At 40.7% G+C, this 144,179-nt stretch overlaps 6 protein-coding genes and 2 non-coding genes across 17 annotated transcripts; 4 read left to right on the top strand and 4 right to left on the bottom strand.

The window, feature by feature from the left end:
* Nucleotides 1-8,640: 8,640 nt before the first annotated feature.
* Nucleotides 8,641-9,906, bottom strand: LOC115799187 (serine/threonine-protein kinase pim-2-like). The gene is made up of 6 exons (XM_030756210.1): nt 9,889-9,906; nt 9,756-9,803; nt 9,435-9,653; nt 9,151-9,328; nt 8,870-9,043; nt 8,641-8,753 (listed from the first exon to the last, which is right to left on the bottom strand). Exons 1-6 carry the CDS (start codon nt 9,904-9,906, stop codon nt 8,641-8,643), a joined length of 750 nt encoding a protein of 249 aa, XP_030612070.1.
* A 21,232-nt stretch (nt 9,907-31,138) lies between these two features.
* crhb (corticotropin releasing hormone b) lies at nt 31,139-32,734 on the top strand. Its single transcript, XM_030757030.1, has 2 exons — nt 31,139-31,331; nt 31,861-32,734. Exon 2 carries the CDS (start codon nt 31,881-31,883, stop codon nt 32,391-32,393), a length of 513 nt encoding a protein of 170 aa, XP_030612890.1. The 5' UTR covers nt 31,139-31,331; nt 31,861-31,880; the 3' UTR covers nt 32,394-32,734.
* Nucleotides 32,735-34,070: 1,336 nt separating this feature from the next.
* Nucleotides 34,071-39,375, bottom strand: trim55b (tripartite motif containing 55b). Its single transcript, XM_030757029.1, has 8 exons — nt 39,070-39,375; nt 38,619-38,788; nt 36,547-36,724; nt 36,294-36,389; nt 35,415-35,648; nt 35,280-35,302; nt 34,739-34,863; nt 34,071-34,645 (listed from the first exon to the last, which is right to left on the bottom strand). The coding sequence occupies exons 1-8, from the start codon at nt 39,187-39,189 to the stop codon at nt 34,476-34,478; spliced, it is 1,116 nt and encodes a 371-aa protein (XP_030612889.1). The 5' UTR covers nt 39,190-39,375; the 3' UTR covers nt 34,071-34,475.
* A 630-nt stretch (nt 39,376-40,005) lies between these two features.
* Nucleotides 40,006-40,078, bottom strand: trnaa-agc (transfer RNA alanine (anticodon AGC)). Its single transcript has one exon. It is a non-coding gene; the product is annotated as a tRNA-Ala (tRNA).
* A 459-nt stretch (nt 40,079-40,537) lies between these two features.
* On the top strand, nt 40,538-40,623 carry trnay-gua (transfer RNA tyrosine (anticodon GUA)). The gene is given in 2 exon segments: nt 40,538-40,574; nt 40,588-40,623. It is a non-coding gene; the product is annotated as a tRNA-Tyr (tRNA).
* An 8,362-nt stretch (nt 40,624-48,985) lies between these two features.
* On the top strand, nt 48,986-69,639 carry pde7a (phosphodiesterase 7A). Of its 8 annotated transcripts, XM_030757031.1 has the most exons (14): nt 48,986-49,056; nt 49,968-50,118; nt 61,060-61,120; nt 62,676-62,708; nt 63,961-64,050; nt 64,656-64,819; nt 64,940-65,003; nt 67,212-67,408; nt 67,795-67,926; nt 68,045-68,136; nt 68,239-68,383; nt 68,468-68,564; nt 68,645-68,725; nt 68,830-69,104. In XM_030757031.1, exons 2-14 carry the CDS (start codon nt 49,981-49,983, stop codon nt 69,102-69,104), a joined length of 1,569 nt encoding a protein of 522 aa, XP_030612891.1. In that variant the 5' UTR covers nt 48,986-49,056; nt 49,968-49,980. The 8 variants fall into 8 exon arrangements, with proteins under 8 accessions (XP_030612891.1, XP_030612895.1, XP_030612894.1 ...); XM_030757032.1 differs by lacking the exon at nt 48,986-49,056 and having other exon boundaries at nt 49,981-50,118; nt 68,830-69,639; XM_030757038.1 differs by lacking the exons at nt 48,986-49,056; nt 49,968-50,118; nt 62,676-62,708 and adding exons at nt 60,282-60,444; nt 60,882-60,922.
* Nucleotides 69,640-72,472: 2,833 nt separating this feature from the next.
* Nucleotides 72,473-78,299, bottom strand: mtfr1 (mitochondrial fission regulator 1). Of its 2 annotated transcripts, none has more exons than XM_030756753.1 (8): nt 78,116-78,299; nt 77,422-77,540; nt 77,157-77,255; nt 76,325-76,458; nt 75,957-76,192; nt 75,534-75,777; nt 74,487-74,667; nt 72,473-73,476 (listed from the first exon to the last, which is right to left on the bottom strand). In XM_030756753.1, the coding sequence occupies exons 2-8, from the start codon at nt 77,455-77,457 to the stop codon at nt 73,429-73,431; spliced, it is 978 nt and encodes a 325-aa protein (XP_030612613.1). In that variant the 5' UTR covers nt 77,458-77,540; nt 78,116-78,299; the 3' UTR covers nt 72,473-73,428. The 2 variants fall into 2 exon arrangements, with proteins under 2 accessions (XP_030612613.1, XP_030612614.1); XM_030756754.1 differs by lacking the exon at nt 78,116-78,299 and adding an exon at nt 77,738-77,886.
* A 103-nt stretch (nt 78,300-78,402) lies between these two features.
* Nucleotides 78,403-86,948, top strand: armc1 (armadillo repeat containing 1). Of its 2 annotated transcripts, none has more exons than XM_030756829.1 (7): nt 78,403-78,578; nt 79,738-79,946; nt 80,466-80,557; nt 82,743-82,935; nt 83,494-83,610; nt 84,012-84,086; nt 84,703-86,948. In XM_030756829.1, exons 2-7 carry the CDS (start codon nt 79,785-79,787, stop codon nt 84,892-84,894), a joined length of 831 nt encoding a protein of 276 aa, XP_030612689.1. In that variant the 5' UTR covers nt 78,403-78,578; nt 79,738-79,784; the 3' UTR covers nt 84,895-86,948. The 2 variants fall into 2 exon arrangements, with proteins under 2 accessions (XP_030612689.1, XP_030612688.1); XM_030756828.1 differs by having other exon boundaries at nt 78,403-78,716.
* The last annotated feature ends 57,231 nt before the right edge of the window (nt 86,949-144,179 follow it).

Below are 144,179 nucleotides of genomic sequence, written 5' to 3'. Positions count from 1 at the left end.
TTAATACCATTATATGACATATTTCTAACAGTATGTCCAACAAGCCGGTGCTCCATTTTTTTACTTCTGTGTTCCTTTAGCATTAATTAGTAAGAAGGCCTATTGGTGTGTGTGGGATGCAAACACATGGAAGCACCATGCTATATATGCTTTTTGGCCTCAGCTGATAACTTAGCACTCCTGCCTCTCAGTTATATATAATCTCTTCTTATTTTCTAAGATTAGAAGGGTCAAAATGCTAAAATTGAGGCTTCACAACAAGAGTTCACTAATTAATGTGTGACGTGACAATGGCTATATATCCATTTTTTAAATACAATGTATACTGTAGACATGGTATTGGCCATCTGGCTCCATCTGTAGCCAGGATAGATTCACATGGCACAGTCTAGTCTATAACCTCTCCCTCTACATAGATGACCTTTATTAAATGGATTTTCAATCAACTGCCTTAATGTCTTCTACCTTGAATTGATAAGGTAAAAGGTCACAAACCAAATCTTCATAACAGCAATAGGGAAAAAAATAAATATATTTGCTTCTTGAAAATATCCATCAACTAAATAAAAAAATCTCAACATCTCACAGGATTTGTGAGATTATTACTCGCCATGTGGCATAACAAAACCACGCTGCAGCAGCCTTCTCATAACTGCCTACCTTGGATTCAAACTGAAGTATCATCCATATAAAGCTCATTGCACCCTGTAATTAATTCCAACCTTGCATAGCCTCTAAAACAACCCAGTTATCATTAAAATAGTCAAGATTTGACTCAGACAAAGCGCCAATTCACACCTTAAACAGTACACAGTAACTTATCCCCCCTGTTCTGTTTAGTCCCTGCTGTACGGTCAGTGGCTCAGCAGCACTCGATGCTCTGTATGAGGACTGGGTTTTTCTTTCTCTCTTACTCACTTCAGCTACACATAATTAGCTTAATTGTCATTCCACAGCTTTGAAATTAGGCACTCTGTGCAAAAGCAGTTCCCCAGTTTCCACAACCATCCTCTTGATTCTGAAATTGACAGATTTCTTAGCTTTGATTAAAAGCACATCAATAACTTGCATAATTGACTCTCTAAATCAGATGCCACTATATCCCTTAGAGGCTCTTCGGAGATGTCATGTCAAATCACCGCTGAAGTGACATACCCTGCCTGGCGCATTCCTCATCCATTTGTGTCCAGTGCGTCACAAAGCTCTCTTCACCGATGCTTAATTGGTTATGACAGTTTCTGATAGATACTTATACCTGCAACAGATGTCACCAATCTACAGCTGACTGTTTGTATGCTGTGGAAAAGCCTGCAGCATAATTACTTTTGGCTAAATCTGTTTAATTTTAGAACTAAATTATTCTTTAAAGGGGATACGAAATACCTCTGTTTTCTTTCTGGCAGTGATTAGAGGGGAATACTGATGCCACTCAGATGCCTGTATGATGAATATGTGGCTATTGCTAGCAGTCATCAATGCTGATGGGCAAATTTATTGAACATCTCATCAAATTCCCCATAAGAAAGCAAAAAAAAAAACAAAAAATGTATTAAATAGTGCCTAAAGTATTCCTTTAAATTCAGTGCAGTGGATGTAATATGGTTAAATTTGTCCTGTCACAGGTCCTTCCAGCCTTTCACCTCATAACCATGTTAAATCTCCACGGGGCCCGAAGACTTGTGGAGCACCCTTAAATAGTTTGTCATCTTCTTCTGCAGCCTGTGGTAATTGTCACATGCTTATAATCACTTTGCTCAACACACACTAATAGAGAAAGAGAGCGAGAGAGGAGTAGAAACACCAACTTTTGCCAAACCGGCAGCCTAATGTGTCATCCAGCCCCCGGGGCAGAGCCTGAGAAATCCTCTTTGAAGACTCAGTGCAGCTCCAATAATGAGGGGGCTGAGTGGTGGGGCCCTACGTGAGAGGCATCCAGGGCCCTTATTGATCCCCTGTTAATTAGTCCGTAGGTGCACATTGGCGCATAATTAGACTGATACTGAGCTTAATGAATGCAGACAGCCACTAATTCCACAGGGAAATGGTTTTCTGCAGAAGGGATGTAGAATTTAGTCAATCAGACATTATTTAGTGAATAAATCATGCTTACAACAGACATTATGTGCACTAAAACAGCTGAAAATTAGGTATGTAATCTCATGTGCAGCGCTATTTTTTCAGCAAAATTTCAATCATGACTGATGAGCTTGCGTGAAACGTGACTTAGAAAAAGAAAGCGAGCAGCCCTAATGACGTACCCTTCACATGCTTTATCAAAGACAAGAGGGCTTTTAGCCACTAAGTGCTATTCAACGTGACGCCAAATGATCTGATGGCAATGGACCATGGGGAATGTAAAAAAATATTACTGAAAGAAATTGTTTCAAACAAAATATGCATTCTGACAAGTGACAAATTGGTCTTTTCAAGATGCACTGAGACGCCGTGGAAGTGCCGCTGTCTCCCTTGTGGGCTGCGAGTCAAGCACCACTAACATCTCAAAAAGGATTTGTAGAGACATTTCATCTGTCTATTAAACTTCAGAAACTCTTATTCATCTGTGAACGCAGCTGGAAAGTGTTGAGTGGGAGATTCAAGTTGTAAGGACGTAAATGACGATTGCAAGTCAATGACACAAAGTGCAAGTTTGGGATGAACTTGTATTGTTTTTGGCTTCTTTTGTAAAAAACATTTTCATGAGCTGATCAGTTTATTTGAGCAACTGCTCTGGAGCTTCTGCCTTTTTCCGGTTCTGCCTCTTTAACCGGATGCTGTTAATGCGCAACTGCATCCACAGAAGTTGATGGTCCTGCTCTTTTTTTGAATGCACTCCTGTGACAGATTCAGCATACTACAGAATAGATTGAGATTCCAAGAAATCCACCCGGGAATAGGGACTTTGTTTCTGCGGTATTCAACAGGAGCCACTCATACATCAGTCAGTGGTGTCTGAATGAGCCAGAGGAACGGTGCTCATTAACAAAAGGGCAGGAGTCACCTTGCTCCACTCATTCTCCATGCCACTGTCACTTATTACTAACAGAGTGTCACTGTGTCACCGGCATGCTAAACATCCCTGTGTGATCAGAATCATGTTAGAGCAGAAAATCACAGATGGCAATATAAAGTCCACCTGCTCTTTATGACTGTGTCTCTAAAACCAGCTGCTGTCAGCTGCTTAGCTTCGTTTTCCAAAAAGTTGCCAGATCAATGGGGTGATTAAAACCACAAGAACAAGGTACTAGCGCCTAATGGAACTGAGCCAAGCTGAATCTAGCTGAGCTGAGTAGGTACTAGTGGAAAAGCGGCAGTTTCGCTGACGACATGGAGATATCAGCTCTGTAACTAGAGCTCTGCTAGCATTATAGAAGGTGAGCAGCATAAACAGAGGGTTTGTAATTGGCAGGTGATTTGAAATGTTTCAAACAGCTTGACAAACTGCAGTTTGGACCACAGTGTGTCTGTGAGCTAAAAGGTAATGATTGTTGTTCAAAGGTTACATGAATATACTACGCAGTTTAGTGCAGGCTAAAGTAGTTAGTTAGTTAGTAGTTAGTGAAGTATTGTGGTGACATGTATAGTGATGCAGTGTGTTGGACTGGTGCAGAGGAGGCTGTGGTGTTGATGGTGAAGAAACCTGCTACCAACTTATTCCTCCCAGGTTTTGGTATGTTCGTTCATCGAACAGGAATGAGACAACACAACGGAATAAGGAGTCCAATTATTAAATTTAATAAAGCCATTTCAAACAGTTTTACAGGTTAATCTGGGTCAGGACTGCATGCTATGCCAGTGGGTATAACATGAAGTACTGACACATTCTTTTTCAGCTTACAGTTTCATATAGTCACAGCTTATCAATCTTGGCTACATCATTATACAAAAGAATATGTGGAAAACAGAGAACTTCAACAGCTGGGTGACCTTGAAGTCTCCATTTCTATCATTGTGTAGTCTCCATCAGTGCGGTCCGTTGCCCAGTGAGAACGCAAAGTTCCTGATGACACTAAACATTATAAGCTTCTGTATTTTTAATTAGTTATGTTTATCTTCCAGTCTAAGACAAATTTCTCAGGAAAATAAATGTACATTTGGTAAAGGCAAACATATACCATGAGTATGTTCCTTCAATGGCCAGTGTTAGCAGGCATCAGTTTAAATTAAAGGACTGGACTGTTACTTAATGCCTGAGTGTTTCAGCTGATCTGTCTGTTTCCACCTTGTTGAATTCAGTTACATCCACAAAGAGCAGTAAACAGCAGCAGCAGATGTCAGCTGATCAGTGTGTAAAATTCTTCCCATGCTGCATCGCTGCTACACCAGATATTAGGTTTCCCCCATCTACCAAATCTCATGTTAACCCCAGGACATAGTGTATCTGCTCCTGTTGACAGCTGTTAACACTTTTAAATGGTGATAGTTAAAGATTTTAAAATTATTTTGTTGTCTGTCTTTTATTTTATTTGTATTTTTGTGGCATGCCTACTTTATTGAACAGTGGCAGTAGACAGACGGGAAACACAGCAGAGAGAGGGGATGATCTGCAGCAAAAGGCCCAAACTGGAATTGAACCTTGGCCAGTGTGACATGTGGTGCATGTACTACCAGGTGAGGCCCAACTGTTTATGGATTTGAGTGTGAAATGTATTAGAATGTAATTTGCTACATGTGCAGTGCACAGAGTGAAAGTGTTGATACCGCTCTAACTCAGGAGGATGTTGGTCCTGTCAGTCCTCTCTACTTCCCTGCCAGTGGTTCAGATGGACTTTATCAACCACTTTGCTGTCCTACCAGTCTACCTGTCTGTTCAGAAACCAGTCTAGTCAAGGATAAATAGAGTGGTAGGGTAAGTGGTTGCACAGTTCAGTGTGTGATGATTTATCAACAGAATGCTTTAGACGAATCTGCTTTTGTAAGCACTGTGCAGCCATTTCATGTTCAATTTCTGCATTTGTTGATGTTTAGCACTGCAGAAATCCAGGACCTAAATGATGGGATTAACATCTTGCCAGCGTCAGCCCTTTGGGTCCAGTTGTCCTCTTTTCAATACTTCACCAATTTTCGATCACCTACCAGAATATTGCTATTTTATTCCTCAATGGAGACTTAGCTGGGACCAATGGATTGCTGCCTCCTGGTGCAGCTTTGTCCACTTACTACAGTTCCACAGGCTGTGGTGGGGGCACTGCATCTGTTTATAAGAACCACCTCTGTGCTGTCCTTTTTACTGCTTTATTTCTAATAAACATGTATGTCAGTGATTTCTCTAATGTCTATTCATACAATTTTTAAACACAACAAAATCATGTATCATTCTCCTCAGCACAGTACAGTGGAGAATGCAGTGCTGCCACCTTCACAGGGATGTGCGATGGCAGCAGTTTGACTCGACATCAGCATTATCAGGTACTGTCCATAATTTGTTTTTTTTTTTTTCTTTTTGATGGTGTTTCTTTTTGTATTCTTTTTCATTTCTGACAAATGTTCACCTCAGGAATTATGTTAACTGCTAACTCATAACTCTTTTTTTCTGATCAGCATCACATGTCCACATTACTGAAGTTGCAGTATTTTTTGCAGTTTTACTTAACAGTTGCAGGTTGGCTTTAGAAATGAATATTAATGCAGACATTTACTGCATTCTTTCTCTAGGAGAACCTTCGTGATCTTTGCATTAAAGACACTTAATATGTACAAGGTGTATATTTTATATTCAGGGTATATATGTCATCTAACTGAAAATTTGTTTAATTCATTTGTGTAAGAACTATAACATTATCATTATTATTATTACTGCTTTATTTTATTTTGTTATTCTGGCTGCAGCGAGGATCCTGCAATTCCACAGCAAACACCTGATAACTAACGGGGGTCCTCAAGCAGAACTGGTGACACTACAATTACATATTTTTCCCAAAGAATTTCTAAATGCAAGAAGTGATTTATATTTCAACAATGTCTTTGTTTGCAATGGGCTTTAAATGTTATTTTCTTTGTAATTAACCATGGGCAGTTGGTTGTAAAATCTTAGCCACTGTTCCATATTTTTTTCTGGGTGAAGTTCTGGCAGCAACAGCTGCCACTGTTTGAATGTTGATTTTTACAATAAAATACTGTTATGTGTCACAGTTGTATTCTGTTTTTCATCAACAACTGTAATTAGGCTTATGGTATATCATTTGTATTTAGAATTATTTAACATAAACGGTTTTAAATTGTCACTGTATTTTATACAGTAAAATACAGGCAACCACAGGGGCCAGTATTTTGCCGCGAACCCAGTTTACGGTATTTTACTGTGAACCCGTTTTACGGTATTTTGCTGTGAACCGGGTTTACAGTACGGTTTGAGGCAACTGTTGCTGTGATCTGGTGTCATCTAAGTAAAATTGAACTGAGTTGACTTGAACCCACGTGTTAACATTATCATTTCACCTGCTTCGGGAAGCAGATGAAACGCTAATGTTAATATTATTAATATTCCATAACTTCTAATAAATGTTGATTTTGTGTAAGTGTGTATAATGACTAATTCAAGGGAACTGAAGAAAAAGCATTTACATTTTACACTATTTATATTTTAGTCGACTAAATCGACTGTAGATTTTGTCGACTATATTCTTACGATAATTTCGTCGACTAAAACTAGACTAAAACTAGACTAAAACTAAAACTATTCAGATGACTAAATTATGACCAAAACTAAATTACATTTTCGACAAAAGACTATGACTAAACATGTCTGTGTAGATTCTCAGTTATCCAGGTCATAGTAGTCTCTGGAGCTTGAAAAAAGGCGACTGGACTTCTTTTTGTTTCTTGAAGACGTTTCACCTCTCATCCGAAAGGCTTCTTCAGTTCTCAACCAAATGGTGGAGAGACCCAGGTATTTAAACCCCTGTGGGCGTAGTCCCCTGGAGGTGGTTATGACCCTCTATTGATCATGTGCTTGAACACATGTGCCCAGGTGTGAAGGGGGCGTGGGTCATATTTAATCAGTGGTTTCAGTTGAAACCAACTTAGGACTCCGCTCCATTGTTTCCTGTGGCCTATTGAGGTCACTGGAACAAAGGTGTGAATGGGGGTTGAGACGTCTGGGAAGGGAGCTCAGGACAGCACTGTAAGCGGGGGAAAGTTGGTGACGTAATCCACCTCCTCTGTTCAATGATGGTTGTTCACAGTGGACATAGATGGCTTCTTTCACTCCTCTTTCAAACCATCTGTTTTCCCTGTCCAAAATGTGGACATTGGCATCCTCAAAAGAGTGCCCTTTTTCCTTCAGATGCAGATGTACTGCTGAATCTTGTCCTGTCGAAGTGGCTCTTCTATGTTGTGCCATTCGTTTGTGAAGAGGCTGTTTGGTTTCACCAATGTAGAGGTCCGAGCACTCTTCACTGCACTGAACAGCATACTATGACTAAACCTAAATCAAAATTTGCTGTCAAAATTAACACAACCTCAGTGTCAGTCCACGCAAAACCTCTCACATTGGCCATTTTGTAAGTAATGAACAATTTGCCGTGCTTCCTACTGTGTCCCTCCACGCATGCGCATCTTGCGTAAACAAGCTTTGCAAAGAAAAAAACCAACACCAACTTGTGGCTTGGCATGGGAACGACATAGTTTTCATCGTTTCACGTGTCACTGTGTAAACGCAGATCGTTTCTGAAACGCTATGGTGTAAACCAGGGATCCTCAACTCCAGGCCTCGAGGGCCAGTGTCCTGCAGGTTTTAGATGTGTCCCTGATCCAACACACCTGAATCAAATGGCTGAATGACCTCCTCAGTATGCAGTCAAGTTCTCCAGAGTCCTGCTAATGACTTCTATATGTGACTCAGGTGTGTTGAAGCAGAGACACATCTAAAACCTGCAGGACTCCGGCCCTCGAGGCCTGGAGTTGAGGATCCCTGGTGTAAACGGAAGGCTGAAATGCATCAAAACGGTGTAAACGGGGCCCTACACATGTGACACTCAGAGCAGGCAAATGCAGGAGCGACAGGAGAAGAAGCCATGCTGCTAGTGAGTCAGCTAAGAGCTAAGCTACTAGCTGCGCTAAGCTAGCGAATTTCTAAAAACAAATAAAGTGAATAACGTGAATACAGGTGATTTAGCAAAGAGTGTGCTCTAGATAAAGCAGGTGAAGATTACACTGAAATATGTTGTTATCCAGATAAATCAAGCTATAAAGATTAAGCAGCTAACAGATAGCAAAACACCACTGTGCTCTACAAAACAAAACAAAGCTCAAAAATAGAAAGTCATATCAAGAAAGTTGGAGTTGATTATTGTTTTTTGTTTTTTTTTTATGGTCCAAAATTGGGCAGAATTATGTAGTCTTTGGCCCAGGTTAATAATAATAAAAAGAAGATTAACAATAAGAACAACTACTACTAATAATAACAATATAGAAAACAAAAAACAGTCAAAATGATCCCCTATGAGCAGCACTTGGCAACAGTGGGAGGGAAAAACTCCCTTTCAACAGGAAGAAACCTCCGGCAGAACCAGGCTCAGGGAGGGGCAGTCATCTGCCGTGACTGGTGACTGTAAAGTAATTAATTAATCAAAAGTAAGTAAACAAAAAAAGTTAAAGAAAGCAAGAAATAAAAGATTAAAGGCCAGGCATCTTGGCAAGTGTTTAAGGTTTGACGTGAGTTTGATTCTGCAGCCAGGGGTGCTGCTGAATCTGCTCTAAGGTGGCCCGCTGATTTGGGTTTGTAGCTAAACACTGCTCCAAAAATTTCTGGCAGCCTGATTAGAGAGAGGACAGAAAACAAAGCAAAGATCAGGATGGAAACTGCAGCAATCTTTTGGAAGCGTTTATACAGTGTCAGCACCAAAACACAGCTATTCTACCAATGTCTCACCTTGGGAGAGGTCTTTGTTGAAATGAATTCTTCCACGAAGGAACTCAAAGGTGGAAAAATATTGCTCTGCATCCAGCATTTTATAAAGCAGAGCATCCAGCTGCCATACTGTGGTGGGGGCAGCCTCATACCTCCCGCATGTTAACAACTCTGGAGGGGCGTACGCTGAGGTTCCTGTATTGCAGACCGAAAGGAAGGATGAGGAACAGGTTCAGACTGAAATCAAAATCATCACTCCGTAGCGCAACGGCTGAATGAAGAGCCGGAGCCAGATGTCATACCAGAGAAGATGAAGTATGGCTCTTCCTGTACCAAGCAGCCACATCCAAAGTCGATGACCCGCACTTGAGGGTCACTGGAGCCGGTTTCAAGGAGCAGGTTTTCGGCCTTGATGTTACCGTGGAAGATGCCTTTGGTGTGCATTGTTATGGCTGCATCCACCAGCTGCTTCATGATGTCCTGAAACACAAAGGGGACGGTCAGAGCTGAAGAAGGGACTGATTCCCGACAGTGTGGCAACTATCAAACAAGCTCTGTGGAGCTTCTCTGGGCCAGACTTTAGTACCTTAGCAACATCCTCCTTCAGGGGTCCACTGTTCTCCATATACTTCAGCAGACTCACACATGGGAATGGTCTTTCCATGACCAGAAGGACCTCCTGCTCTAGGTCATACCAGTCTAGAAGAGAGACTGCTGCAGAAGGGCCTACTGAGGCTGGTCCACCTTCCACTTTGGTCATGAGGAGAACCTCCAGTGGGACCATGGAGGTCTTCCCATTTAAGACCTAAAGAAAAGTGAATGAGTGCATGAGTTTTTCGGTCTGGTTTCCTCATAAACAGCAAATGTACAGGAAGGTGAAACTTTAAAAAATTTTTGAATCACTCACCACTTGTGCATGCTCCACATCTTCTTTCAGGATGTGTTTGATGGCCACCTACAGGTCAGTCAGGAGTACTTTGGTTAGTGCAGGGAATGGTGGCAACGTGCACGAGATATAAGAATATATGCGTTATACTCACTGAAAAGCTGTCCGTCATTCTCCACCCAGCATACTCTGAACAGAGTATGCTTCCCCAAGCTTGTAAAGCTCCAGGTACGTCGCCTCAGAGTGAGCTACAAAAACACAGATACACATTTTAACGTTGTAATTGGTAAATGAGTTGGATCTTATATAGTGCTTTTCTCTCATGTAGGATGCAGCAGGAAACAGTCAAATTCAGACATGTTTGCACAACTAGAAATGGTCTGTGTAGTTTATTTGAAAGAGCTGACAGGAAAGAGCGTGCAGAAGGAAGCACCAAAGTAAGTAAGTGTAAGAGTGTTTCAGCTGGGTGGCTGCGTTGCCCGTCCGTCGAAGCACTTGTTTGTTATTTTGCTTTGTTTTAGTTTATTGTGTTTGGTGGTTATCCTGGGTGGGGGTGTGCTTCTGAGTTAGGTAGTGAATGACCTATCTGGCTTCCTGTCTGCTCACGAGTTTAGTGCCTAAAATTGCCTAGTTAGTTAAGTTAGTTTTTGTTTCACGTCAGGCTGGGAGTTGCTAAAATTAAACCAGTGACTCTTTTTATTAGAAATTTTGAGAGTACGTTAAAAACAGTCACGAGCCATGGTTGTGGTTGAAGCAGGTAGGCTTTTTGTTTAGTTGGCATGTAGTGTGTTCCAGTTATGTCTGCATATGCTTCTGTACATCTGTCAATATTCATGGATGCTGACTGATGAGGTGATTCTTGTGCTGTGACCTTTAGTGTTGTGGAGAAGTTGGCCACTTTTGTTGGATCACTTGTGAGTGTTGCTGGCCAGGTGATGGCAGTAACTGTGTGGTGTTGTGATCATTGTTTGGTCATAGTGCTCCATTTGTGGGTAGTTACTAGCACACTTGCTTTACTGAATTTTGTTGATTAAAGTAACTTGTTGTGGTATAGGACCACTTGGAGTGTGACCATTTGTTGTGTGGAGGCAACAGATCACTTGGTGGGATTATTGGTCGCCACTTTTGGTATTATGTTGTAGCTGTTGTTTGCGTAATCCTTTTGGTTTGTGGCTGTTGTGCTCCTCTTTGTGTTGGTCACATGTTACTTTGTGTTCAGTGCAGCAACTTGTGATCCTCATATAGGGGTCTCCATGTTTAGGGATGTCCACTTAAGTCATTTGAGAGCACTTAGTTATTGGGGGGATGGTAAGCTGTCTGCTGCTTAAATCCCCCAAAATGATGTCCTTCGGTGGTTCAAGCTTATGTGCTGGATTTCCTCTAGCTTCAACTGGGGTGTGATCTATTGGACTAACTTCATGGCTGATGGACATTGTACTCGTGTTCCAGTTTTTACCACTGTTTTCAGGGCTGGGAGATCAAGAACCAGAGGACTGCAAAGGGACTTGTTTGTTTAGGGCTCCTAGAGGAACCCTTTTGAGGGGGGGAGGTGTTACGCCCATCTGCAATCCCTACTCTCTGTAGTGGCAGTGAGAGTTTAAGGTGCTGCCTCTTCTAATTGCTGATTACCTGCATCTGATGAGGTGTGGATAAAGGCAGGTATGAGGTCAGCTTTGCAGGGCTCACCACTTTTGCTCTTCTGCTTGCTTGGTTTTAGCAGTGCGTACCACAGGGTACAAAAGAAAACCTATCTGTTCTTAAAGCTCTGGTGTTGGTTTCCACTTGATGTTGCAGCTTTTGAGCCGGGTCGTAACACTGCCTATCACACTTTCAGTTTACCTCTGTTGCGTGCCAATGGGAGGGATGCGCTCCCACTGTTTGGTATGGCAGCTGATGGACTGGAGGCCCCTTTGCTGGGGGCCCCTTGCATTGTTCTGGCCTTCCTCTTCTTTGCACACACCCTGCAATTTTCTCCCAACCTGTGGTTGAGTTGGATGCTGGTGCATATAAAGTAAAAGAGCTGTATTTTTTGTCACTCTGTCATCCCTCCAACCTTATAGCATGAACAATCACATGCTAAGGTGTGGAAGAGGCCAACTACTGGTGCTACATTTGGGACTGGTAACAGATAATAGCCATTAAAAATTCTGCTAACATTTAAAACTAATCTGCATAAAATACAAGCATTGCATACACAGATTCTTGTTAAGTGTAACTACAGTGTGTGTGTGTGTGTGTGTGTGTGTGTGTGTGTGTGTGTGGACTTGTAATTTTGCAATTGTGAGGAGAGTAAATTACAAACACAGTCTCGTCCTGGGGACACGAAAATTCCTGGGGACAAAAATCGCGTCCCCACTAGTTTTATTGTTGCAAAGAGTAGTGGGAGGGTGTGGTGTGATTTTTAGAGTATGTCAGACAAGTGATGAAATTCTGAAGTGTGTGTGTGTGTGTGTGTAAGCCTGTTCTCCACAGCGCCAATTTTTTGATGGTGGTATTGCAGGGGGCGTGGACTTTCTGGGTTCACACACTCACCGAATAAGCATGTATATGCAAATTCACATCCTGTAGTCCTCTCTATAGCTACCACAGCCATATCAATGGAGTTCAACGGTTATATGGACTACATTATCCATAATGTTTGTGTTACCTTACCCAGTGGCTTGAAATAAAGTGAATGTATCGCATTTTAGGCATATTTTTGAAACATAGCTTTATGTTACTTTTTTAATCTACTATTTTTAAATTGATTATAAATATTCTGGGTGAATTAGCAACTTTGATGGCATTTATCCTCCTACATTGAAGCTTTAGGCAAATTTAGCTAGCAAGGAAATGTTTAGCCAGGTGCGGCACATTAGCTAATCAGCATCAGAAACTGCAAAGAAGCCCACGTATGCAGACCTCTGATGTTCAGTGTGCGCAGACAGTGGAATACTAACAAAAATTTGACACTTCTTGCTCAAACTTTGAAAGTAATCTAACTTAATTTGTTCTAAAAACATAATCTTTGACCAGAGTGCTGTCTGGTTAGCTCTGCTTAGCTCAATGTAGTGCAGTTTAAGCTAGCCATGGCTGCACGGTTCAGATAAGTTAAGCTATCACGTATCTATCTATCAATCAGTCAGTCTAAGCGCCATGTAGTGTAGTTTAAACTAGCTGTTAATGCACAGTTTAAATGAGGTATTGGCACTTTGCAGGCATGTTTTACCCAAATTTAAGAGTGTTTTCATTTTCTGTAAGAATTCTCAGTACTCTAGAACATAATATAATTCTTTTGGAGTATAGAGGGTTTTAAAATAGTGATCTAATTGCGCACTTAGACATCTCTCTGTAATTTTATTTTCCATTTGGCATTTTTGTTGTGAAAAATCCCACTGTATGTGGGGAGGCCATGGTAAAAAGTAGAGAAGAGACAAATAACATTAAAAATCACCTGCAGTTTAATATTTTTTTGAAGGACAGAGAAACTGTGTATATGTCAAGAGAGATACAGCAGGAGCATCCAAACACTGCACTTTAAATTAATTTAAGCCAGACTATAAGTTTTTATAATGAGTAACAATTTTTCTCTTTTTAGTTGTCAAAATGTCGAAGAGAATAAATACTTCAAGTGATGCAAAGACACATCCTGCCACAAAGACTGATGTGACTGGAAAGTTGGAAGTAACCTTTATCAATTCTACTAAAGGTAAAAGTATTTTTAAAATATTTTTTTACAACATGCCATTGCACACAGATAAAATGCTGTGTATCACTAACATGCAGATGTTAGAAAGTGGGCAACTAGTAATTACTACACAATTTATGGTGGTGGATAAATGTAGTTTATGGTGGAACTGTGGTTTGCACTGGCAAAAAAGAAGGTCTTGAGTTTTAACTGGCGGGCCAGCTGGGCACCCTCTGCATGGAGTCTGCATATTCTCCTTGCATCAGTATGGGTTCTCTCCAAGTACTGCTTCTTCCCACAGTCCAGAGATATGCATGTTTGGTTAATCAGTGATTCTAAGGTGGCCATAGCTATGAATTTTAGTGTGAATGGTTGTCTTTCTCTTTGTTTTAGTCTTTTGATAGACTAAACAACCTGTCCAGGGGCCTATTCCAGGAAGCAGGTTTAGCTAACAACTCTAGGTTTGTTAACCCTAAAATGAGGGAAGCTCGGGTTTTCAGTTTCAGAATGAGAGCTAACTGCAACTCAGTCAGTTACAGACTTTGTGAACCTAACCTGCTTGCTGGCAGGTTTTATCCAACAAACTCTGAATATCTCTGACTTCTCCTCTCCTGCTGCACCTGAACCACCTGTCTGACACTCTGATTCATTTCCTCCTTTATAAAGTGGCTGTCAGAGCGTCAGAGGAGCGAATTCATCTGCAGACGTTTGTTTCTACAAGCACTGAAATCCCAGTTAGATGTTAGTTTGTTATTTTCATATGTAACATGAAGCTTTTACAGTTGTTCACTCGTCAACAGGCTATAAGGATGGAGACAGCGATGATGTCACAGATTTATAATGAGCACATCTGCAGCTGTCAGTCAGTTCCTCTGAAACATTTAGTGTAGTTACTGTAGAATCACACTGATCTGGATGAAGCTTTAGACACAGAACACACTTTGAATGGAAAAATGTCTGGATCAGAAAATGTGAATGTTTGAGTGAAGATGTCTGTAATTCAGAGTATGAATTTAGACATATTTTCCATTGAAAATCACTTAAGTTGGTGCTCATAGCGGATGAGCAAACTGTGTCCGAGTCCACCTGAATTCTCCATTAAAAGAATGAATAAAGTGATTTTGCTATTCCATCAATAGATTCCATTTTTACTGTATGATTATTTAAAAAATTAAATGGCCATAAACTGACCTGTCATAAACTGAACTGTCACAAACTGCAGCAAAAACAGTTTTTTTAAATAAAGACTGACCTTCGGGGTCTATTATTAGATTCAATTGGCTTCTCTCAAAGTGTAAAGGAGCCCACCCACCACTTTAATCATACTCTGGATCTTGTCCTGACATATGGCATAGAAACTGAAGACTTAACAGTATTCCCTGAAAGCCCCCTCCTGTCTGATCATTTACATTTACTTTAATGGATTACACAGCAGTGGGGAATAAGTTTTATTACAGTAGAAGTCTTTCTGAAAGTGCTGTAACTAAGTTTAAGGATATAATTCCTTCATTATTATGCTCTTCAGTGCCATGTGCCAACACAGTGCAGAGCAGCTATTCTATTTACATTATACATGCTTCCCTTAGGCAGTATTATTAGAAAGCATTGCATCAATTTTCATTGTTACGCAGATGATACTCAGCTTTACCTATCAATGAAGCCAGATGACACACATCAATTAGTTAAACTGCAGGAATGTCTTAAAGACATAAAGGCCTGGATGACCTCTAATTTCCTGCTTCTAAATTCAGATAAAACTGAAATTCTTGTACTCGGCCCCATAAATCTTAGAAACATGGTGTCAAACCAGATACTTACTCTGGATGGCATTATTTTAGCCTCCAGTAACACTGGAATCATTTTTGACCAGGATATGTCCTTCAATGCACATATTAAACATATGTGGGACCGCTTTTTTGCATTTGCGCAATTTTTCTAAACATACTTTCTAAATATACTTTCTCAGAGTGATGCTGAAAAGCTAATTCATGCATTTATTAATTCTAGGGTGAACTATTGTAATTCGTTATTATCAGGCTGTCCTAAAAACTCCCTGAAAAGCCTTCAGCTGATCCAAAATGCTGCAGCTAGAGTACTGACAGGGACTAGAAAGAGAGAGCATATTTCCCCATATTGGCTTCTCTTCATTGGCTCCCTGTTAAATCCAGAATAGAATTTAAACTCCTTCTCCTCACATACAAGGTCTTGAATAATCAGGCCCCATCTTATCTCAAAGACCTTATAGTACCATATCACCCCAATAGAGCACTTTGCTCTCAGACTGCTGGCTTACTTGTGGTTCCTAGGATACTTAAGAGTAGAAAGGGAGGCAGAGCCTTCAGGTTTCCTAGTTTGGATATGGGAGACAGACACCCTCTCTATTTTTAAGATTAGGCTTAAAACTTTCCTTTTTGATAAAGCTTATAGTTAGGGCTGGATCAGGTGGCCCTGAACCATCCCTTAGATATGCTGCTATAGGCCTAGGCTGCTGGGTGGGTTCCCATAATGCACTGTTTCTTTTCATTCACCTTGTTTATACTCCACTCTGCATTTAATCATTAATTGCTATTAATCTCTGGCTCTCTTCCACAGCATGTCTTTTTTTTCTCCCCTCATCTCCTCAGGTCACAGCAGATGACCCCCCCTCCCTGAGCCTGGTTCTGCTGGAGGTTTCTTCCTGTTAAAAGGGAGTTTTTCCTTCCCACTGTCACTAAGTGCTGCTCATAGGGGATTGTTTTGACTGTTGGGTTTTCTCTGTATTATTGTAGGGTCTTTACCCACAATACAAAGTGCCTTGAGACGACTGCTTTTTTGTGATTTGGTGCTATATAAATAAAATTGAATTGAATTGAACTGAATTATTTGGTAGGGACAATGCACATTAATAAACAATCTGTAAATGTGCCAGAATTAGCCAAAAGGCTATTTTTCATCTGCTGTCCCTAAACAAATTGCAATTTGTCTTGTTAAAAAACAAAGGTTATACAGTCAAGGTTAAAATGACTAAACTACACAAATTTGCCAATAAATAAGAGAAAAAAAGAAAATACAAACAATACAATACAATAAATAAATGAGACTACACACAATTTTCAAAAAAGGTATAAGTAATTAAAACTAAATTAATTGATTAGAGGATTCCTGATCTACATGGATGTTAAAATCACCCACTATAATTATTTTATCTGAATTGAGAATTAAATCAGATAAAAAGTCTGAGAAATCAGACAGAAACTCTGAGTAAGGACGAGGTGGACGATAGACAGTAACAAATAAAACAGGTTTTTGAATTTCCCAATTAGGGTGGACAAGACTAAGAGTCAGGCTTTCAAAAGAATTAAATCTTTGTCTGAGTGTTTGATTAATTAATAAGCTGGAATGGAAGATTGCTGGTAATCTTCATCCTTGACCTGTGCTTAGACCATTCTGACAGTTAGTGTGAGTCAGGGGTGTTGATTCATTTAAACTAACATATTCATCCTGCTGTAACCAGGTTTCTGTAACACATATATATCAATATGTTAATGACTTATTAAATCATTTACTAACAGGGACTTGGAAGACAGAGGCCTAATTTTTAATAAACTATATTTAACTGTTTTATTATTTGGTGCAGTTGAGGAAGTTTTTGAATTTTCATGCTGAAATACTTTTTTGCTGATTTTAGGTTTGTTTTTGGTGGTCTGGGAGCAGGCACCGTCTCTATGGGGATGGGGTTTTGGGGAGATGGCAGGAAATCGTTGCTTTTGTTGACCTCTTTTCAGTATAGCTTTTTTAAGGTCTCCAATAATATACTGAGACAAAGTTTCTTTGTTTATGATGATCTATTTCTAGGCAATGATGACTGACCAACTGCATGAAAGGACTGAAGGGATGAGTGAATACCTTCAACAGAAATCAGAATGTCCTTCACTAGATGAAAAGGTATTTGCAGAGACCAAGAACCTGTTGATATCAGATGTTAGACTGTTAGCAAACTGGTGTTTGTGACATTTTTTTTAATAGATTGCAGTGTTAACACTAACATAGTTGCCTTTGTTGATGTGCCTTCATGTTGTCCCCACAATGCCAGTTTTGTCATATTTCAATTGTGTGTGTGAGATTTATTTTTCAAGAGTTAACTGTTGCTCATTTGGAGTGCTAACGCACCAAATCTACTACTGATAAAACCTACTTTGTGGGGACGACGGCCATTCACACACATAAAGTGTAGCTTAGGAGCACAGAAGCTTTGAGGAAATGATTGTCCATATTAAATGTTGGTCACACACTGTGCAACCCTTTGACTCACTCATCGCAAGCTACATTCACCTAACTGTCCTCGTTTGTGGCCTGACAGATGTGGAGAAGCACCAGGATCCCAGGGGACATTCCTGAGCTATAAATAATATGGATCACATACATCTATGCAAGGACCCTCAAGCCTTGGTATGCTCCCTTTGAAATGTAAATTTAATCTCTGCTTTTTTCCCCTCCATGCCCTGGAGTTTGAGTAAAGTGAAGCAATTTGGAAGAGTTTCACAAGGTGTCTACAGGTTTAGAAAGCTCAAAAATCACATTTAGCATTTAATTTTAAGCATCATTATTGTTAAATTGTTGATTGTATGTTAGCCACATGATGTGAGGCAACCAGACTTCCAGAAATCACAACAGCAAGTGCCCAAAGTGGACAAAGTGCATCAGCAAAGCAGAGCACTGGCCATAAATGGACACTTTGTTGTGCTTAAGTGCCTCCAGTGTGCCGCCTCAAATAAGACCACTAAATTGAGCCGGCACCTCTGTCACTCATTCCCAAGAAAACTGTAGTTTGTGACCTTCAGCATACAAAGCTTGAATGTATGGTGGGGCTGGCTTTCAGAAACCAGTTTTATATAACGCCTATGCACAAAGACGAGAAACCTGGCGTACCGAGCTCAGATTCTGAGCCCTTGAGCAATGAAAAGATCTGAACATGAATGAACCTTTATGAGGAGTTTTGGATCTCAGCGTGCAAAGCAGATTTCCACCTCAGTTATCCTTCAAAGGGGGAATTTTTTCTATTGAATGAACACAGTTTCAGACTGTGGCAGCATCTAAAGAAGGCTCGGATCTGTTTTCAAAGCAACCCCCCCCCAGGTGCTTGATATCATTTGGTGTTTCTCTTATTTTGTCCACACTTGCTCATGCTCAGTGGATAGATGCGCGATTGTGGTTTTTGAAAGGCGGGATTCCTGCTGTTCTATTGGCATCTTAGATTCAGCAGGAAGTGGAGAGACCTGTTATAATGAGCTGTGATCAAAATGGCCAAAGTCAGCAATTCTTTTTGAGAGGGTCTTTCATTTCCATTATATGCTGTCTCTACAAACACCCTAATGAGAATACATAACACACACACACACATACACACATTGACTTTTCTACTCTGCGTCCTTCCACGAAGAAGCGCCTCAAATCGAAACTAACTGCTGTGCTGGTTCTTGGGTTTATTTTGAGGTTTTTTTCCTCCAGAGCAGGGATTTCTGGATAATTTACACTACAGCTTGTTTTACTCTTGCCTGCATACGTGGCGTCGGTCGCCGGTAATGCAGAGTGACAGCCTTGAGGCGTCGACTCCATATGTACTTCCAAATAAAACATGATGATTCAGTGTTGGAGACTATTTAGAATGGATAACAGATGCCGAATCCATTTTCTGATCCTTTACATGCTCTTGGAGGCAGGGTGTAGGGGTGAAACAAAGCAACATCTTGACTGCAATTGTGTGAATCACCTCAGGCTATGCACAGCCTACTTGTGGTTAGTTAGGCTCCTGATTCTTCTGCCCTGTTTGAAAGTCATTGCCAACCCAAGTTAAACTAAACTACATCCACCCTGAGGCTCAGTGTTATATCACACAGCTCAATCAGGCAGATGGGTGCACATGTTTAGTTGCGTTTTGTACTGTAAGTTTATTCATGTAAAGCAGACAGAAAAAATGCGTACACACATGCACATCGGTGCCAAAACAACAAACCTGAGCATCGTGGAGAGTGATGGCTTCCAGCAAAGTGCAGAAGGAAAGATTGGTTTTGTGCCAGTATCCAAACCCCTCATCTAATTAATGTTTACATAACTGCAGGTAATGAAATTCACTCTCACTGATGTTGAGAGGGGGTCAAGGAGCTTGGGGAAGCCCACCGGAGTTGACAATCGCCTGTGTGGGAGTTGTATGCACAGCCCAGTGAGCTGGACACATCGGGAGGGGGAAAAAGAAAACACCCTAATTACAAATCATTGGTCACAGGACAATTCAGTAATCAAATAGAAAGTTCTTGGACTGCTTGAGTGTAGCCTTCCAGCTATGATCAATGAATATTTGCTCACCACATCCTGTCTAATTTAGCTGGGAATAAAACAGTTTTGCACCGAGATAAATATGTTAACGCAAACCTTAACCGCGAGGCAAAGTACTCATACAAGCACTGCTGATTAGTAAAAGTGGAAACAATAATTAGATATGAAAATGCAGGTACTCAAATATAATGACCTGTGAATGATTTTTTTTTTTTTTTAGTCGTGCAGCAGAGAAAAACTCCCATCACAGAGCACTTAGCGAGTTTTTAAAGACACTGTGATTTAATTGCGAGGAAAGCCAATTTAAATTGCTGGCTGCACAGGGATAAACTTCACCTTTACTCCATGTGACATATATTATTTTTATTTTCAAGTCATCTCATTAAGGAAACATTGTCACTGTCAGCCAAATGATAGCCAACTCCACTTTGTACAAAGTAATCAAAGGAAGACTTTGTCACAGTAGCAAAAATAATTGCGCCGTGAGAGGAACAATTTTAATTTGATTTAAAAAACAAAGAACAAACACTTGGTTACTACTTTGTCTTTGCTACATGATACTCGCACCTGCCACTTCATTAAGTACACCTTTCTAGTACCAGATTGGACCTCCTTTTGCCTTCAGATCTGCCTTATTTCTTCATGGCACTGATTCAACAAGGTGCTGGAAACATTCCTCAGAGATTTTGGTTCATATTGACATGACAGCATCACACAGTTGCTGTGGATTTGTCAGCTGCACATTCATGATGAGAATCTCACGTTCCACCACATCCCAAAGGTGCTGTACTGGATTTAGATCTGGTGTCTGTGGAGGCCATTTGAGTACAGAGAACTGCTGGAAGCAGCCATCAGAACACAGGTAACCTGTGGTCATAACAGGATGGTCAGCAGCAACACTCAGGTAGGCTATGGTGTTTAAAGATGCTCAGGTGGTACTAAGGGGCCAAGAAAATGTCCTCCACACCATTACACCACCAGTGGCTTGAACTGTTGATAACAGGCTGGGTGGATCCATGCTTTCATACTGTTTACACCAAATTCTGACCCTACTATCCAAATGTTGCAGCAGAAATCGAGCCTCATCAGACCAGCCAATGTTTTCCCAGTCTTCTGTTGTCCAGTTTTGGTGAGCTGTGCAAATGACTGCCTCAGTATCCTGTTCTTAGGAGGCAGGAGTGGCACCCAGTGTGGTCTTCTGCTGCTGTAACCCACTTGCTTCGAGTTAGATGTATTGTGCTTTCAGAGATACTCTTCTGCATACTTCGGTTGTAACAAATGGTTATTTGAATTACTGTTTGCTCCCTATCAGCTTGAAGCAGTTTGACCATTCTCCTCTGACTTCTGACATCAACAAGGCATTTTCTCTCAGAGAACTGCCACTCACTGGATATTTTCTCTTTTTCAGACCATTCTCTATAGTGGAGATGGTCATGAAGGAAAATCCCAGTAAATCAACAGTTTCTGAAATAGTCAAACCAGCCTGTCTGGCTCCAACAACCACGTCACACTTGAAGTCACTTAAATCACCTGTCTTCCCCATTATGATGCTCAGTTTGACTGATTAGATATTTGCATTAACAAGCATTTGAGCAGGTGTACCTTCAGTCTATGCTCAGAAGCCACTTCATTAGTGGCCTCTGAGTGTAGACTGAAGGTAAAGATCCAAAAGTGCATCTAAAAATTACATTTCCAGGTTACACCAAAAACAGTTATTATGGTGCTGTTTGACTGGGAGTGGAAATTTACAGAAGGATGACTATTAAATTGAACTCTAAGGTATTTTGCATGGCAAAGATACAAGTTTGGCGATACTGAATAGGCTTTTTTAAAGATTAGGATGATGTATAATGTGAATCATGCAACAAAGAGCAGATTTGGAGGTTGAGGCAAGATGTCATAAGCAGCTTACACATACAGCGGCCGATGTCAGCCAGCAAAGATTCAAGTGTTAAATCTACAGATAGAGCTATTTAATTCTAACAAAGGCTTCAAAAGTTCAAAACTTGATGGTAAAACAGGCCAAAAGTAGAAAGTCTAGTAGCAAAAATAGACCCTCAGAAAAGGCAGTAAGAAAAAGGAGCTGGAGAAAATCCAACAGACAACACAACCCCACACAACAGGACTGCAGAGGTCTAGCTTTTGTCACAGTTTAGTTTGTATGCAGCAAAATTAAACGGGCCACTGACTGGAGCATCAGCTCATCATCAGCAGGGTATCTTAAGATCTGCCAAAGCAGCTGAAGCAGCGATGATGGATAAACTCAGTCGATATATGTAGAGAAGAAAATGAAAAGCTCAGGTGGTCGCTGGGTTCAGACACAGCAGTGCTGAAATACATCAAGATTCAAAGGTTTTCACAAGGTCAGTACACTTGGCTGCATAACAAGAGGCTACAACAACAGTTAAGCTCACATTAACTATTTTTAACCTTTGTCAGGACATTGAGCTCTAAATGAAACTAACTTTATAGAGCATCACTATAGTAGTTTATGAAATATCAACAATCATGCTACATTCAAAATCACCTTTCTTCCCCATTCTGATGCTCAGTTTGAACTTCAGCAGGTCATCTTTGCTATGTCTGCATGCCTAAATGCAGTGAGTTGCTGCCATGTGAATTGAGCTACCATGTGAAGTCAACACCAGCAGGTGGCCAGCTGAACTTAGCAAAAAAAGAGTGAAATAAAAAGAGTGAGCATTGAGTCCATTTATAGGTAACTTTTTTCTCCCTTTAATCAATGCTTAAGATGATATTTATTCTTTGGGAACATTGTGACTGGGTTTAGCACTGATATCTGGCTGTTTTTTTTTCTCAGAATATTAAAGATTTCTCCATTAACACATAATGATAGTAACTGTTTTTAAACTAGTAAAAATACTGGTGTGGCTGAGCTTGTTTTGAAATGTGATCAGGCACTGGTTGTGGCCCCACACTGCCCATAATGACGTACTTATGTCTATGTGCTTTCTACGTCAAAGGGTGTTTTCTTTCTGCATTAACAGCACCGGGGGACAGTTACATCAGATCCTCAGTATTGCTAAATGTTTGGATGACCGCCCATCACTACTGCATCAAGGAGGGAACAGTGAAGGACAGCACAGTTCCTGGCACGTCTCCTCTGTCCGTCAGCTGTTTTGGCGTTGTTCATACCAAGAAATGATGTCACCACGGTGTTGTCCAATCACTCACAGTGATGAATTTACTAGACAAGACTAGCTTCAGTGTCGAACCACCTGCCTGTATCTCCCTCCACTGTTTTCTGTGTACCGGACATTCACTCTTTCCTCTTCTCTGGAGGGTTAAGCTTGGTGTTGAGAGGTTTCTGACAGAGGAGAGCTTCAGATTAATGTGTGTATCTCTGCTGATTGATTCATTACATTAGTTTTATTCGACTAGTTCAGCGGATTGATGTGGAGGCTCTGGAAGCTTTTAAATTACAGCCACTCAATCGAATTAATCGCAAAGAACAAGGTTCACGCCAGCAGTGATTCTCTGTCACAGTTAATGCTCTCAACATAACAATACATTATTAACTAAATTTAACTATATTTAAAAAAAATTATTACTTACTGTACTGTAGCAAAAGCTCTTTGCATTTCTTATGTTTAGCTTATTCTTTCTGAGTTCATTTTTGTGCCAACCAGAATCGCGTTTTGCTCGGGTTTCTGCGAAGAAAGGATGAATAGCTTTTGGTTTCCTTTTCCCCGAGTGCTCCTGTCTGGTGTGATTGTCTCATTTTTTATTTTGGCCTGCTGCCACTGTGTGATCAGTGCCTGTTAACTCCTCACTAATGTTCAGAGAGAAGCCAAAGAGGGAATATTGACACCTACACAAACAATTAGGGAAGAGGAATTCTTCCCAATTTACAGTAGAAAAATCTCAGCCATCTTCTGATCTTAAGTAAAACAGAAAACAAAAAGAACGCAAAGGATGAGTCACTCAGTTTTGCTCTGGGGTAAAACGTGTGGATGTACAGAATGTCTTTATTTGACAGACACTCTCCTAATGATCCTCTAATGTGATAAACAACAAAATCAAGACTGTGGTTTTTTTTTTTTTTTTGTGGTATAGTTCCTTTTCTGCACAAGGGTCTCAAAATATTTTTTGACCCAATTTGCTGCTCCATCATTTTTTTCCTCATTAGAATAGTCACATCCTGAAAAATAGAAATGCACCTCATAGCTGATTTCACTTCATCTTCACTGGCTTGGGTGATGGAGGACAGTCGTTATGCGTGCTATGGGGCAAATGAACAGTGTGATCATCTGAGAAGACTCAGTTTGTGCACATGGCATGAAGAGCCGTGAAGAGCTGTTGGATACCCTCTGTCAGTACACACACACACACACACACACACACACTTATACGCTATATTGCCAAAAGTATTTGCTCAACTGCCTTCACACACACATGAACTTGAGTGATATCCCATTCTTAATCCATAGGGTTTAATATGATATCAGCTCACACTTTGCAGCTATAACAGCTCTCTTCTCTTTTGGAAAGGCTTTCCACAAGTTTTAGGAGTGTGTTTATGGGAATTTTTGACCATTCTTGCAGAAGCACATTTGTGAGGTCAGACACTGATGCTGAACGAGAAGGCCTGGCTCACAGTCTCCACTCTAGTTCATCCCAAAGGTGTTCTATTAGGATGAAGTCAGGATTCTGTGCAGGCCAGTCAAGTTCTTCCACACCAACTTCGCTCATCCATGCCTTTATGGACCTTGCTTTGTGCACTGGTGCGCAGTCATGTTGGAACAGGAAGGGGCCATCCCCAAACTGTTCCCACAAAGTTGGAAGCATGAAATTGTCCAAAATGTCTTGGTATGCTGAAGCATTAAGAGTTCCTTTCATGGGAACTAAGAAGCTGAGACCAACTCCTGAAAAACAACCCCACACCATAATCCCCCCTCCACCAAACTTTACACTTGGCACAATGCAGTCAGACAAGTGCCATTCTCCTGGGAACCACCAAATCTAGACTTGTTCATCAGATTGCCAGATGGAGAAGCATGATTCATCACTCCAGAGAACACGTCTCCACTGCTCTAGAGTCCAGTGGCGACGTGCTTTACACCACTGCATCCGATGCTTTGCATTGTGCTTGGTGATGTAAGGCTTGAGCTCTTTAGCTAATCTGAAGGCCACATGAAATTTAGAAGTCTGTAGTGATTGACTGATTGATTCAATGATTTGGATGGGTGGATGAATACTTTTGGCAATATAGTGCACATAAAAGTGGACAAGGCTCTCCTAGAAACTGGGAACTTTGGGAGTAAATTTAATGAAGTTGATGCCAGCAACATGTTGACTGTGTTTGGGAACTTTACTGCAGTTTTGAAAGTAAAATGTGTCTTAATTAATATAGGACTTTCAGCTCCGCAGCAGTAGTAACAGGGTGCCCTTTGTCATGTGTTTTTGTTTCATAATGTGCCAAATATTTTTAAATGGTGACAGGTCTGGACACCTGGCACGGCCCTTTAGCACCTGGACTCTTGGAGCTATACTTGCAAAATGTAGTTTGCCATTTTCTTGCTGAAATAAGCAGGAGCTCCCCAGTAATATGTTTTGCCTTGATGCCATCATAGATTGATGCTACCCATGCCACGTGCATTAATGCATTATGGGCTCTGGATTTTGATCTGTGCTTTATCCAGTCTGCCTCAGTTCAGTTATTTCAAATGCCACCAGGCTCAAAGAGGACAATGGTGTTATTTAATCTTTACTGTTTTGCACCCCCCCCCCCCCCCCCACACACACACACACACTTGTTTACTTCTGAAAATGATTTTTTAAATACCCAAACATGTTACGCAGTGTTGCCAATTAATCCATTTAATTGTGAGAAGTTTCAGCAGGTCTAAATAAATAAATCATTTTCAAATAAATATAGGCTCATTGACTTCTAGTTTTATTTAGATGCAAGGTTTTTTTTTTTTTTTTTTTTTTTAGTAACTGGGCTTTTGCTGTTTAGTTTAGAAAAACAGAAATAAACAAACAAACAAAAAAAAGATAGAAGTTGCAGCAAGCATGCTTGGTTAAAGCAAGGGAGAAAAGACCACACTGCTTCTATACACTGACAGTTTTTCTCTCATTAGCCCTCCATTTGACATAAATAGACCCTGCAGTTTCTGAAACTGATGGCCTCTTTTCAACAGAGTATAAAACATTGCCACAGACACTAAAAATATTATATAAGAAAAATATTAGAGGCGTATAACAGCAGTTACGACCATTTTAATCCACATATTGGCAACTAGCTGTCTCTGATGAACTTCCTTTTGATCATAACCCAGATAAAATGCCCTTACATAAAGATATTTGCGCTAACCACTGATCGCTGTGAGACAGAACAATGTGACGGACATTCACAAAGACAGGAAGAAACCTGCTCAACCATTTCAGCCTTTATGCCTCTGATTGTTACATGGAGTGAGGATAGATGTGTTGAAAGGAAGGAGAGAGCTTTTAAGGTCGTTAGCGCTCAGAGACAGTCCAAGTTTAGAATAAAGAAAGCTGTTTGAAATGTTTCTTCCCTGGCTGTCTTCTGTCACTTTGATCTGTATAACTGTCAGCATGAGTGCATTTGATGTATATCAATCTTTCTGAAAGGAAGGCGTGAATTTTATTTATTTATTTAGTTTATAATTCCTGTCACTGATAATACTTTATATCTGCGTAAAGTTTTGACAAAATTAATGAATTATAAATGAGTCACAGCTTAGCCATGAGGGTACACAGGGACGACAGCATCAGCATATATGTTCAGATTAAGTGGCCCCAAAGAGACAATTATGGTCAAAGTGTATTATCAAAGAGCAAAGAAAACTGGGTTACAATTTTGCTAGAATGGCTTTGGCCTAGATTTCTCCTGAGACTGATTTTTCTTCTTCTTCTTCTTCTTCTTTTTATCACAGTCTAAGATTGGACATTTGCTGTCTTATGCCTTTGAGTGAAATGTTATAACTGTATGTCACGTATCACTCAAATAAAGTTTCACTAATAATAACTTGAAATCATTCAGAGGAGCAGAACATTTAGGACTTTCTGGAAACAGAGACAAGCCCCTAAATGTGTCTCATTTCACAGACACAAAGTCTAAGGATTAATCTGAGAGAATGGACTGAACCAGCATGTTCAGTTCACATTATGACAGCGAGGTGGGAATTATAAGTCGTCAAATTCTGGCTGCATGAGTGCTGGACAAAATGACAGGAAATCACTTGTCAAGTCAAATTTCAGCAAAGAATGATGCATGAACATTGTACAAACCCATAACACGTGATGTGTCTATGAAAACATTCACAGTTTTATTTCCACATCAATATGCATTCATGTACACCTTGCCAGTACCAGGTTGGACCCCTTTTGCCTTCAGAATTGCCTTAAGTATTCATGGCACAGATTCAACAAGGTGCTGGAAATATTCCTCAGCGATCCCCCACTCCAATGCACCACCATCAACAGCCTGAACTCTTGATACAAGGCAGCATGGATCCATGCTTTCATGTTGTTCACCCCAAATTTTGACCCGACAGAATCATCTGAATGTTGCAGCAGAAAATGAGACTCATCATCAGACCAGGCAATGTTTCTCCAGTCTGCTATTGTCCAATTTTGGTGAGCCAGTGTGAAGTGTAGCCTTGGTTTCCTGTTCATAGCTGACAGGAGTGGCACCTGGTGTAGATTTCTGCTGCTCACTGGATATTTTCTCTTGTTCAGCCCTTTCTCTGTGAACCTTAGAGAAGGAAAATCCCAGTCTACCAGCAGTTTCTGAAATACACAGACCAGCCTGGCTGGCGCTAACAATTATGCCACATTCAGAGTCTCAGTCTCAGACTCAGTTTGAAGTTCAGCAGGTCATCATGACTGTGTCTACATGCCTAAAAGCAGTGATTTCCTGGCATGTGATTGGCTGGTTAGATATTTGTGTTAATGAGCAGTTGAACAGGTGTACCTAACAAAGTGGCTGGTAAATGTGTATGAAAAGTATTAGAAAAAAAAATCCCTCCTTGGTCTGCAATCACATCTGACTGATTTGTTATACACAAAAAGATACGACACTATTATCCAGTGTCCAGGTTAGAAGATAACCTCGATTGTATTCTACAGTATAGTTTCATCTTTTTCTGCATGAAAACAGTACAAAACAATAGGTTCTGCTAAAAACACCGAATATATTGGATTCCCACGTGTCTGAGAGCAATGCTTGACACGCTTCCTCCTTAAGACACACAGTGGCATTTACTACATACACAATCCAGGTGCTGCCAACGATCACAAATAACAATAAATGCACCTTTTACTGTTGTTTGAATGACCTTTGCAGAAAACTACAGACCCCAGCTGTTCTTGAGAATCACTGAGTCTTTTATAAGAAAATAATGAAGCTATGTATCAGTGACATCTTTTAAAAGATTTATGCCTTGATGGGAACAAACAGGATCAGAGTGTCTCGAGGAAAAAGGCAATGACGGAGAACCGAGCGGATAATTGATTTTGATTTTTTTCATTTGATTTGTTGTCAATAAGAAAAGTGATCAAAACCCTCTGACTTTTCATTTTAATTGGATGTATAAAATATTTTATGTTTGATCTATAATCCAATTATAAAATTAGCTTTTTAGATTAAAGGAGTGAGTGTGTTTTGTATCTTTTTTGTTTAGACAAATTGAAATTTAACAAAGAAAAAAGGGGAGTTTAAACATAAAAAAGACTCGATATCTTTAATTTTCTAGGAAGAACAAGGTAGGCAGACACTAATATTAGAAGCTAATTGTTCTGCTCTTTATTCACTACAACCACAGAATATGAACTCAAACTTTTTGCTTCCCAGAAAGTAATCTGCATGTACCTTCTCTTTAAAGAAGAGTTGTTACTTGCTCATTTGAACTAAACACTGGAACTATACTGTAAATGATGGGTTGTTTTATAATTACCAAAATCATCCTTACAGGCATTATTCCCCTTTCTCTGTGTGCCCAGACTGACAGTCAATATGTAAACGAGCAACAGTGACGCCTCTGACCTGCATGTGCTAGATTGTTACAGACAGATGGCCCTCGAGGGGGTTTCGGTGCGTTACAGAGAACTTTGCTTCACACGTTCAACCTGTGAGGTTACCAGATTTCTTCTTGCATAATTAAATGACCTGCTTAGCCTTAAATGGCCATGATCGAAGCATATATGTTTAACCATATAACTAGTGGGCTGATTGAATGAAAGCTTCGTGTCATTTTGTGGTCAACTGTAAAACAAGAAATGCCATTTCTGTAAAATTGTTTTTTTTTTTTCTTACTCTTCTTACTTTTTTTTTTTTTTTTGTAAAATGAAAGGCCAGGCTCTCACTTCTATTAGAGGTGTTTTTATAACAGGTTATATCACTGCACTATAAACCAGAAGGACACCTGAGCAACAAGACTTAAGGTCAGGCGGTGGTCTCTCCCTTGGCTCTGCAGTGCCAGCGATCACACTCACTTAAACAGTGAGAGTGACTTTGATTACTAAAATTTTGTTTGTGAACGTCAAGGATGTGTTAGGAAAAACATGGTGCTATCCACTGGAGAAGGCTGCCCAATTATTCAGGAAGGGAAAGCTCACTGAGAAGTACTGGAAAGGCAAATGATCAAATAATGAATCTGCTGCCAAAGAGAATTTGTTCATATGACAGTGATTCTGTAAAATACTTTTTCGCTGGCAATTTGCAGTGTGTGCTGAGGAAATATAACTTCATCTATTCATTCTGCATGCCCAACCTGCACAAAAAGGTCAGCGTGAAAGGTGGCAACATCCCAGTTTTCCAGGACAAATCATTCAGGTTTTATCTAATCTAATCATCTAAAAGACTCGCTTTAATTGAGGAAACAGATAATAATTTAAGCCTGAGTACCTTCCGGTGTGACATCGCAGGGGAGGATTTCTCTCCCAGTGATCTGTCCAGGGATGGTGATTTGAAAATGAGGTGACGTGAGTTGACCACAAGCAGTCCTTCTCTCGTGGCGGTGTTTTCTATTTGTGTCAGCCAACATGTGTTTCTCATGATGGGACCTGACACTTCCCCTTGAGCAGTAACGGAGCATGAAAAGTGACAAAGTGCAGAGGCTAGAGGAAAAACAAATTTTGCATATTATCTTCTAATCCAGTAAAATGCATACAGGCAATGCATGAATTTGGAAGCTGGCACTTTTTTCTGAAGAAAAACCATCTTGCACTTCATGACTACAGTTACAAAATCAAATGTTCTCCCCCTGCTCTCGCTCTCTTTCAGACTGGCTCATTTTACTTGAGTGCACTACCTGTTAAGTCACCTCAACCTCTGCATATGTTTGAGTCTTCCTTTTTCCTGCCCTGAATGTCTGAATGAAATGGACTTACTGTTAAGGATTAATTGGAAGGGTTTCATCACATTTTTAAGGGTGACTTACTGTAACACACATGCTGAGTTTAGGTGTAAGTATAAAATGGCCATCTTTCATCACCATATTTTACCAAATGCGAATCCACATCCTCTGCCTCTAACTTTGTGGAAGAATTAGTGCTTATTTAATGGCATAGCACAACTAAAAGGTTGTTTTTTTTAGTTTTTTTTTTTATTTAATCTTGCTTAAAGACAAACAAAGATTAATTCCTCTGTCTTTGTAGAAGAATTAGTGTTTGTTTGATTGTACTGCACAAATGCTGGAGAAGCAGACAGAAACATATAAGTTAAAGATTCAAGCTGTTTAACATTCTAATGGCTTGTCTGATGCTGGGTTAAACTCTCCATCTTGAAAGTGTAGCTTGGCGGTGGGTCCCTCTGGAGCTAGGTGGCCAAGGCACGGATTGGTAGAGTTGGTGATGTATATATGTGCAGCAGCAGCAATGAATCACTGGGAGACAATACCTCTCTCTCTCAGCCTGAGGTGTTTGCAAATGCATTTTCACTGCATTACAGCTCAGGGCAGATGGAAAACTGCTTTGGAATAATTGCGGTGCAATATGCAGGGACAAACTGAGTCCTGAAGATTGCACTAAAATGTACCTGCCACACCTGAAACCACTGGATGAACCGCCAAAATGTTACATAACTTCTGCAGTTTTGCAGCCAAGAGCTGTCACTATATGCTGCTGTCAAATAAGGAGGATATTTTAGACACATGATGAAAATGAGCAGTGACTGATGAGCAGAAAAAACACAATTCTAGACTTGCCTCTTCTAAATATTACTTGAAAACTTCGGATTGTTTGCTATTTGGATTCCAAAACCTCTGCAGTTATTTTTCAACTAACTAATTCAAGTGAAAATGCCGGCAGGTGTGTCACCTATAGGCCTATTCTGAAAGCCCCGAAGTAGACGCTCGTGCACGCGCGCGCACACTCACATATGACTCATCTCATCTAAACTAAAGCACTTTGTCAGAGGCGTCCATTCACGTTACACCCATGCAAGAACGCGCAGACTCAATCTCAGCTTGGAGCGCGACACTTATAGTGAGGGTGGCTATATAAGTCCATTCAGCATCTCTCCTTTAAATAACTATATACTTGATTCCTCAAAGTGAAGTGAAGGAGGGCGGCATCTCGCCAACTACCTGGCAACGTACACGGCAGTACCGGACCACCTCTAAAGCCTGAAGGTAAGAAAAGTTTAATTTATTTTACCCATATTGTTAATTCGTCTCTTTCCCTCCTTTGGCGTGTTAGACATTCTCATTTCTACCTCAGACTCCGGGGGGTTTGGTTAAAGAGATCTTTGTGCTTTAGAGCAAACATTTAAAAAAAAAATGTATTTACAGATGGCAAAGTAGATTTTTGGCTTTGCTGGTGCATCTTTCTGTTTCTTTCCTGATTGCGTTTTTTGGGGATGGACTAAGTGCAATGATAGAAGACAATTCTCACTTTGTCTTTACGCGTAAATATTCCACGTCGCAGATCAGTCTCACAATATCCAGTCCCATTATTAATAACAGGTGGCACCAAATCACAAAATATTTTACAATAATAAAAATAAACTGCAGCAGTAATAGTTATAATTTGCCCGTTATATTATCGCAATATCTCTTTTACGTGCGTAATTGCCTTTTTACGCGGCACATCTCACACCACAGCAAGAAAAATGAGCATGCCACATTTAAATAATACGCAATCTTGCAATTTTCTTTCCAGATTCCTGTTGAAATCCTGACATGAAGCTCAATTTATTCGGTACCACCGTGATTCTGCTAGTTGCCTTCTTACCGCGCTTCGAATGTCGGGCTATTGAGAGCCCTGGCAGTACCCTGCGCGTCCCAGCTCTACAAACCCAAATCTCCCAGCAGCAGCAGCAGCAGCAGACCGGCCCCATTCTGGAGCGTCTTGGGGAGGAGTATTTCATCCGACTGGGCAACGGAGACTCGAACTCTTTCCCATCAACGTCCATGTATCCCGGCGGATCACCTGCCATCTTCAACAGAGCTTTGCAACTCCAACTGACGCGGCGTCTTTTACAGGGGAAAGTTGGGAACATCAGGGCGCTCATAAGTGGCTTCGGAGACCGCGGGGATGACTCAATGGAGAGGGGAAGAAGGTCCGAGGACCCGCCGATATCCCTGGATCTGACCTTCCACCTGCTCCGGGAGATGATGGAGATGTCCAGGGCGGAACAGCTGGCTCAGCAAGCGCAGAATAACAGAAGAATGATGGAGCTCTTCGGGAAATAATTTCCCAGCCCGCCAAAGATCTCCCTTCCCTTTCTTTTTTTGTTTACTCCTTCTGTTGTGCATTTTTACCATCAGCACAAAACATGCTCTGTACAATATAGTGCTGCTTTATCACTTTATTGTTTATAGCTTTAACCTCAAACTATGGAGCATAAACGGGCTTCACTTAAAATGAGCCGATTGTACCTTGCCATTGTTGGTGTCAGATCTGTAGAGGTATGCCGTTCTTCATATTTGAGATGAAATACTTTTGTCTAAGACATGAATTGCATTTTGTTTTAGATTATGAATCACTGTATTTATGATATTTATGTTTGTTAATAAACTTATGTGCAACCAGTCATTTTCTGTTGTGCAACATAACGTCTTATATCTATATTTTTAATAAAAAAAATAAAAGCAATGCTTACACTTCTCTGTGGATATCCTTACATATTAGGTACTAGTAACTCCAAAACCCCCCCCCAAAAAACTATTCCTATTAACTTTGACCACTAGTCTGATTAAAATACACTTTCCTAATAGTCCTTAGCAAATGAATTTGATGTCCCACAAGTGGCACAAAAGGCCACTGCAGCTTGAGTCTTGCCTATAAATGCTGACTGAAGGTTTGTCTAACTCATTGCATGGCATTGCTCTGGAGCCAATTTGTGGGTTAAAATCATGCATTGTCTCTAACACAGGCACACAAAAAGCCACAAAACAGCAACACTTTGCCAAAGATATGAACAACCCTTTAGCGCAGTAAACATTCATACAGCGTTCTTCTTCTTCTAAACCCTTAATCCTCAAGAGGCAATTCGCATTATACCAGCTAGAGGCAACCATGCTTAACACAAAGATACACCACTGATAGCTAATTAGTGTGAAAGACACTGTGTGTGTGTGTGTGTGTGTGTGTGTGTGTGTGTGTGTGTGTTTATTTACGTGTGAGTGTATGTATGTGAACGCTGATTCTTGACCCCCAGTGTCAGGGTAAGCTAAACAAGAGCTGTGGGTGTGAGTCATCCTATTCTTTTTGGCCCATGAAGCATCTTGAGGGTTAGTGTGGGACTGAGCCCGTTTGTAAAGGATCCAACTCACTGAGAGACGGTGTAAAATAACAGATGGTCATTGAACGGTGGACTACCTGAGCAGCGGAGTTAAAGCAAGGTGAGGCAATTGCAGGGCAGCAAATTATTTGCTTTGGTCTATAAATATGGGACCGCTCATATTACCCTGATCATACAGTGGAGAAGAATGTCATAAGTGTCTGAACAAGCCAATCATGCATCAAGATGGATTTCCTTTCACAGAAATATGTGAATATGCATGTGGAAAAATGAAGAGAGAAGGAGAAGGCATTAAGAAGAACCAGCTGTATTTCCTATATCTATTATTAACAGGGGATGTAAAATAATAATGCTGAACATGTTTAGTCAAATCACTTTTAATGTATATTATGTGCATGCATAATGTATGATGTACCATAAAGTGGTAGCTTATGTTTTTCTATCATGGGAATAATACCTGTGCTACATTACAAGAAATATTAAACATAATACAAGCAGTCTCATGTAGGAAATGCTGAAATGTCACAGGGGTTATTTTATCACTCTGCTACAGTACTCGTAAAATGATTTCAGTCATAAAGAAGTACACAACAGTGAGGAGAACCAGAAGCTCTCTTATTATGCTTTTTAATGCAGCAGTTTAAGCAGTCAGTCTCAAAAGGTCAACTACATAAAAAATGCTGGAGTACATCTCAATTCTGCAAAAAGGCAATTTACAGTCAAAGTTCGCCTGCCATCAAGTATGTCCAAAATGAAGAGGAGGACCCAGTTTTTTAATCAGAGAAAAGGAAATAAAATCAGTCCGTATGCAGTGACATACCCTCCCACAATCCCAATAAAAGAAGCAGAAGTAAAACTTGTGATTTCCTTTAGACCTACATACATAACTTAGGTTTTTTCCTTTGGCATGGGCCTACATTTTTCTCAAAGTTTCCCAGGGTGGTTAAAAATGTATCACAACTGACCAGAGGTCAATATTTAGGAGCAGCAATCATCCCACTCTTGGTTTGGGTGTTGTCAGGGCTGACAGCTAGGTGGAGGGAGTGCTTGTGGCTGCGCTGGGGGAGGAGCTTATCTGCTGGGGGGCAGAAGGTTGGGCAGAGGCAGCTGAAATAGCACCTCCAGAAACAGTCTGGGTCCCTTCTCCTTCCTCAGCACCGGCTTCTGCATCCTCATCGTCTTCATCTTCGTCTTCATCATCTGTGTAAGAAGTAAGGCAAAAAAAAAAAAGTTGGAGAACTACAAGACGGAGGGGTAAGGAGTAAAATAAAGACATGATCTCTGTTCCTTCACCTTGGATGAAGTCGATGCTCCGCAGGGCCTTGCCCTCTTTCTTGAAGTTAACTTTGTAACGATCCATACTCTCATAGCCACGCTCTACTTTATCCAGGTGCGCTGCACCGGATGCTTCTTCAATCCTAAGCACATGAGGTTCATACAGCATATTCATAGGACTAAATCTAGCCTCACAAAGTCGTGGTAACACGTCTTAAATATATTTAATCTGTGATGTTTAGCACGTTCCACAAGTTATTTCAGGATGCCACAGCAGAAGATAGTGATTTGCAACATTTCACAGAATTACTTTCCACAGCTGCCAGAGACAAGGTGTGAATTAGAATTGTGGTTTTATGTGTAGGTGCAGATGTAAATTTGGTGAATCATTCACAAGAATGATTAAAACACACACACACACACACACACACACTAGAAAGGATTTTGACTTTTACTGTGGCAGTATAATCTCTTTTTTTCCATAGCAAACTTTTTTTTTTTTTTTATTATCAGAGCAATTATTATTATTTAAAGAAAACAACAACAAACCTGCACTTACTTTTTGAGGAGAGGCTTTGTGTTCTGAAAGACACAAGGGAAAGTCCAATTCAACGTACACATAACTTATTAATAATTGCAGCCAATTCATGAGAGTTTATGTCAAATTTAAACCCCATTTGGTATCAACTCTGACCTGTAGGAATAAAGCCATTTCTGGCTCTTCCATAGTCTGGATCCCCGTCTCCAAGATCTTACAGCTCTCTTCCAGATGGTCTCCATATTTCCTTGTCAGTCCCCGGATATAGTTCACCTTCTCTTCCTGCTCATCTGTCACCTTCTGACTCATCTCCCTCTTTTTCTCCTCCAGGATAGAGTATAACTTGTCAAACTTTTCACATACCAGAGTCTTCTGTCTCCGACTGTTCTCCTGTACGTGCATGAACAAGTGAAGAAAACATGCACACCCACAGGGAAAGATTGTAAATTCTGCAAGTCCGTTCTTTATTAATGAGTTCTGGATGGGAAAATTTATGCAATTCAATTTTAGAGTACATCAGAATTTCAAAATGAAAGAAAATGTGATAACAGTTGTTGTTTTCATTGTCTGGATGTGTAAATACTGCAAAATGTCTTTCATTTGGTGCCATGTGCATGACGCCACTTGCATGGGGACACACGGGGGACTGGAGTCCCTCCAGCTTCTGATCTAATATGCCCAACTGTGGCACGTGAACCATAAGAAAGCTGCCCGTTCTCACCCTATGAATTACACGGCTCGTTTTATTGTCCATGGAAGTGGGCAATAAATAGGGTTCTCTAACTAGTGTATGTGGACCCAACATAAGAGAAAATATGAAAAGGGGAGATTAAAGCAGTCTGTTGCACCAAAACATCTATTTTCCTCTAAATGCCTCTCTGTCTAAATCTCGCAGATGGATAAAAGCAGAAAGAGTGGCTGTGACAAGGACACATTACATGAGTTTGGTCGTCTGTGCAGGTGCATCAGTGTGTGCACAGAGTGCGGCTTGCTGCGTGAGTAAGCGGCCAGGCACTGCAGCGGTTGGACACTGACCTCTATGGCACGACAGGCTTCCTCTAGCTGACTAATGATGCCTTGCATCCTGTCGTTGTTACCAACCATCATGGCAATCCCGTCACTCAGCTCCGTCTAGAGGGTAAGGAGATGGCAGAATGACTACTGGCTTAAATCTGGGGCAAATCTATGATTATATAAATATACTTCATGACTTCATGATAAAAAAAAAAAAAAACACATTACCACAGCTGACAGTATTCATTGCCTTTGTGAGTATCTTCGGCCTCACCTTCTTTGTCTGGTAGATGCTGCTGAGGGGGGCGACCTCACAGTCTTTGTGGGCTCCGAAGACCTTACACATGGAGCATGTAGGCACACCGTGGGTCACACAGTAAATGTTGATCTTTTCATCCTCGTGAACATCACACATGGGCGTTTCCTCCTTTCTCTCTGGTGCTGGTTTGCTGCTGTTGAGGTGTGATGGGAACAGTTATAGCATCCTGTTATGCTGCACATTTGACTGCATACTGATGTGACATGCGGTGTCAGTTTGATAATGTCACTGTTACGCATCTTAGCAACCCCAACAGCTTATCGATGACCCATCAGCTTTGCCTTGCCATTCATTCAGTCAGCACTGCAATCAATATGTCATCATTATTGCTGAGTAGTGTACAGGTGTGGGAGCAAGCGTACATGATTCATTTTTATATATTTCTACCTTCATGTGTAGCTCATGCAGTACTGTAGTATTAACATATTTGTCACACTTACATGTTTCAGATCATCAAACAAATTGTAACATTAGACAATGATAACCTGAGTAAATACAAGATGCAGTTTTTAAATGATGCGTTTATTTATTAAGGGTAAAAGATTATCTGAATCTATCTGGCCCTGTGTGAAAAAGTAATTGGCCCTAGACCTGATAACTGGTTGTGCCACCCTTGGCAGCAACAACTGTAATCAAGCGTTTGCAATAACTGGAAATGAGTCTTTCACATCACTGTGGAGGGATTTTGGTCTTCTTTGCAGAACTGTTTTATTTCAGATACATTCAGAGGTGGACTTGCTGGATCACTGTCCTACTGCATAACCCAAGTGCTCTTGAGCTTGAAGGCACAAACTGATGGCCGGACATTCTCCTTCAGGATTTTCTGGTAGAGAGCAGAATTCATGGTTCCATCAGTTACAGTAAGTTGTCCAGGTCCTGAAACAGCAAAGCAGCCCCAGACCATCACACTACCACCACCATGTTTGAGCTACTATGATGTTAGTTTTATGTCATTAAAAAAAATGTAACGGGACTCAAACCTTCCAAAAAGTTCGGCTTTTGTCTCATCAGTCCACAGAATATTTTCCCAAAAGTCTTGGGGATCATCAACATGTTTTTTGGCAAATGTGAAACGAGCTTCTCTGTTTTTTGTCGTCAGCAGTGAGGCAAGACAGGCCTGCAGTTCTTTAGATGTTGTTCTGGGTTCTTTTGACCTCCTGGATGAGTCACTGATGTGCTCTTGGAGTAATTCTGGTAGGCCGGCCACTCCTGGGAAGGTTCACCACCGTTCCAGGTTTTCTCCATTTCTGGATAATGGCTCTCACTGTGGTTTGCTGGAGTCCCAAAGCTTTAGAAATGACTCTTTTCCAGAGTGATAGATGGACTGATAGTTCCTGAGTTGCTCATGATGTGTTGCTTTTTGAGATATTTTAGCTTCACTTTGTCAGACAGGTTCTATTTAAGTGATTCAGCGGGTCTGGCAGTAATCAGGCCTGAGTGTGGCTAGTGAAATTGAACTCAGCTTTCAAAAAAAAAAATGCGGTTTAATCATAGGTTTGGATCGCTTTTATCCCTTAATAAATGAAACCATCATTTAGAAACTGCATTTGGTATTTATTCATGTTATCTTTGTCTAATATAAAAAATTGTTGAATAATCTTAAACATTTAAGTGTGACAAAAGAAATGAGGAAGACGGCAGATACTTTTCAATGGCACTATATTTACACTATCTGTGAAATTCATCCTATAAACACTACTCAAGATAATGCCAGTGAAATAATGCCACAATGAGTGGAGCCAATAGGAAGTGAGCATGCCAAATGAGCTGAAGTGTTGTGCATATTATGTCATACAAGCATTTCAGTCAGCGGCTGGATAAATCATCTGTGTGGATGACTACTACTTGAAACGTCCTGTCACCCACTGCAGCTCTCTGACTCAGAAGCCACTGGTTCACTTCTTTTCTTCTATCTTTTTCTGCTCTAAAGGGCAAGTTTGACTGCAGAACAAAGCCTCCTGGCAGATGTGAAGGTTTCCTTTGATTTTCTGTTATATCCATATTGACAAATGTCTGAACTGTCTCACCTGTTGGACTCCTGCTTGAACATGTCAATGATATTCTCAACCAGCAGGTTCCTCTGCAGGCCGTAAACACCATGCCTGTCCAACACCACCTCGTGTCTGCAGGATGGGCATCGGAAACGGCCACCAGATGTCAAAGAACCACTTCTTGTTGGAAGGTATGGGTTTGAAGCCTGTAAACATTAAGAACAGTTCTGAATGTTAATCCAGCGGATTAATAATCCATACTACAACCTTGGAACCCCATCATCAAAATTCGGTTCACAGACTTTTGAACACATTTGAACCAAATTGAAGCATTTTCTCACTGCAAAAATTAACAATCTTAATGTTTGTAAACAAAGCGTATACATGTTAAATTTGTGTGTCATCTAAACAGCCACTATTTGGGTCTCTAATACATGAAACTCGGGCCAGATTTATAAATAACAATTTAAGTCATTCAGTTGCTTACCTGAAAAACATCACTGGCACATTTTCTGCACAGGTTGTGCTGGCAGGGTAGGATGACCACAGGCTTTGTAAACATTTCCAGGCATATTGGACAAATCAGCTGTTTCTCCAAGTTGTCCATGGTGTTGATGATTTCACACACAACTTAAGCCAACAACTAGTGTGATAGGTTTAGTAAAAAGTCCTTTCTGAAAGTAATCTATCATGGGCCCGTGGTCAGGCTGAGTTGTAGGCCTCCTGCGCTTGTCCTGAAGGGTGTAGACTCCTATCTCTTCTGTGTCAGTTCTATTTTTAGCAGCTACTGCTGTCACGTCTATGGTTGCCATTTTTACCTTGCCCATATTTGAAACTGAGTAGGGCAGTGCTAAACAGCTGCCCACCCCCAGCCTATTCTACACTGGGTGCCATGTGGCTATGTGTTTGAGAGGATGGGGGCAAGTTATTTAGCAAGTGATGCAGTCTTAATAGCATCTGGCAGTATCTGCTGAAAACACGTGCTGCTAAGTCAACAGATATACACTGAGAAAAGCTAATATGATTTTTTTTTAAAAACCATGTTATAATCAACTATTAATCTCTTTAGACAGCATCAGGAAGCCATCAAAAGTGACTTGCAGTCAAACTTTAAATCAGCAGCTTTGTGCATAGAAGGGAAGATGACCATACAGAAGAAAAGGCTCGTTACAATAATAGGTTTGCCGGCTAAGCACATCATTAAAGGAGGGATCGTGGGTTTACCTGGCATTACTGTAATATCTATAAAACAAAGTTTTAATGTGTATTTGGACTTGGAGAGCAGGTTAGTGTAATAATTTTTTGCTGTATTCGTCACCGCATCTTTCAACGTAGCTGATCATTAAATCAAGTAAAAAAAAATCATCCATTTATAACATTTTGCTGTTAGTCAGAAAAAAAGAAAAAGAAAAAAAAACTTCATTGGAGAATGCGGGCATCGATCCCGCTACCTCTCGCATGCTAAGCGAGCGCTCTACCATTTGAGCTAATTCCCCACATACTGTAAAAGCAGTAATCTACGTATTTATTCTACGAAGTGAACAAATTGAATGACCCATACCTCCCCCCCATTGGTGCGGGTATGGTTGGTTTTTGTTTTATGGCACTATGTAACATTTAACATATTGACATTTGCAGAAATAGAGTGCGGTGACGCAGCATTGTATGTGTATATCAAGCGGTAGCTAGGTTAGCTAACGAATACAACCAATAAGAGCATTTATAACTATTAACTTAGTGGAAAGCTCGCGATGTTTATGTTTCTTTAAGGGCAGCCAAGTTACTTTAAAGATATGGCGCCATGAAACCTTTGCCCACAGCTATTTAGTTCAAGTCCAGAAAGAGTAGCGAAAGCGAATTTCCGGCAACGTGAACGAAATGTCGTGCGAACAGGCTTCCTTCCCTGCTTCTTCCGATCTGATAAATACACATGGTCAGCAGCGAACATTCAGCTCCCTTCGATAGCTCAGTTGGTAGAGCGGAGGACTGTAGTGGTAAATCAGGAATCCTTAGGTCGCTGGTTCGAATCCGGCTCGAAGGAGGGTACTTATTTTTCTTGGCTAAATGAATGTCACTCTTTTTACATATGTACACAGAACTGTTGTTCGTTTTAAATAAATTATATTTCAGCTATTGAAACAAAATAGGTAGCATTAGCAGTTAATGGATTTCTATGACTGAAGATTATTTTCTTCAGATTTCTCACATCAGCATATTCTGCATGGCTACTTTGCATGTTAAACTAAAAATGATCACACCTGCAAGCACTCTGTTCAAAGGGGAAATTAAAGGGGATTGTTTAGTGTTTGATTTTCTCGCCACTAGTGATGAAAACAAACTTTATCACTTTCTTTGACTGTGAAATGACTTATAAAGGTGCTGCAAACACATTCAGATGGATGACTCAGAGACAATAATTAACAGTCGTGTGGAGGACTGATGCAATCTTCACACACTAATAAAGTGCCTTTGTTTATAACAAATGACATTTCTCTGTGCTGTTGCACGATTGTTATTCCTCCATCCAGTGATTCTCATTAGCAGAATTTCAATTCCAATTTGAAACCCCTGTCCTCTACTAATGGAGCGCTCATCTTCATGAATCTGTATGAGCTCTAATCTCCAAAAGTCATCACAAGTATTTCATGACAAGCAAACAAGGCAACTAAAACTGTCAGGTTTTACAGACTACGCGAAGATTATTTTTGTGGTGTTGTATGTCAGCACTTTTTCAAAACATTTAACCTATACAAAAAATATAAAACATCATTAACTATAGATTCATGTCAAAATGAGCATAGCAGGATCCTCATAGTGGATGCTTCTGACCCATTTAAGCATACCTAATCTGTTTTTTTTTTTCTTTTTCATCTGACTCATACAATTTGACATCTGCCTTCCTCACACCTCTTTTCCCTTTATATAAAGCCGCATGGATATGCACACAGTGCTTTTCATGCAAGTGTATCAGAATCAGTGAGTCATATTTAAGCATTTTAGACAGATGTCATTACTGAAAATGAATGAACGTCTCTCTCACCCTCTCTAATTTGTCTCTTTGTTTCATTTAGTGTCCCCTCCTGGGTCTGGAAGTTAGGAATCAACTTTTTTTAAAAAAAGAAAATTAGGGAAAAAAATGGGGAAAAGGATGAGAAATATTCACATTCACGTTCAAATAGTAAATGTAAAGTTTCTGTCTCTTGTGATTTGCAAATCTATGTAAATGTAAAACGACACGCTTACTAATTTTTGTCATTTACTTTTGTCATGTGTGTGTCACTCAGTTCTCCTTTCTGTTGATGTGTTTTTTTTATTCTGTGATGCACTACAAATGAAGTTTTTTTAGTCGTTTTGTGATGCTGTGGGCACACCACTTTATTCAGTTTTAATCAGTAATCTCTAAAAAGGCTGAACTAGCATGATTACATATTCATTAGCGACAAAGCAAAGGCTGCTCAGATGCTCACCATTTAGATAAAAGTGAATTCAAATGAGGTCAATTAAGAAGATGTTCTGGGTTACGTCTTTGTGATTGAAGTGAATTCATAATTTTTCAGCCATTACTATCTGACTCATAATATTGCAGCGCCTGTTAGTAAAAATCCAATAAAGATTGACAAATTAAGAGCAGTGTGGAGATTACTCGGAGATGAAAGGCCAATATGAATGCCAGACAGTGCTGCCTTTGAGGCTAAAAGCTGCCAATTTAAAGAGCACAGTGTGAAACTCCTGTTCCTCTTTTTTGCTCGGCGTTGGTAAGCGGAGCTTTGCGTGTATCGTAAAAAGGTCTGCATGCACTGCCAAGGCCATGAAATACACCTGCACTTGCACGTAATCACACACATAGATGTCTACAAACTCATAAGCAAGAAGAAAGTGTGCAGGGGACCAGAAAAAGGAGCAGAGCAAAGGGTGCCATCTGTTCACTTGTATGAATATTTCAGTTAGGTGGAAGTCATATTGTATTCATGCAGATGGTAGGCAGTCAGTGGCTGTGATTTAAAAACTCTCCGTGAGCAATTCCAGATAATGTCCATTTCTTCAGTTCCATATTTGTCCAAATGCTCCACTGAAGTGAAAATTTTTGGGTGTGATTAGAGTCAGAAAAATTATAATCATACCCAAGAAATCATGCTAAAATCTGAGTCCTACAGAATAATGAATAGCAATGTTAAAGGTAGCAGTAGCTCACTGTGGACGTGCTTGGGATGAAGATATATAAATAAATTTAGAAATATAATAAAATTTACACAGAACACACTATCGGCTAGTCTCCACATAACTGCAATGTAGTGTACAAACAAAAGTGTTAATATGCAGACTCTTTACAAAATTGCACATTTCAGCTGGAGACCACTGTTCAAAAATTATGACAATGTGCAAAGGTTTTATGAAATTTCATAATGCAACATACAACAATCAAGTATAACATTATGACCACTCAAAGAGGGACATTGAAAAAACTGGAATTAACCTTTTACACCAGCCACATGATCTTTGGCTTTAAATACAACTGTCCAATCATCATACAGACGATTAACATCTCCAGAACTTAGCATCTCATCTAAAATGCGACTGTCATGCTGTGGTATAATATGGGTCAAGATTGCCCAACTTGGCTCAGTTGTATAACAAAACACATGAACTACAATATCTTAGCGCAGAAACATCCCAATGCTATAATCCACAGGGAGTGAAAACGGAAAGTTGGAGTAAAAATCTATCACACTGTTTCTGGGATAACTCGGTATTTGTATGAGTACAGATGGATAAACAGACCAATGGGATGTGATAACTCTCACACTCGTATAAATGTCTAACATCCTATTTGATAAAGTCACTTGATTAGAAGAAAGATGAAATCAATCAGCCTGATTTTTGCTCCTAACTTTATGTAACATCCTCTGCCATGCAGTGACGTAAAAGAGACGTCAGCCTGCTTTAACAAGCACGGCTGCACTTCATGGTCATGGGAAACTGAGATGTACTCAGCATTCAAGTGCTTGTCTCAGCCTGGTTTAAACCTCACACCCTCTAAAACATGAACAGTGCAGTCCACCGTCCTTAAAGCTTTGTTTCACAGCATATCTAAGCAGGGTGATTTTACCAACTAGAAGCTGATTGTTTAAACATCAAGAGGTATCTGTGGTAGACAAAGGGCACAGTATAAATATAGTATAGTGGGATTATTGTGAATGATCATAGCGCCATTGTCATGTTAACTTCTGTGCTGATACCTTAATGAGGGAGGATAAAGCGGTGCAAAGGTCATTATATAGTTTCTTTTATGCAGAGGCAGTATCAAGCAATTCAACCAGTTTGAAATTTGTGCATACATTACAACATTTGAGACTGTCCACTGGCCAGTTACCATACAAATCTGGATGTCAGTATTAAATGGAGTATTTGTTCATGCATCTTGCAAAAGACTTCTACAGAAGCCTTAATGTCAAATTATTTGTGAGGCAATTTCCTGGGTAGCGCTGTTAAAGAGGTGAGAAACAGAGAAAGGCTCAAAGCTGGAACTTTACAGTTCATGGCTGCCACCTTAACTGCACCTGTGCCATCTAATGAGCTTCAATATTACATCTAAACTGTCAGTTATCAAGTTTAGATTATATTGCTCCATCACGTTATTATAATAAATCAGTTTCTCAGTGGTTTGTTTGTTTACAGATTAAAAAAATAAAGAATCTGACTCTTAATGCTGACAAAAGCGGGATAATACTGTAATATACTGTACTTGTACTATGGAGCTGTGACTGTAACTCATACTGGCCTTTAACGCAGTAAAAGGGTGCTATCTAGTGGTGGAAAGAAAACAGGGTATGCTCGGCATGTTTCACAGCTGCAGATTGACATCATTGCAGACGTCACCCCAGGACCGACACTGCAGTCATAATTATGCTGTTTCATCCTGTGATTCACACTCTTTTTATTAGATATAATGTGCACAATGTGGATGGAAATAAGAGATGAGATGTCTTGGAAACATAATTAAAAATTAAGCACAACTGATGATATTCAGAACTTGGTCGTTAGATTTACAACTACTAGCTGCAGCTAGAGTACTGACAGGGACTAGAAAGAAAGAACATATTTCTCCCATATTGGCTTCTCTTCATTGGCTCCCTGTTAAATGAATAGGATAGAATAGAATGCCTTTATTGTCATTATACAGAATGTACTATGAGATTAGAGGGCCATTCCTGTTCAGTGCCATGCTGTAGAAAGTCACACTTTATAAAATATAAAATAGAACTTCTAAAAATATACAGAAAACAAAATAGAATGTACAAAAATGTATACATTGTAAACAAATAAAATAACTATATGCATATAATAATGAAGATGGGTGAGTATTGCACTTGGTGACTGAATATTGGACATTGCACATTATGGGGTGATAGATATTGTTCAGTATGAATGAGATAAATATTGCAGAGATGTGGGTATTGCACAGTTAGAGTGTGTGTGTGTGTGTGAGTTCAGGGTGGTTATTGCTTTGGCAAAGTAACTTTTCTTGAGTCTGTTTGTTCTGGCTTTGATGCACCTGTAGCATCTGCTAGAGGGCAGCAGGTCAAACAGTTCAAAGCCAGGGTGAGAGCTGTCCTTGATGGTGTTTTTGGCTCTGCTGAGACAGCAGGAGGTGTACATGTCCATCAGGGAGGGGAGAGGGCAGCCAGTGAATGCAGCCAGATGCAGAATTGAAATTAAAATTCTTCTTCTCACATACAAGGTCTTGAATAATCAGGCCCCATCTTATCTTAAAGGCCTCATAGTACCCCAATAGAGCACTTTGCTCTCAGGCTGCTTACTTATTACTTGCTTACTTGTGGTTTTTAAGATAATTAAGAGTAGATTGGGAGGCAGAGTCTTCACCTTTCAGGCCCCTCAGCCCACCAGCTCCCAGTTTGGATTTGGGAGATAGACACCCTCTCTATTTTTTAAGCCTAAGCTTATAGTTAGGGCTGGATCAGGTGACCCTGAACCCTCCCTTAGTTATGCTGCAATAGATCTAGCCTGCTGGTGGGTTTCCAGAATGCATCCACTTCTTTTTACGCTGTTTACACTCCACTCTGCATTTAATCATTAGTAATCATTAATCTCTGGCTCTCTTCCACAGCATGTGTTTCTTCCTGTCTCTCTCTCCTCAGCCCCAACCGGTTGCGGCAGATGACTGCCCCTCGCTGAGCCTGGTTCTGCTGGAGATTTCTTCCTGTTAAAAGGGAGTTTTTCCTTCCTGCTGTTACCAAGCGCTTCCTCATAGGGTTCGTTTTGACTGTTGGGTTTTCCTTACCTTTACCTTGTGATTTGGAACTATATAAATAAAACTGAATTGAATTTTGTTTTTTAACCTTTACTTATACTGGTAGTCCCACTGAGACTCAGTGTCTCATTTGCAAGAGAGACCTGTTTCCAAAACATAATAAATTGAATTGAATTATTTTATGTAAAGCTAAGCATTTAGCTTTACATATTTTTTCCAAATAGTATATAGGTGTTTGCTCAGGGAAAACACGTGTGCATTATCTTTGTATTAGTCTGGTATAATACAATGGGTAGTAGTATTAGTGGAAAATATGAGTGTATTAGAAAGCTGCTATTACTTTTGGTGCACTGTTCTTCTGGATATACATCAGAAACCCAATCATTTTATAGTATATTTGAGATGTTCTTTAATTTACCTGAATATCTTTAATCTACCAGCACACATCATTGTAAAGACTCTTTTTTTTAACCACAAGATGGCTCTAGATACATACAGAGATAAATTTCCCAAAGCATACTGTTCAATTCTTCAGTTTTAACCTGACCATAGATGCAAGCCAGAGGATGTAGCTTTACATTACATACATTAACATTACAAACATATATCAGGAATCAGCACATTTGCTATGCATGCATGTGTTTGTGTGTACATAATGAATCTACTTTTCACTATAGATGAAAAAAAAACTGCCAATGAAGGAAAATATAATGACTCAAGTGATGCTTGCAGTGTCATCACAGAGTAGAAGATAATCAATTAGTGACACCATGGTGAATTGTCCAGGGGGAGTGGAGCACTGGGGGTCTCAGTAAACTGCACTTGTGGCAACAAGAGGAATTAACAGGTTTGCAGTTTATTAAAAGTCCTGAGGCTGATGCTCTGTGCTAGTTTATAACCCCATGCATGGTGTGTGTTAGTTTTTGTGTGAGTGTGGCAAAAAAACAAACAAACAAAAAAGATGGCAGAGGAACAAATTAATTAATGGAAAGTTTTCCCTGATCACGCTCCCAGATGTATATTAAATGTAGGAGGTGTAAAATTTGTCTGTGCGTGCGTGATGTGCCACTGACACCGTCATGTGCTAGATTAAGCAGTTTCAAAACCCTGAATGTAAATGCTGTACAGCCCAGTTATGGCTGGCCATTTCTGTAGTGGTTGCAGTAGCTGATATTTTTAAAAAGCAAGACGTGTTATTTTAGACATTTGTACGTGAATGTCAAATTAAAAGGTTTCGAATGTATTCTGTCACAAGGTGTTCCAGCATCCAGGGTAGGAAAGTAACTGATGCTTCACAATATTACATATTTTTCTATATTATATTATATTATATTATATTATATTATATTATATTATATTATATTATATTATATTATATTATATTATATTATATATCCTGCCCAGGTTTGCAAAGGCCAAATTTGCTGAGAAAACAAAGTTAAGAATATTTTGATATAAATTTCATTTAAATTTCACTTATCTTCTTATTCCTCTGAACAAATCTTGTGAAAAAATATTTTAAGATTGTGTCTACTTTGGCAGGTATAAATACAGTATAGTGGGACATTGCTGAGTTTCTGGTTGGTAAGTAGTTATGAAATGCAATCAGTCATTTGTGCTTTACCTACACTGTACTGTCAGATGACCTCCAGTACCACTCCATGAATACCACCTGAAGTGATTTGAATCTACTTTAAATATTGGTATATTTAATTTTCATACAACTGAAAAGTCAGTGTTAAGATTCATAGTATTTCAGTCATGTATCCATTACATTTAGCATACTTGCCATCAGTTCTATTTCAAAAAGAATTTTATTTAAGTATTTCAGCTTTGCACTGGCTCGACTGATGACCCGTCCAGGGTCGACCCAGGGAAAGGTTCCAGTCCCCCCTCTGAGTTGGATAAGCAGTTAATAAGATGGATTGCTTTTATCATTGCAATTAATATAGCCATCTGTGCTGGACATATAGCAAAGAATTAGCTACAGATTTTTACCATTTAATTGATTATTGAATATTTATTACTTTTAGGCCAGCTTTTCATTAGCTGGTCTATTTTCCTTCTTAGTGTCCATGATTCAGTTACATAATCCTTGGATGATGCATAAGTAGCCTCATTTGGAAGCACTGTTTTAGGTGAATGTATGTAAAATTTAAGAGTAACTGTGACTGCCTGGTGTTGCTGGGTGCTCTGTAGTTTCCTTTAGTAGTTTTAAACACAAGCTCTTCAATGGAAATTATCCAAAAAAAATCAAATAAAGGGATAGCTGTGCTTGGGTTGGCTATTCTAGCACTCTGTCCACTCCTGCTACTGTCTACAACACATTTGTTGTTCTGTTTTGCAGTGTTGCCCTAGTTGCCTGGAAAAGATGGCAGGACCTCTGTGTGGGGGGTATGGTTGTGGGGAACTGCATTCAGACCATTCAGGCACATGGAAATGGGGGAGGGAGGTGATTATGCATCCACTGGCACTTGGCCTGGCTGTTGCCATGGCACACCCATTGTCCCCGAGCACACGGGCATGGCAGAGAAACGTCCAGTGAAAATGTTAATGCAGTAATTTTTCACTTAGGGGTTTATTTGAGGAATTGCAGCAGAAGGCCAGCTACACCTTATAAATGAAAGATAATGAACTGTCATGTGTCTTAAGAGATATTCCGCGTAGACAGAAATCCCAAGCAGTGCATGCAGACAGTAAAATGCGCAAGTTAAAGTCATTGTTTCAACGGAATTTCCATTTGTCTTGAGTCACCGCATGCACCCATATGGCCACTTTGTAACAAAAGGTGCAAGATGTTGCTACAGTTATTAGACTGCATTTTAAACTACCGGCAAGTCTCAGCTCCCAAGTTGTATGACTCATGAAAGGAAGGTAATCACAGGCAATGATGTGGACCGCTGCAGGGCAAACCCCGTTGTGGAGGAATACCCTTGAGAAAGTCCACGCCGTCTGCAAACGACTGCTCATATAGGTCTTGGGATTGCCCTGGCCTCACAGCTAATCATCAGTGTCCTTCTATAGTGTCTAAACGGCATTGTCCAATCAACGTCCAGCTTGCAAAAACACCTTTCACGCCATTGGTCGAGCTCAAACAAGGGCGGTTTTTTTTTTTTTTTTTTTTTTGCTCGCTCCAACAGCACCATCTCTGGCAGGTGGTGTGCGCTCTTAAAGCGTGAAGTAGGCTAATGTGTAGGAGGATAGGTAGGTAGTTGTAGTGAAGTAAACGCTGTATAGGTTATTAATTTATCGTTTTTTTTGTTTTTCTTATATTTTTTTTGTTTTGGTTTTGGTTGCCAGTTTTGTGGTACGCGTCGTTACGTTTCCTTCACACCCAGCGGAGTCGCAGTGAGTGAAATGAGCGTCGGGGTTCCCCCTTCTGAGCCAGACACTTTGTGCTTTACGGTCAGCGGTGAATTAGACAACTGCTCCTTCATCATGCAGCTGCAGAAAAAAGACGGAAAAGCCCTACGTGTTGATTATATTTCGCCGCCGGTATAAGTGCGAATGAGCGAAAGCCCTCCCCGACCGACGAGCTCTCACATCCTGGAGCTGCCTCACTTCGTCCGCCGGGGTAGCACACAATATATGTTGATGACATCTTTTGGAAGTCGTCGTGCCTTTTGTTTTCATATCAGGATATGTGATATGCGGATCTGTGAACGCCACGAAACCCAAATGAGCGGACGTTTTTTTCCGATTTAAAAATGAGGAAGCGATTTCATAGAGACCCAGAAAATGGCAAGAAGGTCTCGTCGTCCGTGGGCCCGGATTTGAGTAAAATGAGAAGGAAAGAGGCAAATGCAACAGCAGCATGATTTCGTTTTCTTTTTTTCCGCTTTTTTTCTTTTTTGAATTCTTGCAGCATGACACCAAAGGGGGTAAAACTGGAGGCAGATGAGACGCAGCATCAATGAAGGCGATCTGGACAAGTTTTGAGTCGCTCATAATGAACAGAAATACTTTGCAGCTCGATATCAGATCGTTTCCACAATATTGAAAGATTGTTTTCGGCTTTGGTAGATTTTCTAACTCACCAGTCACCTGTTTTTGCATTGCATCTGCTGTCTCTTTCATTATATATTTATTTTTTTATATTTTTGATCCGGATTCAGCCCTGACTATTCAATGGAAGTATGTTATCAGCTGCCGGTTTTGCCTCTAGACAGGCCGGTTCCCAAGCATGTCCTCAGCCGAAGGGGAGCCATTAGTTTCAGCTCCAGCTCTTCTCTCTTCGGGGCTCCTGATCCAAGGCAGCTGTCACAGGTAAAGAAATTAAAAAAAACAAAAAAACCTAAATAAAATCCTACGCTAATCTTACAATTTCATATCATCTAGTCACAGTGGGCTCAGTTCTGGGGATCACACGGGCCTTAAAACCTGCATCTTTTCAATAAACACGAATAATCCACAGGAATCTTGCAGGTGGTTGCTGGATTTTTAGGCCCCAACACACACAGTGAGCGCACTCTAGTACAGACGCACACTGTATATTCTTATCTCCTTGAGCCTAAGATACACAGCAAGTCATCACCCAAAACCAACTTTAAATTTGTGTATGTTTTCCCCTGATAAAGGCCTCCTCGGCTTAAACTTTGTAGCCTTAACAGCCTGATGCTGAAGTGTACCAGCTCACTCCTGGGATTTGTTGGAAGGAATGTGCCACACAGTTATTTATTTTAACACAGTGCCGGACGAGCTTAAAGTCATGCTTGAACTTACTACTTTCTCGGAGTCTTGAATTCTTGAAAATGTACCCCTGGCAAGCCTGCCTTTATTTATTGTCATGGTGTGTGTGTGTGTGTGTGTGTGTGTGTGTGTGTGTGTGTGTGTGGGGCACTGGCAGGCAGCACACTGCATTTTGAATACATGAGCCAATCACTGAACCATGTTTGAGCATGTGTCTGAGGTGATGGTACCAACTATTAGGCCTTTGTCCAGTGCACTAGTTAAATCTACACGTGTCTGCGACGTCACCTCAGAGGAAAGCCGCACATCATGCCATCGGTCAATGAACTCCTTTCCCACGGTGTTGCGCTTTTTAAAAGGAGAAGTATCCTTACTATTGATTCAGTATTTCTTGACAAAAGCAGCAGCAGGGTGTATTCTCGTGTCTTTCAGTTGCATCCTGCTAAACAGAAGCTCCCACAGTGTTGCATGGCGCCTCTCAGCCCATTAACTGAGCGTTAAGCCACTGTCTTTGCATACGTGAGCATCCTCTTCAATGGGCTGTCCATTAGGTCTTTGTACAGGACCCTGCTCCACATAACCACCCATGTGTGTCTCTGGTTTGAACTTACATCCATCCTCAGGCAGTCCCTTCAAAGACCATTTCATCTGTCTCCCCGCGTCATTAGTGTTTGTCCTTTGGTGACCAATATCATGAAATATAGATTGGTTGGACCATGTACTCACTCAATACTTGCATTCTTTTACTCTTCAAACACGCTGCAAACATCTCTGAGCTCAGTTAGGGAGTCTTATAAAAACCAATCCAGCAGCTTGAAACTGTCCTTGTGCCATGGTGGTTTTTGGACTGTAGTCCAAAGGAGGACTCTTTGGAGAAATCCCAAAAACCTCATAAGGAAATCAATCTCTGCATATCGCTGTATTGTTCATCTTATGCACCCAAACACAAGTGTGAAGCTGTTCTGTCTCATGCTCACATTGATTTCTCAGTTCAGCCAGGCTTCCTTTACAGCCGGGGTGTGCTTCTTTGTTGTGAAAAGACGAGTTATTTGTGATGAAACATGCACTATTTAGTGTTAAGCTAATTTCCAGTGAAACGATACTGATCTGCATGACTTTTTTTTTTTTTATGTGGACATTGTTGAACTGGAGAAGATTTACAAACACTACAGACAGAATCAGAACATTAAGACCAGCCTACATAGTCATTACCTTCTTGCTTGTGAACATCAGTAGAACTGGGTGAACATGCTTGCATACGGCAGTGTCACTCAGCCTTTGTCACCAAGCAATTACACTTACACAAATATTGTGTTTCGGGCCCTATTTATGACCATAAGGGTGCATTTGTCCTTGGTGGCTGCTGTGTTTTTGTGTGTGGTTCCACAGGCCTGTTGTTTGTGGAAGCAGGGCTGGACTACCATTGCAGAAAGAGGCAGTTAGGCATGGGCCTCAGCTCTGTGGGCAGTGGTTTGGCTTGCTGCCAGGCTCACAGATGGCCGAAGTCTCAGTCCCTTTTCTTTCTCTGGCTATCTTGTTCTGCCTGCTCACAGGCTCCCTCTCTTTCTTTCTCTTTCTCCTCTGCACCCCTCCCCTTCCCTCGCAGATGAAGACATTTCCTCTTGTAAACAGAGCACGAAAGAGTAGGGTCGAAGACACGACTGGAGCCTCAGAAGAATATGTCACTCTGTGGTTGTGGAATTCTTATGATTGGGTGTAAATATGCTGTTGAAGAGGCGTTGAAAACAGCAACGGCATTAAATAAATGGGCCCATTTATCCATTACAGTGCCTCCATTGTTTTTAGCACAATGAGTGTTGCAAGTTGATTAAATCCCAAAAGTGAGGTGAAAGATGAATTTGAATTTTGCTGGACTATAGCGTAGCGCGCTAGCTCCATTTGGCTTCTCTTGGAAAAGAGCAGGGCAAACACAATAATAATGAATAAGACAGATTAGATTGGTGCAAAATGACAGGACGCTGTAAAGAGTCATGTGGTTCTCACTTAAACTACAAAGCACAAATGCATTTGCACACAGCTTGACATTATGCTACTTCTCCTCTAACATACATCTCATATTAGAGATGATGCACATGGCAGGACTGAGGGTTTCTATGCCTTGTGCTTGGCTGTCATGAGTTGCTGCACAGTCACATGGTTGTGATAAGGCTTTAAACTTTAAGAAAGAACGCTCCAGCAGAGATACAGTCGTCAAAGAGATGAGCAGTATTGATGAAACCTGTGCAGTCACATGATTTTTTTTTTTTTGGTCATAATGGGAGGAACACAGCTGTAGACTGGAAGAACTGATCTGCTATCAGCAGACTTAGTCATATCACAGTTGGAGATATCATCGGTGCTATAGTGGGCGCTGACCCTAGTCCGGCTCCTCATTTGAAATGTTTACGCGCAAGAGATGATGATCATGATGATGATGATGATGATGATGATGATGATGATAAGTCTGTGCATAAGGGTGGAGGATGGCACTACTTGTTTCATCCCCACTATGGGTGTTTCTGTGCAGAGGTTGATAAGGGAATACAGTACCGTGCCTTTTTTTTGTGGGAGTTACTTTGTTGATTTTAACTGAACCGATAAGGGTTTTTTTTTTTTTTTTTTTTTTTTCCTGTGCAGTGCCATCAGATTGACGTCGTTTCAGGATGTGGTAAGAATGCTGAAGGAGCTGTTCAGACTCTGAGCCTGGTGTTTCACAACTGTTCACAAAAACATTAACCCCTGCGCTGCCAAAACGTTTTGCACTGTGCTCACATAATGGAGCTGAAATCTGCCGTACAGTTTGCTGATTGAGGGGAGGTTGTTCATTAACCTGTTGATTAATAACGAGGAGCTGATTATTGCATCATGTCTTCATTCAATTATACACACTCCTAGCCCTTTCTCTTTGCCTGCCTATCTCTGCAAGGGGCCCCTCTTATCACGTGACCGATCTGTTTTTGTGCTGCAGCGTCGAGTGCTGTCAGCCACGAGAGTGTGTGGCTACAAACATTGACACGCTAACAACCACAATATCAGCAGTGTTTGAATTTTATTCTTATTTACTGTGGCTTTATTGACGCAAGAGCCTATACAGGAAGGCAGTCTGTTTTTCAGTGTTACTGGTTTCAAGCCTCAGACACATCGCACTGGTTGGTGAACTGGGTCTTGTTTGTTTTCCTCAGAAAGCTCTAAGAAGAGAGGGAGGGAGAACAAATCTGGCCCCAAGAGGCAATTAGAGCCTGGGGATGATGTTTGAAATGAATGAAATTCCTGTGCAGTGTAGACAGCCTGTGAGAATATAAAGCACAAGTTTCCCCCATCCCCCACCTGTTATCGCTACTTACTTTATAGAGCACTGCTTACACTATATGTGTGTGTGTGTGTGTATAAGGCCCTTTTAAGCACTCTGTAAAAATCATTTTATGAGACACTTACCCAGTAGTTTAAAAGTTAAATAATAATAAAAAAACAAACACTTCTTGTTGATATATTACTGCTTGACAAGCATGCAGCTTTGCAACACTCATCATCATTTGCTGGCCAAGATATCACGCCAATTCACCCCAGGCCTCTCCTCAAACCAGCAGCCCTCTCTCAAAAACTAACTGCAGCTGGAGTGTGTCACAGTGGACAGAGTACTCATAAAACACTCTTACAGCAGGCAGACTCTATCTAGAGCTTTAGTGTATGTAGTGGCTGATGCGTACACACACTCACCAAACCTGCTCGTGTTTATGGCCTAGCACTCAGTTACTGGAATTTGCCGTCCCACACAGCAGAGCGCTGCAAGAGGTCATAACTCAGAAGGAAGCTTTTGGTTTATGAAACCCTGTCCACCTGCTTTTATCTCGAGAATTTACGTGTGTGTGTGTGTGTGTGTGTGTGTGTGCGCGTGCGCGTGTGCGTGTGCGCGTGATGATGTATGCACTGCTTTGTTTTTTGATATGTCAGTTTATAGGAATACTGCTGGCTTCCTCATTTGCTTGGCCCCAGCTGCCTTACTTACTGGAACAGGCAGGTCCTCAGTTAAAGCCAAATTTGAAAACCTTTATAACATAATAAAAGCCAGTTTTAGGCCTGTGTTTCAAATAGGGAAGTGTGAGAATGTTGCATTCGATTGTGCCATTAAAAGAGCATCAGACTATAATATCTTCTCTTTCATGATGCTCCAATGAGTAGAGCATTTTTTTTTTGGAGAGATGCTTTTTTTTTTTTTTTTTTTTTTCTTTTTCTTTTTCTTTTTTTTAGTTAGACTTGCAGGCGTTAATCATACTGCATGTTTTGATATATGTTTTAGTGTCTGTTTAACTATACGAGTGAGAAAATGACAAACAATGAAGCTCTGGGGTCAACCACATAGTAAGGAGTTTCTCACATTAGGTAGTGACCTCAGAAACCTGAGTGTTGTGCCCCAAGGCAATGAGACTAAGCTGAGATAAGAAACAGAGCTGTATGTAAACGAGCTTAGATGGAATTGCTGGGAGAACAATGAGTGCGCTGTTAGGCCTAGTGGTTAAAAACTGAAGCTAGTTTGTTCCCAGACCGCTCCAAGCAGAAACCAAAAGACTGCAACTCACCGTGTCATTTAAAGGGACTGAAAGTAATTGAAGTTTTCTTACATTTGTAAAGCTATATTGATGTAAAATGAAAGGGCTTTCAGCATGGGCCATTGCTACCCATTTAATTTTAATTAAAGTATAAAATCCTGAAGACTCAGGACACATTAAAGGGTAAAACCAACATAAGGTGTCTTAGTAAGGTGTTAGGCTGCAACGAGCCTCAAGAACAGCTTCAGTTTCAAGTCTCTTAAGTCATGGGAAGGACCATTCTTCCAAAGCGTATTCCCACATTTGGTGTTTTGATGATGGTAGAGAAAAGCGAGAGTTGAGATCTGCTGACTCTGATGGCCATAGCATACTGTCATAGTACCTTTTGGCATAAAAATGATTTAATTGATTTAAGATGGACCCAAACTACCCTGGCAAAATGCATCGTGGAGTTGACAAGTTCAGGCTTTTCCTTTAACGTTCATGTTCAGGACATTTTAGCTTTGTGTGTTCCCCACACCATTACACTGCCTTCACCAGCTTGATAAAAGCCGGGATGGATCCATACTTTCACGTCAGTTTCAGAACTGCCGCTCGCTGGATAATTTCCCTTTTTCAGACTGTTCTCTGTAGACCCTAGGGATGGTTGTGTGGGAAAATCCCAGCAGATCATTTTCTGAAATACTCAGTCTGGCACCAACAACCATACCATTTAAATCACCCTTCTTCCCCCATTCTGATGCTCAGTCTGAACCTCAGCAAATCATCTTGACCATGTCCACATGCCTGAATGCACTGAGCTGCTGCCATGTGATTGGCTGATTAGATACTTGCGTCAATGAGCAGTTGAACAGGTGTAGCTAACAAAGTGGCTATAATTATATTGATCACTTCTGTAATGGCTATCCTATCTTGGTGCCTGATATTGATACTAGATTGAAGTCTACCTTTTGACAGACTCTGTCTGTTCTCATTCTCCATGGTTTTTGGGCAACTGTTATTACTTGCTGGAGGTTAACAACAAGTGGAAATTGGGTAGAAGCAGGCTTCATTTTTGCTGTTTTAGATGTTATTTATTTTATTGGTATATTTGAATAAGTGAAAGAAGATGGATGGATGGATGGATGGTTTAAGGTGTGTAAATATTCATTAGAGTAGAATATACTTTTTTGATGGTTTTGTGTAAATATTGTATATTTGTGTGTGGTTACCTGGAGACTCTGTGATTTGCATGTGGCAGCTAGTATTTAAAGTAGATGTATATATGCTGAAGGTGTGGTAAGCCCTGTTTGTGTGGTGATTTGTTAACATAAATGTTGGCTCACTCAGATGCCATCTGGACTTGTAACTGTCTTCATTTTGCCTCCTTGGCCAAAGCTAACAACTTCACACTGTTTACTCATTCCACTTGTACTTATTACAAGTTATTACAAAATCTAGATGGCAAGATTAGCATATCCTGTACACATGTATCACTTTTTTGTAGCTACAATGCTCAGGGTGATCAGGAGAGAGTGTGAGAGCCTTATGTAAAACTATCTAGAATACATCAGAAATGGCTGGATGGTGACTTCATTGCTTTCCAGCCCAGTAAGTCAAATTTCACCAATCACACCCCTGTTTTGCTTCAACCCAACGTTTAAAGAAAACGCTAAAGGGGAACAGAAACTTGCTAGAAATTTTAATCCTGGCTCTGCCTTGTTTGATCCCTGAGGCTGTTGGTCAAATGCAAACTGGCACTGCTCCAGAAGGAAGCCAGAGTTGCTAAAGCTGTGATTTCTTGAGGGGCAGCTAGGAGCTGGTCAGAGTAACTCTAACTGTATTAAAGTCTTTGGGAAACAAATCAAGCAGTCTCTGTTATGACATGAACAAAGGGCATTTGCCAGGACCTACCTGCCAGTCTAAAGCTTGTATTGTTAAGTATCTACATGCAAGAAAATTAAGAGAGCTTTATTTATTTATTCATTTTTGCTGCATGTACAGTTTGTGTAGCATGCACTAAATTTTCCACTCTCTGTATACCCTTAATTACAAAAAGCTGATACAAAAACAAAAAACAAAACCTATACCGTGCTATAAGCCCTGCTGGACATCTTTTTGTATGTCATAATTTAATTTAGGCTGTTAATTACAGTAAATAAACTATATTCATTAAGTGTGAATGTGTGACATTGAGCTCAAGTCCTTCAGTTGATATCTTGCATGATGCATCTGTCTTCTCATCTCTGTCACCTTCAGTTGTGAAGCATAAATACCAAAAATATAAAGCTTTAAGAAAATGTCTTAAGTTGTTGTTGGACCATGACAGGCCCATGGTTCTCTGGGTTTGTGTGTCGGTGCTGCAAGGCTTGTCCAGGGTGTGTATTGTTTGCTGGCCATTTCAAGGGTAAAATGTGACTTTCCCCTTTTGTTCAGTGAGGATGTGACATAGACAAAGTGCACCAGTGAGTACTTCTTATCCACTTATTATACATTGGAGCTCATGGCAGCAAGTGCCAACTGGTTGCTGGACCCGTGTGCACGTGTGTGGGTTTAGGTTCACTAAGTTCTAGCCAAAAGGTTTTGTTGATGTAAATGTTAGCAGCGCTGGTCATTGTTCATGCCCACTCCTGGAGCCAGCATTAGACGGTTCCCACACGTATTGCAGCCTATTCGAACCTCCATTCTGCACACACACCACACTATAATGCACCGTGTGTAAACACAGAGGCCTGTTGACACTAAAATACAGCTTTGCACATTACCCACCCTGAGTCAAGCTGTCTGCTAGGCAGTAAAATATTAGCTTTGGATTGGTGGTTGTCATGAGCTTAGAGTGAAGATATTGTTAGGTGTGTGTGTGTGTATGTGTGTGAAGGAGATTCACGGTAATCCTAATTATATGAGGTAATGAGTGTACAAGCAAGAGCATTTGTGTTTTTAGATGTGTTTGTGTTTGGTGTGACCCGCCGGCTGTCGTTAAATGATTGCAGATTATAGACACATTTATCAAGCCCATCACTGTACTCTGTAGTTTCAAACCGTAATATAAAGCATGCTAGTTTTGCCCTTTTTTTTTTTTTTAAATATTGTTTTTCATATATTTTTTCAATATTTAAAATTTTAAATTTTCTTCTTTAGAGGAGTGCTTCTTTGAGTGAAGGGTGCCCTGTGTTAACTGGCGGTTAAGGATTTGGTATGCCCCTTTTGTGCTTTAGTGGTGTGCACAGTGAATGGGTTGGTTGTCAGTGGACCAAAACATGCGCCCTTTTAAAGCAGTCTGTCCTAGTAGACAGCCATAAGTCTGGCACAGAGTCAATCAGTGAGGTAACCTGCCAGTTATGCAGGATCCCTGTGGAATGGGTAACTCTAGACAAGGGTAGCCCCAGTAGAGAGAGTGGTGTGTTGGCCTGGAGGGGGGCCAGAATGTGTAAAGTGCACAGAGGGGTGAGCCAACATCTCAGTGTAGCCTTGGGCAGCTGTCTGTCCACAGAGAGCAAATATGTAGTTACCGGAGTCATACCTGCTACAGCTACCACTGTGCAAGTGACACTATTGCTGCAGCTGCCTCCTGCTCTGGAATACCAGTTTGTCCTGGACTTGGTAATTAATTTTTTTTGCAGATAATAAAAGGTAAAATTTTATCCTGTAATGGACCGTTATCTGTGTCCAGGGTGTACCCTGCTTTTTGCCCTGGGTTAGGCTCCTGAAATCCTGCAACCCTGAGCTGGATAAGCAGTTCAGGTGAATAGATGGATGCAGGGATAGGAAAGTAAACATTGTGTGCTGTAACATTTTTCAGTATTTCTGCAGCCCTTTTGCTTTCCGTGGTCAATAAGAGCATTCCTATTAAAATCAAATGTAATATTTGGGAATTCCACAGTAGGTCAGTGACAACTGTGGCTCGCAAAACCCAACCTAAATCGCTTATTTCTTGTTTCATGTATATGTGTGTGTGTGTGTGTGTGTGTGTGTGTGTGTGTGTGTGTGTGTGTGTGTGTGCATTACAAATGTCTTTGCAACCCATGTACCATAGGGGTTTGCTCGCATTGCTGCAGCCTTTTGAATGCATGAGGAAGTATTTACGCATTTGAAACATGATGTTTTAAGTGCATTACTATACAGGAAATGGTATTGTGATTTGTTTGGATGTGATGCTGAATCCAGTATTGAGTGAGAAGTATTTCAGGAAGTTACAGCAGAATAGCTGTAACTGTTTACGTGGCACTTCGTGTTTATGGGTAGGCCAGTATAAGCAGTAAAAATGGTAGGCCCCTTAGCGCAATCTTAATTTGGCTTTTGAAAATTAGTACTAAATTATATTTCAGTAAATTCCATGAGACTGATCATCCTTGTCTCTCTGTGCATGCAACAGTAATATAAGCCTAATGTAGAAATGGTGACAACTGTATGTTATGATAGATAGACACGGAAAAAAAATGGATATTTCAAGATGTTCCCTGATGGGTTTTTTGTGTGTTAGAATTGTATTTGCTTACTGTGTCATATCTGCTGTCTAAGCAGCATTTGGATGTTTCTGTGTTTTGCGTGAGTTCTCCCTTGGTTCTCACCCGGTTCTCCTGCTTCCTCCCACAGTCCTCAGACATGCATGTTTGGTTAATTAGGGATTCTAAATTGGACTTAGGCATGAATATGAGTGTGACTGGTTGTATGCCTCTCTGTCGGCCGTGCGATGGACTGAGGACCTGTTCAGGGTGTACCCCACTGCTTGCCCAGTGAATGAATGGATGTCTTGCAGTTTGCACTCGTTGAACGTTTAGTCCTCACAATGCAAGCCTGATCGTAGCCTATCTTAGTCCAATACTTTAAAGTGTGCATTTTGGATTATGGAAGCCATAGATTGAATCCCAGTACAGCAGTACTATTTACAAAGTAGTGAGTGGTTTATGATATTTACGCATCATTCTCCCTCTGCTTTTTGTCTTGCATTCAAGAAGTTTTTGATCATTTTATGTTTCCTTGGCACACTCTTGCATGGAATAAAAACTCTAAATTAAATGTCCAAATCTAGATTTAGCTCAGGCTTTATTTAATAAACAGTTAGCAGATGGCCACTAATCGCTTCCTGTAGCTGTTTTTAAGAAAAAAAAAATCATTTATGAAGCAGCTGCCAGAAATTCTGAGTTTAGATTATGAGATTGTTCATGTAAGCTGACAAGTTGACTTGTTGCCGGTTGGTGCGTCACACCTGTGCAAGCTGTCAATTCCACTGTAGCCAATTTTAATACGAATTCCCTCAAATTGCATTCACATGCTGATATCAGAATAATTAAAAAAAAATTTTTTTTTTTTTTTTTTTATTTACCATTTAATACTTCCCTGTTTCCAAACTATTATTTGAGGCATAGCTTTCAAGGTAAGTAAAAACATCACTGAAAACTTTGGGCAGATCTGTTTTGATGGGACATAAAACAATTTCTATTTATGGGAAAGTGTGTGTTTATGTGTGTGTCCCCAAATAGCACGTGTGTTTCTCACATGACTGATAGCAGTGCCGAATCAGGCCGATGACATGGTGCTGGAACATGTTTATCAGTATAACAGCAGAGTACACACGCTGCAGATTAGGACTAGCAGAAGCATTACACCACCCTCGCCTTATCAAGTCCTGCATATACATTAAAATGTAAAAATAATTCATGCCTTTCTGTTTTTGAATGAAATGTTTTGGGGTACGTGGGCTCTTGCGCTGTGCTTGTTATAGTAAGAAAACAGCTGCAGGGTTCAGGTTTACAATTATTTGTTGAACCAACGAAAAGGAGCGATGTTTCGAGCACCACCTCTCTTTATCAGTCATCAGGGACTTTTATACTTCACACATCAGTTCTGGACTGGTGGGACCCTCTTCATTGTTCTGTAATATTTGTAATTGCATTGCACTATATTGGTAGAACCCTTGAACAATTGCTGATTGTTTTTTTTTTTTTTTTTTTTTGTCTTTTGGTTTGTTTGTTTTTTTCCCCCCATTCAGAGACGAGGGGCCATCTCCTACGACAGCTCTGACCAGACAGCGCTGTACATTCGTATGCTAGGTAAGTGTTAACCTGCTCTTACCGCGTACACACAGTAGACACACATGCACGTACTTTCAAGACAGCAGAAGGTTTAGCTTCTCTGCGATCATGTCCATTTGTTAATACACAGCGGCTTAAAAAAAAAAATCAGTGAGGTGGGAGGTGGATGGTGTAAAGATTCTGAAGAGAGGGGGACACGTTGAAGTGCATGTCCAGAATCCTTTCAATCTCTGTCCTTTTTCTTAATCTGTCACAATAGGTTCTCTGTGTGTGTGTGTGTGTGTGTGTGTGTGTGTGTATTGGTAGCCTTTAGTGTCTTAAAAGTTTGGTCAGATTTGTAATGTGCATAGGATTTTATTTTAACCGTAAACAGACTAAAGCTTCTTTGCCTGAGTGTATTTTTGTGCTTGTGCACATATGTGTGTGTCTATGTGTGTACATGCTGCGTTCGTGCATCTCCATTTGCCCTCACTGACCCTAAAGAGGATAAGCAGTTTAGAAAATGGATGTGAGGATGGAGGGTTCATAGCTCTGCCAGACAGATGGAGTCAAATGCATCTAGGAAGCAGCCAGTTCAGCCACAGCTTTAGCCAGGGCTTCCAAATCAATAAGGTTACCGGGGATAATGGTGCGATTAGAGCCTCGTTATACCCTTGAGGTATGTGTGCTAAACAAAGATGTGCTCGTGCATGCAACTTTTGCCACCTCATATCATACTTGTTGGCTGGGAGGTAGCAGCAAAGAAGAAAAGCAGAATTGCTCACAGTGTTATTCTGTCAATATGCTTCTTGGATATCAGATTGCTACTATGAAATGTAGTGAGTAGGCAGGGAACATTCAGTGTTAGTGGCAGTTCAGTGGCTTTGTTGAACTGCTTGACTTGTGTTGTTTTTTTTCCCTGTTTCTCATAATATTTCTATACTTTGATTCTTTCCAGCATGATCATGATTTGACTGCTGCCACATGTGTCTAGTCACAATAACAGCATTTCATTGAGCTGACTGAAGGAGCTTTAGCTTTTTTAATCATTGTACTTAGCTAAGTATGATGCCGGTCTCATATGTCGCTGGCATAAAGCATCTGTGTGTGTAGATTTTCTATTAAATTAAGTGTGAGGAGAGGCACGCTAATGCAGACTGGTCCTGGCCTGGGCTAGGGTTCAGTCTGCCAAGTTAATGCTGATGTGCTTTCAAATAGCAGGACTCAGAGCTTTTGCCTCATCAGTTATAATGACATGACCTACATTCACCCCAGAGCACCAGCACTAATGCACCATAGGGGAAACATGGACCCTTTGACACCTGAAACGCACTAATCACACAAATGCACACAGGCACATGTGCGCTGAGCCCGAGCATGTGTTTGCAGCTGCAGATGTGACAGATGTGTATATGTATGGGCACATACTCACTTCTTAGGAGTGCATGAATTGTGGTGTTGTATTTTTTTCCCCATAATTCATGTTATGCACACAGTATAGTTTAACTCTAAACCTTCATAAACAGCTTTTCAAAGTAATGTTTAGCACCATTATGCCTTGAATAGTAATTCTTAGTTTTTGGTATTTTGATAGGAGCTTGTGTAATATTCAAACAGCTGTTTGCAAGTAAGTAACAAGGTGGTTGTGGGGACACACTGTTGTGACTGCTTCTTCTTTTTTTTTTATCCTGATGCACACGTGACACAATCTTAAGTGCCATGCTGGAAGCATACCATTGCACCTTAATCAGTATACTGCAGTATAGAGCCTTGCTGTATATATAGTGTTGCCTGGAACAACACACCAGCATTTGCCGCATCAGTGTCACAGCACCGTCCTGTCACCTCACTGCGCTCTCACTGCTCTTGACTGCAGTCTTCAAGCAGGCCGGCCGCCGTCTGTTAGGTCTGAGTTTGGAGCTCGTCTGTTTCTCTGCCTGACTACTAAAACCAGTCACAGATCGACTGTAGATCCTTTTCAGTGGCCCGGAGTACTAATAGTAGATCAGACTGTCCTGACATGGCATTGCATGCTCAGCTGTTTGACTTGTCTGTCCGTTGAGTTTCCTCTTCTGGGACATGGGAGTGTGTGTTTGTGTGTGACTGTGCCCGCACATGGATAGTCCGCATCGGGTCTTGGTCGAATAGTATTTTCAAAATCAAATCTTTTGCTTGTTTTAGCTTGCTGGGAGTACAGAAATGATGGGTTTTACCACAGTGTCCTGTCATATGTCCCGATTCAGTTCCAGTGCTTCGTATAAAAAGCATTATTTCCTCATTGTTTTCAAAAGCTGAGACATGATGGAAGGGTTTTCTGTCAACACTCTGATGTATAATAAATGGTTGCCCATAAGTTTTGACAAGAAAAAGCACATTTTAAAGACCAGAGATTGATTATTCTGTTAGCATTCAGTGCCTACAGCTGCCATGAGGCATTGACGGCGAAGTAAAAGTGTTTGACATTAAAAGGATTTTAAGCACAAGCTATCAAAAAGGGCAGATGGCAACAAACACTGGCACAAATAACAGTTCAGAAAAACAGAAGTGGCAAAAAATAACAATTAGTTTATTAATTTTGCTCGGTCTTTGGCAGTTGCCAGAAAGCCAGAATAAGTTTCAGCTTTTAAAAAGTACTAAAGGAAAACTCTGATAGAGGCTCTTAAGGGTGCCAGGCTCTTTTCATGAATTGCAGTTCATTTGCATTTGTCTTATGGCAGTGATCTGCCATTGTCATGTGGTAAAGCCCATCTTTGTGCCGCTAAAGCAAGATAAGCTCCACCGTATAGAACCCCAAATTTTGTAACTACTAATTGGATGCACATTTAGACTTCTTTTCACGCTGTCTGAATCTTGAGGAAATAAGTGTTAATTTCTTCTAGGAGATGTGAGAGTGAGAAGTCAGGTTGGATTTGAACCGGAACGTAGAAGCTCCCACCCGTACCTGTGCATCGACTTCCGAACGCTTCACAGTGAGTACAGCTCGAGCATCTTGAATGAACAGCCTCCCTGATAACACGAGTCATTATCAAACTGTAGCTCTATGCAGATTGATCCTCTCCTGTGTGATTGAACGATGCTTGTGCACTAGTCTCAGGATGATAAAGACTGAGATGTGTCTTACTTCGAGGCTTAATATAAAATGTTTGTTTTATAGGTCTGCGATAAAGTACCACTTTCATTTTCAGTGAAAACCTTTGAGAGTGTGTGTTGACATTTTGACCCAGGAGTAATCCTACCTCATGCTGACGTGTTTCCGGATTGCAGCGACAGTTTACTCAGACACAGTGTCTTTTGTGGAGTGTGTGTGTGTGTGTGAGAGAGGGAGAAAGAGGGCAAGAGACCACTGACAAAGCATGTCTGCTGTGTGATCCCAGACGAAAGGCTTATGAGTGGGCGGCTGTGTCAGCAGCAACTGTTTGAATATTGCTGTGTTGGTGTCAGATCCCCACCAAGCTTGTCCGAGCCAAGTCATTCCCCAAGCCTAACGAGGTTTAGAAATGAACGTGCCCTAACAATGCTGTCTATTTCACATGTTGCATCCTTTGTAAAATATCGTGTGTGTCTGTGTGTGCAGCGCGGCTGGGCTGTGGCTCCACGTCGGCCAGCTCTGATCCTGAAAGGCGGGTCCACAGACTCCTCAGCTTCCAGAGATACCTGCATTCGTCCCGTCTGCTACGGGGCATCCCCCAGCAGATACCCCTCCACATCCTCGATGAAGATTACACTGGACAGGCTAGAGTATGACACTACTTCTAATAAAGTGACACCACAATAAGATAGAAGTGCACATTTGGTTTTGTTTTTGTTTTTTTCCTAACTTCATGTAAAACTCTGGGCTTCTCTCTTTCTCTCTTGTAGTGCATGCTGGAAAAGGTCGGGAATTGGAATTTTGATATTTTCCTCTTCGATAGGTTGACAAACGGTAGGTAAAATATAATTTGTAGTACTGTTCAGAAGTTGTTCTAAATGCCATAATACCTTAACTGACACCGATCAGCCAGAACATTAAAACCACATGCCTAATATTGTGCAGTTCCTCCTTGTGACCCAAAAAACAGCCATAATCCATGAGAGCATGGACACAAGACCTCTAAAATGGGGATTATACTGTGTTATGGATGTAGACACAGGTAGCTGCAGACACCATGATGCTACACATGCACCATTAGTGCAATGTAGTGGTTACTCTACACCCACATGGATCCTCGTGCTCAGTTTGTTGATTAAAATGTATGCCACTCTGACCAAGCAGACCTTAGCAGGCTCACAGATGGGGAAACTATAACATACGTTTAAGTGTTTTGTGGTGTCTGGCACTGGGAAGTTGGTAATGGGTTTTGTGGGTAATAGGACCAAGGCAATGTGGATCAGTCTTGTTCAGATGGATCCTGTTAATGCTCAGTCAGATTGGGGTGACTTTAGAGGCCAGGTTAACACAGTGGACCTCGAATAGCTCCTGAGCAGTTTTAGTGATACGGGGATTGTGCAAGGAGTAGAGGTAATGAAGGTGGATGGGTTTGAATACCTGAGGTCCACCATCCAAAGTAACAGCGTTGCTGGAGGTGTTAAGATTTTCCATTGGGAGTGACCAGAATGAACAGGATTAGAAATGAATACATCAGAAGGACAGCTCAGATTTGGAGACAAAGTTAGAGAGGTAAGGCTGAGATGGTCTGGACATGTGCAGAGGAGGGATAGTGGATACACTGGGCAAAGGATGTTGAAGATGGAGCTGCCAGACTGGAGGAAAAGAGGAAGACCACAGAGAAAATTCATGGGTATAGTGAAGGGGGGCATGCAGAGGGTTGGTGTGGCAGAAGAGGATGCTGGGGAGTGAGATGGAGGCAGATACTTAAAGGGACCAGTAGAAGGAAGAAAAAGAAGTGTGTGTGTGTGTGTGTGTGTGTGTGTGTGTGTGTGTGTGTGTGTGTGTGTATTGACTCTAAAACAATGTTTCATGCGTATTATTTATCAAAGTAACACCCAGTTTTAATGTTGTGGCTGACTGGTGTACAGTTCTGGTTGAGATTCAAACTGTTAGCACTGATACCTGACACAGTGTTTGGGTTAACTCTACAGCATTACTATTACATTACTATGCTTTAATTTGATTAAAATATAGCTGTTTTATATATAATATATATATATTTATGTATAAAAGGTGGGGAAAAAAGTCTAGGCTTCATAGAAAATGCATACACGATGCTGTATTTTTTTTTTTTTTTTTTTTAAGATTTGTATCATGCATGATGTTCTTATCTCTAAACTCTCCAAATTTTTAAGTGTACTGGTGTCCAGTAGGATTTATCTATGTCACAGGATAGTACATATGGAATCAGACAACACCCCTGCGTATGCTGTAGTGGGTGAAATTTTAGACAAATTGGCTCCTCCTCCTTTCTGTGTGTACTTCTCTAATCTATAAAATTGTGAAGAATATTTTCCCATAAGCCATTTTCACATATACACTGCAGCCCTGAATTTTTCTAGATATCACAGACTGGTGACCTGTGCAGAGTGTACTCCATCTCTCACTCTGACAGCTGGGATAGGCTCCAGCACCCCCCTCAACCCTAAATTGGATAAGCAGTTAAGAAAATCGATGGATCACATGGCAGGTGTATGGGACAGATGTCCGTCACGTCTGTCTGTCCTTGGGCATTAGCAGGTCTTTCATCTGCGGGGGTGCCTAGTGCAGTGTCCATGTGATGTTTGATTGCACCTGTGTGCAAATAATGCAGAAAATACACCAGACTATTAGGTGCTATAAAGTAGGTGTGACGTGTGTGCTGCCTCCTCCCCTCTGTGTCCACAAAGCTCCCTCGCTCAAACCAACACGAGTATTTCCTGTAGTGAGAACGTGTCTGAAGCGGATGGTTTCCTGCTGTGTACAACATGTGAGAAAGGACAACTGGAAACAAAACTGTCCCAAATTCATGTGTGAAAATGGCTTCAGAGATTGTGCTTTGCATTTTCATGGTGCTACATTTTTGGCCAGCCTATCTGTGTGAAAGCCACAACTCAGCCAGACTGCTGCAATGGAGTTCAGCAACTCAGCAGTTTTAAAAAAAAACAAGTGGAATGAAGGGATAAATGCACAGTGCTCATTCTGATTTGACTTCTTGCTCAGGAAACAGCCTGATCACCCTGACTTTCCACCTGCTCAACCAGTATGGCCTCGTGGAGCTCTTCCAGCTGGACATGGTCAGACTCTGGAGGTTTTTGGTCATGGTCCAGGAGGACTACCACAGCGACAACCCTTACCACAACGCTGTCCATGCTGCAGATGTCACACAGGCCATGTACTGCTACCTGCGAGAGCCCATGGTGAGACAAAACACTCGTTCTTTTAGGTTTAACTAACTAACTTTCACATGGTTCTCTGCTAGCAACAACAAGAGCTGCTCTGATTTTTCTAAATTCAAAGGAAAGCTTGTTTGTTTTTCGTTTACTTTTTTTTTTTTTTTCTTTTTTTTTTTTTTGGTTGTATAGCCAAGGTTTGCTGTCTGTGAGCAACAGACAGCTCACAGTGCAGGCTTTCCTCATCGGCTTCTTTGAGTCTCACCAGTGAATACCATTAAGATGTGGGTTTGAGAATGCAACCAAATAAATCCTCTTACAGACAGGTTTTGAATAGAAATATGCTATTTGCAGAGCTGAAAGTGCTTCAGAAATGATGTTCTTGTATTTTCTTGCATTATTTCATTGTACAGCTTGCCAAGTCTCTGACCTCCAAAGACATCTTACTGGGACTCCTAGCAGCTGCCACCCATGACCTGGGCCATCCTGGGGTCAACCAGCCTTTCCTCATCAAGACTGACCACTATCTAGCCACACTCTATAGAGTAAGGCAACAAAGCAGTCATTCTTTAGCCTGCTCAACTTGTTAGTGGACCTTAGTGGAGGATGTCATATGATGTATTAAATTAATGTGTATGCACAATTTCTCATTTGTACACACAGAATACCTCAGTTCTGGAAAACCACCACTGGAAGTCAGCAATGGGTCTGCTCAGAGAGACTGGGCTGTTCTCCCATTTGCCTGCTGAGGACAGGTCAGTTTGACACAGGTTATACAGAAACTGAGTTCTTTCATAAGGCTGCTCTTTGTATTTGTTTTTTCTTTTTTTAAACAATTGTGCTTTGTGACACCTCAGCCTGAACATGGAGAGGGATTTGGGCTCCTTAATCCTGGCCACGGACATCAGCAGACAGAACGACTACCTGTCCAGGTTTCGCTTGCACCTGGACCAGGAGAACCTGTGCTTGGGCAATGCCAGCCATCGTCATTTCATCCTGCAGGTCCGTTTCGGTTTAAAAGAAACAACTCCTGCATCTCAGCAAAATAGCGGGTTTATATTTTGTTTTGCTTTCCAACTCATGCAGATGGCTCTGAAGTGTGCAGATATCTGTAACCCCTGCAGACCATGGGAGCTGAGCAAACAGTGGAGTGAGAAAGTGACAGAGGAGTTCTTCCAGCAAGGTTATTTGTCTATATTGTTCCTTATTTGTTTTCCTGTTGCAGTTCCTTTCTTCTTGTTTCTAATGGTCTGTGATACGCAGGAGACATTGAGAAGAAGCACAAACTTGAAGTCAGCCCACTTTGTGACAGAGAGACAAACACGGTTGGCAACATTCAAATAGGCAAGTATTTTAGCTCTGTTGGATCTGGTTTTATTCACCTGTTATTAACAGCTTGTATGTAATATAATACTTGGCCTAATCTTCCACCCTCGCTCCTCCCTCAGGTTTTATGACATACGTGGCTGAGCCGCTGTTTGCAGAGTGGGCCCGTTTCTGTGACACACGTCTGTCCCAGACCATGCTGGGCCACTTGGGGCTGAACAAGGCCAGCTGGGGAGGCTTACAGCAGGAACAAACTCCAGCCTCTGAGGAGGCAGAGCCCAGCACGGCCTCCGCAGACACAGAAGACACCGCCACCGCGCAAAGTGACGGCAGCACAGCGACAACCGCAGGAGGAACCAGCTCCAAAGAAATACCTCAGGGAAGCAGAGAATCCTGACACTCCTTCTGTGCCATTTCACCTCAACCTCCTGACCCCAGGAGCTTCGGGGCCTCACAATACACTGAGGGCCGGGTGGGGCGCCACCCAATCCGAACACCTTGATATATTTTGTTGCTTTGGCCTCCCATCTTGATAAACCACTGTTTTTATTTAATTTATTTAATTTTAATTCCTCTGTTTTGGCATAGAGCAATACATAGATACCTCATTTGGCTACTGCTGTATTTTCTTTTTATTTGCTTTATTTATTTGTCCACTGTAGTTTTGGCATTACTGACTGAACACACCACTTTTTTTTTTTTTTTTTTTAAGTTGGTGAACTTTAAGGGGAAAGCAGTATAAGAACTGAAGACCTTTTTTCTGGTATTTTTAAGTGCCATTTGAAAACAAAGATTTGAAGAATGATCTGAACTGTATTGACTGAGACAACTGGAGTATTCAGACCCTCCTGAGACTTTGGTGTAATGCCGTGTTGCATTTGTATTGAAGATTCTTCCTCATGTAAAAAGAAAAACAAAAAAAAAAAAAAAAATGTGACAAGCCCAGTCCTTTTGCTGCCTCTACGAAGACTGTTTACGCATCTCGTTTGTTGCATCTTTCCGTCGAACTGAAATGAATCACGTCGGCCCCACATTTGCCTTCGAAGCACAGATGTGAAGAAACCGCTCTTTTGAACTGTCATCCCTCTGTCGAAGCCATGAGCAGAACCTTATTCAAACACACCAGATGCCATAAATGACTCCACCTGTGCTACTATGTGTTCCTGCACTCCCGAATAACAATGGTGTTGGATGAGCAGCTTTGTCTCCGTGACCTCTCCAAGACATCCTGTGAAGGTATTATAGAAAGTAGTCTCTCTGCACATGTTTCACTTGGAACTCCACGCAAATCGACTCGCTCAGGGTTTGCCAGTCTTTTTTTTTTTTTTTTTAAAGGAGAGGGGCAGAGGAGGCAACTGTGGATGATGCAAGTATTTTCTTTTTTGTTTGTTTTCCTGGGTGGCTAGGATCTACCGAAGGAGTCTCCTTCTCCGCAGAATGTCTCTCACAGCCACATGAAACCTAAAGGACTGCTCGACCTTTGCCTTATAACTATGCACAAACTATGCTAAGTGACCAAACCAACTCCTGTTCCCATCAAGTGCATGGTGTGCTTGTCTTTGAATGCACTGTCCAATCCCTTTGCCTTTTTGTTGCAAGGAACAACTCCAGCTATCTTTTCTTTTTTTTTTTTTTTTTTGTACGGAAACAAAATGGTCGAGTGAGTTTGAACATTCCATTTTTTCGTGTTTGGTTTGTCTACTTTGATTTTGTGTAGTGCCACAAATTGTGTTTGTGTTTAAAGATTTTGAAAGATAACAGGTGCTTTTTTCTTACTTTAGCCGATTTGTATTTTTGCTGTTAAGTGCTGTAAGACTGTTGATAAAACTGTTTACAATTTGTTGCGACAGCCATTTTTGGGAAGACTTCAGTGTCAAGCCAGATTTTGTAAAGGCTTTGCTGTATTGACCTTTTTGATACATGCCTGTTGCAGTTACAGTTTCAATAATAAAACCTGTTGTTGACAAATGTTTGACTTTATGCCAGTCAATAAATAATCGTGCCAACACTGGCAAACTATGAAACTCGTAGGCCCAGTTGAGCGGTTTTTAGAATACACTTTAACAAAATCTGCACTCACAGGCACTCTGATATTTATAGTGTGACAACAATGCACTCACTGGACAGTTTAAGAGGTACACCTTGCTAGTTTCAGGTTGGACCCCCTTTTGCCTTCAGGGCTGCCTTAATTCTTCATGGCATAGATTGAACAAAGTTCTGGGAACATTGCTCAGATTTTGGTCCATATTAACATGATAGCATCACACAGTTGCTGCAGATTTGTCAGCTGCACACCTGTAATGGGATTCTCCCATCCACCCTGATGACTGATACAGTAAACCATAGGCTAAAAAAGTAAAGTTGTTCTTTATGCTGCAAGTGTTGCTGGAGCTTTGACCTCTTTTAGACCCTTGTTCTCCATGCAACTTGGAAATAGGTGAAGTTGTGCCAGAAACCACTCTTTCCAACCATGTCCTGTTCCACCTGATCCCAAAGGTCTATTAGATCGAAATCTGGTGACTGTGGCGGCTGAATGTTGCATTATCCAGCTGGAAGCAGCCATCAGATGGATACACTGAGATCATAAATGGATGGAGATGGTCAGCAATAAGACTCAAGTAGGCTGTAGTGTTTAAATGATCCTCAGTTGGTACTAAGGGGCCCAGTGACAGGAAAATATACCCCCCACTATTACACCACCAGCAGTCTGAATCATTGATATAAAGCAAGATGGATCCATGCTTTCATGTTGTTCACAGCAGAAATTCAGCAACATTCTTCCAATCTTCTGTTGTCCAATTTAGATGCAAATCATAGGTTTGGTTTTCTGCTCTTAGCTGACATCTGGTGTGGTCTTCTGCTGTAGCCCATCTGTTTCAAGGGGCAACGTATTGTGCATTCAATGATGCTCTTCTGCATGCTTTGGTTGTAACACATTGCCATTCGAGTCACTGTTGCCTTCCTATCAGCTTGAAATAGTCTGTCCACTTTCCTCTGACATCAACAACTGGATATTTTCACTTTGTTGGACCATTCTCTATAAATCCCAGAGATGGCTGTGTGGGAAAATCCCAGTAGATCAGCGGTGTCAACCAACACATCACACTGAAAGTCATTTAAATCACCCATCTTCCCCCATCTGATGCTCAGTTTGAACTTCAGCAGGTTATCTTGACCTTATCTACATGTCTAAATGCACTGGGTTGATATCAGGTGACTGGCATAGATATTTGCATTAGCAAGAAGTTGGACAGGTTTTCCTGACAAAGTGGCCAGTGAGTGTAGATCAAAAAATGCATGTAAAAATTAGCTATAAAGGTTACACCAAAAACCATTATTATGGTGCACTTTGACTGGAAGTTGAATTTTACATAAGAAATAACTTAACGTGAACTGCAAGGGTATGCCGCACAGCAGAGATGAAAGTTTCGGGGCGAATAGGATTTTTCAGAGTTGCCACCATGTGATTGGCTGATTAGATATTTGCGTTAAGCAGTTGAACAGAAAGTGGCTGATAAGTGTATAACCATAAAGCAATTGGCTTATAAATTATTCTGTTTTCAGGTTGACTGTTTTTAAAATGTCCCATTTAACTTGAAAACCAGCTTACAACCCAAAGTATTTAAATACAAATACACACATCGGATTTTTCAAATAAAAATTCTCAGAATGACCAAATCATCACCTAATTGTTTCAACTCTATATATAATTACTGCCAAAAAACAAACAAACAAAAAACCCCACAGCAAAACAGGTCAGGGTAGATAAACTTTTATTTATTGGTTTGATAAATTAACTTTTATGTAGGACAACTTAAACAAAAACTACAATTACTACTGACATATCCAGTCCCATAAAAAGATAATCCAGCTGATGTGCAGCAGCAATTACAGTGGCACACATAGTAATAGTAACACAGAAATGTTAATGTGCATTCCTTAATTAAACAAAAATACTTCCTAAAAACTTTGAATGCCTCTGAATCCAATCCGGACATGGAAATGTGATCAATACCTGCAAGAAAGCAGGATTTAGGCAATACCGACGACTTTGGGAATGTTTGTTAAAACACGGCATCAGTACAGAGCTTTCCAGTATTGCGACAGTGTTATTTAGTGTTGTTGCTGAACCTTCAGTCTAGAAGAGTGTTTCTCAACAGAGCTAGAAACAAAGTGCTGCGCATGTACCTCCACTGTTAAGTATCTAGCAGCAGTTGTAGTTTCTCAATATTAAAGCATCGTTTCAAAAATAAAAAAAAAAAAAGGAAAAAGGGACATGAAAAAGTCAAATTTGGCAGTGAAAGGTGAAATCTTGAAAGGCTTCAGTGGAGCATCTTTGGTTCTTATACTCATACAGAAAGACGTGCATAATTTTGAACCAGTTAAAGACAAGCCACAGAAAGACTGGCAACTAAGAAACAACGTCCACAGGCTCAGAAGATAAAATATTATGTCGCGTTGCTGACCTTCACTCAAGACTGACTCTTAAACACAAAAATTAAGACCTTCAAAAATAAAGCAAAACATTTTTAAAAGCAGGAAGTTAATATAAGTTAGAAAAGTGCAAAATCAGTCAGGACGATCACCTGGTGAAACACTATGAGAGCACACGAGGTCGTACTTGGGCAAAAATCCCTTTTCGTTCCATAGAAACAGATGATATTAAGAGGCATTTCAAAGTGTCTGCAGAACATCTGGACTTTACGCTTAGATCTGTCTGTTCACAGGAACTTTCTTTTTCCAGTTGCTTTCAACATGTGCTGCCCAAACTGTAGAAAAAGACAAAAACACAGAGTTAAGTCCATCTCTGGAAAGCACCTAGAAGGGATTGTAACTCTCAATTCCATGACAAAAGAATGAATTAGATCCTGAATTGATATCTACAAACACTGAGCTTCAAATAATTTATTAATCTTTTTTTTTTTTTTTTTTGCCTCGTGAGGCAGCAAACTTCTCATAAGATCAGCTTGTGGTTCTGCTTCAAACTGCTCACTTGTCGCTAAGTTCGTAAGGACCAATCAGCATCCTTTTGAGAAACTCCTGGCCAATAAGGTTGTACTTAAAGGCATGTTTCAGGAGTGATGAAACATTTTTTCAAAATAACTTTCTGTGAGTGCCTTTTATGCACAAATTTTACTTGTGAAGACAGAAGGAGAGCTCTACCAACAAGCTAGCGACACAGCTAGTCAAGGTTATTAAAGATAACTAAAACTAAATATATGTGAAAAAAAAAACATTTTAGTTTACTAAAATAAAAACTAAAGTTTTGAAACAAATGAAAACTGAAATGATTTTGTGAACTTGGAAAACAAACTAAACTAAAGATAAAAATATAGAGGAAATATCCTTAGTTTTAGTATTTGTTAATTTGGTACATTTATTATCCAGTCTTGGTTGATGAGGCTTTGATGAGATGTCTCCAAGACTGTGAGTCAACCGCTCAATACAATAATACTTAAAAAGACTCACTAACAGTGAAATTAACAAAAACTGAACCAAAACTAAACATGTTCAAACAATAAAAAAATAAACTGAAATGAGCAAATTCACTGAAACTCAACTGATTTTCTGAGACTCGATGTGCTGTAATTTATTGACGTGACTGGTTGAAGATAGATGCTTCATTCAACACCTGCCAGATTTTTTGACAAAGCAGGCCTCCTACAAACTGTTCTGAAGAACGACTTCCTGTATGGTTCTGTGAATCAGACCATCTGGAGTGTCGGGTTAACTTCTTAAATTAATATAAGCCTCCCGATAATACAGCAGCATTTCTCACCAGAGGGGTTTCATTCCCAGGTTTCACTTCTGAGACAGGAAGTTTGAAGTCTTCCCTGTCATCCTGTTCACTGTCGCTTCGATGACGGTGAGCAAACTTGCGCTTCAGGGCTTCGGCGATGAGAGCTGCAGCATCTGCCGGCTCCTTGGACTTCACTTTGGCGTCATCTTCCACCAGACGACTGTGAACACGTACAGGCGATGAGGGCATTTACACATCTTACTGTAATAGACCAAATCTCTCTATTTGTTCGCAAATTCCTCCAAGACCATCAGGAGGTGAGCAAGCAATCTTGGCACACAGGTATGCCTCAGACTCCTGAAGGTTCTCGTTTTTATCAGCTATGATAACGTCATCACGTTGCCTTAGCAACCACCTAGCAACTGGCTAAAATGACCCGCTTTTAGCCTTTATGCAGCTATAACACCTCATAAAAGCACTGCATGATTTTCATGACAATAACATCTAATTTATAATCACAAAAGATGAATTATGCATGCTATATTATGACGTCTGGAAACCGCCTAGCAACAGGCTAAAAGGGCCTGTTTTGAGCCTTTATGCATCTGCAACACCTTAGGAAATATCCTATTTTAATTTCACTACAATAGCCTCACATTAATGCCCACAAAACTGTAATTATACATGCCTAGCAATGGGCTAAAGATTACAAACATCTACCACCTCTATTAAAAAACAAACAAAAAAAAAACCTTTCCTCAATGTGAATATTTGACTATTGAATATTTATATCAGTTGCAAACAGCATGAACAGAACTAACAATACTGTAACACTGAGATGTAGTGGTTGTGGCAATACGTAAGAATTCTGCGTGACACAAACATATCTTAATAGCAGCGGCTCGAAAAAAGACGAGACAGAATGTTTTTAATTCTTAACACTTTGGTTATTTACCAAAATGTAAACAGACACAATCAGAAGGACTTGCATTCACTTATTAGACTTGAGACACATCAGAAACACTTCACTGGTCACTTTTCGTCATTTCCAAATGCATCTCATTCATGTCTTAAGCGAAGGCCTACCTTTTCACTGAGCGCAGTTTGACTTTGTTGATGTCCTTCAGGACATCAAGCATGTTGGGGATTTCTGCTGGCCTTGCCTCCAAAACTGTCTGCCCGCCTGGCTTCTTCCCTCTACGCTCTTTTATCAGTTCGATGGCTGAAAATGTCTGCTGCAGACTTGGGGGTGGGGGTGGGGGTGGAGGAGGGGGAGGTGGTGGTGGTGGTGGTGGGGGAGGTGGCAGGTTGCCACAGGGTGGAGGTGCCCCTGTGGTAGCAGCAAATTTGACACAAAAGAAAAAAAGAGAGGGAAAAAAAAAGAACATTAGCCATTTGACATGTGAAACTCTGCTGCCATCTAGAGGAGAATTTATATTATTACAACTGAACAAGAAGAGGAACATGAGAAACTTTGCAGTTGCTCAGTATGGTGCAAGAAAGAAATACCTTGCTGTGCACTCTTTTCTTGAGCCAGAACGATTTGTGCTATCTGAGCTCTGAGTTTTGCAAGCTCAGTCTCCAGCGCACTGATCTTCTGAAAGGCTTCATCATTGGCAATAACTGACCCCTGTGGAGCTGAAGCTCCCTGATGCAGGCTGGGTAGAGAGTTCTGGCAGGTTAGGTGGCTTCTTTGAGGATGAGGCCGGTGGGCTCGAAACATGAGTCCTGGTGGGATCCCCAACCTGTTTCCATTACAGATATGAAATAGAACTGCCTTCTTTTAGACACTCTTTACAGGCGTTCAATTCTTCAAGCCACAACTTCAATCTGATCCAAAAAATATATCTTCTTACAGATTATCACTCTGCTCTTACCTCGGCTTGCCAAAGTAGTTGTCTTCATCATCCTCATCCCTTTCAATCCAGGCGACATCAGCCAGAGTGGCCACCAGGCTGTTCTGCCTCCTGGTGCCAACCAGGACACCAGCTTCCTCATAATATGGATAAAGCTACCAAAGAAGAAGCCATGTTCAGCATTAGAAGATAATGCTTAGAAAAGAAAAACATGCCAGATGACAGTACACACTGGCATACACTACAACAACTAATGTTAAAAAAAACAAAACACCATTAAGTAAAAATTAGGGCGGTTTAGAGGAAGAGCATCTACATATTGGTAATGAAAGTTTCAGGTAGTTCTGTAGGACTTTAATCAACTCATGGTTCTTGAAGGTTGCTGAACCAACTGACCTAAAGCAGACATACTGCATTCCTCATAGCTACGGAGGGTAGCTGGAGACAGAAGAAAAGAAGAGAAAGCACAGAGTTGAAGGAAAGTGAAGAACAGCAAGGCAGTTTAACATTTTTAAAATGCTACTCAAATAACTCAAAGGTTGGGTCTAAAAAAAAAAAACACTTCTGACACACAGAAGACACACAGTAAGTGTTCTCATGGTAATCAAATATCCCTTCATCCACTGTTTATGGTTCAGAAATGAACACAGGCGAGCAGCGGTAAACAAAAGCTAAAGAGGGCATGCACGTCTCTCCAGCGGGCAGAAAAGAGGTGCAGGAAAACAGATGAAGAGACAGGACTGAATCACAAGAAGGACAACATGCTGTTGTCTTAAATCAAACTCATTCTATTCTAATTTGCCTTAAATAACACATAACTATAAAAACTACTATGAGATTAACGTGCCCTCACCTGAAAATGAACCCTGGGGCAGGGTTTAATGGGAAGACTTGTACCTATTCTCCTAACAATACTTCTTGAGGACCCATAGAGCTTTACTGATCCAGAAGCCTGCAAAAGAAACAGCAATACATCAAGTACAGGTACAGTTAACTTATTATTCTAATCAAGGTGAAAGCACCAGCCTGACAAAGACCACACACACAGAGACCACACTGAGACTGTGTCTCAGTCTTACAGGTTGTGAAATGTATGGATATAAATTCACATCACATACCAGGTCCATTTCCATCCTTGCATACTCTTTATCCATTCCTGCCAACGCGTTTTAAGGGCACAATGGCACACACGCCAACATAAACATCATCATCATTATCGTCATCACCAACCAGTGATCTAGAAGAAACACAAAACAAGAGCGAGAAGGTCAGGTTCAACCACCATCAAGCACAACAGTGCTGGAGGAGCTCTGTGGATCTACGATGTACAAAGTTTAAGATGCTCTGGAACAAAAGAAATTACATCAGAAATTATCATTTTTCAAATAAGTGGGCACAATGTACTGTTTCTTTTAGAAACTTGGCTGCTCTTACATTGCACTTCCCCACCAAGATGATTATTTGTGAAAGCCTGTCTTTCTATATGACATTGCTGAGCCACACATTTATCCTTCTGGCACTACACCGAAAGGATAATCATGGGAACGACCGTTGTCAAGCTAACACAGGCCAGTGTGTTTGTTAAGTCTATGGATAAACTAAATGACTCATTCTCAACTTCAGCGGGCATTTATGCTAACCGGCTAATAATAGCGGCAAGATAGCTAATTCCAGACGGTAAAGTTTATTAGGATTTATCTTAGATGTCCTTTATAATAACTTTTAACATATCCCAGATAATTATCACCACGCGTGTATACGTTGTATTCACATCCAAAGATCAATGTGTGCCTTGCTTTGATTCCAACTTACCGGATTTGCGTTTCCAGAGCAACTTTCTCAATTTTTGCACCTTGTCAACACGACGGACTCGTACAGCAGAAGTGGCTAACATGGGCGGCCCCATGGGATGCGTTTTGATCCAATTGAAAAAGGGATTACGCAGAACAAGCTCACAATTGGTTATTCTAATTGATTGGCAAACAATTTCACCAATTGGTATTGAGCTCTAAAACACATCTGCCTCATGATTTGCTATTATGACAGTGTATTCAACTAGAACGTCCAATCATCTACCAGCAAATATGTGGACGTTCGTTATATTTCCCCATATTTCCCGACGGAGACACAGCAGTGAAGCTTCCCGGATCTTTAAGGAAAATTGGGATGCCCTTTATGAAGAAACAGCTGTACCCATTGGCTCGCCACAAAACACAAACACAGTGCACAGCTGCTAGCTACATAGGCAGAGTGAAGACCGAGGCGCAGGCCTGGCGTTAGTGAGATTATTTTGTTACACTTGTTTTTGGGCCAGTATCTGAACGTAGCTGCCTGTATTTGCGCCGTCTTTGAATCCGTCGTAACCGAAATTACGCGGAGGTATCTCGTGGTTTCCATGAAAACTGACAGAAAGGTATGCGCCAATTGTCAAGTGATTAATGCCTGCTAGCCTAGCTTAGCCCCGGACCGTCTCACAGGGCGTGATTTGAGGTGAGGTTAGGGGTCGCAGAAAGTGTCTTTTCCTTGAAAGGATCGCCTGTATTTGGGTTTAGGAAAATTACGCGCCCGTTTTAGCTATAAAGTACGGCTTCAAGTTCCTAATAGCACGCTAAGCTATTTACTGTTCAGATAAGATAACTCCTATTGTACATACATGTGTAGCTATATGGTTAAAAGCCACTTGTCAGTCAGCTTGCACTGTAGCGCATTACACAGATTATTGCTGATATAAACCAGTACACGCGGTCTTAGGCAACGTTATGTTTAGTATTTAGAACCTGCCATTGACACTTAACATTATCATAACTTGTAGTATTAACGTTGGTCTGCAGCAAGTTAGCTTTATTCGGGTAAACGTTGATTTATTAATAGCTTCACACGATTTACAGTCAACTAATTTTTGTTTTCAAACAAGTAACTGATGTTTTAAAAAAACGATTTATAGACTAATATGCGCCAAAGAGAAGCTGTAAAACAACAGAACTGATTAAGAGATCAACAAAAACTGAAAAATAAAATGAATGTATTAGGCAAATCTAACAAAAAAATCTCTACGTTGCACGGCTAATTATTATTTACATGTGTAGTGCAAATATTTTTATCTGCTCGCATCCTGTGGAAGGAAGATCAGTCTTTGTGGAACAACAGAAGAGTTGCAGGATCAGAGGTTCCTTCACGGTTCATGAGCTAAAATTATTTCTGAGAGGCAGTCTGGTGCAAGGCCATTCAGTGTCACAAAACATCACATTTACTGCTTCCAGCTTGGCTTTAAATGATCTCAAAATGAATATCTTTGAGCTTCTCACCAAATTACAACCTGAAAGTCAGCTTGGACAGTATATTGCAAAAACGTCTCTAAAAACTAAAATTAGCTACATCTGTAACTTGTTCAACATAAGCTCCCTAAAATATAACACTGGTTTATTTTTGTGTAGAGTGAAGAGACTGGTTTAATGTGTGTGGCATTGAGGCAAGAGGCACCATGAGTGCAGAGGTGGATGCACTGACCGTGGTGAACCAGCTGCGAGATCTTGCTGCAGACCCCTTGAACCGGAGAGCCATAGTAGAAGACCAAGGCTGTCTGCCAGGCCTCATCCTCTTTTTGGACCATCCCAACCCACAGGTTGTTTACTCTGCGCTATTGGTAAGTATGTGGCCATGAAGAACACAGAAAGCACTTGGTTTATAAAGGGAAATCTCCCCCTGTTGTCCAACAGTGTCAGAACAGGTTTCAGTGACAGTTTAAAGGGCATGTTTTCCACCTCTGTGTCCCATTCAGTCACGAGCTTGTGCATGGTGCCATTTAAAAAAAAAAAAAAAAAAAAAAAAAGCTCCACATTTGTAGACACTGCACAATAAGGACATCTGCTGTCTGTGGTGTAAACACAATAGAGGGTCTTGATATAGCCACCCCTCCCAGCTTTCTCTACAGCCATTCTTTCACATTGCATGTGCACATTTTAAGTGGCTTTATATAACAGCCTTTTCTGTTACTCAATAAACACTAAGGCAGTACATTTGTATTTATATTGGTTATGTAACATTTTCTGTTTGCGCATGCATGCACTTTTTAAAATGATTTATTTTTTTTTTTTTATCATCACCACAAAGCGTCTTTCAGCTTTTAGTACCGGATAGATAACACTTGCCCTTGTCCTTGCAGGCCGTGCGCTACCTGGCAGAATGTCGAGCCAACAGGGAGAAGATGAAGGGCGAGCTGGGCATGATGCTGAGTTTGCAGAATGTCATGCAGAAGCAAGTCCCTGTTCCCACCACATAATACGCGCATGCATGCACATACGCACCCAACACATGCTCACAATGCATTTTCTGTACATGAAACCTTTAACATAGGTTTTGTATGGACTGTGTTTGCCAGTCTGCAGAATTTCCAGACGGGCTGATGTCCTTCTGTTTGCCATGTCAGAGGATGAATGTGATTAAAGCTGAATTAGAATAGAGCAGCAAAGGCTTAAAATGCTGTTTTTGCACATTGTAGATTTAAATCCATTTTGTCATGTCTAAAATTCTTGATCTATATGTATTAATTGATGTAGTCAAATATTTGCACTTGTTTTATTGTGCACACATGGTGATATATTTCTTTTGTTAACTATCCTTTAAAAGCTTTAGTAGAAGAGTGCATATAATTAGATGTCTTTTTATTTATTTATTTTAAAGATGATCATGTAGTTGTCATTTTTAAGGGAGAGAACTACTTTTACCTGAGAGGGTCTCTGGAAACACCTGTGGCAATAGCTCATGCTAGACATAAAGTAAGCCAGTCACTCCAGCTTGTCAGTGTCGGCATGAAAAGTAGGCCTGCAGGAACGGCAGCAAGTTTCCAGCTTACAGCCCAGTCAAGCTGACTTTGAGTGGAGGTCGATCATAGCTGGACAGAGTGGGAACACATGGCTAAAGGGAAGTGTTTAGCATTGTCGTGCAAAACGGGTGTGAATATGATTTTAAACCCTTAACTTATTAAGCTCTCAAGTAGCTGCATCTTATTCAGTGATTTAAGTATTAAATATATTTAATGAATTAACTGATAAGATTGTTTGGTTTGCTGGAAGGCTTCTATAGAGCTGCGGTAGGAGTGTGTGGCACAGGGTTGTGGATTGTCAGGCTCCCAGAGGGCAGCAATGCCAGACAGCCAATGTCATATGCGGTTAATATAAAAGGACTGATGATTTGGTGACACATGAAGCAGTATAGCCTGCAGGGGTAACCCAGGATCCCTCATAAAATATCAATTCTGGCACAACAGTGGCTCCTGACCTCGCACGAATTCCTCAAGAAAAGCTGCTGCTGTAAAATATTGTGCTTTGCTGTGGCATTTTTTGCAAAAGGGATGTAACAAAGCAGACAGAAGTGCAGAATAGGCTTAATTAACTTGAGTTTAAATGTTGTCTTTGATGGCAACATTATCTTTTGGTACACTAAATAGCCGCACAAAGAATTTTGCAATAGATGCAAAGATTAGGCTTCCTATGAATGTGGGCGCCTGTTTGTTAATCTCTAGAATCAGACCAGAAAGGATGCTTACAAAGCTTAGAAGTAAAATTAAACCTGGGCAACACTGTTTTGCTATTACCAGGCAAAAAAACCCCAAAAAGCAACATTAACATTCATAACTGAATTCGCATGTGGTAGTTGGCACTGTTGCCTCACAGCTGGAAGATCTGGGTTCTAATCCACCTTGGCCCGTGCCTTTCTGTGTGGAGTTTGCATGTTCTCCCCATGTTTGCGTGGGGTTTATCCGATACTGTTTCCTCCCACAGTCCAAAGACATGCAGTTCGTGGGGTTAGGTTAATTGGTGATTCTAAATTGCCCAAAGGTGCAAATGTGAGTGTGAATAGTTGTCTTTCTGTTTGTCTGTGTTAGCCCTGCGACAGGATGCCGACCTGTACGGGGTGTACCCTGCCTCTTGCCCTATGACAGCTGTGATGGAAGACTAGGTCATTAGACCACATGATGATTAGTAGAACGTGCATGAAACCCAGTGTGTATACTTGGCTTGTAGGAGGCTTTCACAACTGAAAGAGAAGCTCTGCAGGAAGGCTACTTATTTTCAAATGTATTTTTTCCCCCCTTTTTCTAGATTTCTGTCTACTGCAGCTCTAATTAATTTCAGTTTTATGAGTCAGTTCACACTTCCTACAGAGGCAACCAGGTTTTGACATTGCTGTTTCTACTTTCATTCATATGAATTTCCATTTTATTTTCACACGACTAAATTAGCAGATTTATTCTTGGTATCTGACTTACAAGATCTACTTTGCACTTTTAGTTTCAATATAGATGAAATACACCCAGTAACCTATCAGGTAGCACTGTAGGTTGGCACTGACCACTTGTGTGAAATAAACAACATTTTACAGATGATATAGTAAGATGACTGAGTCTTCGTTGGTCACTTACATTTACTTTTTTCCACAGGAGCACCTCACCTGGGGAGACCAAACTGCTGGCCTCAGAGATCTATGAGATTTTGCAGTCAGCTGGTAAAGAAGAGGCCGAAAATGCCGAAGCAGCTGCCGCCTCCTGCCGGCGTAAAGCCCAGTTCTTTCTGGGCTCCAACAACAAGAAGGCCAAAACTGTCGTGTTGCACATTGATGGACTGGATGACTCTGTAAGTGCATTTAGGTCTTAACACAGCGTATTGTCAGGCTTTTGTCATGTCCAGACGCACACCAAAGGTCTACTGATGCACAAGAAACTCTTTTTGGTTCAATGTATTTGCTGCTGTCATAATCACAGTGTTTGCCAGAGCATCATAAGGGTGTCTATCTGGCACATGATAAGGAGAGCAGAGGGGTCGGGTTGTAAATGTCAGCCATTGAACAGCAGGACATTAAGATTGAAGCCGAATGCTGCGCTCCAGGAAGCTTGCACCTAGCCAGATTACATTACAGCAGACAGACAGGGAAGTAGCCCACCAGAGGCTATCACTTTAGCAGAAGCACACAATGCTGCTGAAGCTGGAAACCAGAAATGTATAAATTCTGTTTCTCAAAAGGAAGTGTGATATAGCAGATTAATGTTTTATTATGTACATTTCTATTCAAAATTGATTAAAATCAAAAGTAGGTCACTCTACATCATCCACGTTTTGAAGCTTATAATGTATAGCTAAGATATTAGACTTTGTTCTGTTCATAATTGTCACACTGTCCCTTCCTGGTATCAGACTCGAAGGAGCCTGTGTGAGGAGGCCTTGCTAAAGATTCGAGGAGTCATCAGTTTCACCTTCCAGATGGCTGTTAAGAGATGTGTTGTCAGGATCCGTTCTGACCTTAGGGCTGAGGTAAAATGACAAGACACAGACACAGAAAACATCTTTGGCGTTTAGGGGTATACATCTTTACTGTGCTGTAAGGCTAATACCAGCTGCATTTTGTGACCGTGTTTTAATTTATGGGATAATTAATGCTTTTTCTTTAACCGTCTTGAAGATGTTTTTAAAACTGGGGAAATCTGGTCCGTCTAGCCAGGTATGAAACAAAAAAAAAATGTCAGGTTTCTTATTTAAAACTTGCATGTTAAATCAGAAAATGTCTTAACAAATTATATATCATCATATTTGTTGGATGGCATAAATTTGGTAATGATATTGGTACCAAACACATTAGAGCACAGAAAAGCTGACCCAGTCTTATCATCATGGTATATAATGTATTTTAAATGAAATACATTTTCTTCTCATAGGCACTGGGAACAGCCATTAACTCCACCAAAGTAATGATGGCTCAGCAGGTGGTGAAGACCGAGGATGGAGGAGAGGTAAAGACCAACAGGGGTACTTAGATGTGAAAAAGAAAGCAATGTTAGACTTGGACTGTTTACCTTAAACTCCTTCACATAAAACTCTTTTACCCCTAGAAGCCCCCAGCTGATAGGTCAGTGTGCTCACTGTATGTTGTGTGTATCTGTGTACAGGGAGTCTAGCCACCTGCCTGTGGCTGAGACTTATTCACACTGACATGATTAGCTAGTCACATCTCTGCCTCGGCCTGTAGGCTAGTTTGCTTTTTGCCAAAGACACGACCAATCCTAGTTGCACCTTTTACAGCATATGCTCCAAATTCTTTAATAGCCCATATTCAAAGATTATGATTTTAACAGCTCTATAAAGAATAAACAATTACCCTATAAATATTTTGAATGCATTTTACCTTAAAAATTGCAAGAAAGTAGCAGTTTATCATGCAGCCAGCAGGGGTCAGACCTGTCCCAGTGATGTATTTGAGCCTAAACTGTAGGGGTTCTGGCTCAGTTGTTCAACAGTTGAGCTTTATGTTAACCACTTATTCTTATGAACCTTTTAAATTTTATATATTTACTTAAAAAACCAAACACATTTTATTCACTTTATTATCCCCACCCTGACTTTGTGCAGCTAATAGTGCCATTCCAGGAGGATTCGGCGGTTGTGGTTGAGGAAAACACAGACATCCCAGACTACCTGCCTGAGGACGAGAGTCCATCCCAGGAGCAGGACAAGGCTGTCACACGTGTAGGATCTATTACTGATGGCATGGGCTGGCTCAGCACGGCCGCCAATTTCCTGTCACGCTCTTTCTACTGGTGACAACTTCCCGCGATCTGCTCTTATCTCCCTGTTTTGTCAAAGGTACCATCCAGCTGCAGAATTAGCATCTCTCAGCCTCCTCCCAGGCTAAGGCCTGAACCACAGCCCTACACTAGTCTAGACTCCCGGCTCCAAAGCACACAGAGCCCAGTAACACGTGTGCAGCGAGAGCTGGACTGTCAGGTGAAACCTGCAATAATCTGCGTATACCTATTATGAGCTACACATCCCACTACTGGCTGTATGTGCACAACTATATACTAGCTGCATATGTAACTAAAAGACATAGCCAGAGGACTTTAAATCGAATGAAACCAAATGGCTTTCTGGGAATGTGTGTGTCGCTGTGTCGACTGGGTTCTGGCAGGTGTATTTACCTATTCTGAGGCGGATTTTGTGTATCTAAAAAAAATGGAGTGTTCTCTTTGTTAATGCATGATTTTTGGTTTCTTTTCTTCCCCCCTGATGTCTATTTCCAATCATCGTCCTATTACTATATATTTTTTTTCATATTTTTAATCCTTTAATTTCTTAATAACGTCATTTATGTCCGTCCCTCCAGGTTTTTGTTTTAGCATGCTTTTGTGCCAATCTTGCCTGATGCCAACCTCCTTGATTATTGTATGCCTTTTTGACATTTCACTGTAATTATTATTTATTCATCATTCATTCAAATGAGTTGAGAGCTTCGAGCATGTTTAATGTTTGTTGTTTGCTAGCAGCAGCTGCCCCCTCCCCTGGCTTTCTGCCCACTAAAGGACGTCACTTCAGTAGAAATAGTAAATAGACACCAGCAAGAGGCCACATTGACTCACATGCATTAGACTGCATTGCATTCTGGAGTAACAACTAGCTGGCCAGTTGGCTGATTCATACATAAACCCTCAATGTCTGTGTTTGTGTCAGAAATCAGGACTTTTCTGATTTTCTGATAATGCAAAAGTATTCAGCCCTACAGCGGCTGTGAATGGACTGTGTTAATTGCACAAAATTTTGGCTACCTCTGCTTTTAGCCTCCTGTCCTCACATCAGCATTATGGTCATCTGTAGTTTTAGTAAAACCGTGAATCAGCATGGTGAAGATGAACCTGTAAGCTGCCTGCTTGTGTAATACATCCCAGTGTTACCTGTAATTCCTGACATTGTTACAGTATTGTAGCTGCTTCTGATAAGTTAGTTTTCAGTTTAGCCAGCAGTGTCCTTAAAGCAAAGATCATGTTGGTGCATGCTCTCAAACACACACACACACACACACGTACAGAGGACTTACTAATGCTGGCATATGAGCAGTAGTGGTGTGCTGTGAGAGGGGTATGGTTATGTATGTGTTGTAAATGGTGCCTGATTCCCTAAAATCTCGTACGTGTGAAGGATTTTTTTTTGGAATTTTTGTAATAATGGTTTTAATTTTAAGTTGGATTAAGAGGTTCAAACTGTTAATGCTCTTAGTGAGTTTTTTTTAACCTTCACAACTAAATGACTCTCTACATTTAAATATTTTGACATATTTGAACGTCATGACTTTTAGTCTTTTGGTGTAGTGGAGATTTCAAAACGGATACACGGCAAGAATTGACCTGAATAGCCTGAACTGATGGTGGCTACCCTCTGGAAAAGCAATAATCACTTTTGTATTTAATGTAGTGAACATAGTTCAATAACAGCCTAAAAATCAATGTTTTTGGAGAGGACGGTATTAGTTGGAAACAAGACTTGTGAGCAATATTAAAATTGCTTCATTAATGTGTCCGTTTTCACAGAGTAAACCTCCATGTGTAGTTTGATTTTAATATTTCGTGTCTCGGCTCATACTGCAAAGAAATACTTGAACATTGTTCAGAATTGTCCGTATGTGTTGATCGAAGTGTAAATTCTTTTTACTTTTAGAGTTGCCGCAGCTGTAAGGTTGACAAAGAACCTCTAAGTCCTCAAACATGTAACATCATGTGTACAGACATCCACTGTCAGCAGATGTAATATAATGTATGCAGTTCTTAAAATTGTAGATTCCCATACACTGTTACTGCAAATAATGATAAATGTAAAAATCAAAATTTTGTCTGCTGCTTTTTATTTTTAACCGATTTTGTTGACCTATCATTTGCACTCCTCTTCCTTCTCTTACCACGTGCAGTGCTCACTCCAGCGCTTCAGACCTCACTTGGTCAAATCAAATTGCTGAGGGCCGCAAATATTCCTAGCACAGAGAGAAATTCAGTTTTCTTTACTGGTGCATAAGCGACGTGCCCTGGGGCAATCCTGTGGCCTGCCCACCATTTCTCCCCAGCCTCAATGCTGGTAGGCAGGCGGAGGCAGCAGCCAACCCCAGCTGGAGGCCCTGAAGCTTCTGCTGCTGCTGATGTGGCTGCTGCTGAGCCGCCAATGAAATGCTGTGCCAAGCTATAGAGAAGGCCTTCACTTATCTGCTGTATCATCTGGATGGACAGTGACCTAAAATAACTTTTTTTGTTTTGTTTTGTTAATGTTGACAGAAAACTTCAGAATCTCCCAGGGCTATTTTTATATGAATCCTTGGTTCTTACTGGGAAGTATCCTGAGAATGGAAGAAATGAGAAAATCCAGCATAAACACAGCTTGTAAATTCAGTTTTATTTGACTTTTGGTACTCGGATATGATCTTTGACAGGCAAGCGAACAGTTAGTAGTGAAGGACGGAAACCAAAACAGGTTTGGTCACTGATGGGTTGAACCTAACTATACTATGTTGACTAATTAGCCCAGCCATTTTTCTTCATAATTATGAGGACATTGAAGCCAAACCATTTGTGTGAATTTTTCTTTTTTTCCTGGGCATATTAAAAGCTCACAGTTTAATTTCTCAGTGCTTTTATAGATTACACAGACTATTTAAAAAAAACAAAAAAAAAAAAAAACGTGTATCTTACAGTGACACAGACCGCAGTTCGCAGGATGGTTTGTGTACAGTTTTGTTATGAAAGGCTTGTAAGTCCTTATTTCTCACACATCACCACTAGAGAGAGACAGCAGCCTGGGGAAGATGACAAATAAGAAAGTGAGTGGTCCAGAGTATAAATCTCATCTTCTGACGAAAACACTTGTTTGTAATTAGATGACCTAAGATGATTATTGAAAGCCCATGCTGAAACTCCCTTTCCATCTGGTAGGTTTGAACATGAGCAAGAATCATCATAACCATTAACAGACCACAGCCATTAACGTGGTTTACACACCTCAGTCTAATATCTGTGAGGCTAACGGGACTAATGCAGCCATAAGGTTGTTTTCCGTAGTTAAGTGCGCACCTTTCTCTTCAGTGCCCTTAGCACTAATGATAAGCCATTTGCAGGTTTAAATATTTTTTTCAATAATTGAAATGCTTGTCTAACTATGACCTTACTCCTCAATTATTTATTTGATTTTTAATATAAGGGGATATGCTTTGATATCCTCCAGAGAACAGGCGGCGCTTACCTCTCATTTTCGAATTAAAGCTTTAGATAATTTCACTCTCCTTTTTTTTATGGGGGTGGGGGGGTAATCCGCATTCCAATTCCGCCTTTCTAATCTCCCTCATCAGATAAAACACAATCAGACTGTCTTGTGCTGCGCAGTCCCTCATATCAGCCCGGTTGCATAAATGTGCATAAATGTGTTGTCGGTATCACCCTCCCACCTGTGCGTATTTGCATGGTTAATCTGCGCGCAGGGAAGAGGGGTCTGATGGAGGGTAGATAGGTGCATCTCACGGCCCCACGGGCTCTTGAGGAATTTTATTGGAGGTTCAGCTCCCAGTCAATGGGATCAGCTGTAAATCCCGCTCAGAGTGTGGCAGGAAATGATGTGACTCCGGCAATTTATGTCAAATAACTTTTGAGGATGTGTGAGTGTAGCGATCAGCGCTACCGGGGCAGCGATAACTCTTCGGTAGGGGGCCCCGGTGAAGATTTAATTGAGACATTTTTCTTTATCTGGAGCGAAGCGCCTGAGCCGTGTTGTTGTGTAACGAGATGTAATGTCTCTCTTTATACGGGGGTCAACATCCAGGATGAGGGAAGGTCACGGACTGACTGTTTGAGCATCCAATTTGCTCACATAATACCCGCTCTTCAGGGAGCTGGGTAAAGACACAGAGTATTAAGTTACACAGTCCACATATCACACTAAGACCTGAGGCCCTGTGCGCTGCAGAAATGTAATGCTGTGTGAGTTTATACTGCATGTAGCTTTTGTTCGAGTGTGAACTCAACACATATATATAAACAATGTGCAACGCATTTGTTTCTCACTTTACAACTAGCCATTATAGTTACATGATACAACCTGGCAACCCTTTAGATTCGTGGCTTTTAGTGATATGAAGCACTGGCAAAAGCTGGGTTAACAATTAATAAGGACTCCGGTTACAGCTTACACTTGCTTTGTGAAGATGCTTTATCAGAAAATGGTGCAAACGTTCATTTCCTACTCAGATAAAACATACAGTTAAATACTTTGCATAACAAGAACTGCCCAAATGGGGTACAGTCATGAAATAGAATAGCTCCTTTCAGTATTATATAATACTGGATAATTATTATGTAAGAACCATATGATGTTAGTGCTGGGATAGCAATGTGCAGTCACATTTTGCAAAACATATCACAAGCTGTTTATATATTTTGTGTGTATCCAGATGCAGGATGGAAGACTGCAACGGAAATAGAAACCTAAAGTACATTTGAAGGTTTTGCATTCAACCATAACTACAGAAATATTAGTAAACAAATAACTTATATGAGGGGTGTCAAAACCAGTTTACATCATGGGCCACATATGGCTCCGTTTCATCTTAAGCGAGCTGGACCAGTGAAGCTATTGCTGAATAACCTATATATATATATATAAAAAAATACACCTCCACATTGTTACTTTCAGTGTAAAGACGTTAACTACACATTTAATCCATGAGATGTGTTAAGTAAAAATAAAAGAAGTGCAGTTTCAACAATACTTCTCAGTTTTTCAACAGCATGCTGTAGTAAATCAAAGAAACCTGCTAGCAAGGCTCACTGGGCTCACACTGTAAAGGAAATAAAGAAATGAAGGACTTTGTCCTGTAACAGAAATTATCTGTGAATTCACAGATTATTTATTATGCAAAAAAATTTTGAAAATTCTATTGTGTATAGTGAATAGGAAGGAAGATTTCTTAAAATTAATAATAACAGAAAAACTATTTTCTCACAGTTAATGTTTATCAGTTAGGCTACTTACTCTCGTGTATGGCAGGCTATAGGCTATGGATTTGTCAGTAAGAAAACTAAAATTGATGAAAATACAGTTCAGAGGTTCAAGGTTCAGAATTTATGCTCTCCTCCTTTGAAATTTCCACATTTTTCAAAGCAATCTAATGGGCCGGGCTGGACCCTTAGGTGGGCCGTTTCTGGCTCGGGGGCTGTATGTTTGAAAAACCTGACTTATATCTATATAAACCTGAATGGCCACTGGAACTTTTTACATTCTATTACAGCAATACAGAGTAGTCAAGTTCAACAATTTTACATAGCATGAACATAAGAAGTTATGTCAAACCTTAATTCATAAGTAGCACTCACTGACTTTATGTGGTGGACTTTAGATGCAGTGTTGAAGAAGTTTGAACCTGCACAGCTGCTCTTGAGTGCAGCTCAACTTTACTAAATCTAATGAATTACATTGCAGGACTGTTGACATGTAAAGATACTGCAGTATCTAGTTAAAGTAATTCAAGAGCGATGATTAAGTTCTCTGAACAACTCGTTGATTAAGCCCATATATATATATATATATATATATATATATATATATATATATATATATATATATATATATATATATATATATATATATATATATATATATATATATATAAAATTTTATTTTATTTTATTTTGCACCGCTCTGCGTGCTTCCCTTTCTGCAGCAGCTTGCGTGGGGGCCTTGATGAGATGCATGCACACAGAGGCAGCTCGTAATTGTGGCCATAGCTCATTATTGTTCCCCGGATGATTTGGATCTGCCGGGGGGAGTCTCGTCCTCTGACACCGCCGCGTCCACCCGGCGACAACCACTCCAGGCGCTGATTGGTGGGATGAAATATTGCCGGCGAAAATTAAAAGGTCCCAGTGTCAAAATAATTCATGATATGCATATCTTCCCGGCTTGATGAAATCGCTGATATCTGGATTAGTCGGATAATAAAAGCGATCAGGCTACAGTGAAACTGTTTCAGCACTAGCTGTGGGGGGGAAACAGCTTCTTCATGTGTCAAAAGAGGTGGATTTGCTGCGTCGAGAAAGCCTACAACAAGTATGTGCGTGCCTGCGTGTGCGTGCGCACGCACGACGTTGGTCAAACCCCTGTCAAGTCGTGCGCGTTGCAGTTCACCACACAGCCACACCAGTGATTTGAATATCCGCTGTAATTGTCCCAAAACGGCTCATCAGTGGATCTGCCTGCTGCCATTAGGGCCCAACAAAATGGTGTGACATTCAAATTCCCCTCAATGACAGGTTATTAGAAGCCCCAAGCAGCCGGCACATAATTAAGCACCGTAACGCTGACCTGTAATATGAAGTGATGGCACACTCGTATAGTGGGCAAAAATGAAATAGGTGCTTTGTTAAAATACAAGGAGAATTGTATGATTTTTCACACTGGAGCAAAGTAATCATAAAAAAGAAGGCAGCTGTCCATAAAAAAAAAAAAAAAAAAAATCCACTCAAAATTATAGAGGCAAATAACACAGAGGATGATTTTACAATAGGGGGAAACTGCATGCCAAATGCCATGGCAACTGCTGTCACACAGCAGAGATTGACGTGTTAGTCATGAATACTGTTCAAGAAAAAGTGACGAATCCTGATATTATTATGCCTGAATTCGAGCTCGTCTCTGAGACCATGCTGGTTTATGTTATACAGTTATACAGCTCATAAGTCCATATTTATCTCTGAGATGTTGAGCAGTGTGAACAAATCTCTCAGTCCAAAAAAGAAAAAGGAAAAAAACAAAACAAAACAAAACAAACAACCTGAGAAAAAAAAAGCAAATGTGTGACTTTCATTTGTGACACTAAAAGCCTATTACACAACTTAAGACATGCTGTCTTAGGCCCCCGCTTTCCCCTTTAGAACAAGTGGACGTTGTGATGAGCAATGGACCCATCTGCTGTGCCCTCTCCTCCAACTGGTGTGTGAATATGATGTAGTCTGTAGGTGCCATTTTCAAGACAAAATATAATACCATTGCTACCTGGGAAGTATTACAAAGATAATAAAGTTTGATTTTATGCATTCCTGACTGTGCCCCTGGGCCGAGCAGTTATCACCTCTCTGCATTCGACATTGTGTATTCTTTTTCTTTCAGTGTTCAGTTCATGTAAAAAATACAAAACTGCACATTTTATGACCCACTTCTGCTTGTTTTATTGGTTCAAAAACTCACCTTCATATACTGGGACAAAGACAGCCTTCATGTTAAACTGAAGGCCAGAGGCCTGTGTAATGGTGGGTCTGTGGCAGGGTTGCCGAACAGAAGGTCTGCACTTCCCTCCCTCCTCCCTCCCTCCATGTCTCTCTCTCTCTAGCTCTCTGCTAGACCCCCCCCCTCCCCCCCTTCATAACGATGGCAGATGGCTGCAGATGAATCCCTCATAATCATGTCAGGACGGCTCCTCCGATCCCAATTCATCTCTTTAAACACATTTCATCAGACGGAGAATTACACAAAGATAAAGGCAGCCGGCAGACAACAAAAGCACACAAAGATTGTCCTTGCAAACAAGTGTTCCTAGTCCCTAACACCACTTAATCATTCGTGCTCCTGTTATTGCTCCTCACCCTGTGCGCAATCAACTCTACCCCATTTACCTCCTCTGTTTCTTACTCTTTCACTCTTTATTTATGTTTTTTCATACTGTTAATTGTCTCCATCCCCAGCTACTGTCTGTCCTTATTAAACATAAATCTTTCCTCTCATTCCAGTTTTTTTTTTTTTTTTTTTTTTAAGGACATGTGTGTAAAATCCTTTCCTCTCCTCATTGAGCCCCCGTTTCTTATGGCTGCCCCTTTTTGAGGGGTGATAATTTGCCACAAAGTGAATTGTGCTTTCCCACCCTCCTCCCATCCATCCCTCCCCTGCCGTGACTCTGCGCCACCCATCCGCATGATGCCGTTAATTGTGGATCAGGTGAAGTTTGTCTCACCTCATTTCAGGGCCATGCTCTGCTAGGGCCATTCTCCCCACTCAAAGGCCACATAATTTCACAGCCTCCTACTTCTCATTAATCCCTCCTGAGTGGCTGCTCTCCGAGTTCCAGTTCACAGATTTGTTTTGCTCTTGTTTTCTGACTCGCTGCCCTTCCTGCCCCACCCACTCCTCTCCTCCGCCTTCACATTAACCCGTTTAGAGAGACCCCTTCCCTCCACCGTGCCTTCACTGTTCACACTATATTTCATCCATAAAAAGCTTTCCTTTTCATGAAGATTTGACAGCTGAGAGTACATTTGTCTTCTCTCGCTCTCTCTCACAGTTTACCCACATTTTCTCCACTGTATGACTCTCCTCTTCTCTACCTTTGGAATAGAGGCTACTATATGTTATAAAGTAGCCACGAACAGGCGTTTGCTTGTGATGCCAGTATCACCTCGTCTTCCAAAACAACTCCACACCCGGCTGCCTTGTACATTCAACTTGTGCAACCTGCCATCTCCAACCCAATAAAATACCCAATGACAAATTGAACACAACTATAGGAACTGAAGGGAAAGCTGTGCGCTTGCGTGTCTCCACACACGTGCATGTGTCTGATCAACACGGCAGTCAGACGTCCTCATTCCTTCCCCGCTAAACTTTTTTGTTGACTCATAAATCATTCATGAGCTGAAAAAGCTGAAGATCTCTCATTAACATAAAATAACAATTTGCTAATTTATGGAAACTCCTAATTACTTGCCTTATTTGCCATGACCATATTAAATATTCATAAATATGTGATTATTTCTTTGATTTGACTGTCGTTCAGTTTAATCTACTATTTTTCCTCAACAATAGCGGTGTGCCGGCTTGTGCCGTGTCTACCAAGTGAAACAAAAACCCAGGAGAGAGCGATGAACAATATTGTGCATTCAGAGTAGGGGTCTCTTTAATTTCAGTACACCTCTATTTTACACGATCCATTATGCTGATTTCACAGCTTAATAGTTGCTGATTTGAAACCCTTTTTATATGTGGAAAGGCTTCTGGCTGCCGATATCTCAGGTAATTTTTGTGAATTGATCTTTAGGGAACTGAATTAGCAAAATAAAAGGTTCTTACAATCAACTATAGTGTGAATTGCCACTGAAACAGTTTTAAAATTGTATAAATAAAATCCCAGCTGACATATTTATTTTAAGTGACTTGTATCTACCAAACTATCTGTGCAACGGGGTGGACTAACTGAAAAGCACAGTAATGCATGACACATAAAGTAAATCTAACAGAAATGTAAGGACAGAGCTCACACTCAGGCTACAGAAGCTTGTAAAATGTCGCGTGAATGCGGCTTCATTTCAGTGCTAGTCAAAAATCAAAAATGCATTCATTCATTTGGCTTCCATCCACAGCTAATCATTTCATTTTCCATTCTGTAGCCTGCAAGACAACTTTCACTCCACTTCATTTATTCAAAGCTGAAAAAGACCAAAAAGAGAATGCAAGAAAATATTCAGTCTCTCAATATCTCCTCTTTGATGCAGCAAACAGTTGTCAGAGGAGGTCTCAGCCAAGTTCTTGGGAGAAAGCAGAGTCTTGGATCCCATCTGGGACGACTAGATGAGGTCTCTTGCTGTCATCGCGTCTGTTGTCAAGGCTGCATTTAACCTCAAATTTATGGCTTTGTTATATCAGAATTAATTACAGATATTTCCCCCCAAAGTGAGTGACGTTGACGAAAACGCTAAGCGCAGGCAATTTAGCTCTATTTGCAGATTAATTTGGGCCCACCTGTGATGCTTGGTGCGCTAAGTAGGTACATCAGTTTTAATTACAGACCTCACAGAGTGGGTTTAGTTAAATTACAGTATTAATTATCACATTTACCAGATATCAGAGTGACAAACGGTTGTGGAGAAGCACTTCCTTCGAACCTCCTGTTTCTCCAGACAGTGGCTCCGCTCGTGTCCTTCAAGCAACCTTCAGGAGAGCGGATATGACGGAAGGCTTTGTTTCTGAAAGACGAGTGTTTACCTTGATTTACCGCATAGGATTAGCTGTCAATGAAGGAAGTCACGTCTGAAGCACGCTACTAAATATGAAGTTTTATAGCCATATGGTGAAATTGGAGGATTATGTGGAAAATGAGGGGAAAAAAATACCTGAAAGGAAACATTATAAAAAAGTAGTTAATCCCAGTGTAAAAAGAAAATATGTGGCCTTTGTCTACATCATTACCCCCTTCATTCACTCAGCTACATTAATCTCTCCAGGATAATATGATTCATGCTTGACTGCCACTTCACGCATCTACATCAGAAAAAGAAAATAGTGATCTTTGACCTATGGGATCATTTCAAATAGAAGATATATGGGATGGGTGATCAGTGTGAGACATTTATCCTGTGTGTTTATAGGAGCTCTACATTATTGTTCATATATGAATAATGGATACAGGATCAGCTTTGGGCAGTGGATGTAGTCATAAATATGGTCACATTTCATTACCAAGGCTGAAAAGCTATATGTTCCTAATCTATATGTTCATAAAGTAATTTAAGAATAACTGAAAGTTATTCCAGAAAATGTGCTTCTTTGTGTTCTTGCAGAGAGTTCGATGAGAGTATTGACATGTCTGCACAGTTAAAATGAAGCTACAACCACAGCTTAGCTCAAGGAAACAACTAGAACTGGCTCTTTCCAAGCATCACATCCTTGTTGCGAGACTCCACACCTGGGCGAGAAATAATTCACATCATACGCTGTGTAAAACCACAATGTTATATTTTTATACTTCTTTTTGGTACAGATTAGGCAAACAAGAGATAATGTGTTGAAATTACCATCACAACTATTATTAAGTATGAATCAAATGTCTACTAATATTTGACACACTGTATGTACAGAGAATCTGCAGCTCTTCTCGTCTGCACAGAGCTCCTTTTTATAAGTTTTGCTTCTCTTGCTTCAACATTATTGCGTTTGTGTAACCTGTCATTTTCTGCCAAAGCAGGCACTTGATAAACAAACAGTTCAGTTTCTGTGAGTTCTGTAAGTGGTGCCCTGTAGTTAAAACGTTTGCCTTACACACAAATGATCCCCGGTTTGATCACAGGAGAAGATACAAACGCAGCGTCAGGAGGCCACAAGACAGTGCACTCCTAATTCTGTTCCCAAGCCCAGTTAAATTGGAAGGTTGTATCAGGAAGGCTATCCAGTGTAAAAATCTGTGCCAAATCAAACATGTGGGTCAATCCGCTGTGGCGATCCCTTGGGAAATGAGGGAGCGGCTGAAGCGATTTCTGTAAGTGATTTTTTTTTACATTCTCCAATTGTAAAAATGTGTAACCCATACACTGAATTAAAACAAACATACATTTTAATATGTGCATCATAGCTTATTTATGTCACCTGCACTTTATCCTCTTATCACTATATATGGTATGATGTTGCTCTTAGGCAACAAACCACATTATTGCTTATTTTTATATATATATTCAATTTAATGACACAAGACATGTTCAGTAAAATGAGGAGGAGAAGTAGTAGAAGAGGGTTTGACCACATCTGCATGGAAGGCAATGCCAGCTACTGCTAAGACTAATATAATTTTTTATACATGTTTAAATTTAAACTATATTAAAACTATGTGCATGAATGTGTGAATACGTGTATTTAGTTATTTAAAGACAAATTTTGATTACAAAAACAACATCTTTTGGTTCGTTGCCTCAGGGCAAAATTATGCAGTTATACCAAGAACTCTGGTACTTGGGACAGCTTGTTTATGGTTTTTAAGTGCTTCTCCACTCCAAAAAAATTCATTCAAATGATCATCTATTATCAGGTAACGTTTAAACGACAACATTTAATACCCAGCTGATTATTTGAATCAGGTGTGTTGGAGCAGGGATTGGGCTCACTGTGTTAAGGTTTTGAGTGATGGGATATATAAGCAGGCAAACCACGGTTACAGGAAATGAGCAGAAGAATGTTTTATGACAGGAAAGAATGTGATTGGACAGTTGGGATCATTCCCTCAGTGAGGACAGTGATGAGACTGACAGTCAGGAAGAGTGGACTCCAGGATCAGGTTTGAGGAACAGTTAGGAGATCAGGGGTCAGTTAAGGGCCATACATACGTGATGTGTGGGTAAGCAATAGTGGGTGTATGTACTAACCGATGAAGCTGTGCCTGACTCTCCAAATCCTATCCACCCTGATCCAGAGTCTGCTGACGTCATTTCTGAGTGAGGTGTTTTAATGGATGGTCTCAAGAACCTACCTCAAGTACTTTGTCTCTTGTTTGGGCTTTTAATGCTTTACGCTTGGACTGCTCTGAAGCCATGAAAAACACAGACATTCATTTGAAAGTTGATGCTTGGCTTTACACCAACATGTGAAACTAAATGATGCTTTGTGACTTTTTATGTGTAAATAAGGCCGGCTTGGGCATACTAAACTTGTTTTCTGTCATTTGGTCCTCATCTGCAAATTATGTTACCAAAAAAAGTCACACTTAACTGTCATTCTGGCCTTTGACTGATCCCGCCACTGGTGTGAATAACATTTTTAGATGAGCAGTGTCAGTTGTTTTAGAAAGGAGGAAATAAAATATACGTTTATCTGTACTTTGAACTGTGCTTCTACTATGTAGTGACTGTTTGAGGAGAATGAAGCCTGTTTTTCATTTATCTCTGTGGATTTCTGAAGCACTTAAGTCACATGAGTAACGCTTTTTTCAAGGCAGTCGGTTTGCATGGTTTCACCAGGTAAGTGTTCAAGTGAATACAGCTAAGAAATCCTATGTTACAGGAAGTGTCACAGTGATTATTTTAAAATAATAATTCTTTGTTAAGTCAAGAGTGCATCTGACATAAAATATTGAGTACTCACTACTGTTTTTATCTGGTTACTTGAACTTGAGTGTAAGTAAACTACAGTAAAAATCCATTAATAGTACAACAGACATTGCCTATTCCACTTGGTTTATTCAAGGCAATGGGTTTTCATGCTTTTTCTTGGTAAGGTTAACTAATTATAATTTACACTGCAGTGTACAGAAGTCCAGACAGAGCTGAAATGCTTCCAGGACTGGAGCCAGAGAGAGTGGGGCCTCATTTAGCTGTTGGCTGATGTTCTCTCCCACCAAAGTACTATATTAATCATAATCACACAACACCATTAGACTATGTCATTCTATTAAAGAAATCACATTATCATACATTTCATTAATTAAACTCAAACTCAGTCCATCCACAGACAGAGAAGGAAATGTGGGGTAGGGGTGCTGAGGTCAGAGGGCAGGACACTTCACCACTCCACTCACCATCTCTCCAAAGGGAAATCAAGGGGACAGATTTGCATGTCATAGGCTCCTGGGACTGGGTGCGACCAGAGGCTTTAGACAATAGCATCTGATGATGGAGGTGGAGTGGAGTGTTTGGGAAGCGGCAAAAATCCTTCTGATAAGTGTCTGCACAATGGGGAAAAACAAGAGGAGAAGATGGAGAAGAGAAGAGGAAGGACCAGCTTCATCCTTAAATGCTAATCACTGGCTGGGTCATAGGGGGATCCAGAATGATATGATGAGGATGCAGGGGATTCGATTCCTCCTCCCTGACACACACACACTCTTCTAGTGGCTGTGAAGAGACACTAGTGTTGCTGATACCTCTTGGACAAGGAAAGGTGCACCTGCTTGTGCTTAGAAGCTGGCACAAGGCCCCGTTTGTTATCATGTTTTGTCCTCTTCAAGCTAAATTGAAGCACGATCAATAAAAGGAAGGGCAAAAGCTAGTCATGTGTCGATGGCTGCTATAGTTCTATGGTTGTGCAATTTGTTATGAAAATAATTGAGGTAAAAGAAAACATTTTAAGTCAAATTCAATAAAGCCAACCCTTGTAATCCCACCAGCAGTTCTCTGATTAAAATGAGAGCTGAAAATCTTCTTAAATTTGTGTGTTTTTGTAACAACACAAACACCTAGAATAGACATCAGCCTATTTTTGCTGTCCACCGTGCATATTTCCTCTTTCTGCATTTGGTCTAGAGATCCCCACTCTTTCTTATTTTACTCAATTTCTTCATCCCTGCCTCCATCTGCCCATCTCTGCCTCTCCCACTCGCCGTCTCTCTGGGTCTGATTAGCATGTGTAGTGTATGTTCCGTCACGCTGTAGTGTTGACCTGTGCTGTCATCTCCCTGATTACCTCCCTGATTCACTTTCCTTGTTTAGTAATGTGCAATCAATCATAATCAATTAGGCAAAATGTAGAATCATTAAAACCATTATCATTAATTAAAATAATTATCACTTTCTGCCAATGCTTCATTACCAGTGTTGTCTAACGTGTCTGCCACACACCAGACTTTCCTGCAATGCTTTTTTTTTTTCAGAAGAAATAAGATTTCAGAAGATTTTAAAAGTTCTTTTGAAAGCTCTGAAGTTATTTGCATGCAAACAAAGGCTGATTGCTTCGCTTTTGCTAATAATAATTGTAGATTTTTTCTAATATACCCATTTGAATGTTAAAAATAAAATGCAACAGCAAAAGTTTAGGCCAAACAATACTAATCATATTTTTCCAAAACAGAACTGAACATCAAGCATGTCCAAAAACTTTCTAACAGTGCGCAGGCAGCTCTTCTTGACGCGACCTGAAATGTTTTCTCACTGTCTGTCCCGATGCCTGTTTACTTTCTCTCGCATTTGACCAGAAACTGTCTTCTCTTCTACCTCAGATCTACTGCAGCCCTGTTCTTTAAAGGACAGGGCAGAGATGAGACAGAACCTTAATGATGTGTAAACATCCAGGGAGAGCAGAGCACTCGTCTAAAAAGCCCTGAGGGGGAAAAAGAGAGGCAGACAGACATGGAGCTCACTTAGTTTAGCACACTCAACCCGAGTGGTAATTCCAGACGATTGTCAGCCCACTTCTCCTCTGTGTGTCTGTTGAAACCTGGAATAGACCTGTCACTCCCTAACCCCCAATAATTGCTTACATTGAAATTTCCTTGAAAGTGGGCTGGAGACCCTGAGGGTGTCAGGGGTTCAACTGAGTGTATGCATGCGTAAGAGATGTGTGAGCCCATGGGCGTCTGCTTTTTCCAGCCCAACCCACTGGGCAAAGAAGGGTCTCCTCGCTCCCCTGCCCCTGCACTATGGAGGAGCATCGCTCACTGCCACCTGGGGAAAGCAGGCGTCTCATTGGGGTCATGCCATCCCCAGTGGAATGTGAGTCCAAAGGAAATGGGCCTGAACATTGCACAGTATCCCCAGTCTGAGCTCCATTAAGCCAGGCATCCTCACTGTGGGATGGATGTCCATTATTACACAGAACACAAGGGCCATCCATTGAGCCTAGAGACACACTGCCTCATGTCCTACATCACCACATTAGAGAAGAGGATAATGAACTTATAAGGGCCTCAAAAGGAGAGTTTTTAAAAGTCACTGGCTTATTACAATTGTTAAAGAAATAAAACACGGACCCTCGTTCAGTGAAAATATTAAGAAGAAATCATGACTTAATTCTTCAGTATACTCTGCCTCCCTTTGCCGGTCTCAATGGAGAAGTCTATCTGGCTGTTCCAGCTCTCTCAGCTCATGCCCATGGCACCGCCTGGCATGAAGGGGGGTCCTGCAGAGAGGAACCACAGAAAACAGGCTGTGAGACAAGAGGGGTCTCAGAACATGTGGCATCCCTCTTTCTCTCTATCAAGCGGCTGCCTGATCCTTCAGTGGAGCTCATCATGCCCACCTGATTACATTTTTTTGCAAATGGTCTCCAGGAATAAAAATAATTGGGTCTCATTAAATGCTATGAAGTGTGATAGGAAGTGACTGAAAGTGTTTTGCCAAAAATATCTTGAAAAGCACCAAAAATGTTCATCTTTATTTTGGAACCCACAGTTTTGTTTTTTTTTGTTTTGTTTTGTTTTGTTTTTAGCAAACATTGAAATGACACATAATGTTATTTACTTGTTGGTTAATAGTTGCTTTCAAACCCTCCATGAACATTATTAGATGGCTATTGTAGAGTTGCAACTGATGTTTCTAAAAGTTTGTTCATAGCACACCAGCGAACATATATTGTATGGTTATGAAAAGGTTGAAAAATTAGGCTGAAGGGTGTTTCAATGTGACGCCAAGGGCTCCTGCCCTTGAGACCAGTCTGTCCACTGGGTCCTCCGTTTAACAGATGCTTCTTAAAGGACACCTTGTGCATATCAGTGAGGGCAGTGGCCTTGACTAAATAACTCTGACACTCTGAGTACAGGCTCACTGATCAATAGTGAAAGCTTAACAACAAAACCACAAGAAAACTTGTCATTCATGCCATTTTATTAAGTACACCTGTTCGACTGCTCATTAACTCATATATGTAATCAGCAAACCACATGGCAGCAACTCAATGCATTTAGGCATGTATACATGGTGAAGGCGATGTGCTGAAGTTCAGACTGAGGATCAGAATGGAGAAGAGAGATGATTTAAGTGACTTTGAAAGTGCCAGTTGGGCTGGTCTCAGTATTTCACGCCTATCAACTAAGAACAGGAAACTGAGGACATAGAAATTGGACAGTAGAAGAACCACGTTGCCTGGTCTGATGAATCTCAATTTTTGCTGCAACGTTCAGATGGAAGGATCAGAATTTGGTACAAACAATATGAAAGCATGGATCCATCCTGCCTTGTATCAACAGTTCAGGCTGCTGCTGGTGGTGTAATGGCATGAAGGATATTTTCTCGGCACACTTTGGGCCTCTTAGTACTATTTAGTAATTGTTTAAACACCACAGCCTACCGGAGTATTGCTGCTGAGCATGTCCATCCTTTCATGACCACAATGTACCCATCTTCTGATGGCTGCTTCCAACAGGATAACGCACCTTGTCACAAAACTCAAATCATCTCCAACTTGAACATGAATATGCACATGGCAATGAGTTCACTGTAATCTAATGGCCTCCACAGTCACCAAATCTCAGTCCAACAGAGCACCTTTGGGATGTGGTGGCACGGAAGATTGGCTTCATGTGCAGCCACACATTGCTTATCACATCGACATTGACCAAAATCTCTGAGGAATGTTTCCAGCACCTTATTGAATCTATACCATGAAGAATTAAGGTAGTTCTGAAGACAAAAGGAGGTCCAACCCGGGACTAGAAACATACATAATGAAGTGTCTGGTCAGTGTAGCATAAAAATATTATGCTTGTGGAAACCATCAGAACTGCATTCATCTATAATCAGCTATGATATAATGTAATAGTAATATTTTTTTAACTGCTCATCCACTTCAGGATTGAGGGATGTAAGGCAATATATAATTTAAAAGGAAAATGATTTTATATTACACAAACTAATGACTAAGAATGCTCACTAAACACAGTTAGTGATCTTTTTTGTTAAAAATGGCTAAAGTTTAATTTAATATTAATTTACAAATTTTTATTCATTATTATTATTATTATTATTATTATTGTAACTGTCACTGTCACTGAAATTGATCTGAGAGTCCTATTGCAGCAAAACAGCATGAAGCTCTGTGTCTGTGATTTTGTTGTACAGTGATAGCCTGGATATCTGATGAAACAGTGTAATAAGAACAAGCACCCAGAAAAAGACAAAAAGACATCCTGTTCTGTCCTGGTTGTCTCCATCTCTGCCTGTTTATGATGAAGGGCTCTTTTTGGTGTGAGAGTGAAAGAGACAGGCTGGGCTGCCTGTCATGTCATAAAGGATGCAGTCAGAGAGAGCAGACATGATTTCATGGATAATGATTCCTGCACTAATATCAGTGTGGGCTGCAGAGGGGATAACCAAGTTGAGCTGTCTTAGCTCAAATGATTCAATTAGGCCAGCTGTCCCTATTTGTCATGGCTCAACTGGCTTCTAGATTACCTTTCCAGAGTGCATACGTGCCTCTGCATTGAACTTACCAGCTCAACAATTTCATGAAAAAAACGAAAGGAAAAAAAGAAAAAAAGAAAAGCAAGCGAAACAGAGGGAGACAGCGCCGTGGAGGGGAAGGAATGAAACAAAGAATGCAGTAATAACCACATTATCCACTTAAACACTGAGGCCAATTACAGAGATAAATGTGACTTTTTGTTTCAAGGAGGATCCTTGTGAAATCAGAGGAGAGCCTCGGAGCATGTTAGAGTGATGGGAGAGATGCTAGACATGGAAATGTGATCCACTAAAAGAGCATGGCAGAGGCATTGTGAAGGTCAAGAGTTAGAAATAAGGGCGAAAGATAAATTGTGAAGCATGATCTTCTGCTGTTTTTTCATTCTGATGTGATTTTGAAAAATGTAAGATTATTCTTCATTACTCTACAGTCCTATAAATGCTGAATGACACCAAAAACACTGCAGCAGTATTGCTTCATCTTTCCCTCTCTGATTTTTGTGGGCCGAGCCTCAATTAAGTGTGTGATAAGTATAAAATTCAAAGAAGCATTAGAGTCATTAGTGTTGATTGAGTTGATGACTCCAAGGGCGATGTCCTCTTCCTTTCACTTTAACGTAGTTAAGCACAAATTTCCATCAACTAACCTTATCAGGTGTAATTAACGCAATTGTCAGTTTTGGGTCAAGGAAGAGAAGACAAGGATAGGCATACTAAAATGGTCAAATATTTCATTTATTAAAGGTAATTAGTTATGTTAGCATTATTAGTGCTGTCACTTTTCCCTTAATATGGCACCTACAGTAAGAGTCTGTATCAGTGCAGCGCACTCGGTGTAATGTGAGGAAGAGCTCGATTAGACATGCCTTTTTACAATTCAAAATAAATAACAACCCATTAAAAGCTGGGGCATTACATGCTTTGTGGATAGCGTGCTCGATGCTTACATGACCATGAAAGCACAAATGATGTTTCATTTTTCACTTCTTCCTGGCTAAACAACATCACATTGCTGTCCTCCACAGAAACAATATTAACACAAGAAATAAAGGGTTTTATCCTTAGCAGACCTAATGGGATGGTGTTCCTTAAAGATGCTCTGTGTACTTCCACTGTACTGCTTATGGCCTGATAACAATGACAGTGGAGATAATGAGATAACACTGCTGCGCGCATCAGTGCAGCTCCTTCACCCTATATGAATGAGCCTCTGAGTGGGGAGAATTATAGACTCGTGCGTATATTTCTTCAGAATCCCCATTCAGTGTTTTAAATTTAAAGTGTTTCTTGATGACAAAGATGATTACACAAAGGTGTCCTTATGGTATTCTGGTTGAAAACAACTCCTGACAGTGACCAACAATTTTTCAGATCAAAAAAGTATAATAGTTTACCAAATTGCCATAAGGGACAATAACAGCCTCATGGACATTTATTGATGACAGAGAGATGTCCAGAAAACTTAAACCATTAAAATTAAGATATCTGATTTTAAGGTGATAAAATGTGATCCATATTTGTCTTAAATTTTTTATTGTAAGAGATAAATTGAATGTGCTGCTGTATGCAGTTTGTAGAGCGCTCTCAGATAGGCTGCAGTTTGTGAGTCCAATCATTTTGTCCCCTCTTGTGCTGTATAAAAACAGGGCAGCCTCATCTCTGAGCTGTCAGAGCTCTGACTGGGATCAGCCTTATTACAGTGATTGAAAGAACAGCCCTTTGCAGCAAAAATACCATCCACGGGGACTTGCAAGACCACATTCACACAACCGAGTTCACATATTTGTCTTCGTTAATCCAATTCGGTTCTCTTTTGTCAGGTTTTCAACTGAACAGTTACGCAGTTATGCAGTTGGTGAAGACATAAAAGGACCAGATATTGCCAGAGGTTGCAGAATTGATGCAGTAAATGGGAATGTTTCATGTTGTTAGCGATGAAGGTCCCCTGGGTGCTTCATCACTTTTGACCCTTTAAAGAATGTGATGATGGTGTCATTTAATGTAATGAATCGCTGACTGATTGCTGATGGATTTACCTGAGCACACATTTCATCCAAACACTTTTTGCATAATATCATCTTCACAGGCAAAATCATCCCCCATTTTTCCTGCTGACCTTCCTAATAATACTTAAAGAATAAAAAGAAGATGCTCGGGAATAAACAATTTTAGATGAATTTAGCATATGCTGCAAGCAGGCTAATTTGCTGTTGAGATCTTTACCACTTTGGCCAAATAGTGACTAACACCCAGACTCAGCAAGCCCAGGAATACAGAACGTCATTACTGCCTTATCTTTAGAGATGGAGCGAGGTGTCAATGACACTTCTGCTGCATGCAGGCAGCAGCTGAGCTGTGAGATGTCCTGGCACACAGCACACACTTCTTGGCCAGAGCTTTGCAGCCCAGCACCCAGAATCTTTACCTTATAATTGCGGGAATAATCACTGCACACAGAGATTACATATTGTACTCATTTTCAGCCTGTTTCAATTGCACATTGTTTTTATTTCTCAAATATTTTTCTTCGTCTTGAGTTTGAGAGGTCTGTACATTATATTTTTCCATTTCTTGAAGAAAATAAATAACTGTGGTATAAAAATAATATGCTTTGTTTCCTTCCTGCTAAGCATTATATATCACTGTCAGAGCTGTAGGATGAGTATGCTAAAGACAGGAATAGTGAGGAACACAGCCAGTCTGACTCTGTGGGCATGGATGACTTTCTTCAAAGAAAATTAAAAAAATAAATAAATAAAAAACTGAAGAAACTAAACAGCACCACAAACCACAGCTTGTCATTTTAAGTTTAATTGTTGTGTGGATTAACCAACTAACGTCTTAAGTGTTAAGTAAGGCGCATTATGTTGCAGCTTTTGAAGCTAGCTATTTCCTCTGTTACCAGACTTCATGCTAAACTTTATGCTAAACTAAGTCAGCCCACCTGGCTGATACCACCTGGTATCAGCATCTCATCTACCACTTCAGGTGTGCAACAGGAAATGTTTTTTTCCAGGTATCATTTGTGTGATTTCAGCTGCCTGACCATTAGTTTCTTTTCTAAATATGTAAATATGAGTCTATCCATTGACTCTGTGTGCAGTGGCACAGCCATTAAAAATCTCAATTCCTGTAAGTAGCTAGTAAGATATAAAATAGCCTAGGTATGGTCTCCAAAAATCCTTTTATTTCAAGAGGTTCTTAAAAATTAAAAATGTGTGATACTGATAGCAACTCCACTAAGATTACAAGAGGCCATCAATCACAATCCAATCCACAGAGTTATCGCCACAGGCTGACATGTGGCTGCGGTGAGCAGTTTTCCCCTCACAGCCCAGATTGAAGGGAAAATAGTCTGTTGTTTATTTGCAGTTTGTGTATCTGAAACATTCACTTTGAGAGATATTGCAGATAGTGAAGTTAAGATAATAAAACACTGGAAATATTCCGGCTGTCCGATTGTGTCTCTGTATGGCTGTTTTTGTGCACAGCTGGAATTCCTGGTCTGTGTCTTTGGCTGACTTTTCCCGTGTTGTGTCACATGTAGTAATTATTTAAGCTCAGCAAGAGTTATGGAAATCACCCAAGTATCAGTTATGTCCCTTTACCACCAAACTAATCAAATTTGATTAAGGAAGAAGGCAACTATCTTATAGCTAATGTAGCTACTGACTAATTTCCAGCTACTTAAAGGAGCAGCTACCTGGCCAACCTCAGTTTTCATGAGTTGCGCTTATGTGGTGTTTTTATTCAAGTGTTGTCTGTGCTGGGATTTGGGTTTTTGTTAATGTTAGGGATTAGCTAAGCTAACATTTGCTATTGCTGCTTTCTGTAGACGCTTCAGGGGAGCAGGAGAGAGGATTTGGCTAAACGTCCTTTGCATTTTTTTGTGCAAAATTGACCCAAGTCAGAAATCCACATGCTGTCAAAGCAGCCATTTTTTTTTTAGTTTTGTTGCAATCCATTCACACTGATAATGGTAAGAATCATCAGGCGATGTTAAAGTATTTTGTCTTTGTTCCTGCTCTGTATTGACCATATCTGAATTCATCCACTATCTGAGTGCCCCTCTCTGCTGGAGAGCAGAGAGACAGAGGGTTCATAGAAAACCTCTTCACCTTCTCCCTTCACCCCTCCTTCTCTCCTCCATGTGTACCTGCAGTACTGGGCTGCACTGCATCACGGGTGCAGCTGAGGCCATGCCAAAACCCAATTTGGAACGTATCCAACACTTCATTGGAAAGTAATGGTTTTCACTGAACTGAGTTATGACCAGCTGTTTGCAGACAGTCTGTGACATACTGATGGAGCAGAACACCGTATGTTGCTTTCCAAATCAAATGATACAAGGAGTGTGACAGTGTGGAGAAACATCTGTCATTAGCAATTTTCAGCACGCTCCACTAATTCTGGACAAAATATGCTTAATGAAGTTACTGCAGGAAACTTCAAATATTGTCAGTGCAACAAGGCCATAAGAAGCCAGTGCTCACCAAGGCCTGTAATCTGATTCATTTGTTGTGAGAAAAATACAGAAGGAGGAGGATAATTGTTTTTGATCATGATGTTTTTAAATGCAAATCACAAAGATTCTTCTTTAATCCCAGAACAAAAACCAGAGAAATCAAGGCCGAGAGGATGGCTGGCTCGCTTTCACTGATGTCCTCTCCCTTGTAGTGCGGCTTTATAGATGGAGTTTCCGTATGGGAGAACACAAAGGCTTTGATGAGCCTAGTTATCAAGTCACCATATATACAGTACATGAAACTGAGGATAGCTTGTATTCTGGCATCTGCAGAATGAAAGGCTCAGTTCATGGTAACGAGGATTGTGTTTCTTTCCAAGTTATCTCACAGGTTGTTTCTTCAGTGAATTTTAAATGTCAGAACAACAAAAATAAAGCAGTAAGAAATAAACTTATCTGTCTATCTATCTATCTATCTATCTATCTATCTATCTATCTATCTATCTATCTATCTATCTATCTATCTATCTATCTATCTATCTATCTATCTATCTATCTATCTATCTATCTATCTATCTATCTATCTATCTATCTATCTATCTATCTATCTATCTATCTATCTATCTATCTATCTATCTATCTATCTATCTATCTATCTATCTATATGAATTTTCTTTAATTATATGTTAATATTTGGGCCCTGTGACAAACCAACAAATAGGTTTCCTCCTTGGTGAATGATGATTTGATACTGAGTTGAAATGTATACTATAAGTCTAGCACTAACAATATTCATTTGGCTTCTGTGTGTTTGCTGGTTTCCAAGAACTGTTCTCAATTTATTCAGACTTTGCTGCGTGGATGAGAGGGTTTGTGACAGGCAGCTCTGCTGAAAGTGGTCCTCTCCTCCAGAACAGTTGTTGTAGTGAGAAGTGTTAGAGACGGGTGGGCGTCTGGACCCAAGTATGCTGCTCAAACACGAGGCCTGTGTCTATCTGGCAGCAGTCTCCTGGCGGCAGAAGGGCTATAAACCCGCCTGTGTTAATTCTGCCGTAATTATCATGGGTGCCACATGTTATGCAGGATGTCCTACCACTGCAGAGCCACTCAAAAGTTTGCAGTGAAATCCTTGCACACTGCTGCTTAAAGCTGTGGCAGACGAGCGGATGCAGAAGGTGACAGTTGGCCATTGTGATTAGAAAGGGCTGCTCCTGGAGCCCTGCCCCATATCTCATTTCCTGTCGTGGCCCTTTGTAATGATGTGTTTTATGCGGTGCATGTTGGTGAATAACTGGCTGCATTGAGATGACAATAATCACCCATAATGCCCCTAGGGAGGGGGTGGCCTCTCTCAGGGACAACATTAGTCATAAATATGCAAAACGGCTGCTGTCCTTTACTGCACGCTATCTCACAAACACACTTTGTTTCAGTTCAAGGTTGATCTAACTGTATGCTTATATTTGAAAAAAAAATTGCTATTAACAGAAGTTCATAAATAGGATAACAAAAATGACTTCATGTTACAGTTTTTGCACTACTGAGAATCAGAGAATTTTATGCAAGTAGTCACAAAGCTAAACTGAGCTCATCCAGGATGAGAATTTTAACTTGGCTGAGCAGTTAAATATTCAGCTGCTGATCAATTGCTACCATTACCATTACCCATCACTCTCAGCTTCAGTCGAAGCTAATACAGGCTCCTCTCCACTGCTTCATCTTGAGTCCGTGTATCCCCCATGAGAGGCACAAGCAGCCCCTCTCAGCCTGCCTTGGCCGTGCTTTGGCAGGACTGCACGGTTTAGCACCCTGAGAAATCACACACTCCCCCCCCCAGTCGCTGTAGAAGGCTTTGTGTCTGTCCCATCTTGACCTTCTCCCACTCCTGCACTCCCGACATCCATCTGTCAGAAAACACTTTCTTCCTGTTGTCCTGCGATTCTGACAAGATCACCCACGTGCTCCCATCTTGTTATCCGTTTACAGGGAGACAAGCAGCTCATACAGCCATTGTTTCTTACACTACACAGTAAATTGAAGAGCAACACTCTCTAAAATATTTGCATGAACACGTGCATAATCAAACTATATAGGGTCCTGTCTGGACAGTAATAGCATCCACTCTGTAATATCAGTGATAGTAAAAAGAAGCCTTCTGTTTTATCCTCTCAGCACTCTAATCAGTGTTAACGTACCCTCCTGTTTCCAGGAGGAGTTAGAGCAGGGCAGTGACATCTAGACATGTCTGTCAGGTTAGTGGATGTCTCCCCTCCCTAAATCTGCTGACGTTGATTTGTGAGCATAATGCCTGATTATAGGATGGCTGACAGATAAATTTTATCAAAATTAAGGCACAATTAAACATTTCATCTCTGCTAATTGCTGGCTGTAGATTTGGCGAGATGACCATGTGCTGTAGGAAATCAGCAACCATAACACATTTTAATGGGGCACAGCTGTCTTACAGCTTGGTAATATTTGCACAGTGCACCAGAACTGTAATTTATGAGACAGAAAGAGGGGGAAAATCTGCATTGGATTGAGTGCCAGAATAGATTTTGAATTTATATTCTTTAATGAGGTTTGGATTTGTTGCTGATGGTTGTTCTGCATTTAAGATCTATGCGGATGCTGCGGCGTCTTGGAAGAGACTGCTGTTGTTTGTATTTCTTAAAATAACATTAATGTTGTATCTTGCAACTTTGCACCCGCGGCATTTAGATTTCTTTTAGAAGCTCACCGCAAGAGAGGAAGGTGGCTGGTTTTTGAGCATGCAGCCTGGGCAGACTTGATGGGTTCACGCTAAAGTAATCAGCCCCAGTATTCACTTCTGCCAACAAATAAGCCTGGGAAATTCACCAAAATGTGGGAACAGCTTGGGAACAGATTGATGCAGAAGGGTGAAAAAGGCTGAGACTGAGTGTGTGCTGAAATGGGTGTGTATGTGTGTACATGCTCTCAGAGCTAATTCCAACGCAAACAAGAGGAAGCTTCTTCTAAGTAACTCAGCTCTGGTGTGCTCCAATGGTATGTCTCCAGTGGGGTCTAGCAATGCCTCTTCAATTACATGGAAGTTTGGGCACCAAATCCCCTATAAAACATACTCAATGCATTGTGAGGAATATGAATTTTACAATTTCCACACCGAAAGGATCGGTGTTTATCTGAAAGTGACTGTTTCGTGTAAGAACTTGCACCTCAGCAGGGCCTGGAAGTTAGCAATGCTCCATCAGTATGTTTGTCTCATATTGAGGCATAGTGATTACTATGAAGATAGCACCATTCTATAAACATATTTGACTGGATGGTGGCCTTCCAGAGCAAAATGAGTGATTGACTTTATAATACATTCATCTCACTTAACTAATACCATCCCAGCATGTGGACCGGGCATAAACTGAACAGGGCTGGGTTGGACTGTGCTGGCATGCTGCGGGCTGTGTTTGCTTGGAGCTCGCAGAGGTTAATTTAACTGCTGTTTCCCGGGTGACACCTTCAGTCTGTGACAGGCCTGCGAGGGCTGGGTGCTTGTGGCACTTTTCATGATACCCCACTGATCTGCAGTTGGGTCTGGTTCAGGTGCATCTCAGTACAGTAAACTCCCTGAAGGCTCTGGTGACCTTCTTTCATGAGTGATTATGTTCATATTTAGTGTAGTGATATTAAATAGGGGCATGTGGTCATTTAGCTTGTCAGGGGCTTTGTCTCTGTGATGGAATCGGGGCTTGTCATGGTGGCAGTCTATGTTTTTTTGTATGAAACTTCAACAGAACAGGTGAAGTGCAATGCTTATGGTTCTGAAAACATTCCAGGAATTATTTTTTGAAATCAATGGACATTAAGATGTATTTACAGTGGTTATTAAAGTTGCCTTGCTTTGATATGATCAAAGTCATGTTGCAGTCTGGGGCTGTGGATTGTTTCCGCTTTGCTTTGAGCTGAAATATGACCACAGGCTGGCATACAGTATGTCAGTTTGTGCACCGTGCTGGAGACTGACGAGGGGGCTCACCCTCACAGATAGCCGGCTGTTGTCCTAAAAGTGCAGCACATTGCCGTATTGCTCCAGGACAGAAAATCAGGGACAGCAAAGGACAGTGGAGTGCATTTTTCTACAGACAACAACCCACTCTTTACAAACAAGTATTGAAATTACAAGGACTTCAGTCACACAAAGGAATTATGTAGATTTTTTTTTTGTGGCTACGCTACAGTGACGGTTTTGAAGCATTATTTATGCAGGGGAGTTTTTCTACAGTCATTAGGTCAGCTATGCGCTTCAATAGTGCATCTTTGCTGAGGCAATCCAAACATTAGATTAGATGTAATTGAGAGAAATGAAGCCATGCTTCAAGCAGTTAAGCCTTTTGCATTAAAGCATACACCGAAATGCTCTTTGTTAATCACTGATCAAGTGGGATATTACCTCTCATGAAGAGCTTAGTAATGCTCATTAAGGCATTACACAGTAAATGCCTGAATAATTATGAATTCCATTTTGCCTCCCTATATAATCACACAGTTTACCAAACAATGAACGGCATTAAAGTGAATGAACTTTTGGCTTCTAAAGGAGCATGACAAATGAGTGGTGACGTTACACATGTCAGTTTTTAATCCTGAACATACTCTTCACCCTCCTGGTCATGCAGTACATATGTCCGGGATAGGGACAACAGCCTCCTGCCAATGTCTCATACCAGGCTGAATCTGTTTGAATCAGACTCATGCATCAATGGACATTTGTGCACACAGACTTTATTGCACAGCATAGTGCTCTGATTATTTTATTATGACAATTTCCAGGCGCACACACGGATGCCTCTTTATAGGCACTTATTAGTGTTGATCATTGGCCCATGTGGTCACACAGCTTTTGCCACGATCCTGCAGGATACTGTTGCTGTATTATACAAAGGTGTGACATTGAAGGCATATGTCAGTACTCCTAGAAGTCACACATTAAATGACAATGTCTATTACATGACAATGAATACCACCAACAGCCATCCCACCTAACATTTTGCCACATGCCATATTTTCCCATTATTCAGGATTACAAACAGGTGTTTGTGTGTGTGTGTGTGTGTGTGTGCTATGTGTGTGTGTGTGTCGGTGTGCGGATGTAGTAACACAGACATCGCATGCCCTGAGTAGATCTGTATTTGTTTTTTTGACAAGTGGTCCTGTGTGCTATGTGTGTGCTTATGTGACTATGTGTGCGTGACAGCTGAAGAAGAGGACTGTATTTGTGGAGGAACAGCATGGCTGCAGAGAGGAGTGGAGATCCTGAGGGAGGCCTAATGGTTCCACTCCTTCCTGCACAGAGATAAAGACTCATAATAAGCGTGTATGCTCACCATCTGGCCCTGTGCATGTGGCCCTTATGGAGGCGAAAGCAGCACAATCTGTAAACGATCAGGAGCCATGGCGCTCCCCCTAGAGAGGCCGCCATGCAATCAAGGTGACAGATGGCAGCACCACTGCTGTGGCCTCATGGAGGAGATCAAAATCACCTTCAATAAACTCTGACTGGAATGGGCACAAGCCCCTCAAAAAGTCAGTTTGTCAGTCAAACTGTGGCAGCTTGCTGAAACAGGGGGAACACACAGCGGTCCGTCCGTCCACCGCCTGATTTCCATATTTTCCATCTGACTGAGCCTGAACTGTGATCTTTCTCCAGTTGTCCTCTCGACTCGTGCCGGCGTGGGCAAGCTGGCTGCCAGGACGAGCAATGCTACTGGGGGAAAATTGAGAACATGATGCTGCTAATGTAGGACAATATCAGCCGATGGGGGTAGAAAGACATTAAATAACTGACTGGTACTCTATTTTTGATCTGACAGGACCCCCTGTGACTTGCCTCTGTGTGTTTATCTAACTATAGGTTTACACACACAAGCAACAGCACAAAGCCCAACACCACTGTGCAGCATATAATACAACTCATTATTGTAAAATAGCTTTACAGTGAGTGGCGCATTTGTCCTGAATTCCTTCCCTCTGAAATTTTTTTGTTTAAGCATCTGATGAAGCAGCACGGTCCGGCCTCCGCACCTTGCCTGTATGTGAGTGTTTGTGTCCTGAGCATGGAGACAGAAAATGCTTGGGAATGCTATTTCACACATCCCCTTCATCTGATGCGCAGCTTCTGTCAGTGATGTGAGAAAAACAGCCTGACTCTCCAAGCTTTTTTTGCACCAGTGCAAAAGTTCAAAATTGAAAGCCATCTGTTCAAAAAAAAAAAAAAAAAAAAAACTAATCTAGGCAGGGAGAGCTGCTTCCAAGGCGGTCCTCATTGGATGAGTTTCTTGTCTTTGAACTCCTGCCACAAGGTTCAAAATCAGCTCAGGACATTGTCATTTGCAAAAGAAGCCACATTTATGTTAATGTTGGGCAAAAACAAACTTAGTCCGTCTTTCTATAAGTACTAGATGTTTTTGCTATGCTTTTTGAGCTGTGCTTTTGAACATTGCTCTCCCTTTATCTTATAAATTCAGCTGTGGGCAGTTTTATTGTACATAGTATATCTGGATTCAGGGTCCTAACCATCCTCACTCTTTAGTTCTAATAAAATGAGAGGCCTTAAGTACTTTCAGAGAAAATCAATTGTCCTCTCTTCCACTGCTGCCCTTAAGCACTCACTTAGTTAATTGCCACACTTATTTGATTAATTTGATGTGTTCCATTGTAGTCTCTCTTTACCTCCTATGTTTTATAGAGGTGTTTCAGAGCACTCTTAATCATCCACTTTTAAACATTTTACAAATGTTAAATATGTGCACTTTAACTAATAATTAGATCAATTACACTAATTAGTTTCATAAGTTGAACTGTAAAACACTGAAGTGGCTTTTATGTCTCATATATAGAGTGGGCTATCTTTGTGAGTCCTGTTTTAAATCTGCGACCTGTGGCTGGTCTGGACATTCGACAAGAACATCGGGGCTCTGGTCATCACTCTTAAGGTTAAAATAATAGCCCTTAAAATTCAGCCAAATTGAAGTTGTTTTATTTTCATGATAAATACAAGATGTAAGATTAGAGTGCATAGAGCAGAATTATGAAGACTTTGTATATGTACAACTGCCCTAATCAATCAGACTGTTAATGTTTATGTCTGTTACTGCTGATGTGCTTCAAACTGATTCCTTTTTGTACCTAAGCCATAATTGTATGTTTTCAGCTAACTGTATTTAAAAAAAGCCTCACAATGGGGATTTTTCTTTTTAATGAAAAGATCCACATTTTATCTATTGATCATCAAGATGTATCATTTTTGCCTGTGCTCTTTGCACAAACAGCAGAGTATATTTGAAGAAATGCGTGATGTCATAGATGACAAAACCTTTGGATCATCAGATGTGGGAGGTCGTGTTAATCTAACAAAGTGTCAGTTCTTGAAAATGCAAAAAACTAAAAACGCGCCTGGGTTGTACTTAACTCAATCGTGACGCATGTGATCTTCAAGGCCAGAAATATACATCGTTTTAGCCAATCCTCTTTGTTTATGGTACCCATTTAAATTAAAATAAAAATCATGTCAGATCCCATGTATTATCGCTGTGTAAACACAAACATAGACAGATGAGAAGAGACCACAAATAGCAGGATTACAGTTTTCCACTACTGAGTGCCTGAGAGTGGGCGGAGCTTGTCAATTAACTCACTGTCGCGCCCCTGCTTAGCAATTTTTTCCCTTTACTTTCTGAACTTCTGGTTGAACTAAATTCTGGAAACTGTCCCATGACAGTAGATTTTTGTATTGCTTCAACAGATGCATAATGAAGTCCTGCTTAGTTACCTTCAGTTACAACAAATACCAAGTCCAGGTAAGCCAGGTTTCCAACTATCCGCTTCTCTCTTTCTCCCTCTTGTATAATAGACTGTATAAAACATCAGTTCTGCCCCTGAACTTTGGGCAGCACAGTGATGTTGTGGAAGAGTTCGTTGGACACTACATATTTATCATTGTAATTAAAGGGCTGTTCTCTTGATGTTGTAAGCATGAGTTAAAGAAACAAACATGAATTTTGTTTTAAACTGAAGTTCTTAATTGCTAATTGTTTCAGTCCGTGTCCATTCTACAGTGTTTCTAGTATAGTTTGCTTTCATGAAATAATGCATTTTGCACAATGAGTAAAGTTATGTGCATGATTAGTACTTTTCTTTCTGCATACTGTAGGTGGTGCTGAGCATTTTGCATGATGAGAAGCCTGAAAAAAAAAAAAGTTTCCTAAGGTCCAGATTGATCTGTGGCCAATGTCAGCCTGTGTATTAAAATGAAAGTGTGTATTTAATATGGTAGGATCTAACAGTATGCAAAAATAGTCTGCACCTCACTTCTCAGCTGCTTGCCTGGAGTCAACTCCCACAATGGATCTGCAAGCCCCACTCACTTACAAGTACTCTTGGTACATGGATGGAGCAACGCTCCTGGTTGCAGGTCCACACTGCTGAAGTCTGTCTGTTTTGTAAGCAAGAAAACACACACACACACACACACACACACACACACACACACACACACACACACACACACACACACACACACACACACAGTGAAGAGGTCACAAAGAGAAAACGTCAAAGCACATAAAAAAAAATCCACAGTGCTTGGAGCACACTGGACATTGGCAGGTGCTCTTTGGTCCAAAAATAAACAAAACTGTCATCACAAAGCATTTAGACAGATTAATACTTGTTGGGGACTTTTTATTGTACTTACAATAACAGAATGAGTGAAGTTAACATGCTCATTGTGTGTCTGCTCCACGCTGTGTGTGTCACACAGTGAGCTCTGCAGATGAACAGAGAATGAACACACACACGAACACAGTGTAATAGAGGCAATGAGAGCAGCAAACCAGCAGCAAAGACTCTCACACTGAGCTGAAGTGAACAGATAGAACGAAGACAACTTCCTTTGAGTTGACTGGTGTTGTCAGCAGCTAATAATGTATTGCCCATGTTAGATAAACCTTGTTCTGTAATTGCCAGCTCTGACATGTTGTCTTTGGCTGTCTTTGGTACATTGAAGTTCCAAAGCAAAAATGGCCTGCTGTGGCGTCGACTGCCTGTTTCGATCAGGATATGTCGTAAAGCAAAAACAAAACAAAAAGAAAGCACGTGGATGTGTATAAAAGCTAAAAGCTTGATTTTCATTGGAGGAAGTCAGTAACACTGTGCCAAAGAGGTGTCGAGCCAACTGGGTTTGTTTCAGCAGGTTTTCCACTTGACCTCAGAGCAGGAGCGGTGTTGGTGCTAGCAGATTAATAAAGCAAAGTATCATCAGCTGCAGCGGTAGCTAATAGACCTTTCTCCAACCAGACATTTTGTCAGCTTTGGGGAAAGCATAGTTGAAAATAATGATGGCTCAGTTGCATTAAGTGTCCCTGTCAGCCATGACAGTTAACCAGCATGCACAAAAGCATGACCTCCTCTAAGTAGCCCTCATTAATAGACCTGAGGTTTCCCTACTGTGACAAAATGTCTGGCATGAAATAGATCAGCATAACCCCTAGACAGTACAGAAGGCTCCGGTACAACACAGCCACTGCTAGATGTTCCAACTACAGAGTGAGGACTTGTTTTCTTTGTGATTGTGTTTGAACCCTGACTGAAATTCAGAACCACACGTTCCCTTTTAAGATTTAGTGTCAAAATGTAAAGAAGGGGCAATTGGTTTCAACTTTAGTGGAAATTCTGGCTTTGGGGGTCTTATGATTGGGATAAATCACACTGATTCATGAGTGAGCTCACACATTTCCCATTGCTTTGTCAGATGAGGATTTTAATTTGAGCCTCACCTGATGGATGCTAGTAATTTATGCTGATTAGAAATAAAGCATCATATTTTCCTTTATCTTCCCTCACCCATCTCAACAGAAGAAGACTTTTTTTTCCAGAAGGGTATAGGGAGAGCAGTTGATTAGTTGTAATGTGACCGCTGTACCCCGCAGGCTCAAATTTATGTCCTCCATTTGAAGTGTGGCTGCGTGTGCTGTATACATCAGGTTTGTTAATGAAATTTGTCGCCAGGAGGGAGTCAGTGGCGGCGGTCGTTCGGCGCTTTGACACATAATCGTGTGAAATCTAACCTTTCAAACCTCAAGTCAGCACAACTTTAATTGTAGCGTTAATATTATCCACATCAAAACATTACACAGTGTATTACTTTATGGATTATTGCCGTCAGACTGTTGTAGAAGGAATTAAATTACCAGTGTTTTATTTAATAATCTCCTTGTTTGCTTTAAATGCTACACAACTATGTTCGGAAAAACAACGCAGTGTAACAGCACTACCTGTACACGCTCCTGTGTGTGGATGAGTGGTAAAGTGAGGTCAGTGGTGTTCTGCTGTAACATGTGGACCCGTGTATGCTGCTGTCCTCTCCATCCTGCCTGTGAGTGTATGACTGACAGGTGTCAGGCTTGTCATAGCAATCCAGGCTGCTGTGGGTGAGATGTTTGGGGGACGATGAGAGATGGAGGCAGTGGTGGAGAGGGATGGCGAGAGAGTCTGTCATTTCATTCAGGCTTTTCTCTTTTATGACACGCTTCCTCAACCCCGTATTGTCTATCAGTATCAGCAGATGACTGACAAAGGAACTGCTCAGCTTCAGACAGATACACATCGGGACTGTGTTTATGCCTGTGTGTATGTGTGTCTTTGAACTTTCATGGATGAATGCAGGAGTTGACGCATTAAAACAATGCCGTGCCCCCACTTTGCCAGATCAGCATAACCTCACATCCTCACAGTCATGATCAGGCCTTGGTGTTTTGAGCACAACAACTGAGGCTGCTGCCTTTTCCCTTTTTACACTCGCTTCACTCTGACCATCAAAATGCTGACTGCTTTCCAAAAACTTGATTTCACAAATGGAAAAACAGCATCTGCTTTCCTACAGCTTCACATATGGCAGCCATAGCTTGCTCATATGAACTGAAGCAGGTAAGCAGGGTAGGGGGTTGGCCCCTGGGGACCTTGAACAGAGGGCCTGGCCCTCGGGACATTGGACTCTGCAGCAAGGACCACGCTTGTCCAGAGCCAGATGAACCTGCAAATGAAATGAGGCCACAGAGAGCTGGGGACCATGAACGTGGAGGAAAGTGGAGGTTCTGCATCTGTTACAGTCATTTCAGTAAATTACTGGAGAATATAGATTCACTCAGGACCATATTTATTTACATTTGCATACCTGTCTTTCCACCATGATGATTATGTTTGCACAGAAGTAAATTGTTGTTAAAACCAGTAATATTAATGAAAAAAGTGTCTTTTTAAATTCTTAAAACTCAGCTACTGTGACAGGCTAGGATAGATTGTACCCATCTTTTTAAACTGGACATGACAAGTGAGGTGAACAAGTCACTTTTCAAAGCATACTGTGCTTTATTTATAGAGCCAGAATTTACAAAATCAGCATTATGCTAGCAAGACACTGAAACCTAATGTCATCAGGAAATTGTTTACAGAGGTCATAAAACAAATAAACATTAGGTTAATTTTCTCATAGAAAGTCTAACTTGTTTTTATAACTAGAGGAATCGCCTTCCCATGCTCGCGGGTTTGAGGAATGTCTGCATTGGCTTTTTTTCAGACCCAGAGGCAGCATCTTTTATATACAGTCTGTGGTTTTTAAGGAGTTCTTATCACTGTAAGATCAGGGCTTTTAAAAATATTTTGGCCTCATAGTATAGTGTGTAATTGTTTCCATACGGATCATAAGAAAACAACTAACAAATTTTGAAAAATTTGCATCTGTGGCAATGTTTGCACTCTGAATGTTATGTAGACGATAATACAGTTTGCTCATTTAGATTAAATGCAGGGTTTTATGAACGTGCAGTCAGACTGGACCTGGGAAATCAACCACATTCAGTCAGATTAAATTTAATCTCATTCAGGATGTAGTCATTGTTTCTTGGTTTTTTTTCTTCTTTTTTTTTTTCAGCTGCATGGTGAAATCATGCCAGCCGCGCAGTGGAAGGGTTGGCTGTATTGAGTGCAAGGACGATGACATAGGTCAATGACAGCGTTTGAAGCTGTTTAATTAACAGCTAACTTTGTGAACTGCTGCTTCCAACCTGCTAGCCGCACTAATGCCCATAGTTTATGGTTATGTTTACAACCTGGGCTGTTTTCAGGCGGCTACTTCTTTTTGCCAAGCTACATGTAAATTTGTTGGGCAGATTTTAAATGCTGTGCTTGCTCTAATGTAACCAGTTCTGTTTTATGTTTTATCTTTTTTTCCTCTCCCTTTCTCTCGTCCTCTCATCTCCGTTCCCTCTGGTCTGGTCTGGTTTCCTGGTGTCGTTATCACGTTGATCACAGCGTGACAGGCCGTCCTTGGGGAGTAAGGAGCACCGTTTACAACCCTTTTGGTGTCAGCGCTTCCTGTCTGCTCCAGTTTCTACCTAACTGCTGTACCTCAAACATTTGCCCTGTGCTCGCCCAAACTAGTGGACATCTATTATGCAGTCAATGAGGTAGCCCAGGATTTCAACTTTTATGCGTCTCTTATTGTCTTTTACATGTGCTCACAGACCCATGCGTGAATTGTAGATTAAGTGTGGTGGTAAAATCATTTCCAGTATCTGCCTGTAGGCCACGTAGAGTAGAAATTTGTAATGATTGCTAATTGCCTTGTTAGTATGAAAACAAAGCAGCATTTTTTTTTCTCATGCTGAAGGGCTAAATTACCAGGAAACAAACAAGTGGAGGGGAACATGTGAATAAGGATGTTTTTACATGAGCATCTGTGGATACAGCTGCTGCTTGCTCTGACCATCCTGCCTTCTCCTCTCTGCTTCTCTCAGGCTCAAACAAACAAAGCCAAACAAGACAGCATCCTCATGCGCCTGTTTTGGGTAAGTGTTGTAATCTACAGGCCGAGTTTTTTATGACATCAGTTCATGTCTTTTTTTTTTTTTCTTTTTTTTTTCTTCTGATGAGCAGATAAAAGCTGTAGCCATCTAGCTCTCACGATGTACCACTATAGCAAGTCTCCTCAGTTTTATGGCCTTGTTTTTATGTTTAGATCAAGTGCAGTGCAATGGTACCACTTGTGTTATCTTCTGGTAATGAGGAAAGCAAATAGCACCCTGGGCATTTCTTTTTTCTTCAGTCAAAACACACTTTCTACTCTGATAAAACACACTCACTTGTTTCCACCTTCTTTTATCTCAAATCTTCCTCATGCCTCTCTTCATCCCCAGAGAACTGTGTTTACCTCAGCAGTCACCTGCTACTACGGGAGCCAGAATGAGATTCAGGGGCCTTTTGTCCCAATCAGCTTTTCCTATCAGGCTAAATGCTCCCTGGAGACCGGGCTTATTACCTGACACAATTCCCAGAGTAGATAAATAGCTGCCCATGTCACAAGCCGAACCCTGCTTACAGAGGCTGGGGGTGTGAGTAGTAGACAGACAGCTTGGAGCCCCAAGAGATGAAAGGAGCCCACAGCCTTATTGACATTTTAATCAAAAACAGTTAGCACTGAATCAGTCTGTTTGTAGGCAGTGATGCAGGGAGGCTTTTCATCCGGGCCTGTTGAAAATATGCAAGGATTGAAATGCAGACCTTGCTGACATACAATTTACCTGCTGTCAGTTTGTATGGGCCCGTTTTATCATGAGGGCTTGTTGTGATGCCTCCCACACCAACTCCACCCCACTCACCCACACTTTGCATCTCCTGCCACCTGTTTTGATCTCAGCTATGTAAAGCTGCATGCGTGAGTATTAAATGTACTTGTAATTGTCTTTTAGGTTCATGAGTCTGTGGAGAAGTTATTCTGAGGCCAGCGAGTCTTTGAGCTATTGAGAAATTGTGTCATCACATTGTCTGAGGACAGTATCGTTTAAAGGTTCTGCTTTGCAGACAGCTTGCAGAGGTTCTTAGAGTTATTCAGCTGATTAGACGTGAGTGGTTGGACATATGCTATAACCCTTTTCACACATGTTGACATATTACTGGCTGAGCAAAGGTCTGATTAGAATAAGTGTGACTTCTGTACAGTTGTCCATGGCCTTTAAATGTGAGTGACTACATCGACAACAGCGGTGTTTGCTGTAACATGAATTGCTTTTTCTCTTTGCACTTTAGATAGATGTTTCTTTGGGTATGGTCAGATGTAACCTGCTACCTGTAAGCACACCCACAGTACTTTGCTGTTGTTCAGAAACAACATTTGTACCTACTAAATGTAACAGATTATGAGCTATCCATGTGGCATTGGTACATTATATTCTGGGATATGCAAGAAGTCATACAGATGGGTCCATAATTTATTGGACAAAAACACACTTTTTGTGATTGTGCCTCTGTATACCACCACAGAGAATTATAAATCAAACAGTTAATATGGGATTGAAGTGCAGACTTTCAGATGTAATTCAAGGAGCTTTAAAAAATTTGCATTAACTGTTTAGGAATTACACCCATTTTTTTATAGATAGTCCCTGATATTGAGAGGCTCAATGTTAATTTGACAGTTCACTGACAAGTAGTTTCATGGCCATGTGAAGCCACTTTCAATGTTATTTTATGACAAATTAAGCAAACATAAAATCTGAAATTGATTCAAAGTGTTGAATTTCTATTTTATAGCTTTTCACTGGAATATTAAAAACATGGGCTCCGAGAGTTATCACTGCAAGTGAAGGAGGCCATCATTAGGCTGAAAAACAAAACAAACCTATAAGAGAGACAGCAAAAACTTTGGAAGTGGCCAAATCAACAGTCTGGTTCATTCTTGAAAACAAGGAATGCACCGACCAGCTCAGCAAATCCAAAACACCCGAAAGACCACAGAAGAAAAGTAAAGGGCACGATAACAGAATTATTTCCATGATTAAGTAAAACAGTCTGACAAATCTGAGCACGTTAAGAACACAAGGAGGAAGGTATATTGTTGTCAGGGTCTACAATCAAAAGATGCCTTCATGAATGGAAATATGGAGGACCACTGGCTACACTCATCAACAAGGCCAGATAGCATAGCACATTACCTTTCAAACATGGTGGAGACAATGTTGTGGCATAGGCATGTATTGCTGCACTAGAGTTTATTGACGATGTGACTGTTTATAGAAGTAGCAGGATGAATTGTGACGTTCACAGGGCTATACTCTGCTCAGACGCAGTCAAATGCTGCAAAAGTGATCAAACCGTGCTTCACAGTGCAAGTGGATAATGAGTCAAAGCAAACTGCAAAAGCAACCCAAGAGTTTCTCAAGGTGAAGAAATGGGCTTATTTTCAATGGCCAAGTCAGTCAATTAACTAAGAATACAGAATTATAGTAATTCAGACATTGTTAGTAGTATTTCTCTTGGGATAATATGCGTGCATATTTTATATGTATGTGTCTATTTTTACTTTATAGTTTGCATCTCAGTATGAAATATGCATCATAACATCTTGCAGTTTACTGGGTGGAGTCACCTTCTAGTAGTTATCAGTTCCCCTCTGTCATGCCGGCTCTCTCCCTCAATATTAGAATATTATATACCGAGACTCTCAAACATTTGCATTTCTGTTAAATTATTCATTTTGCACGCTTTAGTCTGAGTCAGAAAATGCAGCGAACAATTTTCCACACTAAGAGCTACACAACTAATTGTTAAACACACTCCACTGAGTTTTAAAGATGTTGTCACCGACTTTTCATCAAACATTAACACGTGGTACCGATGATTTCATGCAGTGCGCTCTTAACATCGTGCTTTTAATGATGCTCTGAAAAAACCCTTTAAAACTAATCATAAATTACTCAATGATAATCGGAGGAGGGAGAGCAGGAAAAGGCTCTGCTCCCCGTCCGGTCATAAGTTGATCATCTTAAGCTCCGAGCTGCAGGTAGGCGGTGACAGCTGCTTAATTTGGTTTTGTCACCAGGGTGACTTAATCCTGTAGCGGGCCCCAGTGACAGTGGCCTCACAGACGGCCGAGAGACAGAACGGCACTCTGGTTGCCCGTTTACAGATGCAGCAATAGACACCAAGGTCACTTTAATTAACTGCCAAATTACAATTTAAACGATAATACTAATCACTCACTTTTGCAGTAGCAAGAAGCCACTGGCTGTCATGTTAATTTAAGGGTGTGGGGGAAAATGGGCATTTCCACCTCTGCCTCACAGTGGGCCCGAGTCTGTGCTGCCCTGTTTTCATTTGCTCTGTGTGTGGCTTTCGGATCAGGAGCAGGGCGACCTAACTTGTCGCTACAGCTTTTTATTGCTTTAGTATTCATCACTTTCTGTGCCGGTCTTAGTTTTTGTCTCCCATTGTATTCTCTGTCTTCCTCTCTCGTTCCATGATTTCTCAAGTATTCCACCAAATACTCCCCATCGTTGGGCTATGGGTCTCATTGCAGCAGCTTCTCTCTCCCTCAAATAAACTGAAATTAGTGGTACTCACTGACATCATCCTGTGTTTATGGTTTTAGCTAATTAGACCAAATCAAAATGCGTAATCACCAATCACCACCGCCTGAAATTGAAAAATGAAGCCAGTCCAGAAGTGCCAAAAACTACAGTTTTTCCTCCAACGGTCACCTGAGGTTTGCTCCAAAGGGTCATTCCATCATAGCTTTAAGATACACTTAACTTCTGTTGTTTTTGTTGTTTGTTTGTTTGTTTGTTTGTTTGTTTATAGCATCTTTTTTTTTGTGAGGGGCCATTTTTTTTATTATCTAAAAATCTACTTGAGCTTGTTTTTTGGGGTTAAATATTTGGTACTATGGCTCTGTTAATATGGACTCTCAGGAGTGTAACATGCTGATGCTGAAAATGAGAGAGAACACCATCACAAATGTCAGATATAATATTAACAAAAACTTGCTTTTTCCAAAAATGTCAGGTCAATGTGTTTTTTCTCTTTTTCCCCCATATTCAGGCTTTAATATCTGTGAAACCATTCACCTGATTTGGACTTTAAAAGAATATTATGTGTCTTGTATATGAGAGAATAAAATGTCAGTGTCCTTCCTGTGAAAATGATTTCTACAGGTCTCCAAATCTGCTGTCAGAGATGGAACATTCAAATATTGTAGGGACTTTGGGTTTGGGGTAGCTGTAACTCAGGAGGTAGAGGAGGTCACCCACTAATTGGAAGGTTGGTGGTTCAATCTCTGGCTGCTCCAGTCTGCATGTCAATATATCCTTGAGCAAGATACTGAGCTCCAAGTTGCTCTCCGATGCAACCGTTTGAATATGAATGTGTGTGAATGTTAGATAGAAAGCACTTAAGCTTAGAAAGAAGTGCTTGTATGAATGTGTGTGACTGGGTGAAAGAGGCATGTTGTATGAAGCACTTTGAGTGCTCATCATAGAGTAGAAAAGCACTATATAAGAACCAGTCAGTTTACCATTTACTTCAAGCCTCCATCATTCTATATTATAACTTGAGTTATACTTCTGAGAGTCCATATTGATAGAGCCATCGTACCAGAATTTTGAAGGCTCTAATTTAAGTAGTTCATTGGGTTATGGCATTTTAATGATCCCTCAAATCACCCCAAACATTCATCATTGAAAATATTTTCATTTTGAGAAACTAATGCCAGTAAGGACGTGCAATTTTGCACAATTCCGATTAAGAAGTATAACTTTCCCTGGTATATTTTGTTTTTCGGGAAAACCTGAGATGGCAGGTTGGAGACGTTTGTTGCGCTGACATGAAATGACCCTAAAATCAGATCAGCATCCATAGACTCCCATGTTAAAAAGCCCAGCCTTAGAGCAGAGATGTTAATGGTTTCTGAGGTCTCTGTAGATAATTTCCTTCATAATATCTATGCTCAGATGAGATTTTTAATAACTTACATGTTAAAATTTTATTGAGTATGATTAATTTGAGACATGGCTGTTTTGGTGGACAGGTGTATGCTGACACAGGCAGCTGTAGCTGCTAGCTGTCTCCTATTTTCTGTAATGAGCAAATCAATTCAATGACTCCTTGTTTCAGCTGTAGACTCAGTGACTTTTAATCTTATAGTCTTAACCTTTGTTTTGTCATGGGGTCTGTCATGGAGCCTATTTGGGCACTGTATACACTAGGTAAGCTCCAGACTATGGGATATTTATTCAAGCCGACCTCCACCCCATTACAGTTACTGCCCATCTGCCACTGTTGCCACTCAGAGCCCTCCTAAAGGTTACTCATTTACATATGGGGAGAAAAAAGCTTCCACTGATAACAGAGTTTCAGTCAATCAATGATTCATGATTAGTCCCATGTAAAATCCCAGCAGTTGGTTAAAACTCTGCCTGCTTGCCTCGTTGCCACTTTTCAAATGAGGTCCTGGAATGCCATGACAAGTAACTGGAAACAACTGAATGGAAAAATTCATAATATCTTAGATAAATTATGACGGGGTGCCTAAAATTGATTTATTATTGTGATCGTTAGCCATATGGCACAGACTGCTTTGCCACCCCCCTCCTAACACCCCAAAATCGCCGATTACGGGGCTAGGTCAGTTCAACCTTTACCACTGCACAAATGGATCTCAGTCTAGCCAGAAACAAAGGACAACAGAGAAATTAACTTTGATTCTTAAAACTGCAATCAGCTGAAATGGTAGAGTTTGGTTGGAATTAAGGCTTCTGGATGGAGTCTTACTGACTCACAAGATGAGAAGTAAACAGATGCATTTTTGTGTGTGTGTGTGTGTGTGTGTGTGTGTGTGTGTGTGTGTTTTTAAGAAACATATTTAATCAAATTACAAATAGCAGTTAACAAAATAATGTCACCTTCATACCAGAACCATTTTTTTGGCTGGAAACCCATCTCTTACTAGGTCTACATTTCATTACATACAAACCATATACTTACTTGTGTGGTAATTCCACAGTAGTACATCTAAAGTTGAACACAAAAAGTTGCACACACAATCTGTTGCTGTTTTGCAAACATTTATAAGTTATCAATCATCTGACTGTGAAACCGCATGCTCATTGCCTAACGACTTCAGTCTTTCTTAAGTCACCCTTTGGTTAATGAGCATTCAGTTTCAAGCCACAGATAGACCTCCATTTTTGAAACACAGTATGACCATGATTTACAAAATAGATGTAATATTTAATCCAAATGACCCCAAATGAGGGACTGAGCCCATAAACTCAGCAGGAAGGTGTTTACAGAGGTCAGGACAGAAAGTTGTTTTCCCATAGACTTCTATAGGATTGGAAATCTTTTTGCAACCACAGCCATCGCCATCTGGTGGTCTTCAGATAGAATGTAGGTTTAAGGGACTTCCACACTGGCTTAATTTTTTTCTGACCCAGAAGCAGTGCCCGTGTTTATACTATCTGTGATCCTACCAGGCAGTCCCTTAGTTGGTGGTTAGTTTTGTTGCATTGCGTAGCCAAAATGAAGAACATTGGGGTTAAGTGTACATCATCAACTTGAATCCACAAGATTTAAGACACAGTGGTTACATTGATATAACAGCCTTGTTTGAAGGTAACATGTCTTTATAATTAGGGTTGAACGTATACTGAGCAATATTAGCTCTCACTAGTGGTCATATTTTTAGTCATTCAGTGAATTATAAGTCAAAATGTTCACCCTCCTTTTATTTTAGAATTTGCCTCAACCAAGTTTTTAGCTAAGAAATGATCCATTACTGTGTTTTACTGGTTGCTATAGAAGCTTTATTGTGTTATTTTAAAGTCTTACCATAGTTTACTATAGTCTGTCCATGGCATCATAAGCATTCATAACCAAAATTTTTGGTTAGATGTAGAGCTACACTATTTGTATCCAATGATTATTTTCATTATTTACTAACCATCCCTCATATCTTTATATTTTGCTAGGAAAATGGGAAAAAGGTGCAGCGATTTATTGAATCGTGAAATAAATGGAAATGCAGTATATAAAGCAAAAGCAGAATTTGTACAATTCTGATGAACTTGAAAGTTAATATTTGGTATCCATCCATCCATCCATCTCTGCTTATCACAGCCTGAACTCTCTTAGGCAAGCTTGGTCACTTCTTTAAGTAGTCTTCAGGAATAGTTCTCCAGGCATCTTGAAGAACATTCAAAGCTCTTCTTTGGATGTTGGCTCCCTTTTTGTTTGGTTCTCTGTCAAGATGATCCCACGCTGCTTCAATAATGTTGAGGTCAATCCATGACTGATAGTGTTCCATTGAGTGTTCAAGGTATGCTTTTACTGCATTGGCACTGTGTTTGCAAAGTGTGTTTGCAAACAATTTTATGCTTGTCAAACTGTGTTGTCTTTGACATTTTTCATATTTTCAACTAAAGAAATGTGAATAAATGATGTATTTCTGCAACAGGCTATTGGCTATTCTTTGCTAAGTTGTTTGTTATGTGTAGACGCAACAGTGGTTCATCCTTTGAGACAAGTTTAATTATTCATAGGTCAGTGCTAAGTGGCTTAGCCAAAACAAAAAACCTCTGAAAAATTCCTCTGTAAATGGTCAGGTACAAGGACTGCACTGAAAGTGAGTGAAAAAGCAACCAATGTCAAAGGACAACTTTGAAAGACCTTCAGAAAGTCTGGCTCCTTGGAAGCAAAATATAAAAAATTAGTTGCTGCTCAAGACTTCTGCACAGTACTGTGAGCATGAAAAATACTGATAGTGAGCATTGTAATAAGAATTTCAGTGCTAAAATTAGAAAGAGATATGGTCATATTTCCTTCTTACAACCTTACATGATACTTAAATAACAAATTGTCCTCGAGTCCTTACCCTCGTATTGCACAGACAAACAAAAGTTAAACCTTTAGGAAAAACCCTATTTGTAATTATTTTCATGCGGCCTGCCAACATTTACATTAACCTCACTGTGTTATAATAATTGCCTACTCCTCCCATTTGCTCAGGGCATTGTTGTATTAGATTGTAATCTTCAACACTGTTTCCTGACACAAACTTGATGTGTCACCGTGATTGGCATGGAGGAGATGACATGACAGAGCTGGTTTTGGGAAACTGACAGATAGTTGGCAGGTTAAGGCTCCCCTGTTGGGTGCTGCGCTGCCTCAGGACAGTCACCTGTCAACTCAGGTGAAGGCTCGTCATAGCTGATGACTGGGAGCAGCAGAGTGGATATAATGGGATGAGCAGACTGACACAGACGTAGTGAAGGACTCCCTTTGTCTGTTGGCGAAGGAGTAGACCTTGCTTCAGTCAAGTGTGCCGCCATGCTGAATTAAGAGTACGAAGAGTTTTAACACTACATGTGATGGCGTTGGTAATTATGTTCTGAGTGCACAATCGATCCAAGTTATGTTCAGTCCTATGAGATAGAGTGTTTGTAGTCTGCTGCACATCTATTTGTTACGCTTTTGATAGATACAGAAACAGTTTGTTTTCTGTCAGGTATTTATCTTTGTGTATGTTCAGCTAACTTTTTATGTGATTGATAGATATAAATATAGGTAACTTTTACCACTGATGTAAAGGTGAATGTAGGCTGAAGTGCACATCTCTTTATGTCTTCATCATGAAGAATCACCTGGCGAAAAAAGGTTTGAGCAAGTAAGTTCATGTCTGTAATTTTCTTTTTTTTTTTTTTTTCTTTTTTTTTATGTTGTATGGGGGAATGGGGTGTGGGGGCATCAGTGAGTGTCGACCCTATCGCTGTTGCCATTTTTGTTCAAGTTCCTCAAAAGATCGTCCTGCCAAGCACAGGGGGACCATGTGTCCATCAAAGTCAGGCTGATATGAGGCATGAGGGCTGAGGCCTCCTCAAGAGATGGAAGGATGGGACTGACTCATGCAGAAGCTCAGGAGTCAGGATGTCACTCTCAGCACAGTACACTGCCGTAGTGCATCAGCCCACACTGACCCTATGGAGAAACTTCTGGATCAAGTGCAGTATTTACCAGTGTCAGGTGCTGACAATCAATAACAATGTGTATTGTCGCTGTTTATTCAGGAGATATTTCAAATGTTTCTTAATGAAGACACACCAGAGATGATTTGAAACACTATTAAACCCATATTTTAGTAGCATCTACTATCATTTTTTATGGAAATAGACTTTTAGAGTTTTAGTTTAAAAATAAATAAGAACATCAATTAAAGAGCAAACATTGATATTATGATACATCTTGGCCATTGTCCAAAAAGTCTAATTAAAACGTAACCAGAATTAGTAAATTTAATCATCAGCTTGTACTGGGCACCTTTTAAAAGTAAAACAAATACTCCCACATATCTTAGTTAAACTGTAAAAAAAAAAAAAACAACTCACAAATCATCCTATTTATCCTTCAGCAAGACCTTCAGTTTGAAAAGTATCATAACTATTTATGATAGTTTTTTTTTTTGGCAGTTTCCATTTGTAAATTGGGCAATTAATAGTTAATGGTGCATGAGCTAAATGAACTATGAGCTACAGAAATAGCTTTTCAGTGTAACTTAAACTTGTGTGCGATTGATGACCTTTTGTAGCTTTTTTTAAAAAGCTGTTTTTTTACGATGTCTGATGCAGCGCTCATATTTTCCCCTTGCTGACAGCACAGCATACTAAACCAGCTGGAGCTCACGTGCCCGCTGTCCACCTTTTCTGCATTAGCAGCTCTGCATCTCACTGTCTGATCACCTCAGTCCCAGAGGCCCTGAGTGTCCATCAGTGTGTCCTGCCGGCCACTGTGATGGGAATCCGCAGCGGCAGCAGTGCTTAGTAATCTGGATGTAATCTGTGTAACCTGCTCAGATTATGCAGCTTCATAGGTAGATACGGACAGGCATCATTGGAGTGTTACTGCATCATCTAAGCCTTGTAAAGGAATCTACAAAAGGTCCTGAGTCACACTAACCTGATGCTTCAGTCCTCAGACACTTCCTCCTCCTAATCGATCAATATATTATAAATTATGGATTAAGGCACTCAGAAAGAATGTGTAATCTTCGTAGCCAAGGCAGTTCTTTGAAAGCATTAAGAGTGTTGCCACAGTGAGCACAGATGTCGTCTTTAAGTGATTCCTTAAAAAAAAAAAAAATCAAATAATCAATGGATGAATTTGTGCTACTGTTTGCTAGCTTTTCCTAGCATTTTGTCATTATAGCTCCGGGTTTAACAAAAAAAGGAACAATAATATATGCAGCAAGCAGAAAATACGGCAGTAATCAAAAGTTATTGTGTGGTAATTATAGCAGATCACGTTGTGAAAGCATGTTTTCATCTGTTCTCTGTCGTCCCATATTGCTGCAGGTGATTTTTCAGGCCTATTCTGGTCAGGGGCAAGCTTCGAAGAGGACACCTGCATTGTAAATATTGAGATAGGCATTGTGGGGTTTTTTTTGGGGGGGGCGGGGGGGCTGACATTTTTTCTACTGTTGGCTGGTCCTTAACAAATGTAGCTAAACCCAGCCAAAGGGAATTGCGGTTCTCATTAGAGCGCATAAAGGTGCTGCCCACATTTTACCTTTCCCTCTGAGGGAATCAGTGTGCTGTCAGAAACCTCTTAATTAATGAGACCTCCATGAGAGACTAAACAGGCCAGAGCCTTGCAGATTTAGACCTTCAAAACAAAATAGTTTGCAGGAGACAGGTCAACAGTGGCAACAGTGGACGCCTCAAGGCTGTGCTGGGTACTTATTTGCTGTGTTATTTAGCATGGTGTTTTTGCCCGATTGGGGGCATCTTAATTCTCTAAATGACTTTTTAAGTAGTGCCCCTGCTCTGCATGACCCTGCTGAGTGACGGGCCATTCTAATCCTTTTTCACCAGGGAAAACAGGCTTTGTTGCAGCCTCTGGTCAGTTTGTTTTGCCCGCAACATACAGCATTTAACACACTGATAATTAAAGGGCTGAAACCAACATGCTCTGTTCAGTGGAAGGCTTTAGGCTGGTGGTGACTGACATCAGCAGGGGATTGCTGAGGTCCTGCAAACATCATAAAATCCTTTTTTAATATTAGAACAATAAGAAACAGACATGAAATGATGGCGAGTGATTCAAAATAAATAACTGCTGGATATTACAGTATTATTTGTTGTGTTAACAGGTCAGTTTTCATCAAACAGAGCTAAATTAACACAACTTAAGCACTCAGACACAAAACTACATGTAATGTTGGGGATTCATGACGGTGTCCCGGCTTGCCGTTTATCCTAGTCTTTTCTAGCCAACTGGGTGAAGGATACTCTGCCTGTTTCCCCACCCAAACTCTAGGTCCCATCTGCTCACAGAAAGGCACAGCATTTGTCAAAGTAGACTGGATAATGGCTTTGGCATCCTTATTATAATCTCAGCATAATCTTCATTTGTCCACTTTTGGCATCAGGACACTTCTGGGTTTGAGAAATCGGTCAGCACTCTTAAGTGTCCTCGTTTCGTTTTCATTAGCTCAAATCTAGGCATGAAAGCTCATTTAATTCCAATTTAAAACATGGTGGTTTCTGCGTTATTTGAAGGCACATAGAAAGCTGAGGTTGTTTTCCATGCTGCTGTGATTAGCCTGAATAAAAGTCCACAAATGAAAGCGGTCATAGACATAAACCCTCATCAATCTGTGAGTCTGATTTTGACCCGATCGAGGCTTCCGCCTGACACATTTCAGGCATCTTCTGTAACATCACAAGTGGGCCATTCGATTAAAATCAGATCCCTACATCTCAAGTTTACCACCACAGCTACAATTAGAGTGCGGCGGTCATCAAGCCACTTGGATAGTATACCTGCCATCAGGGAATAATTAACAATAGAAAAAGCAATAGAATACAAGCTAAAAACAGCTAAACTGGCTTTATTTTCAACTTCATGCTTGTAAAGACAACAGTGGGACAAACTTCATATTATGTCTCGCTATTCTCCATTAAGGTTGTGGCTCTCAGTTGACTACTGCTCCCCCTGTATGTGGGTCACATACACTGTTTCCAGCTGCGTAGCCCAGTCAGCTGTGCCTTTTGCCATGCCCGCCAACATCTGCTCCACAAAAACAATATCCAGCTTTTAGCACTCAAATGGAGGTTACACCATATGCCAGCAAGCCACTTAGTTTCTGCCAGGGGAGCTGGGGCCTGGCCGCAATCGTCGAGGTAACAATGAAGGAGAGTGGTGCTGGAATATGAAGGAGAGCTCGTTTTTTTTCCTTCTCTTTCTTTGCTTTATCCAAAGCACTTGTTTTTTTGTTTCTTTACTCAGTCTTTTGTTTTAATTTGATCTTTTCCTTTTGTCTTATTTTTTTTGCTCATTTTTGTGCACTGTTTCCTCTTCAGCTCCCCACTCAGACCATCAGTGTGTGCCAGTGTGCATCTGCTCAAGGTGCTTTGGCAACATCACCTTTTGAATATTAATGCACCACCTAAAAACAGTTTGCCTGCAAGGTCTGCCACAAGGTCTGTTGCAGTGCGTGTGTGTGTGTGTGTGTACACACTCTAATACCTGAGAATCATTTGTTGTAACACTAGTGTGCTTTTGCCAACAGGGGGATTATTTTTAACAAGAATCCAAACTATTTGTAACAGTTTGACTTCCCCTTTAAGAAAATTTGATGTCCGGTTGCATGAAAATAAATTTAGCTATTTAAGGCCAATTAGGAGTGCAGATCTGTATAGTAAGTGCTGAAGTGCTGCTCGCTATGCTGAGAGGTGATAATGGATTTTTAATTAAATGTGGGAACCAAAGGTCCCAAAATGGAGCTTACAGCTAACCAAGCAGTAGCCATTTGGTGACTGTACAGACAAGGTCCATTATTGTCTCTGAAGCCTTGAGTCTCTATTTTCTGCGGTCCAATCATGGTGCAATCCTTCATGACTTTCACAACTGCTTCTTTATGATGAGAAGTGTATAGTGGAAAAATTATCAGAAAAAATTGTCATACGATAAAGTATATCAGTTAAGATGACGCGTTTTTTTTTGTTTGTTTTTTTTAAAGCAAACAAATCCGTGATCTTTTATCAGACACACCTTGTTCATCTCTCGCAAGCTCTTGTCCTTGCTCAGTCTTTGGGAGGGGTGGGAGAGTAGGGGAAGACAGACAGAGCCACGTGCTCAGGGGGTGGATCCACTGAGTCGCTCTGGGACGGCGGGTCGGGGCTGCCTTCTGCAGGTCACGGTTTCACTTGTGGGTATTAATTTGGGAGGGACAAGCACACAACAGCTGTGTGTGTGTGTGTGTGTGTGTGTGTGTGTGTGTGTGTGTGTGTGTGTGTGTGTGTGTGTGTGTGTGTGTGTGTGTGAGTGAGACGGCCATGGTGAGAGCTGTTGGAGGAAATGGTGAGAGGTGAGAAATCACCTTGACAGGGCCTGTACTGTATATCATACTTAGAGCTGATGCCACTCATGAATGCTGATTAGAGTCTACTGGGAGTTTAATTACTTTCTGCTTAAATGCTGAGGAGCAGTTTGTACAGGCTTGGAACAAAGATGGAAAATGTATCTGTTTTTGGCCAGAAAACAACTTTGAGTATCATCAAGTTACCAGCTGGTTGAGCTTAAAATAACACCACCAGTAAGAATCTAACCAAAAGGCTATGCTGGCTAATAAGTATATATTTTTACTGTTGAAAGATACTTTTGTTTGTAGCACAGCGACATACTGTGAGTTATTTTTCAGGTTGTTTATGCCCACCTCTAGCTTGTATTTATTTAATCTGATTGCTATTTTTTGTCCAAATTCACACATTTTTATCACATTTATTTGATCGGATCACATCCGTCTGAGAGTTGCTGCTTGTGTCGTGGAAATGCCAGTGCTTTTGGCAACGGCAGCAGATTTCTGTCAGCGTCTATCTTTGAACACCTCCCACATCATGTTCTGAGGAAGTGATTCCTGTCTGGTGCCAAAGGGGTGCAGTCCAACAACAAATGGCACTGGATGGGGGTGTGGAGGGGCTAGGACGGGGTGGGGAGGACTCCGCTCATCCACCTTCTGCAGACTCTTTACCAGCAATAAAATTAATCTTGAAATCGTCTTTGCTTTAAAGAGCGTAATGACTCGGAGCAGTAATGATGAGTGGTTGTGCTGCTGTATGGACTGTATGCACTTCCTTGGACTGTCAGAGGAGGGCAGTGCTTAAATGGAAACAAAACTGTCAGGGTGCAATCAGCTTCGTGTGTGAAGTGGTGTGTGTTTATGCAAAGGTGTATCTGTGTTTATATTATAGTGTGTGGCTCTCACAGCTCAGTGAGGACGTGTTGTTTGCTGTTATCTACAGCTTGTAATATTCTGTTTGGTGTCTCCATTGTGCTATACGTTACAGTAAGTAACATGGACAAACTAGCACAGAAATTATGCTAATGAAGACAATGATTATGTTAATTTGACTCTAACAGTCCAGTGCAATGATGCTGAGCCTGCATGATTATTAATAGGATCACAACATGTTAGATCACAAAGTGGTTTAGTTATGCTTGTAGTTCTCACGTGTATTATCTTTGACACCAAAATTCACCATTTTACCACTTAATAAAACGATGCTAATATTTTAATGTGACTACTTTTTAGAATAGAATCTCATTTTACGTTTGATGTAGTTTCAGCTTGGATCATTTTTGGGTTTAAATTTTTTTTTGTAGCAAGTTTTACATCCAATGAAATTAGTTTGACACGATCTTTCTGTAAGTTAGCAGATTTTATCTCTGCTCCAGCTGTGACTTCACTAAGAGACAACTTTTTGAAGGCCATTGCATGACTACCTCAAGAATGAGAGTGATACCCTGACAAACGTGTTCAGTCAGCAACCACAAATGGGTGTGATGCATCACGGGGACATGTCAAAGAACTGTGATCCGGATCAGTGTGAAAAGTGAAGACGAGGATGTAATATTGAACGTCCAGATGGTTTCGAGGCAGAGACAGACGTGCTGTGGCTTGGCATTATCTTTAATTCATATCTGCTCAGCCGTTCTCCCTGCGTTGTTAGGCACTGGGAGATGTGCAGCTAATTTAATACGGAGGACCAAACAAAGTAAGTTTAGTCAGCGTCACTTTGGCTGGCACTTCAGCTAATTTGTGTAAACAGTGTTGTGTATGATATAGTTCAACATGGAGAATGCTTTCTCTCGCAATCGGAAATGACTTTTTTGGGGTGTCTTGCCAAAAGCTTGATGATGATGCTCAGAAGCTCCACTATGGTTCACGCCTCACTGCTTTAAAGCAGTTGTTAAGCCCTCTTTAATGACATGACATACACCATTATTGTGGTTGTCCTAGTCTCATATACTTGTTTATGTATTGTCTAAAGTTAGGAAAATATCAAATATTACGCATGCTTTTCTCTTAATGGCTTCTTTCTGTAAGAGTTGAAATGCATATAATCTGCATAATTTATAACTTTAAACAAAGAATTAACAAACAAACAAAGCTTTATAGACCCAGGACTGAACTGGGCTGAAAGGTGAGTGTCTAGTTCCCTCTTTTCTTGGGCCGTCATTTAACTAAATGGGTTTGAAATAGGAGCGATGAGATATTCAGAGCTTGGTCACACTCTCCCTCTATCGATTGCTGTGTCAATGTGCCTGCATGTGCCATTGTGAGTGACAGAAGATGAGAAAGTCCAGACAAGGGAGCAGCACAAGAATGTATGAATAAATTGCAGGTATGAATAAAGTGCCTAATTGACCTAATGAGGAAGCGTATTCTTTATTAAGCTAATTTTCAGTGAGGTGAACAATTTCAGTCTCGCTGTTGATCAGATGTTGAGATGATGAACTTTCTCTCCTTGGAGGACAGTCGGCTTCTAATGTTCAATGCATCTGCTTTTCAGAAGCAACTGACAAATGTATGTTAATGTGTTGGCAGGATTCAAAAAGTGAAATGAGGCAGCCCATCTTTTCAGATCAGTCATGTGTCACAAAGCCAGAGCCTCAGCTCTTTCCTCTCTCCTCCATGGGGCCGGGATGACCTCAATAATTAAGGGACAATTTTAAAATGCATTTCTAATTTTCTACCAGACTGAAAAGCTTTATCACGGAATAGCTGACAAAAACCCTCCCCTTGAATGGGGGTGACTCCTGGGCTTCCACTAAACTGGTCATGAATGCACAAACCATCTGTTTTTCTGGCCGTTTGTCAGTGTGAGCGTGGCGGAGGCAGCTGTCGGAGTGGCCCCGGTTTGAATGATGGAGCACACAACCTTTGTTTCACTCTGCAATGGCTTTGTGAGGTCTGGCTCGTCCTGCTCATGCTGCCCTGCAACGAAACCAGGCGAGAGACGGTTTCTGTTTTTTTGCCCCACCAGTCGCCACCAAGTTGGCAGAAAGACAGAGTCGGAGCAAGAGAGACAGACTTGGAGAGAGCTTGAGGAAATTAAATGAACGAAGAGAATGAATGAAGGGGAAAGAAAAATGAGGGAATGGACAGAAGGGATGTGGTCAGAGAGTTAAAGAGGAGGGAAGGTGTATGGCCGGTGAGTGCATTGTGTTGGTGAATGAGGATCTGGGGCATTGTGTGCCGGCCAATCTGTAGCTCAGTGGGTGAGGTTGTCAAGAGCCAGAGCCAAGGATTAGGGCCAGAGGGCCAGGAGAGTGAGGTGAGAATGTGAGAGCAGCCAGCAGGGTTGGGGGTACTGCAGGAGACTGGAAGCATGAAAACCTCGTATGGTTGTAAAGACAGGAAACATTAATAGGAGTATAAAAATGTTGATTTATTTTGGTTTCATGCACTGATAAAGTGATCCACTTAACTCTAACAGTTTCAAATGTATGTTTGGAATTAAAGCCAACATAACTTTGTCTTTAATTTCCATTTTACTCACATAAAAAGGTGTTGTTGGTGTTGGTGGGAGTCCATGGTTGGCAGCGAGGAGTGCAGAAGGAAAATTCCTGTTAATTTGAGGCTCATGGATACTCGAGGTTTCTGCCAGGGTATTGCAAGCCTGTAAGCATGCTGGGCATAAGGTGACCGGTGCCAGGCCAAAGGACCTATAACTGTTAAGTTAGCTAATATTTCTTTTTATGCTGCTGTTCCCCTTAATTTTTTTTTACACACATGCTACACCCCACAACTTTTCTGGAAAAAACAGCTGTACTTTTGTACTATTTTGACATACCAAATGGACTCGGAAGTCTCAGAAAAAAGTTGAAACATTTAAAAGCGACAGCCGTAACATAACTCCTGTGATTCTGCGCTCGGTGTTATTGTTTGTGGTTGTCGTAAACCCGCCGCTTCTCCCACTTTGTAATTGTACTGTAATAGAGAAAATAAAGAAATCATTGTTTGTTTTTTGGCTTGAACTGAGAAGATTGGCTGGGACCACATAAATACATTTTGGTAAGAAAAAATGCAACAATGTCATGTGTTTGGAATAAATTAAAAACTAGATATTTTTGTGTAGAAAAAACAAACAAACTTGGTTTTCATAACACTGATTTAATTGTGCTGCATTTACATTTAAAGTGTATTTTTTTCAGAATGGCAATGAGGTTTCTTACTGAGGAATCAATTACTATGATAAGAAACAGGAAGGAAGGGTTGTTCTTATTATGATTTTTATGTGGACCTGTGTTGGGGTGGGGGTCGGGGGTGGAGGCTCTGTGCTATTTCATATTTAAAATTTAATAAAAAGAAGGTGAGAAAAAATACCCGTCTTGTGTTAGGTTGCCGAATCATAATTTTATTCGTATCATGCAAAATATGCATTCTGCAATTTATTTATCTGTTGTCCTGCTTATTATTCCCTTGGACAATTTTCTCTCCTCCTCCCTGGTAGGATTTTACTTTTTATTTGAAATTGATAATGACTGTTATCCCCTGTGTGGGTGACACTGACCAGCATGACCTAATTGCATACATTGTTCTGGCTGAAGCACTTGACCGGAACAGAGAGGCTGTGAATCCACGCATGTGGGGGAGTAAAAAAGGGTTTGTGCGTGTGTGTGTGTGTTAAGCTGTTTCCAGATATAAGATGTGCAACATTGTTGGGTTCATCAATCTGCTAAAGTGGTGGCACTCTGACATTCAGACGTAGCTCACTTTGAACGATAATGTTCCTCACAGCTTTATTCAGATATACTTATGGCAGTTATGGAGAGACTGTGAGTGTACTCCGGGATCTTTTTTTTTTTATTGCTGTTTAGAGCATTCTCCAAACAATTCTCCTTTTTAGTGACCCGAAGGACTCATAAAATTCAAGACACAAATGCACAGATGGCAGTCAGCAGTGTCACCCACTGTAGGTAGCAACGGCCTATGTCAGTATTTTGTAATCTTGCGCATGCCTGCATGATGTTTGGACTTTTCATGAAAGACATGGTATGTAAATCTAACTAGATTCGACCTAATAATATTGCCATCCAAGCTTTTATGGAAAAGTGACAAGTGCGCTGATTCAAACATGACGTCGACACATTTAGATGCTGTCAGAAAAATGGAAAGCGCGTGTCTGAGGGGTTTTATGTAACCTGACATTAAACCAACATATGCCAGCAATATAACACCATTACCAAAAAGGTCTTGTCTAGAGATGGAAGTTGACATTATTTATGATACTCTACTAAACTTGTGAAACTTCTGCATAATGTTGATGGCAGAGTTAATGACAGAAGTTGCCTTAAGGCACCAAAGAGAAATTTTCTCAGCTCTTTTTGTGTGTGGGTTGACAGATGAATGAACGAGGGCCTGATAGTGTCTGTTCTTTGTGTCACAATACAAAGCTTATTTCACATGACTTACTACTTGGTCACAGGTTTATTGTGTTTGTATGCTTGGAAAATCTTTTTTTTTTTTTCTTGCAATAATGAAGTTTCATGTGTTATAATGAAGTTTATTTGTAACACTTGCTAAGCTCCGTAACTGCTATGACTTAAGAATAGAAATTTCTACACTTTTCAGCTGTATGTTACATTTCACTTGCTTGTGTGTTTAGTAATATAATCAACAGCATGACTTTTTTTTTTTACATTTTATTTCTCTTATTGCATCCGGTTCATTTGTAATGGCCCAGCCATGTCGGCTGTGGGCTGGTAGAGCTTATGGTGGAAAAGCAGAGTTTAGCAGAAAGCAGTTGTGTTCCCTCACACGGCAGTCTGAGCATGGCGTTTTTCTGTAGCCCCGGGGCAGGCAGGCACCCAGCGCTAGCACTGCCCGTGCCCAGCCCCTCCCCATCTGTGTGTCACGAGTCAGATCTTGTTAGAGATGATGGCTCTCTGATGTGGACAAATTGTCACTAAGGGGGGACCTGGAGACTGAGAGACACAGCTTTGGGTATTTTGAGGAGAGAAAGTGCAGGGAAATGTGTGCAGAACAGGCCCTCAGAAACATCAGAGGGGTAATTCTGGTGCTTTGTCCCCACCGTGAGGTGTAGAGTATCTCTGGGGCTTCATCCAGTTCCTCTGTTGTCTCATGTTTAGCTGACTGTTGGTCTGGATGCCCATCGCAGCCAGAAGATCTCAGTAGGTATTTAGCTGCATTTAGTGCAGACAGCAGCAGAGAAACAATAAGCAAATCCCATAAGTCCATGGCAGCACTTTGATGAGTCTTTCCTTTGCTGAGGTGTTGATAGTCAGCATGCCATTTGTTTTATTTAATGGGGCACTCAACTCAGGCAGACAAAGTAACCCCCGTTCTCTTTCAAAATAGATGCTTAAATTGCATCAGGTGCAGTTTGTCATTTCAGATGTGTGGTAACCTCCAATAGACTGCCAGGCACTTATTCATGATCTCACACTTTTGTCTCTTAACCTCGCATGCCCACAATAGGCAGTGTGGTGACAGAGTGGCCCCTCTTTTGATGGTTAACGGGCCGAGAGAGGCCAAGCAGCAACACCGGGCTTTGAGAGGAGGCTGGAGAAGCATATGGAGCTCTAAATAAAATTCAGATCAAGCACAATGATAGCTGAAGTCTGCTTTGTGTATGGATGACTCGGTGAAAAAAAGGGGGTGGAGTGGAAATTTGGATCCCCATTATAAGATCGTGAAGCATGAGGAAATGAATGTATGGCTCTGTAATGTGGCACACTATTGATTCTAGAGGAAAATTGCAGCGGCAGTATTATTGTGGGGAACAAACTCTTCAAACTCTGCCCTTTATTACTCCCCAATGGCTGGCTTCAGCAGAGCCTCATCATCCGCCCAAAGTTCTGCTCCTAATCAATGACGCTGACAGTTGACAGATTTTCCAAGCTTGCAGTCTTTGTCAGAGGCTGATGATCTGAAAAGGCTTGGGTGGCAGAGCAATGAATACGATGTTTAAAACTCATAAATAAGTCCTCCAAAAGCTGCACTGGTGTGTATGTATGTCTGTTGCAGTGGAAGGGTTGTAGGGGGATTTTTTTTTTTTTCCTTTTTTCTTTTTTTTCCTCCCTCTTTTTTCACACTTGCAGAATCTGCGGCCTTTGAAGGACTTGTGAAGCCGAAGGCATCCCGTTGCTCAATCAAACAGATTAAGTCAGTCAGACAAGCAGCGATCTGTCCCATTCAATAAAGTTACTTTTGTCATGCTGGATCTCAGAGGGCCTCATATATGCATAACACCGGGCTTGGACATGTTACTGTTCTATCACATTGTGAGTCGGCTTTGACTGGATTTTAGTTTGCTGTTTTTGTCTTCTTACACTTACGGCATCAATTTAAAACACAGTATTATTTATCATAAACAGTATACGATTGTTTTTCTGAGACTATGTTTGACCTATTTTATATATATTAACATTGATCCAAACTAATAATGAGATTAGACTGACAAGCAAGGAGTTAAAATCTTGTGATGTTCCTTAATGCCCTGATCTGTGAAAAGTTGAATAAGTAGTCTAAAGCATGGGGCGACCCAGTAATGAGGACATCTGTTTTCATATGGTTCTTGACACGTAGCACCAGAAATTTGATGTCATCCTGTCCAAACTGGTACATGGCTGGCAGACAGCATGGCATCCTGTGATTGGTTCTGACAAGCCAGTGACAGCTCTGGAGGTGAGGAGGGTGCATGACAAAGGGCAAGCAGAGGATGAGGGGGGAACGGCGTCAGGCTATAGGTCTGTTTGTATGTCTGCCTGTCTTTTCCGGCTTGACCCCCCCCAAACAACCATCACATACCCCCCCTCCCCCTTATAACATGCTGCCATCAACACTCAACCTCCACTCATGTTTATCAAACCAGTGACATGTCCTCAGCTGTAACAGCTGTTGAACAGAAATATATAGCAAAAACATGTATATTTATATATAACATGTAAAATATTGCTTCTAATTAAAAGTCATGGTTTCTCAGTCTTTGCTGTTTATCTAGATTTTTTTTTTATAGCATTTGGACCCTAAGGGGACCAGAAGCTGCTGCGATGTTCTTTTATCAATTGGTAAATAGGCCAAACATGGTGGTTTGTGGCTGGTATTATACGGAGATCTCCAATTTAAAGATGGCCACCTGTCATGAAAATCAGCTGCTATGCTTTTGTACACAGCTGAGCACTGTGAGAGCCAACAAAGCCTCCTTGACACTGAGTGTACAACATATTTTTGGCGGTGATATCCCCCTTGTCATTTCTCTCTGTCCCAGACATAAAAAGGAATCTCTGTTTTGTACACGGGCCACTTATTAGGGCTGCTAATGAAAAAGGTTCCCATTTAACACACTGACATGTTATAGTAGCCCATGATGACTACATCAGGAATTCGTCTGCTGGGCTCACAAAGCAAATTAGATGGCTGTTTTCTCCTCATGTGGCCAGTCTCCAGTGTGACCTTGCATTAGTGCATATGCTCACAGCAGGGTCACTGGTTTGGGGCATGATCTGTCAGCCTTTGTTTATGAAACACAGACAGCACAAGCCTGTAAGATAACATATTTCATGCAATTAGTGGTCTGCTGGACAGCATTTCTCTACACAGTACCAGTAAACAACATATATAACACCACTTAAATCTCACATAAAGGGTTACATGGAGTAAAATGGTTATGTTGTTAGCAAACTGCAGCTGATTATTTTCAGTTGAAATTTTTTTTTTCAATTAATTCTATAAATAATCTACAAAAAAAAAATCCAGTTTATTTTGATGAAATAGTTCAGTTGGGATTTTAAACAGCAAAAAAATTTGCAAATTCTAGCATTTGTGGAGCTGGAAACTGCAAATGATCAATAGTTATGCTTTATAAATTAAAAAAAAAAATCCATCGCAATTGTGGATAGATTCATGTTGGATGAACTACTTCACGAAATGGTGAAACATCTCGAATTTATCCAGTCACTGAAAACAGTTTAGATGTGGGAAGAAGACGTATTGCCCGCAAATGCGTCTGATAAAGATGTGTTCAGGTTGGATCAGCTTGGTGTTCGTATGATTGAGATGGCTTCGATATGATAGAGATAGGTTGACAGAGTCTGTCAGTGCAGAGTTGGCAGTAGCTCTGACAACAGGCGCCCTCTGACAGTCACTCTATGAGGCTTGGTAACCAGCCTTTTTCCTGGGAGGTGTTCACTGTCACTGTGCATTGTGGGTGCCTGGCAGCAGTATTTCTCGAGGCTGTCAATCTCCACAGACACTAACCTGCCATGTTAGATTTGACCTCCACTGGGGAGATTACTGTCTCCAAGCTTTGGAGGCATCCTTCATTTTTCTCTGCTCTGTAGGGATACCTGGGAGAGATGAGACAGGAATGCACGCAAGATTTGTAATGCTTAGACGTGACAAGAATATTTTCATTGTTAAAACCACTACTACTACTACTTAATGTGAACAGTTTAATGACTGCTGCTATTTCTGTATTTTAGAAAATGCATCTGAGAATTGATTCCTGTGATATGCGGCATTATGGGAATGTTGAGTTCCATAGTAGCACTGCATATTCATGTTTTTGTGGAGCAGAAATGAGTTTTGGATAAGGACACTGGCTGTGACTTTGATGCGGTATGTGTGTGGGAGGCCTCAGAAATGCCTGCTAATTAATGGCGTTACATGATAACTCTCAGCACAACTAGTACAGCAACTAGACAGAATGAGCCATCACTAGGTATATTTTGGGATGTGATAATTTTTGTTCAGTATTCAGCCACAAAAGAAACAAAATACTTTGCTGTTGACTCATTTGGCTCACGATGAATAGATTTATGCTAATGTCCCACTCCTCGAAGTAGATTCTACTAATCTGAAGCTGTTAATCAGGTAAAGCTTAGTCATAGTCACTTTAAAACTTTATATAACCATTACACCACCATAATTTTAGCCATTGGTTTGTGGATTACCTTATACATTTTAGTCACTGGATGTGACCATATTTAGATTGGAGGGTTCATCAGCTAATGCTAGAGCTAGCTATCTTGGTTACCAAGGTGCATCTGTACCTACCTGTGTTATTAATTGGGATGCTACTTTCATCTTAACGAGGCTTAAAACTAAATGCACTCATGAAAAAGTGAACAGCCAACTGCTGAACAAAAGAGAGTTCAGAAGGGTGGGTCTGACTGAGAACATCACCTTAAATGGGACCAGAATTTACTGTATTATCATTTTGTAACACAAACAAGGCTTGAAATTAGCATTTGAGGCCATAAAATTATTGCTTACTCATGCAAAAAAAAATAGTGTTCATCAGAAATAATGCAGGTTTAAAGCATTTCTGCACTGGCTTCACATTTCAGACCTAAAGTTGTCCATCTTTTATGTACAGTCTCTTGGTGTCCTGCACTCCCAAGAATGACCTGTATGATCTCACAACAGTTCTTCAGGGTTTTCTAAGCTTCTGCACTTTTAAGCTTGAGTACCACAGATGTTGTTGAGCACATCATCTTTCTTCCTGCTGGCTTGTAGCAACTGACTGGCATAAAAT

The sequence above is a fragment of the Archocentrus centrarchus genome, chromosome 20, assembly GCF_007364275.1.
Source record: "Archocentrus centrarchus isolate MPI-CPG fArcCen1 chromosome 20, fArcCen1, whole genome shotgun sequence".
Classification (NCBI taxonomy): Eukaryota; Metazoa; Chordata; class Actinopteri; order Cichliformes; family Cichlidae; genus Archocentrus; species Archocentrus centrarchus.
Note: the sequence above shows the minus strand (reverse complement) of the source record. Positions and strands in the feature narration are given on the sequence as shown.

Excerpts from the sequence above, each read along its gene's own strand:
- LOC115799187 (XM_030756210.1), bottom strand. Across the intron at positions 9,654-9,755 it reads ATGTGGAGCATGCACAAGTG|GTCTTAAATGGGAAGACCTC; the intron begins GTGAGTGATTCA and ends ACTTTTCTTTAG. Across the intron at positions 9,329-9,434 it reads TGAAGGAGGATGTTGCTAAG|GACATCATGAAGCAGCTGGT; the intron begins GTACTAAAGTCT and ends TTTGTGTTTCAG.
- trim55b (XM_030757029.1), bottom strand. The coding sequence starts at position 39,189 with ATGGACAACTTGGAGAAACAGCTGATTTGTCCAATATGCCTGGAAATG. Across the intron at positions 36,725-38,618 it reads TTCAAGCAGGAGTCCAACAG|CAGCAAACCAGCACCAGAGA; the intron begins GTGAGACAGTTC and ends ACACCTCAACAG. Across the intron at positions 35,649-36,293 it reads AAGCCTGTCGTGCCATAGAG|GAGAACAGTCGGAGACAGAA; the intron begins GTCAGTGTCCAA and ends ATGCACGTACAG.
- crhb (XM_030757030.1), top strand. The coding sequence starts at position 31,881 with ATGAAGCTCAATTTATTCGGTACCACCGTGATTCTGCTAGTTGCCTTC.
- armc1 (XM_030756829.1), top strand. The coding sequence starts at position 79,785 with ATGAGTGCAGAGGTGGATGCACTGACCGTGGTGAACCAGCTGCGAGAT. Across the intron at positions 79,947-80,465 it reads TTGTTTACTCTGCGCTATTG|GCCGTGCGCTACCTGGCAGA; the intron begins GTAAGTATGTGG and ends TTGTCCTTGCAG. Across the intron at positions 80,558-82,742 it reads TTGCAGAATGTCATGCAGAA|GAGCACCTCACCTGGGGAGA; the intron begins GCAAGTCCCTGT and ends TTTTTTCCACAG.
- mtfr1 (XM_030756753.1), bottom strand. The coding sequence starts at position 77,457 with ATGGATAAAGAGTATGCAAGGATGGAAATGGACCTG. Across the intron at positions 74,668-75,533 it reads AAACTGCGCTCAGTGAAAAG|TCGTCTGGTGGAAGATGACG; the intron begins GTAGGCCTTCGC and ends ACGTGTTCACAG. Across the intron at positions 73,477-74,486 it reads CTGGGAATGAAACCCCTCTG|TTTGGGCAGCACATGTTGAA; the intron begins GTGAGAAATGCT and ends CTTTTTCTACAG.
- pde7a (XM_030757032.1), top strand. The coding sequence starts at position 49,981 with ATGGAAGTATGTTATCAGCTGCCGGTTTTGCCTCTAGACAGGCCGGTT. Across the intron at positions 62,709-63,960 it reads ATTCAAACAGCTGTTTGCAA|GAGATGTGAGAGTGAGAAGT; the intron begins GTAAGTAACAAG and ends AATTTCTTCTAG. Across the intron at positions 67,409-67,794 it reads GCTACCTGCGAGAGCCCATG|CTTGCCAAGTCTCTGACCTC; the intron begins GTGAGACAAAAC and ends TTCATTGTACAG.